General features: G+C 42.7%; 3 protein-coding genes and 1 pseudogene across 6 annotated transcripts; 2 read left to right on the forward strand and 2 right to left on the reverse strand.

Annotated features, from left to right (window-relative positions):
• Positions 1-3,003: 3,003 nt before the first annotated feature.
• Positions 3,004-38,495, reverse strand: KCTD20 (potassium channel tetramerization domain containing 20). Of its 4 annotated transcripts, XM_019738804.3 has the most exons (10): positions 38,322-38,493; positions 25,664-25,760; positions 19,716-19,769; positions 17,103-17,306; positions 13,989-14,262; positions 11,055-11,157; positions 10,576-10,696; positions 9,332-9,529; positions 7,835-7,945; positions 3,004-6,565 (listed from the first exon to the last, which is right to left on the reverse strand). In XM_019738804.3, the coding sequence occupies exons 4-10, from the start codon at positions 17,260-17,262 to the stop codon at positions 6,273-6,275; spliced, it is 1,260 nt and encodes a 419-aa protein (XP_019594363.3). In that variant the 5' UTR covers positions 17,263-17,306; positions 19,716-19,769; positions 25,664-25,760; positions 38,322-38,493; the 3' UTR covers positions 3,004-6,272. The 4 variants fall into 4 exon arrangements, with proteins under 4 accessions (XP_019594363.3, XP_019594364.3, XP_019594368.3 ...); XM_019738805.3 differs by lacking the exon at positions 25,664-25,760 and having other exon boundaries at positions 38,322-38,494; XM_019738809.3 differs by lacking the exon at positions 19,716-19,769 and having other exon boundaries at positions 38,322-38,462.
• Positions 38,496-51,240: 12,745 nt separating this feature from the next.
• Positions 51,241-53,465, reverse strand: LOC109450936 (heterogeneous nuclear ribonucleoprotein K pseudogene; annotated as a pseudogene).
• A 1,022-nt stretch (positions 53,466-54,487) lies between these two features.
• On the forward strand, positions 54,488-75,404 carry PXT1 (peroxisomal testis enriched protein 1). The gene is made up of 3 exons (XM_019738720.3): positions 54,488-54,664; positions 68,748-68,878; positions 74,765-75,404. Exons 1-3 carry the CDS (start codon positions 54,493-54,495, stop codon positions 74,867-74,869), a joined length of 408 nt encoding a protein of 135 aa, XP_019594279.2. The 5' UTR covers positions 54,488-54,492; the 3' UTR covers positions 74,870-75,404.
• Positions 75,405-78,206: 2,802 nt separating this feature from the next.
• On the forward strand, positions 78,207-99,040 carry ETV7 (ETS variant transcription factor 7). The gene is made up of 8 exons (XM_019738862.3): positions 78,207-78,401; positions 79,937-80,072; positions 91,535-91,699; positions 92,094-92,219; positions 93,945-94,133; positions 95,529-95,671; positions 96,323-96,423; positions 96,534-99,040. The coding sequence occupies exons 1-8, from the start codon at positions 78,396-78,398 to the stop codon at positions 96,649-96,651; spliced, it is 984 nt and encodes a 327-aa protein (XP_019594421.2). The 5' UTR covers positions 78,207-78,395; the 3' UTR covers positions 96,652-99,040.
• Positions 99,041-107,004: the final 7,964 nt, after the last annotated feature.

The following is a 107,004-nucleotide window of genomic DNA, read 5'->3' on the forward strand; positions in this document are numbered from 1 at the left end:
CTCAGTGTGACAGCAGTGGGCCCTCCCCTTGCAGTGAGGCCAAGGGGACAAAGTGCTGTTGACTGGTGGCCCTTTTGTACCTGTTTACAGCTCAGCCCCATTTTTATCCCCACCTGGGGTTGACCAGGAGTCTCACAAGCTTCCACGATGGGACTTGGCAGCCCCTCATGGCCCCCAGAGCAGGGTTGTCTCCAGGGGTGTGTACTTGAGTCCTACTGCTTAGCCCCTTTTCTAGGTTAGGGAAAGAAGCTTCTAAGAGGCAAGAAGGAAGGGCCAAGACCAGGGCAGGAACTGCAGGCAGTGGGGAGCTCAGTGCCGCCAGAATGTGTAGTCTTTCCAGGCTCCTGGGTCTCAGGAAACATGCTGGGATTGGCTCAGTGTTGTACCTTTTCACAGATAACTGTTTCTCCTCTCTTAGGGGGAGTCAGAAAAGAACTGTACTGCATGCTAAAATGAAACAATACTGATGTCATTCCGCCCCTCGAGTCAGAGTGCATCAGAATTTCCTTTATTGTCTGTTCCTTTTTTGAATTAATTTCAAAAGTAACATAGAGATGAATTCCTTCGGGATTATTACTCAGGGTCTGAATAGTAGATTGCCAATTTCAAAACTCATCTTTATGGCACAGGAGGAATCCTGCCATGACACTTTTCCTCTGAATTGTTTCCTATATCACCTCCTTCTCTTTCTCTCCTGGGCCTGTGAGTAACCCAAATGGGGTGTTTAGAATTCAAAATGATTTTCCTTAGGTACACACATTTCTCTGGAATGATCTATCAAAGCCAGTACTGACTTAATAAACAGCCTCTGGGTGCTTTTTGTAGGGTATCTTCAGAGAAAAACATCTCGCTGAAATATTATAACATTTAAGCACGCATAACACAGAGTTCAGTACCAGGCACTGGGGGACGCAATAAGGGCCACTGTGGTTCTGAGCTGCAGACCAGTTAGTGAACTCCACCCTCCAAGTGGCGTGAGAGAATGCAACTCAGTCGTAAGGTCAGCACTTCAGTGTTGATGTACCAGTGCTGTTAAGCCAAGCCAGAGTTGTTGGGAAGCTTCCTGATGTTTTCCAGTAGTGATTTGGCAGAGGGGAAAGTAGCTGCCTTGGGTTTTGGAGGCTCGTGGGTATGGTCTTGTGCTGAGGTAGAGGCACGGAGCTGTGAGTATTTATGAAGAACATGCTGCAGTCACTCCTGTTACTTCATTTCCCTCTCCCAGTTCCACTCCAGATTGGCTTCTGTCCCCTGTGTGAAATAATACTATGATCCCACGCAGAAAACATGCTGCTGTGTTCTAGGATTCCTCTGGTCACTGGTGTCCTCTGTGTCCACTGGTGTCTCCTTAGCCCTCATCTCACTTGAGCAACTGCTGCATTCACACGGTTGACTTCAAAAAACAACTCTGCTCCCCCCAACTTCTTGGTACTTCGCCTGCCACCACTTAAATGCAGCTGCTCCCGGGCAGTGACTTGGCCCTCTTCACCCGTGATCTCTGGGCGAGCTGCCCATACTGCGGCTTCAACCACCAGCTTTTTGTGGTGAGGTCTTCTGTGACCAGCCTACCTGGCCACTCCCCGGAACGCTGGGTCCCACGGAGCCAAGTGCCCACTGGAATTGCCAAGGGGAAGGCCTCCTACGGCTCAGACTAAAGCTGTCCGGAGTTCCCCTCGTCTTCATAACCTTGTTTCTAGCTCTGTCTCCCCAGCTGTCAGAGCTGGAAACTTCTGCTCCCGTCAGTAGGCGTGTACAGCTGCGCGCGTGGCCCTCCGTCCCACCAGTGCCTTCTTCATTCCTTGCTAAGCCCACGGTACACCTCTCTTAAATGACCTCTTTGCCCCTGGTCGTCCTCCCTGCTGCCAAAGGAATTCTTTTAAATTTCAAGTCTGATCATGTTATTCTCAAGGGCTCCCAAGTTTAAATGAAACCAAACACCTTTGTGTGAAGTACAAATCTTTCCTTTCTCTGCATCACCCCATCCACTTCCCTGATGACAATAAGCAGTTATTTCACGTTTGCTCACACAATCGGCTTGGCCTGCAATACCGCCTCCCCTCGTATCCATGGATCCAAAACAACTAGTATTCATCCTTCACAATTTGATCAATGTGTCATTTCTAGAATTCTCTTGTGAACTCTTCTTGCAGTAAAAACTGTTTGCTCTATCCTTTGGGGCTTGAGTGACCTGGACTGTTAATAGATGTTTTCGCCCTGTGATTATAAAAGCCCCTTGAAGGGAGGAACTGTGTCCTACCATGTTTCCCCGAAAATAACACCTAGCCGGACCATCAGCTCTAATGTGTCTTTTGGAGCAAAAATATAAGACCCGGTCTTATGTTTGCTAAGACTGGGTCTTACATTAATTTTTGCTCCGGAAGACGCATTAGAGCTGATGGTCCAGCCAGGTCTTATTTTCAGGGAAACACGGTAGGCAGTGTCCCTGGAGCCAGGCAGTGCTTGGCACAGAATACCCTCCATGGGCCATGTCTTCAGAGTGCATGAGCCTCGGTGCCGATAAAGCAGGCCTGCTAGGGAGGCGCCGGCTCGCTTGAGCGCTCCGTGATGGTGCATCCCCAGCAAGCTCCAGGCTGAGTGAGCGCGGCTCAGGGGACACCTGACTGGAGTGGGGCCAAGTTAGAGACCAAAGCATGAGCAACGGCTCTGTCTCCTGCCTTCACTGCTGCCTCGGTTCCTCACTTGCTTCAAACCAAAACTGGGACATCGAAGTTTGTGAGCCCTACCACCTTTCAAATTTCCATTTGGCGTTGTGGGGTCCTATCTAGTTGGATCTGAAGGTTCAAGGGGTCTCGAATGCCAGCTGACCGGGAACTATAGAAGGGAGGCCATTAGTGCTCTGGAACCTAGTGATAAACAGCAGGGTGGGAAAAACAGGCCAGCCCCACAGCTGCTGTAGGACGAAGACACTGCTCTGGGCTGTCTGGGTGTTGCTCCTTTTAAAATCTTGACTTCTAATTCTATTTTGTGCTAAAAAAAAAACACCAATAAGGACACAAATGATAATATTTTATTATTTAAAAAAAGAGCATCCCAAATACAGGATTTCGTAAACACTGGTAGGTGAACATGTGCAATTTTAAATACAGAGGCAAAACCTATAAGCATTTTGCCGTCAAGAGAAAATGTTCCGTTCTCCTGTGAGGCGGTCCCACCTCCAAGCACACATGTGGCTCCATCTCCCACGAGGGCATCAGGTCTGCTTTCTGAACTCAATATGCCCCTTTAACAATTTCAAAATGATGGCAAGAAGTGGCACTGAATAAATTACTAAAACCCTTTCTGTTTTCACTTGCTAAGAAAGACTCCATATTAAATTAAAGCCTGTGTTGTGATTTTACATCCACAAGGACCTGATGGAACACTATTTGCAAATTATCCATCCTTCCTGGACTTATTCCACAGTATTTTCATAAACCTGCATACATTATGGTATATAGATATCACACCATTCTCTTGGATTTTAGTTTAAAATAACACTGGCTGTTGTGTATCGTGTGCAGTAAACCGAGCTGCTTTCTGGCTTCCTTACCTTTTGCTGTCATTCCTTCAGTCCCTTCCCTCCACTGTGGAGAAACCACTGAGTGGTCTCCCCAAACATGCTGTCATGCTGTCTCCTTGCCCACTACTCTCTGACTCCTCAATGGCGGAGGTTTCCTAACCAACTATACACGATACGATGCGGACACAAACTCACATTCTAAACCTCGAATTCAGGTGCATCTAGGCTTGCTGATACCTCTGAGCGACAGTCCGGGTAAAACCATCTCCGTACGGAAACGTTTCTGTATGAACATCCTGGCTTACTTATTTAGGCACTTAGAAAAAACACCAAACCTGAGTCCCACCTTTTTTATTAGAAACGCCTCTTGCCCAGGTGGTCAGAACTGACTGAAGGGAATGACCCCAACCCAGGCCTTGTCCCTGAGGACGGAGAGGTCCTGCCACTGCAGTGTCCTGGCTCTGGGAACGGCAGCTATGGCTGAGGGGAGCCACCAAATTAGTGATGCTGAGCTCCAGGCCGGGAGGGTGTGGGCTGCACAAGAAACTTCCCTCTTCACCAGAAGGAATTTGAGGGCCCAACTTTTTCCTTAGTCACCACCACTTGGTGACACTGGCAGATTTGAATCCACAGATTTTCGGTTCATTCAAACCCCATGGGGTTGGGGTCAAAAGCACATTAACCCAATCTGGGGGAAAACTAGTTCTTGAAAGCCTGAGAAAATTAATCATATACATAGAAAAAGTGTTAAATACATGCCATACTTTCATATCTGGCTTTTTATATAAGCAAAGACTAATTAGTTTTAAAAAATATTAGCTGCAGCGTTTACACTAAATGTTAACAATACATAAGCTGTATAACAAGTTATACACGTCATAGATTAGTCAATGCAAATGTCCTCTGTGATGACTTGGAAGTCAACTGAAAAGTGTAAAGGAAGCACCAATGAACAGTATGTATTATGGCTGGTCTACTACTAGTGGGTATGAATGCAAGTTCTGGGAAAAGGTTAAAGCCAAACCTGACCTTAGATATGAGCCAATTAGTTTCACAGAAATAAAACTACTCTCTGGCTACAAAAGACCCTCACCCTGGCCATGACCTTACGCATGGACGCCAGTGGTACTCAGAGCTCCGTAAGTGGGGATGGTTGTTTCTCATTACTCCTTCAGAATAAGGGACGGAGCCCTGATTCCCACTGTGGGGCTCACCACAGGCGCAGAGAACAGCTGCTTAAGAACACTTGTTCTTCAGGCCTGGAAAGAGCAGCTTTCAACGTGCATCTGACTTTACCTTTGGAGGATGGTGACGAGGGCAGTAATAAAACGGAATCAAGTAGCTTGCCCTGCAGGATCTTATGGGAATGGAACGAAAGAAAACCAGTCATGTTTGTATCTTGAAGAACTTGAAGGAAACTATGTGCTGCTTCGTAACCTGATGAGGAAATGCTCTGGGTAGGTGAGTGAAGGCCGACCTCTAGCACGAAATGGGAGAACCCCGTGACACAGCTGGCTCCAGACTTTAAATTTAGCTCTACTGTTAACAGCCATGGCGACCTGAGGGAAGGTGGTTCAGTGCGTGATGGGGGCTGTCATACGCTACGCACAGTTAACACAGCTGACAAGACAAAATGACTATGCCTAGTTTCCCTTCAATTCATCCCTCCTTTGGGGATGACGTTAGTGTGGTTTTTCTTATCCAGTGTGAGCAGCTGATCGGCTATTTCAAAAACGGAAATATCCCGGCGTCCAAAAAAAGTCCATAGTATGAAAAGAATATGCTAAGAAAAATCCTGCACTGGGACCAGGCCTGGGTAGTGATGTTTCCCCACCCAGCTCTGCCCCAAATGCTCCATCCCGGGAGCCCTTACAAGCCTTTCTGCTGAGAACTGCGCACTTGTGGGAAGTTTCTGCCCACATCGTGAAGCCTGTGACCACACTGAAGGGCCCAGCCACACCCACAGGCCTACGGCTTCACAGCCGACTCCACGCCAGGGCAATCCAAGCGGCCCGATGTGGAGGTGCTTCTACTTGAGTGGTGAGTTTCATTCCAAATGAATAACTGATTTAGGCTCAAACACCATGAAGCTAAAAAGGTTTCATAAACACTGTTACGCCATTATCCTTCCTGTCACAGAATCTGTCTGTGTGGTTTTGGGCTGTTCGTTGTATTAAGGAAAAAACAAAACTGAATTTAAGTGCTTAGAATTTCCTTTTAGACCTTTTGAATGAGCGCCTGGTTCTTCCCAGAAGCAATCTGAGCGCAGGGGCCCCAGGAGCAGCACCTTCATTTACCTCTAACAACTAGCCCACGAATGCCTACTTGCAGAAGAGAGATTGTCTCCTTTGAAGTTTGGTCCCTTTGCTGCTAAGTAATGTGCCTGGTATAAAACAAAACAAAACGAAACAAAAGCCAAGAACAAAGCATAAAGGATGAGACCTGCTTTGCTGACTATGAGGCAACAGGACTCGACTTCCTTCCCTGCTTTTGCAGTTATGCAAAGACTCAGTGAACAGCACCAGACCTAAATATTTCAAGTTGCCAGAGCTGCTGCAAAGCTGGGTGCTTAATTACCAGCGAGTGCTTTTTCATCCTCTGCCGGAGATACAGACATACTGAAAAGGACACGTTAATTGTGGGAGGAAGGGAAAGGATGGGGGAGAAGAAGCATGTCTTTCACTCGTGGGAAGGATTGGCTTTGGGCAACCCAGACAGAGAAGAGCTCCGGAGAGGGGTGGACCCACAGCTGGCCCTAATCCTGAAAGTCGTTAGAAGCCATCTGAGAAAGGGGGGCATTTAGCCGGTCAAGTTCATCCACTTGGGGTGGGTGATACATTAGTATCTCCTGGTCCTCCAAAACATCTTCTCCAGCAGCTACCAGATTAGTGAGGGATTTGCTTCGAACACACTGGAAATCCACGTGGCGACTCTTTCCTTCCTCCTTTTCCCATGACATCTGAATGAAGGGGCGCTGCACATAGTTATAGATGACTTCAGACCGGCCACCGGGTCTTCTCTTAATTTTTTCTTTACAGGTAGGGTAACCTGGAACAGGAAGAAAGGCTGCTGTCAGGATTTCAGCAAATGCTCACTCTGGCCTCCATACTTCCTCGCCACATCGATTTCCTCCCAGATTCAAAGACTATGCAGGAAAACTGTCGGGAAGTGTCCAGCCTCTGACCATGCCCTCCCAGCCCAATCCCTCTTCCCTGCTGTGCAGGTTGGGAGGTCCTACCTCTAGAAGGGAAGTACCCAAAATCCTGTCCCTTCTAACGGAAGGGGAGAGAAGCCTCTTCCTCCTTTCAGAAGCCTTTAGTTCCTGGCAGCAGTACTAAGAGCACAAATGCTGCCAGGGCACTGCAGTCCCCCAGCTCTACTGCGTAGAGGGCACACTGGATGAGAACTCGTGGAGGAAATGTGCACTGTTCAGCCTAAAGAAAAACAGGGACACCGCCTAAAACATCTGCAAGGCTGTCCCATGGAAATGAGAGAACTCTTATTCAGAGTAGCTCCAGAGGTGAGAAATAGGAGAGGGAGGCAGTTACCTATTAGTGACACGGTGAATGTTCGGAGGGGACAAGCTGGATGGGCTGCTCTGGGACATGGAGTGACCCCTATCACCCTGTCAGTGCAGTTTCCAAAGAGACAAGGGAAGGACACAGTGGAAGTTTAATAGATGACCTCAAAACCCCTTCCAACTTTAAATTCCAACCTACGTCAGACACAGTGCAGGCCTGATGGCTTCTGTGGGCAAGACTGAGATAGAGCAGCAACACACGAGAGTCAAAGAGCTGTGGGGGGTGGGGGGAGACCAGGATGGCTTCAGCACTCTGCAAACAAGTCCCCGAGACTCTTCCACAGAGACCACAGGTGGGAGTCACTGCTCACGGTCACTTAAAGCAATTCTGTCACTATGTCCAGACAGTCCCCACAGGTATGTAGTGGAGGAAATGTAAACCTGGGTTCTCCAAGTTCTAGTTTTCAGAAAGACCTTCCAGATCCCAGAAGGCTCCTCACCAAGGCTGTTGCAGAGCGGCCCTCCCACCTGGCGAGCCTGTGAGCGCTGCTACATGCACCTGCCTGAGCACTCATTGCTCTTTATCCTAAGGCAGTAAATTGGAACTATTCATGAAAATAAGGGAAATGTGAGGGCAAACAAAAACAGGAATCCTTCAAACTGGGGTCCGGCTGCAGTTTTCCCGTGTGCCTGTTCGCCAGGTGCTCTGGAGTGGAGTGCTGAGGCCATAAGCGGAGCCCACAACCCCAGCCCACTCCACGAGCCACGCAAGCTGACTACCGATGGGGCAGTGTTACCTTCAATGCCGATGCGAATGTTTTTCAGGCCCCGTTCCTTTAACACTGTTTTAGCAACATCCCGATTCTCAATGTATTTGAAGAACCTGTAGAGCTTGGAGCTATAAAGAACTGGAAAAAACAAAACAAAACAAAGAAACCCGGTTAGTCACGGAGCAAAGACCTCCGTAAGAGGAAGGAGATAGCTAACAGAATCAGACGAACGAAAATTCCCTCTCTTTTGGTCCTGAGGCCAAAAAAATCCAGATGGATCACAGATTAATGTTAAGTAATAAATTAACTCTAAGAAAAATGCCATGTAATTTTTATAGTTTCAGGGTATAAGGAAGTCCTTTCTGAGCATGACATAAAACCTAGAAGCCATAAAAGCAAATCTGATATACTCGACTACATAAAAATACAAATAACTCAACTTAACCAAAATCACCCTTTTCAAAGCTAAAAAGACAATCAACTGGGAAAAATATATGCAACTCATATTACAAAGGGCTAACTTCCTTAATATCTATAGAGAGTGGTCATAAAGAGCTTTCACAAATCACTAGGTAAAAGACAGTCCAATTTTGTAATGGGCAAAAGGCACAAATAGAGTTAATAGAAAAGGAAATTAAAATGGCTCTTTAAAAAAATGTTCAGTCTCATACATGAAATGAGAAATGCAAGTTAAAATTCAAGTGCTTTTGTAACATACCAGAGTGGCAAAGATAAAAGTTTAGTAAAACACTGTTTTGGTGAGGATGTAGAAAACAAACCACTTGTTTTGTGAGTGTAAACTGCCTCAACCTTTATGGAGGATAATTTGGCACCATCTATCAAAATTCTACAAGCACAAAGCTTTTGACACAGAAATTCCATTTCTAACATTATTCTACAGAGATACACATGTGTGAAAAGACTGTTTAGAAGGATATTCACTGAAGCATCATTTGTACTCTGTAGCTTGAATGTCCATCAACAGGGCAGGTTAATCAATTATGGCACAATCATGCCATGGAATACTACACAGCTATAAAAAAGACCACAGAAGCTTTTTATGTAAGAAACGGTATAGAACAGTATGTATAATATGGTATCATTAGGGAAAAAAAGGAGAAACATGTATGTAATTGCTTCTGCATGTGCATTGGAAACATCTGGAAGGACATAAAAGAAACAAAAGGGAAAACTGGGTAGATGAGGCAGCAGTGGGAATAAGACTTCAGTGTAGACCCTTCTATACCTTTCGAATTCTGAACTATTACCAACTCAAAAGGATTTAAAAATGCAATGAAATGGAGAGAATGACAGCACGTCTGACATGGCCCCAGGCAGCAGCGGTAGCGAGGGAGGTGTGACAACATTCTCCATGCGCCCCAGCGGAGCAGTTAGACCTGCATCACTCAACGGAAGTGGCCCCCCACTGGCTGGGCAGCGACATTCACGCTGGGCCTAGGGTAGCTGCTCCGCTGGGCAGCATATTTCTCGCTGAGACCTCCGGGCCCTGCGGGCGGCTCCTACTTTGGGAATACTCCTCCCCCATGGGTGGGGGGTGGTCCTCGTCCCAATCCACAGAATCCTCATCCGTCAGCACAACAATGTGGCACTCGCGCTCGCCCTTCTTGGCACAGCCCACCATGATGGGCAGGATCAGCTCTTCGAGGTAGTGATCAAACTGCTTGTGAGCACCGTCGTTCGACAGCTCATGCAGTAAAGCACCTGGGGAGAGAAAACGCAGGTGAGCACCCTCCGTGCCCAAGCGCAGGCAGTACCGGAGTGAAACACACTGTTGGGCACAGCTGTTATCGCTGCCACGGTCCAGAGAAGTGGCCCATTGAAAGGCACAGGCTTTCCTGCTCTAAGGCAAGAAGGAAGCTCGTTTTGTTAGATACGCTTCACGTTCTACCACGCTTCCATTCCGCCTGTCTAATAATCCCTGAGCGTTCTGATCAGTGGGGTGTTGGTGGGCAGTGTCACACCATACACATTAATTCCGTAAGAGAGAACCATCACGTGGGGATGACTCCTTGCAGCACCCCTTCTGAAGATGCTCTGGACCCCAATTTCATGGAGTTAGAGTACCACAGAAGTACCAAATTTCAGAATAATCTGAAGATGGGCAACACCAAGGGACTTGCTCTAAGTGTATACTAGACCCAGTGGAGAAACTGCACGGCCAGCAAACTTCATCGAGTGCGCAGGGAATTGTATGATGAACTTCAAGGAACAATTTAAAAAATAATTTCAGGAAGCAATCTCAGCTTTAATGCTGAGAGCTTCAAACAAGCCAATTTCTCAGTCTTATTTGTTCAACAAATTATCACCCATCTTTTAGGGTTAATTGTTGTAAGACTTATATAAGCTCCCATCTATAAAGTACTTAGCAAACACTAAGTGAATAATAATGATAAAAATAATTATAAGAAACCAGCCAGTTTATGCTGTTTGACTTTATGAGTGAGCCTTCCCGCACATCTGAGAATCAGCATCCTCATTTGTTAAAAGGTTGATACACCAAGGTCCCAAGAGGGGAAGGAATTAGCTTGGTGACTCATGGGTGAAGGTAGATTTAGAACCCACTACACGTTCCCTTTTCTCTGCTCCACTTTCTCACAGTGCTCTGAAGCAAGAGAGGGAATGGGCCAGTATTACATCTCTGCCTCTGCAGATGATTTTCAACCCACACATGAAAGAAACTCTGTTTAGTAATAAAAATGACCCGTCAATTCCAAGTCAACTGTAAGTTCAGCTGCCCCTGTACTTACTCAGATCTTGACACCGGATAGTGTTGAAGTCAAAGTTAATGCAGAGATAATCACACGTATCTCTAAGGTCTGGGATAGAGATGCCATCAGGACAATTGATGATACCAGTTTTGTAGTAATCCTAAACATAGATTAGGAAGAAGACATGTAGGTGAAGAACAAGATGAAAAGGTGCCTCTTCAGCCCCCTTGTCACTCCTGGTACTGTTACAGGGATGGGTCACTGAAACTATCACCAGGATGGCTGATTCATTAGATGGCAAAGTGGCCTCTGGCTATCCCGACACACTTAATCACAACTTGATACCCAATTGAGCTCACACTGCAAAACTTAAAAGTTACAGGAACAGAAAATAAAGCGGGAAAAGCAGTAACTGAAACTAGAGGCCCTAAGTCAGTAACAGAGTTTGATGGAACTCTCAAGGCTGCCACCATACAGGCCCCTGGGGAAAAGGATGTAACAAAAAGGCTACTCCGTACCAGCACCGTCCGAAACACAGTTGCACTGATTCCCTCGGCAATCTCATACTCGCCCTTCTCATTGGGCCTTGTGAAGTTGTACTCTCTTCCTGGGCCAAACATCCTGAAAGACACGCAGGCAGCAATGTTACCTTCTGCAGCAGGACTTCCTTCTTCCCCTCACTCCGAAAGACGCCCTCTCACTCTCTCCTAGTGGAAGGTGACAGAGCACTGGGACCCAACCCCTGGAAATGTACTGAAGTCTTAGGAAGCTCCCTTCAGACAGAAAAGGAAGGCAGCAATTGCTTTCAGCATTCGAGTGCAAGAATGAAGCAGCGAGTTTCAAGGTTCACCTGGGTGAGCTTCTGTGACAGAAAATGAGGTCAAACAGCTTCTGCAGAGGTGGCCCTTGGAACATCTCTGGAATGTGAGAGATGTGAGGGGGCCCTCTCCTGTCCCCCAGCCCGCCTCACTGCCCCGGAATGCACCTCTCGATGAATGGGCAGCGAGGGCAGCGTCTCATGCTCCTGACCTCTCCTCGTCCTTCCCCTCTATCTACATGTATCCACCCACTCAGCCAGTCCTCAGTATTTCCGTGTTGCTTTTCAACATCTCATTTGATAGATGAATCTGTATTGGTAGGTGCAGATATGTTAATGCTTTCCCTTTCCTCATACGTTTTAATGATGGAGCTCTGGAAAACAAATGTCCTCCTTCAACCCAAGAAGTAACTCTAACTAGGGGAATTTCAGGTCAAGTAGAAAACGAGGCTAGGAATTTGGCTTATTAGCAGTTTGACATATTTCTGAGAGGCAAGCCTGCTCTGGGCATGAACTCAGAGGTCACAAGGGTATAGGCAGGAGGTCTTGCTTTTCTTACTCAACTTTTCCCATCCTTCCTCCCTTCTCTCAGAACCCCTCCAGTAAAACTGGCCCCATGACCGCTACGACTTCTGTTGCACTTCCGCGTATGAGCTGGCACGGGAAGCCAGCACGGCGTGCAGGGCAGACAGCCGCTATCTTCAGCCAGCCTCACCGAGTTCCCAGTGGGGACTCACTGCACTTCCTTCCTTAACCTGCTGGGAAGCTTGGCTGTCAGCTTTTCAAAACTGTTAGCCTCCACCCTGAACTGGCTGCTTTTCAAAGGTCTGAAAAAGACTGCATACCACCCGCTTTCCAAATCACTACACCATCTGTAAGAAATCCATCCTGATAAAAGAATGCTGACACTTTCCTGGCATGTTCTGTTTGAAGTCTAGCTGAGACAGCGATGAATCAAACTAGTGAACTACATGTCAGAAATATAACCCTCCCTATCCATCTTCAGCAGGACCTAAGCTCAGTTATTTATCTAGTAGTGGCATGGATTTGCATTAATCCGTTCTCAATCTCTTCGTTTGTCCCCTCTGTGACTAGTGGTCCACATTTGTAAGCTCACAGGCGAGGCTTATGAATACTGTATGTAGCCACAGGGCAGAACAAACCTAAGGAACTCTCAGAATACATGACCTCGGCCAACTCAGCTGATGAATCCATTTAGCTAAAGAAATCAGCCTCTCGTTTTCGTGGGACAACCCATTCCTAGATTCAAAGAACCAGTGTCACCCAAGAATCTATTACCCAAAAATGCTTGCCTTTCTTGTTTTGATCACTCCTTTCACAGAAAGCCTACCTCAAACAGCCAATGTGCCCTAAGGAACGTTTTGGAGGGGTTGGAGCAGGGGCAGTAGTGGTGGTCACGCCGAGGCCGAGGACAAGAAGTCAAGTCAGAGAAAACATAGGGCCAGTTTAGAAAAGGTTTTCATGTTCTCGTTTAATTCAGATGTTTGAGAAATACATAGGTTTGTTTTTGGTTAAAAATGGTTTACCCTGAATTTGTACGTATATGTTTAAGTATACATGTATTTGAATAGCTGGATCCCATTTAGTCTAAAAATTCAGCAAATTAGTGTAGTCCATTCTGACTTCTAGTTCAGTTCAAATTAGTTCAATGTCCTGAGTGAGGTTAGATCTTTAAATAAGATCTAAGTAGATGAAAAATCCTAAAAAGCCCAATGTGTGTATGCAATCATCGTCAATTTATTCTTATCCCAGTTTTCTCTTCCTCATGTTAAGTTCTATGACTGACCAAAAAGAGGGTATCCTAACTCCTAGCCCATGCTCCAAGAGTACTTCTGGGCAGTGTCCCTCCTCAGCAGCACTTTCCACTTTCTACACTCTATACCCTAAAAAGCTGGGGCAGCAGATAGAGGGAGGAGGATACGGTTATAGTCTGAATGAAAAAGCACAGAAAATGAAACATGAAGAATAATAAAGAGAACAATCATGAAACAGCAAAACAGCCAGATATAAAGATTCAGTTTCAGAAAACTTAAACAGTGATGGAGGCATTAGAAAATGATAGTATAACACTGACTGACAAGGATACCTGGCAATAGATGGCAAGCAAAATAATGCTTTTCAGTGAAATGGCTTGGTTCTAGTGTCATGTGAAACATTTATCTAATTCTAATTTTTATTAAAAGACAAAAGAACATGACTTTCAGACCCCACTTTATCCTAGTACCTTTAACATGTGGGACTCAGAAAATATTGCTTTTGTGAGGTTATAAAAATAGTGGGTAAAATAAATTAAGTATCTGACTTCTGTTTTAGAGTGAGTTTATTGAGGAATAGGGAAGGAGATGTAGCAGATTATTTTCCATAGTCTTGCTTGTACTTCCTTTTGTTCACTATACTAGCTTTCTAAATACACATAAAATAGGTACCCCACCCCTCAAATCACCAACACATGCAAGGCTTTTTACCAGCTTGTGCTCCCTGTTTCATCAAAGTATGAAGGTAGAAAAATCAACGATGCAATGGTTTGTATTCTCACATCTAACACAAGATAAACAGCAGGTATTTCTATTCATAGAGAACAGAGTGCATTTGGGAGGAAATTATCATCAATTACCTGCCCAACATGGTGTCCGGATGCGCGGTGAAAATTTGCGGATTCACAACAAAACGTGTGCCATCTACAAGAAGTGTCACTTTCTCTGGTGCCTGGGAATGAACGTTACTCCCAAAGCCCACAGTGCTGTTTCCAAATCGTTCTGGAGCAATGAAGGGTTCATGGTTCCGCTTATTCCCACTTTGGAAGCAAGAGCCTTTGATGTCTTCGGGAAGCGGCATTATGTGAGGGAACTGCAGGTTTGTTGGCTGAGAGGCGTAGTCAAGGGAAAGGTCTAAAAGATCATACAAACAAACCAAAATAACTTGACAGCAAAATGCCTTATGGGAAAAATAAATCCTGCCTTCTTTAAAAAAAAAAAACCAAAGGGAAAAAAAACCCGTTAGACAAAAAACCCCACAAATTTTTAGGTGTTCACAGCTCCAAACTCTGCCTAGAGCAAGTAAAGAAACAATACAAACTAGAGACTCATAGTGGATCCTCTTGACCTTTTCTCTGTGCGTACACTGGGGAGGGGAGAAATGAAGGTAGAAATGCCCACACTACATAAACTATGTACATGGTTCAACGAAATGAAACACTAGAGAAGAATTTCTGTGGAAAACCAGCAATCTCCTGCCACACCCCATGCCTTCCCCAGTCTTGTTTCAGAAAGGCAATCACTTTTTACCTTTTTTCACTTCTATCTCTAAATAACCCTCTTATATTTCCCGTGTTTTATTTAAGGAACCTGTGTATGCCCAAACTATTCTTTTCCATTCTTCAAAAATGTTTCTAAATTTTATCTTCCAGAAGGATAATGATCATGTCTAATTGTCTAATGCATCACTTTTCCTAGAACAATCACAGAATAATGCATTTTCACTACGCAGGGAGAATCTTAACACGACCAAGACCGTTTTGTGAACATGCAGGGCTTGCTCTCAGCAGCCAAGTTCTAGTGCAAATGGCCTTGGATTAGGATTGACGCATGGAATCTCAGTGTTTGTCTAGTATCACCAAAGGGCTATTTTCTTTAAGCAATTTATTTTCCTAAAACTGGTTCATCATCTGTAAAATGAGAATAATGTTCATTCCACCTACCTCACAGGATTGTTCTGGCTATCAACTGAAAGAAAATATGTGTACTTAAAAATGTACAATACCACACCATGCAAAACAGGCTTAAAACAAAATACCGTGTTTCCCTGAAAATAAGACCGAGCCGGACAATCAGCTCTAATGCATCTTTTGGAGCAAAAATTAATATAAGACCCGGTATTATATTATATTATATTATATTATATTATATTATATTATATTATATTATATTATATTAATTGTGTTATAAGACCCGATCTTATAGTAAAATAAGGGTCTTATATTAATTTTTGCTCCAAAAGATGCATTAGAGCTGATTGTCCGGCTCGGTCTTATTTTCGGGGAAACAGAGTATATGAAATCTGAATGTATACTGAAGACAAGCAGGAGCAAGTATTTGCAAAAGGATTACCAGAGGATTCTTTTAAATAGGCAATTCTCCTAACAGATTTTAATGTAAAAAATGTTTTTAATGAAAAATTTCAAATATACTGAAGCATGGGGTCAATACACTATGTATATAGCCCATTACCTAGATTTGGCAAGCTCAGTTAACATTTTCTTACAAACCTTTTTTAAAAGAAATAAAATATGAGATAAAACTGCATGTCTCACTCCCACCCTTCCTGTATTTTAAATTTGTACACAGTATTTCATGAATATGATTACCGCCCACAGTCTCTGGGAAATTAGTCTGATTTCTGGCACTTAGGTAACCAACTAAACTGTTAGCTAAAGTACACTCAATTTTTTTCTCATTTGCTTCTAGAGAAAAGGAAACCAAAATCTAGACCATAACCTATTTAGAGTTCACATCCTACAACTTCTGTAGGATTTAAATTTTCAGTGTGGCCCTATGTTTGCATACCAAGAGCTAAGTTTCCACACAATCAATAGGCAAGCTTGTAGCAAGAAACTCTTGAATCACCAAGACAGGCTTTCTCACACTGGAAGTGCTGTTCTTACAAATGAAAGTGTAGGTATCTAAACCATTAATTCAGCTCTTTAGAAAGCTTGACTGGCCCCCCCAGCAATGAAGCAATGAAACTGGGTTGGTTTCTGAAGGATGCCTCAGGTTCCACCCTGCTTCAATAAAAGGGTGAGCAGGAAGATTCTCTGCACAATTCTCCCCATAATTGTGCCAGTCAGCCTGCTTTTCTGAGGGGAGGGTCACAGTCTGCTTTTCTGGCAGGGGATGCATATAAATAGCACAATCTGATCAGAAAGACACAGGTTCAAATCCCAGTCCCCTATGTCCTAGCAGTGTGAACCTGAGCAACTTACCCAAGCTTCTAAAGCCTCAGTTTCCCCATCTTTAAAAGGAGAAGCAATTAAGTAGGGATTGGCAAACTTTCTGTAAAGGGCCAGAAAGTAAATATTTTGGGCTTTGTGGGTCATAGTCTCTGCCACTGTCACAGGAAAGCAGTCACAGATAATATGTAAACAAATGGGCACGATGGTTGTATTTCAAAGTTTTCCTTACAAAAACAAGGATTTGACCAGTTTACCACCCTTGATCTAAAAAAAAGTACATAAAATTCCTAGAACAGTGAATGCTCAAAGAATGGTAATTTCTATTACTGTTGTTGCTATTGTTTTTGTTAAAAGTTAAAAAGAACCTAACAGTTTATCAAGAGCCTTCACAACCATTAATTCAATAATCTTCCAGCCCTGTGAGGTAAGAAGAATATTAATACCCCTGTTTTTTAGATTAAGAAAGTAGAGCTCAGAAAGAGTCAGGCTCTCACCCAGGGTGATGGCTGATAGGTAGGAGAGCTAGAATCTGAAGGTCTTCTGACTGCAAACTCATGACTATTTATTTTTCTTACACTATTACTGCCAAATCTTATACCATCATTGCTACACTGATAAAATAAGTGGAGATTTTCTGTGATGATCAGCTTTATATAACTGTGATATGAGCCAACTAACTGGATATTTTATTTAGATTAAGAACATTTATGTCTTCTGGGAAGAGTGGATGCTCAGATGTCAGAAAGCCCTCCAAATTAAGTGAAGATCTAATCACCGTACCATCATTCCTGGGAACTAGAGGATAAGTCAGATTTTGAAGACCAGGAGAAGTCAGGCTATTTGTTTCTTTTTCCTGGGCTGCAGCTGAGGTTTCATCCATCAGGCAGCTGGCTTCCTGCCGCATCAACCTGTCGCTCTCACTGCCACGGTGGACATTCATCCTTGGACTCTATGCTGAACTGTCTGCTTGATCAGGAAAAAATCCTGGAAGACAGGAATACGCATGATTTAGAATTCTCTCAAAACAGGTTTCCAGTGCTAGTATGAGAGGAGAAACTAGAAGTTACCTGCACTAAAGAAAGCACAATGTGACTTGCAATGCTCAAGTTCTCTTTTGTAAGTTCTGTCACTCTCTCTACCTTATGCTCAACCGCTAACCCTCACCTCAAAATCACACCAAGATGTCCTGGCAGTGGGGGACCATCATGAACACCTACTGAGTGAGTGCCGTGTGCAAGGCATTTGCTGATTAGGCAGAATGGAGGCCTGGGCAGGAGTCTGCCTACCTTTCTTCCAGGTAATAACACCCTGCAGCCCTTCCATCTTTGGGGCTGCACAACTACCGAAAACACTCCTGAAGTTCGTCCTACTTAGTACTTTCACAGTTTATGCTGATTTCCACCTGGTGTTTCAGTGAAAGAATCATCTAACTTCACCAGCAATTTTTATGCATATGGATTGCATGCTAATACCAAGTTAGGAAGAAGTTAGGTCACTAAGGGCAGAACACGTTTTAATATTCTGAATTTTCCTGACATGCAAGCATGGAGAGGTGCCAATAAACATTTGTAATATAAATTAAATTTTGAACCCCTTCATAACCTGTATTAATACGTTTTTTTTTTTTTTTACCATAAAGTTGATTGATCAGTCCCTGCTTTAACTTGGATGAAATATAAAAATGACCACTTTGAAAAGATGAGTCAATCGACATAGTGCCTGAAAACAAATTATTTTAAAGAAAAGATACATCCTGTTGATGAAATCTTTTATTTTCAGACAATGGCTCTTACAACATCAGGCAAATTGAGACAATAAATGGAATGTTCTGATAGAAAACTTGATTCGTGGCTACAGCTTTTTTAGGACTACCCTTTCTTAAAGAGAAAACACATTTACACAAAAAATGCAGCCACTTAAAATTGATCCTAGCAATTGGTAAAGTCAAATAGAACCACCGACTGCCCTCAATTTTGATTTGGAAGACGTCAAAATAAGGTCCACAGAACAGGGTAAAAAATAAGATCCATGAAATTGGAAAGAGCATTATCACCAACATTGGAAAGACTAAAAGCGGTTCTGCTTCTTTAAGCTGAACTGGTTTTGAACTACAGTGTTTCACTCAACCTGTAACTGCTGTTTCTCAACTATACTAAAGCTGTTCAAGAACCAAGTTCCAACTTCTCTTTGTTGGGCTCCAAAAGATCTCTTGGACCAATATATAGTAAGTGTACAAAAGCCTAGCTCTTGAAAATCTGCATAGTCTAGACTATATAAGTTACTTTATTTATTCCTTACAACATGTGAAAAATAGTTTCATTTTAATGGACTAGAATGAAAACATTTTCTTCTTATTCTATAGTAACAGGGCTCAAAACTCAGTTTAATTTATATACAGTAAATTAATAAATATAAAGATATACTGTAATTAGCAGGATAGATAGCTCCAATGAGGGAAAAGAAAGTAACTCGCTGAGCATTCGGAGGCATTTTATTTGTTATCTACTTTTTATTACAAATAATACATGAATATTTCCCTTCTTAAAAAGGACCTTTTGATCATCATCCCATCCATCACTTCTCCAAGTAACTATCACAACTTGCTTGGTATGAATCCTTTTAGACTTATGTTAAAATGCATTTTAAAAATGCACTTATGTTACACAGATATACTGGTAAAAGCATAGTTTTTAAAACAACACACAAATTATATTCTATATGCATCATTCTCATTCTGTAATGTTTTCTAAATTAATGTTCTTCTTTTATTATTATTTTTGGTTTATTTTTTTTATTCCAAGGAGTTTTATTAAGAGTTGGCATTTACTGATAAACCACTTAATGGTCTCTCAATAAAACTGATGTGTCTATGAGGAAGTACTGTATGACTTTAGAACTAAATTCATGTTGAGATTCATCCATGTTGGAAGATCAAGTTCATCCTTTTCTAATCTAACTGCTATATAATATTCCACAACTCTATTCTCACATCTACCAGTATTTTGTTTCTTACTTAACTATCACCAACAACGCTTCAGTGAACAAAATCAGAGTGTACTCTGAAACTCTAAGTGAGGACCCAGTTTGCAGAATTTTCCCAAATGGATTTGGCTTCAGAACTCCTTTTTTCCAGAAACCATGTCAGGATTAATGCTTACTGGTACACATTTAAAAAATCATCTAATCCAACATTTCCCAAAGTCCTCTGTGAACTAATTCCTCTGTAATCCTAGAATGACAGAACAAAACTCTCCTGACCTATGAAACCAAAAAAGTAACACCAAATTCTTCAATATACACCAGAGCAACCAGTTGAAACTTAACAGTAAGGGTCTACTCCCCTTCCAGGATGGATGTTCCATCCAACTTTGAATGTATATTTTCATTGCCTACCATGGTTCAATTCTGTAACCATCCCCCAAATGAATCTTGGTCCTCAGAACAGATCTAAGGGGGGAAAAAAAAGAAAGATATAAGCAAAGCACTTCAACAATATCATTTTCTATTGCTCCGGAACTATTTTGGGCCAACAGTCCTAAAAGTCACAGTAATGTACAATGACAAGCAGCAAAGGATCACGACACCCCTGGCATACCCACCAGTAACTGAAGAGACTGCTTCAGAAAAGAACTAGGAATTAGAAATACGTTAATGAAACTCAAGACTATACAGCTGTGCAGCAAAGGAAACTTGACATCCAGCAAGCCAGCTCAAGCTTCACTTCCACATTGCATGTGAAAGCATTTTCACACGTTCTTAAAGAAGTACACAAACATAATTTTTATTATTTGTTTCACAGGCCTCCTATAAAGGCCCATATTTTGTTAAGCCTTGATTATGCTGAACTGGAACAGCAAAACATTTAGCATCATAATCTCCCATCTTGGTGAATTTACATACCATCTTTGATAGTGGAATTATCTCCACACATTCCTTGCACCTAAAAAAGGGCACGCTGGTTTCTCTCTAGAACATAATCATCTCTAGTACTGATCCAAAATAATCTCTAGATAATGTCTATGTATTGTCTTCTTACTTCCAATTTCCTCGAATTATTTCTGAAGAAAACAAGGTAATTACACAGATCACTGTACATTAAGTTCAATGTCTTACCACTGAGCTATTCAGATTTTAAAAATCTCGTTGGAACAGGGTCGGGGACAATCAAACCTGACATGGACGCATCTCAAAAGCATGTTTTCAGAATGTTAGTGGTGCAAGGGTATGAGCTTTTACTTCAGGGCCATGTCTCCTCTCTGTGTAAGAGCTGGGTGGAGAAGATGTGGTAGAATGCCATAGAATTTGGTAAATAAACCAATACACCCTTCATTTATACTCCATAATTAAATTTAGGAAGTAATTACATCTTTGCCAAACCTTCATTTCAGACAGACAAATCCTAGTCCTTTCAGTCTGTTCTTATGTGAAAAACCACTACATTTCTTTAATTACTCTAATTGTCTATCATTGACATTGCCTACTTCCGTTACACTTTTTTCTTTATGCACAGTGATGAGAACCCTGTTAATGTTTTCTATGAGAGGTGAACAGATCCGTTTTGCTTCAGGTATCCTCTCTGGTGATACCCAGGATTTCTGGGAATAGGAAAGGGGTGAAGATGGGGGGGAGAGCCAACAGAGGTGATAGATACATTCTAAAATATCTACATGATCACCTTCTAGGGTATTATTAACTGATAGCTAAGAGGTTGCCACCTTCAAAACATACTCTGGGTGTGTGCATGTGCGTGTGTTTTAAACAAACTCCACTGAAGCTTTCCTGTCATGGTTCTATTGACCAACCTTTGCATGTGCAACCTTAATGTTCCAATCTCAGAAGAAATTCTGTCTTCTGACTATTTAAGGCTTTCTGGTTTTCCTTTTTCCAGATTATTTCTAAAAATACGGAGTAAGACCATTCCAGTATTAAGCCCCTATAAACTCTATGCTTAACATTTCTGTATCTTGGAGTTTTCCTACCTTATGTCCCCAAACCCATAATAATATAGCTGTTTGAATTAGCAGAGAGACCCCTGTCAGCAAGTTATTTCCACTGGGTCCTCTCTTCCCACATACTTGCTGTCTTCCTCAAAGAACTCGGGCAGATGGTGAGACGTGAATACTTCTCAGGGGCCTCTTGCTACATTTCTCCCCATGTATGATCTTCTGTTATAACTGGCCCTGGGCAGGTTCCCAAGTCTCTCTCTGTCTCAACTTGCTCACTTGTAAGACAGGATAATAATCATTAACCACACAGGGTTGACGTAAGGATTAAATGAGGTAATACATTAAAACGCGCTTAGTGCCTGGCACGTAACACTCAATAAATGCTGATTATTATTATTCCTGAACCACAGAGTCTACAAAGATCTTTTACAAACCTAATCTTATTTGATACTGAAACAACCCCAGGAGAGATATTTTAATTATCCTCACTTTACTGCTGGGGGGAAAAAAAAAGAAAAAGAAAAAATGTTTTAGAGAGGTTAGCAACTTGCCCCGAATCACGACTCTAGCTAAGAGACAAAGACAGATTCCAAACTTAGGTCCTTGTATTCTAATATTCTTCCCAACCAATCACACTGCTTCCCCCAGACCATCTTGCCTTTCATCTGTTACTGACTATAGTTTTTCCTTCTATGGTTTGTCAGAAATGAAAGCGAAAACCAGTAGTTTCCAGGGTTACTGCTGCTGTGGTTCTTATCAAACAGGAGTTACGGTCGTAATGTAAGAATCCTGTGACAGAATGGTTATATTTTTCCATAAATAAAAAATAGCATTATTAGTGTTTTACTGCTTATAAAAAAAGTACTCATTGAAAAAAAAATTCAGGGGCTGGCCCGGTGGCTTAGGCGGTTGGAGCTCCGTGCTCCTAATGCCAAAGGCTGCCGGTTCGATTCCCACATGGGCCAGTGGGCTCTCAACCACAAGGCTGCGGGTTCAACTCCTCGAGTCCCGCAAGGGATGGTGGGCTCTGCCCCCTGCAACTAAGATTGAACATGGCACTTTGAGCTGAGCTGCCGCTGAGCTCCCAGATGGCTCAGTAGGTTGGAGCGCGTCCTCTCAACCACAATGTTGTTAGTTCGACTCCCGCAAGGGATGGTGGGCTGTGCCCCCTGCAACTAGCAATGGCAACTGGACCTGGAGCTGAGCAGCACCCTCCACAACTAAGACTGAAAGGACAACAACTTGACTTGGAAAAAGTCCTGGAAGTACACACTGTTCCCCAATAAAGTCCTGTTCACCTTCCCCTGCCACCAAAAGAAAAAAAATTCAGTCAATACAGAAAGATACAAATATTTAAAAACCAACGAAGCTGTGGTGAAATCTTTGCATACATGTCTTTGGGCATCTACCCTATTATATCCTTGGAACGAACTCCTAGAAGTAAAACTGCTATGGAAAAAGGTAAATCATTTTAAAGATCTGATATGTACTATCAGATTATCCTTTATAAATACACCAATTTACAGGCTTCCCAGCAGCATGGAGTGTCCAATCTCCAGAACCCTTGCTAACACTCAGTGTTTCACCTTTGCTAATCTGGTAAGTGCAATATGATCTCATTTTAATGTGGTCATTTAAAAAGCCATTCATTTTTGGCAGTAACTTCCAAAATCTCACCTTTGGGAGCCTTAAAAGCTTTGGATTGGTAAGGGAGAAAAAACCCACGCTGGGTGACACTAGGTAACAGCAGCGATTTATTCATATCAAGCTGGTCAGGCTTGCCTGGAATCACTGGGTATTTCCCACGACTTATTTTTGTCTCCCTGGAAGCTGTGAGATGACAAGATATGATGAAAACCACCCATCATACTTTGTTGGTTCTGGCTTTGGCTTTGTTTTTAACTAGCCATGTCACCAAGAAAACATCCTTTAAGCTTCAGAGTTTTCATCTATAAAAATGGGATATCTGTTACTACCGATTTAGACAATCCTTTCTCAAATAGGATGTATGGAAAAGTCCTCAAAAAGCATACACTGCTGTACAAAGACAGGAGATAAATTTGGGTATGTGAGTCTCCCTTCTACAACTGCTTAGTTAGCACGTACTTGGTTCATCACGCTCATCCTCCACTTTTGAACAGACTTTTTATGTTCTGACTATTGTATGGTTCTCCTGATTTCATCTACCTTTCTCTTTTTGAGTCAGTGAAATTAGTGTATTGCTTTTGGAATTCCTTGAATTATTTTTTATCTCAGTTGCCTAACTTTTCATTTGCTCCTGACCTTTTGTGTCTTTCCATTTTTCCCTTTAGGAAAAAGTTTTTCCTTTCCACTTTCAAGCTATCTTTTCTTTAGCCCTTTTACTGAAGCAGAATTTTAAAAGAACAAAGGTAAACAATAGTCCTGCACTTGGGTAGTACATGTTCAGTGGTCCTGGCAGAAAATACTGAAAAGATAAAAATCACCCATAATTCCTCTTCCTGACTTTCCTCAGTATAAATACACAAATATATTTTATTTTTACAATTTACAATTCTGCTGTAAATACTATTTTGTATTCTCAGCAGACAGTAAACTTGGTTGTATTCTATTATATGGTTGTACTAAATTTTACTCAACTTCCAATTTTTTTTTTTTACATTTAATCTTAACCTGTATAGAATTTATTTTGGCATTTAGCATTAGGTATGGATCTAATAAAATTCAAATGGTTAACCAACTAACTGCCTTAACAATATATTTTGTATTTTGAAGAGTCCACTTTTCTCCACGCTGATTTAAGATGTCAATTTTATTCATTACTAACATATGACGTTTGGTCTGGTTTTTAAACTGTTCCACTGATTCATCTATATCTGTGCCAATGTCATATATAATTTTATTTTAATATCTTGCCATCATTTTTCTGTGTCACTTATCTAGAAGTTCTAAAATGATACATTTAAGTTGTCAACGGGGAAATTTTTTCTTTTAACATTTAAAATTATGTCGTAACTACTTATATATATATTTTTGCGGTAACACCAGTTTTATTAGTTTAGAATTACTGTGCTGTTTCACAGAACATGAAATGTAATGGAGATGGTAGTTTCACACATTCAGACTCCCTGCACCCATTTATGACTCCGAATGTAGTTTTGTTTGTTCTATGTAGAAGTAAAAATTTGCTTTACCTAAAAATATTACTGCCATAACTCATTCCGATGAAATATTAACAAAAAGATGTGTGGATAATTGAAAGTATTAATACTAGAGCAATTTTAATGTTTATTAAGAGACAGTGTTTAATCAAATTTTTTATTAAAAAACTAAAATGTTTACTTCAGCTATTTTAATACACTTAAATATATTACATACTTTAAAGATAGATTATATTTCTAGACTAATATTGCAGCTATACTAGAAAACTTTTTCTGTGCAGAAAAAGAACTTCTCATGATATTGCATTTCTTGAATATTGGTCAAGGTCTCCCTACGTGCCTTTCTTACATACCCTCCCTGTGAGCCTAAGCAATTGTACAATTAATCCCTAGTAAAGATGAACCCCCTTCCCCTAACTCCTTTCTCTTTTGTTTCTTTTTCTTTTCAAAGAATTGATGCTATAAAATGTTCTCCCACGTGCCATACTACTAATTCCTCACAAAGTCTCAATCCAGGGAAACCGTCCTGCCTCCACATTTACCAGCACGCGCTCTGGGACCACACAGCCTGCTTTGGGCCTTGATTCCACCACTTACTGGCTGCATGAACCTGGGCACGTGACTAACTTCTCCGAGCCTCAATTTTTCTCATCTGTAAATTAAGAATACTAATAGTATCTAGGTCTATTTGGAAGAACTGTTTTAGAGATTACAAATACTTCACATAAAGCAGTGTCCGGCATATGGTAAACATTGAAAAAAAATGTTAGCTGTTATTGCTACTATTTATGTATTCAAAACCAATTTCAACTTTACAAAAATCATTTAAAAACCTTATTTTTAAAAATCTTGACTTGTTTCTCCTTTCTTACATTGATACCTAGCCACCATATCATCCCTCATCTCAATTCCAACACCCACAACCCTCTGTTTATATCTCTGGGTATCTGTATTTTTATAGAGAATAAGTACTGGGTTCTGACTGTCTGCTTGCAGAGGTAATAAAACTCAATTATGATACCACTGTTAACTCTTAATTCCAAACATTTGCTTATAATAAACATGTTATTTCTGTAACCCAAACCTATAATTTTAGAACTAAAACCTACACAGCTTTCTAATGGATCTTTTTATGACTAAGCACTTTTATCACCTAGTTTTCTTTTTCAATCTCTCAAAACTATAGAGTAATCTCTTCAGATTATCAACAAATCAGTCAACGTATATAGTCAGCACATATTTACCAAACACTTACTGTGTAGAGGATACAGGTAACTGTGTGCACACTTGGAGGGACATAAAGGATGGAGCAACACGTTCATACATTGGTCCTAAGCTCCCACGCTTGTTAGCTGGGGATATATGCAAAAGATAAATACATTTAAGGAGTAAATACAGAATAAGTGGTTCAAACAAGTGGTTCCAGATTCTCAGGCCTATCCTCTGAGAGTCTTTCTCCATTGGCTTAGAGTGGGGCTAGGACTTGTTACTTAAAAAAAAAAAAAAAAAAAAGTCAACCTCGCAGGCAGCTCTCATCTACATTCAGATTTGAGTATCATAAGATAAGCATAAAAGTCAAAAATTCATATGAGAAAATCACCTCTCACTAGTGTGGTTGGGGTAAAAAAAGTTTTCATAGGAGACAAAATCCGAGCTGGGCTCTGAAGTAAAGATAAGATTTTCTCCTCAACTTATTTTGAAACTTTTCAAATCTACAGGAAAACTGAAAAAAATGATTACAGCTAGTACGGTAGTGCACTTATACATCCCGCAGCCTTACCCATGATTATCCTGCCTCATCAGTGTGCACTCTCCCTCTCCTCTCCTATCGCACACTATTTTTCCGAATGACTTCCAAGTTAGACACCACAACCCTTTATACCTAATACTGCATCGTGCATATTCTAAGAATTAGAACATTCTCTGACAAAACACAACAGTACCGTTTTCATATCGAAGAAAATGAACAATTTCATAATATGAACAATAAATAATTCATAATCAAATTTATTCAATTGGTTTCAGATTTTCTTTTATAGCCTTTTCTTGGATCCATAATTTAATAAGGTTCATTCCTTGCATTTGGTTATTCTGAATCTTTTAATCTTGCATCCCTCCCCCATTGTTTTGTTTCTTCCATGAAACTGATATTTTACGAGTCTAGGTCAGTTCCCACATCCTGGATCTGTCTCATTGTTCCCATACGATTAGACACAAGTTAAAAAAATTTTTTTATAAGAGTACTACATGGATGGCAGGTGTACCTTTCCAGCTGCCATCACACCAGAGGCACCTAATGCCAGGTTATCCCACTATGGGGATAAGTTTGGTCACTTGGTTAAAGTGGTAACCCTAACCGTAACCCTAAAAAGAGATGTCATATCCTATCTCCCAATCTCCTTGGACCTACTTTCAGCATCTACTGATGATTCTTGCCTGAATCAGTTATCACATCTAGGGCTACAAAATGATGCCTTTCTGATTCTATCATTCCACCTAGATTTACTGTCTAGCATCCCTCTGTGAAGTACAACTATTTCTTCACTCTCCCCTTATCTTTTTCTTTTAAAGCATCATTATGAACTCAAAGATTTGTGTTAATCTAGCATATTATAATAATCCATTACCATCATAATTTTTTTCAAATTGTCCCCAATTTTTGCTTCAAATTGTCCTAATTATGGCTAGTGGGGTTCCCTTCAAGCCATCACCTGTGTCACTTTAACACAATTCTATTGGCTTTTGAGGCCACTTCCTGGCATGAGATTTCTCCAAGCTCACTTTTTTTTTACTTTCTCTGCTCCAGACCCTAGAACCAGCCATTTCTCCTGGAGCCTTTGTTCCTTTTAGTGGGAAGTGGCATTTATAAATCAGGATCTGAGCACCAGGTGTCCTCATAGCTATTTGGGTGTCACTGCTGCTAGGCCATTTTAGTAGACAAAGTTGAGGATTTTTTTTTAAACAACCACAAGTTTACACTGATGTTTTCAACTCAAATTCAACACTACAGTTCTTCCTTACTTATTTTATATTAGTATATCTTTCCCCTTACATTGAAAATCTTGTTTCATAAACTAGTTTTAACATTGTAACATCAATATTATTACTAACAATAAACCTACTAAGTGTCTTTTTGGGGGCAGTTCTTTTTGTCCTGAAAGTATAGTGTGCTATGTTCAGGTTATTTTTTCTCTGTGTGTCCTGTAAATTAGGCTCGTTTGTTTCTCTTTATGCTCAACTCTAGCATTTTTTTGGTTAAATTTATTTTTTGAATATGTAAAAACATTTACATGGTTCAAAAGTTAGTGTTATAAAAAAGGAATGCTCAGAAGTGTCTCTCCCTTCCCTTTTCCCTCTAATGTCTTCCCATCTGTCCCCTACAGATAGTTTTATTAATTTGTTTATGCTTCATGTTTCTTTGTAGAAGCACATTATGTGCATATACATATAAATTCTTAATTCTTTTTTTCTTATACAAAAGATGGAAGGAACACCATATCCAGTCTTGTATTTTGCTGTTTTTACTTAACAATATATCCTGGAAATCACTCCATAGGAGTGATCAGAAATCTTCATTGTTTTTAATGGCTTTTTAATACTCCACTCTGTAGAAGTTAGTTGGTAGAACTTTGATAGAGGAAAGAGAAAAGAGCATTCTAGACAAGGTCAATGGCATTTAACAGGCAGGAAAGTAAGAGTGAATAAAACTTTATTTCCATATGATGGGGCGGGGGAGACCAAGCGGGCTAGAGTGAAGGATTAATGCAAAAGCATGGGAGAAATCAGCGTTACCAACACATCACACAACTCCAGGGAACCCCAGGCACACCATCATCTAAGGAGCCTCGCAATGCACAACTTAGATGGCTGTACACAACAGCCTTGGGGGAAGATAAGTTGAAAAACAAGTTGGAGCCAGCTTATGGAAGCCTTGAATTATACAGTGAAATAGTTAGGATTTTGTCTTGTAGCCAAAATTTTTACACAGAGAAGTGTCGTGTTCAAAATGTTGCTTTAAGATAATACAGCCACAAATGGACTAGAAGAGTTAAAAGAAGAGGTTATTGGAATTGTTTAGGTGTAAAGTAATAAGACCTCAATGGTTAACAGCAAGAAAGTAGTACCTAAGACAGTGCTGCCTACATCCAAAAAGCTTACAATCTAGTTGTTGAGATAATGGTAAGCACAAGCTACATAACACAGAAAAGTAATATTTTAGAATCAGAAGAGACCTTAGTGATTATATTGTCCAGTGGTTCTCTATCGAGCTGACAATCAGAATCACCAACAAGAACTTGTTAGAAAACGGGTGGGATCTGAGAATGTGAATTTTTAACAAGCTCTGCAGGTGATCCCATGGACTGGCTGTGTTTGGGAACAACTCATCTAATACAACCTTTCATTTCATGGATGAGAGACTGAATCACAATAATATCCTATGTGAAGAATATTCTAGGAGATTACAATCTTGGGGTTGGGAGGCTTTTCAAAAAATCAAGACCAAAAACCCAAAAGCTAATAAAAAAAGAGAAAGACAAATCTGACTACAAAAAAAAAAATTAAACTTTTGTATGGCAAGGGATCCTATAAACAGAAATAGACTGGAAAAATTACATTTGCAACAGACTACAAAGCGTTGTTATCACAGTACTAAATGAGGGCTTATGAAAATGCTATGAAACTAACCTAACAGAAAAATGGGCAACGGATAGAAAAACAGGCAAATACCCAAAAGAGAGTTGGTGAAGCTATATTAATAGTCTACAAAACAGAATTTAAGGCAAAAACTACACAAGATGGGCAGGTCACAAAGTTCAAAGATGTCTGTCGTCAGAACCACTTCTGTTCCTCTTTTCTACCTGAGAAGAAAGTCACAACAAGAACAGAGATGCAGGAGAGAAGAGGGCATTCCCATTCCCATGGAAAGGCTGGAGCACCTGATTCCATTCCCTTTTCCTTCCTTCTGCTCTACAACTGCTGAGGCCAGGCTAACAGGCTGGCAGATAAAAGCACAACAGTAGTGACAAGAATATAATTGCCTGGATATATTTTTCTGTCTCTTCTACTTGGCATCCCTAACTTAATGCTCTTAGTTATTACCTTTTGTCAATATAACTTGTCCAAGAACAGCTTTTGTGCCTATATGGAAAAGACTGTATTGCTGACTGAAATTCTGTAATTCTGTATTATAGTTACTTGGATTTCAATTAAGACTTACATTCAATTTATAACTGTCTAAAGGCCCTTAACCAGTTTCGTTTACAACTTTATCAGATCACCTAATTAAAAAAATTATTGTACTATAAACAAAAAGATTTAAAGGACAATATAAAAAAAACTCTTGTACTTACCACTTGGTTTAAAATATTAATATAAAACGTGACAATGTGATCCCCTATAATCACTATCCTAAATTGGTATTTCCATGAAACATTTTAAATTATAAGTATCTTAATCTCTTTTCTTGTTTTAGTCCTTCAATGGCTTATCAAGTACATCTTTAAGACCTCAAAAAACTCTAGTAAATCCTAAATATTTAAACTTATAAATCTAGTATATCTCAAGAAGTTCTTAAATATTGCAACTCTTTTCAAACTTAGCAGTTTTCTTACATCTGAAAACTAATTATTAAACCTAAACTCAATTACTCAAGAAGACATTTTAGATTAGAATCGCAAATTAATCTGCTGAGATTCTTCAAATATGTCAAATTACCACAAACATTACATCTTAAGTCCAGATGGATTTACTTTATTGATTTAACACATATCATGTGCTATATATTGTTCTAAGTACTTGGTTAATGTTACTTAATACTCAAAAAACTTTACGAAGTAGGTGCCATTATTAACCCCATTTTACAGATGAGGAAGAAAGAGGTTAAGGAAAAGTTCTCACAATCACATAATAAACAGTGGAGCCAGGCTTCAAACCCAGACTTTTGGCTTCAGAGTCTATACTGTTAACATTTACGTATGTGACCATTATGTTGTGCGACCTCTCCTTTTAGGTCTGATTTACTTCATGGTTTCCATGTAAAAAGTCTTACAGTTTTGAAGATATGATTCTAAGTCCAAGATCTGGGGTTGGACATACAACCTTTCTGTGCTGACAATGGGCACACCTACCGTGTTGCCCCGAAAATAAGACCTAGCCGGACAATCAGCTCTAATGCGTCTTTTGGAGCAAAAATTAATGTAAGACCAGGTATTATATATTATATTAATTATACGTTATATCATATCATATATTGTATAATATTATAATTATATTATAGGACCCGGTCTTATAATATAGTAAAATAAGACCAGGTCTTATATTAATTTTGGCTCTAAAACATGCATTAGGGCTGATGGTCTGGCTAGGTCTTATTTTCAGGGAAACACGGTAGCACCTTTTCTGTTTAGTTGCTATGAGAGGACCTCTAAAACAGTTGTCTCCAGATGGAGGCTGATTTTACAATGAGTTCAAATTGAGATCTCATTCAATTTTTCTGTAACTTTCAACTTTAGTGCCTAAAAATTGGGTAGATGAAATTCTGTAATTTCCACACAGGGTGCTTCAATCTCTTGATTGGATCCAACTAGTTATGGTTATTCTAACAACTCCTTTAAACTCGGAACAATTCAAAGCACATAACAGACCTGGCAAAGCTCATGGCTCCTAAGAAAAAGCCAGTCAACGAATGACAAATCTCTGGGGTGAGGTCCCTAATGTCCAGGACACTCTCTGCTTGCTATTACCTAAAACCCTCCAAAGGAAGAGCTACACAAGCTGTTCAAGATTACTTAATGGCAAACTGCCAAGAAACAGCCAAGGGATATGCTATTAGCAATATAAAAAACAGTGCAAGGCAGTGCAATGAAAAAACATTTTTTTAAATGAAAGGGTGCTTCTCCATTGAGCACGCGGGAAAGGCCATGTTACGTGTCTGCTGTGATCTACCGGCACGCACCTGCTGAGGATAAGGACGTAATACTGCTCCTCGCTTTCTCGTTCCAAAACGCATCCTAAGTGGCCGGCCGAGGAGCAGTCACTCACTCAGCCCATCGTGACAATGTTGCTTTTAATCACCATGACTCTTAATTTTAAAGTATAAGCTAAGTCTTGTAAAACACCTTGGCATGAAGTTGCGGAGGGAGCAGAGCATTCCTCCCGACTACCGGGAGGTCCTGAGGGACCACACACTGGCTGCGCTGCCATCACAGGCCTGGACACAATGGCTGTTTATGCTGCCATCTTCCTTCTTTTGTATCTACATCCATACGATGCCCAAAGTTGAATGTTACTGTGTGAATACAACAAGGATCAATGCCTCTTGTGTAAAAACAAACAAACAAACAAACAAATCTATTAGTCAATATAGTAGCCCATTTTATAGGAAAGAGCTAAGTGTTTGTACGGCCCAGACAAGATCTGAAGGTGTTAGGGAACAGATCCATGGATCAGTACATGATGAAAATTTTGAAGACAATCCAAATCACTGTGTCAGAAGATGGCTCAAGGACAGGTAGCAATTAAGTGTCAGAAGTTTTCACTGATTTTTAGCAAAAATGAGGACAATGAAAATGATTTCTCTCTCTCCTCAGTTTTAAGACACTTGACATTGACTCAGACATCATCATCTAGGAACAGGTTTTTTGGTGAAAAAAAGCATTTTCAGATTAAATACATACATGGTTTTAAGATACATCCTGATTTCAAAAATGATGTTATATGTTAGTGTAATGCTTTCTTAGGAAGGACTGTCCTTTATCTAAATTATGTCTTGACTTTTTAAATATTCATTATGGCTTTTCTTTTGTGAAATAATGATGACAAAAAATGACGCTTAACTATTTAAAATGTTCTCAAGTGCTGGCAACCTTATGATGGGCTCCCAATTTTCTCCCACAATTTTACCAGTCATGAATCTCAAAAAAATCTGGGATTTCAATCCTCTTCCATCTAGGACTATAAAAACACTTCTACTAGTTCACTGTCTACCTAAAGTGATCCACAACTAGTCTCTTGCTTAGCTCACTCCTGTTGGACAGAAATCCTTGGGGGAAATTTTTTTTTCTCCTGTTGAGCAGAAGTTTGCTTTCCTCCCCACTCCCAGCATGACTTACTTCCATGCACTGGTTTCAGTCCTATCCGCTGGAATAACATCCTTCAGAAAAGCTGAGTAAAAAGGTGCAATGCTCAGTGTTATAAAGTCATCTTGGGGAGGCCACAGTCCAATTATCTAATCAAAACATGAATCTAGGCATTACTGTGAAGGTATTTGGTAGATGGGATTAAAGTCTGTAATCACTTTAAGTAAGGAAGATTAACCTAGATAATCTGGGTGGGACTGATCCAATCAATTGAAAGCCTTTAAGAGCAGAACTGAGGTTTCTCTGAGGAAAAGAAATTTGACTGAACTGCAGCTTTAACTCCTGCTCAGCAGTTCCAGCCTGCTCTTCCTGACAGCCTAGTCCAGTCCCCACAATTGTGTAAGCCAACTCCCTGCAATAAATATCTTAATATATATTATGTGTGCATTCATACACAGATAGATGATATATTACATTACTCTGATATACGTGTATATGTGTGCATACACACACACACACACATACACACACACACACACACACACACACACACACACACACCATAATCCATAATTAAAACCTTTCCCTAAAAACAAAAAACAAAAAAACAAAACCCTCCAGGACCAAATGGCTTGACTAGCAAATTCTTCCACGCCTTTAAAAACGAAATTACATCAATCTTATACACTCTTCCAGAGAATACAAAAAAAAGGGAATATTTTTCAATTGGTTCTCTGAGGCCGGCATAACATTGACTCCAAACTTGATAAGAGCATTACCAAAAAGGAATATAGGCCACTTTCTCTCATGAACATAAGCACAAAAATCCTGAACAAATTATTAAAAAATCAAATCCAGATATATAGAAAAGGATAATACATTACAACAAAGATTGGCTTAACATGCTAAAATCAATTAGTGTAATTCACTACATTGAAAGAAAAGAAATGCTTTAGAATAACTAAAATAACATGCAAGAATATTGATATATTAGGTTTAAAAAAGGCAGGTTGAAACAATGAACATATTCATAAAAATATTGAAAATATTAATAATTATTCTCCCTTAATTGTAGGCTTATCATGTGACTTATTTTAAAACTGTGTTTTATTGAAAATTCCAAAGTCTCTCAAATGAATGTGTTATTCCTTTTAAAATGGAAAAAAGGAAAATATATCTCTAAACACAGGGGACTCTTCAAAAAAATGATGGAATTTTTATTTTTAAAAAAGCTTTGAACAGTTTAGGAGAAAATTTTAAAAGTTTAAAAATAAAACAATATATTGCTACATATGAGATTTTGACATTTTCTTATCTAAAGAGGAAATATGCTTACCAGACAAATTAGGATATTTACTTAAAATATACGACATAATTTCTCAAGCAGATTAACAGGATAACAAGATAATCCTGACAGCTGTAAAGCCAAAGCAATGAGTCAGTGCAGAGGCATGTGTTTCTTAGGCTACTCAACAGCAAGTATGGTCCTAAGTAATACCGTGTTGCCCCGAAAATAAGACCTAGCCGGACAGTCAGATCTAATGCGTCTTTTGGAGCAAAAATTAATGTAATACCAGGTCTTATATTAATTTTTGCTCCAAAAGACGCATTAGAGCTGACTGTCCGGATAGGTCTTATTTTCGGGGAAACACGGTAGGTAGAAGGTAGGACAGGTAGGCAGGCTCAGGACAAAGGATGCTGCTTGAGTCCCAAGGCAGAGGGTGCTCAACAGTAAGGGCAATGGAGTATCTGGATTACCTGGCATAGAATTCCCAAAATAGGTTGTTATGAGCTAAACTGTTCTCAAAATTCTTATGTTGAAGCCCTAAATCCTCAGAATGGGACTGTGTGGACATAGGGACTTCAAAGAGGTAATTAAGGTGAAACAACTAGGGCAGGCCCTATCCAATAGGACTGGTGTCCTTTTAAGAGATGAGGACACAGACAGGCACAGAGAGAAAACCATGTGGACACACAGGGAGGAGAAGGCGGCCCTCTACAAGCCAAGGAGAGAGGCCTCAGAAGAAACCAACCCAGCCAACACTTGATCTCAGACTTCCAGCCTCCAGAATTTTTGGAAAACAAATTTTTGCAGTTGTATCTGTGTATTAGTTTCCTAGGGTAGTAAGCAGCCCTACTAAACTAATAAACAGATACAATTGCAAAAATTAAATTTCACCCTCTCCCATCAAAGAGATTTAGGACAAATGCTTGGAAGGAGTCTTATGTGGAAAGGTCGCAGATCTTTCCACTGCACCCCAGTGCTTTCCAAAATTTTAGTAAGGCTGCCCCTGTTTTAGTAATAACAGAGATAGTTTATACCTATACTTATCATAAAGCCTTAAAATTTCAAAAGTGGAAAGGACAATCTGAATCTAAAGAAAATAGTATTTTAAAAAACAATTAAAGCCAGCATTTCCCAAGAACTTAAAATATCTCAGGAACAGTGCTAAGCACTTTACATGAATTAATCCAATCCTAGTAACTCTGAGGTAGGTACTAGTACAATCACTATTTCAGAGACATAGGAACTGATGACTACTTTATCCAAGCTACTAAATGAAGGAGCTAGAATTTGAACCCAGGAGGGACTGGCTCCAAGTCCACATGCTTACACGACCTAACGAAGTACAGCTGACCCTTGAACAACGTGGGGTTAGGGATGCTGACCTCTCCGTGTAGTCCAAACTCCACATAAGCCCTCTGCACACGCAGATTCCCAACTGCAGAGTCGGCCCTTGAATAACACAGGTTTGAGCTGTACGGGTCATCTGAACTGTGGTCATTTGAAAAAAATCCCGTGGAAGTGGAACTGTGCAGTTCAAACCAGTGTTGTTCAAAGGTCAACTGTATAATGAGGGCACTATTGGGTATATATCTTAATCGCTTTGGAGTCACCGGGATTTAAGTTTGAACACTGGCTCTGCCACTTACTAGGTGGGCAAGCTAGTAAGTCTTTGGGCAAGCTTAAGCTTTGTGTTAGATTCCTTGGCTGTAAGATGAGACAACGGGCGTAAAAGCATTCAATACAGTGTCTGGTATATAATAATGTCTACAAATTATTAAGCCCTTACTATGGCATTTCTAATTCTATGTTCATGAATATATAAGAACAGTTCCACAATGTCTAATTTAGGGACTCCAAGCAAAAATATCAAAAGGTTCTCTTCTCTCATCCCTACTTTTCTTCCTACAATTCCGAAATGCATGTATTATTCCAGTAATCTCATTTCCCATTAGAATATACTGAATCATATTAGTAGTTACATCAGTCTTATGTTCTGTCTCCCAGAGGTACCTAATAACTTTGGTAAGGACAACAGTAGTTATGTGACAACTTCAAAAGATTCTGGATGTTGCTCAAACATCTAACATTTAATAAAAATTCACCAATGTACTTATCTTAACCTTTACTGAATCTTTTTAAAAAATATTGAGTTCATAACGTCTCCTGTGATTACAAGATAACTACCTATTTGCTCTTATTTAGTTGTCCTTTTACTACTTGTTTCAAGCTTCAGAGTTCCTTATTTTGGTATTGCCACTGTTCATTTCTAAGGTTCATTCTCCTTCAATCTCCATTTTTTCAGATAATACTGCTTTTGTAGTCATGTGAAATTCTCTCGATTTTCTTCATCTCCTTATAACTGAATTTCTCTGGACCTTTCCCACTTTTGAAACATTTTTCTTGAGATGATTTAGGGGGAAGAACACTAGGCTAGAAGCCACGAGTCTTCACTCTGCCATCTCATCTCTCAGATTCTCTGTCTGAAAGACGAGAGGATTGCACTAGATAAATTTGTAATAGGTTTCCTTATATCTCTAAGCCTCATATTTCCACAACTGTGGGTCTGCCAACTAGAAATCATTCACCATTCCAACAATTTACCTAAATTTTTTTAGTCCAGTTAGTCAAGGAGGGGTGGGCATGTTCAGATTTGGGGGCAGAGGAAGACATAATCAGGAAGTCCAGCGCTATAGAAGGAAAGATGTGATATTTTGTGAACCAACAGAAAAAGATCGATTAGTAAGAGAAATCAGACACCAAAAAGATACCAAAGACAGGAAAAAAGTCTGAAACACATAGCCTAACTCTAACCGCATCCCTACACATCTATTTGAAGAGGGACTAAGAAATGGAAAAGCTTTTGGCAGCAGAGGTTATGCAGCCCTCACTTCTGCCTTGAGGAAGCACAGAAATGGTACCTCTGTGCCATCTTTGCAATAGTTACTAAAATGGCCTCATCTAGTGCTTTGCACAAAATTGGCATTACTGGGGTATTTGATGACTGAATTGTTCAGCTAAACTGAAAGCCCTCATAAGTGCTACTGGTACTGACTGCTACATACCAGGAAACCTGAGAGCTCAAGGCCATGGGAATTACATGGCTCTGGTTGCCCAGGTTCTAAGGGAAAGAGACTGAGTTAGCTGCTAGGGGGAAAATTTGGCCTAATGGCATTGCTGGTCTGATGATTCTTGAAGTAGCCCCCAGAAGGAAAAAGGGCAAATTAATAGGCATTGGCTATCTCTAAACCACCAGGGCAATATCAGAACATGTATGAAAGTCATTTCCTACTTTGGTGTCCCAGAAAACACTATCTTTTCTGGTTTCCTTCCGGAGACTGGTTAGGGGGCAGGGGAGAGTAAATCAACAAAGGGATAAGGCAGTAGGGCAGTTCTAAAAATTCTCAGGCCAGTCCTATGGTGGTGTTTCTCCAAATGTGGTCCCCGGATCACCAGTAACAAAGCGTGGCTCCAGAGGGTGCTTACTTCAAATGCATCCTCCGGAACAGACCTCGAGAATCCGATTTCTGGGAGTGGGACTGGCATTTTTAAGCAACAAATTTAGGTTTCAGAACTACTGCCCCAGAATTTGAGGGAGGGTAGGTGAGGGTGAAGTTCTTTGACTGGATTCATCATATTCCACTGGTATTACTACACTTTGTTTTGGGGACCATTAAAAAAATACCAAAACCCTCACTTTCTCAGGTAACAGCTGCAGCTAGTTTAACAACTAACAGGGGCACAATTAAAGGGCCTGGAAAATGCATTTTCACAACCTGGTTAAACAGTTCCTCCACAGCCTTGTTCATCCTGTTCATTTGTTCGCTGGTGTGTTTAAGTAAATCGGTTCAACCCAGGAATTTTCAGAAAGAATCACAAACTCCACAATAGAAAAGGTTTTCTTGCTAGTGCAGAGCTAGGCTTGTAAACCTGAAGACACTATCTTCCTATAAAAAGTACGGTTTTGTTTAGAAGGAAACGAGCGGTTAAGGCTCTCCCCAGCTCTTTTTCACTCTGAGCCACTGATGAAAGCTTGTTATTTGTGGGTGGCAGAGAAGGAAGACTTTGAAACGGGTAAAATGAGCGAGCAAAAAGTACTCTCTGCTCCAGAGTTTGGGAGGAAGCCCGACCAACTACATAATTTTTAACGAGTTCAATTAATTGCCCGAAAAAAAACCGCGTCTGCAAATGTTTTATCAATAAACACTCCGGGGTTCTCGTCATTTCTTCTGGAGGAATAAAGACACCAAAGGCCTGCAGAGAACAGTCGAGTTAGACTTCAGCTGTCCCCACGACTGTGTTTACGATTTCCATATAGGTCACCACCTTCCCCGGATCTTCAGCCCTTACCCCCAGCACGAAAACAGGCACCGGAACCCTTTTGCCGACGTTTTTCCTCGCGATGACTTTCGTCCCGCGCGGCCTTTCCATTGGGGGTCGGACCCAGCGGGCGTCCGCCCGAGCAGCGTCCAGAGGAGACGCCCCCACCGTCCCCACCCTTCCCCCCACACACAAAGGCAAATCTCGTGGCCAAGCCCGTCGCCACTTACCTGACTCTCCCCGCCGCGTTCTGGCCCTCGGGCCCGAATCAGCCCGGGAGGCGCACCTACACGGTGCTCCGAGAAGCCACCACGGGGACGAGCCTTTCAGCAGCGGCGCGCGCCCCCCCGCCCTGGCCGGCCGGCCACGCGGCTGAATCACCCGGCGCTTCACATTAAGAGTCCTCTCGGCGCGCGGGGCACGCCGGGAAGGCCGGGCTCCCGGCCCGCCGCCCTTGGCCGGCCACACGTTGACGGGTGTCCACTTTCCTTCCCGACACGTCCCACGGGTCCAAAGGAGGACGGTCTCACGCCTGCACCGCCAGGGGTAGATTCGATTTCTGAGCTGCGGATACCCTCTTTCAATTATTAAAGGTATAACACAGAAAAGTTAGAGGTTTTCTGAATTGTAAAATAAGCTCACGCAGCCCCAGGACAGCTACTGCTTATAGAAAATTGTGGAGCCCCGATCTCTCCACACGTTTGGGGGAAGGAGGTACTAAGAATGAAGTTCCTTAAACACATTTTGCTTGGAAGCTCTATCCTAGGTGTGTATTCTGACCAAAAAGGGGAAAAAAACCCCCGCTATTTCTCAAACCTGGAGTTTAATTAAAATACATGCTATAGCAAACAAAGATGGATTACAAATTTTAAATCAACCAGAAGCAAATAATTGGAAAACCAGTTGTATTATCAGAAAAATAGTTCAACATTCAAAAAACATCTAGGTATGGTCCTATAAAACAAATGCTAGGAAACAAAAGGAAATAAATAGCATCAATTCTTACTATCATGATTCCTAGTGCTTTTGCACTTTTAAAAGTTATACTAGTTAAACAAAACGTTATACTGATTATGCAAACTTCTATTTTAAAATGTTGAAAACCATATATGTTCATAGTAGTGTGGTTTCTTAAATTTTGAGCCAACTTCTTTTTCAACACAAAAGTCTCTAAAAACTAATTTGGGGCTAAGTATTAGGATTAAAGTCGAAATGTTTGGCATATGAGAAAATAGTTTGATTCTCATTCTAGTTGGTTGCAAATGGTTGCTGAATACTTGTACTGTATAGCAAAATTGCGTTTTCAGGGTCAACAACATTAATTTAAAAAAGAAACTATACATTTTTTCATTACAATTTGATCTTGGAGGTCTAGAGTTCATTCCCCATTTCTACTCTTTTACTTTACTTATAATGATTGTAAAGCATCCAGTACTGTGTTTCTATCAGAATGGGCTAGGTTATGATGCTGTTCTAGTCACCTGAAGGGCAGGTGGCTCTACAGGGCAGCTTTCCTCCACGTGGTGACTCAGCAGTCCCAGCTGCTTCCATCTCTGGCTCTGTCAACCCAACACTAGGTTTCACATCAGGGATGGCAGAAAAGCTAGATTGGAGAATCCTGACAAGACTTTTCTTTGCCTCATCTGGACATTTCATTGCTGACATTTCATTGGCCTGAACTAGTTACGCTCAACCTGATGGACCTAGAGGGCTGGGAGGTATAACTTCCTGTGTGCTTGGGTAAAAGGATCATGAAAAATGATTTGGTGAACACATAGCACTGTCTCTACCACAGTGTTCAGTATCAAAAATAAATGATTTGAGTGTTATAAGATCCAAACTTTACAACCAAGTAAGATTGTTCGAACTATGCCTTTGTTTCCATTTCTACAAAATGCAATGTTATGCCCTCCAAGTCAAAAGAAGAAAAGGAAAACCTTCCTAATGTTTCTGTAAGACAATTCTTGAAACAAATTCTTCCTTTCTGGAAAGATTTCTCTCTTTAGATTTGTGGTATAGAAAATCTGGCCCAAAGGTTGGAGAATCAGGTTAACTAAATGTATCTTTTAATTAATAGTTAAGACTAAGTGGTTCTATTTTTGTCTATAATTTCATACAATGAATGAACAGTATATCAGACCTGGTACTTATTTTTGAATAGACATCAAGGAGATGGGATATGAGAAATGTATATTCACAGAACGCTGAGGTGTATGCTGATTCATATAATTTTATTTCTACTTTAGTGCATCTCCAAAACCTGAATCTCAGTTGTGTTTATATCTGAAGCTGAAACCCTTTCTAATATCAAATTGGCAGACTTGGAATTTCCAATTGTCATGACGGCCAATTCAAAAGGCAATACAGTTCATCTCATTAACTGTTATTTAAGTCTCCTTAAATATAACATCTATTAACAATAAATATTACAAAGCACTTTCCCCAATATTTTATATCACTTCAATTTCTCAACAACTCTGGGAGGTAAATTAGACTTACAAGTGAGGAGAGCACGACATAAATATCTAAGATCATTGGACTACGGAGTGGTGCTGATGAACTGAGAACTCAGATCATCTGACCCCAAAATTCTTGCTGGACATCCACTGAGGTATAGCACTTCCATCCAGTTGCTTCCTGGTAAACTGCTGAGCACTTCCAGGAGGCATCTTAAATGCCTTCAGCTGTTAACTCCAAACAACGACTTAAGGTTGACTATTGTAGAATGACAATATTTTTAAAGTTGTAATAGCTATTATCAATTATCATGTAAGAAACTGTCATACAGGGTGTCATGCGGGGTCTCTGGTGCCGCTCCCCGCATAAGAACGCAGGACATGGTGAGGCCAAAAAGGAACACCCACATAGCCATAGATAGGGGAGTCATACCACTATAGTCGCACTGGTGGCTGGGTTGGAGACACAGGAAACAGGAGCCACACTGTCCGCAACCCGCCATCCACTTCTCTCTCTGCCAACCAACCTCACTTGCTAGCTGCAATCCGCCGTGCTAACTGCAATCCGCTCTTGCTAGCTCAGCCACCATCTTCTTGCTAGCCACCATTTGCTGCTAGCATAGCCACGGCAGTTATATTAATGGCCAATGGCTCACTGGTTACAGCTGATGGCCAACTAGCCACAGCTCATGGCCTTCCAATCACAGTTGATGGCCATTTACTCTGAGCCAGCACCTTTCCATGTGAGGCCGAGAGCCTGGAAATTGCACTCCTGTCTCTGTCCCCACAGAAACTATCCTTTCTACATACTACCTCATATGTATAGTAGTAAATAAAAAACAAACCAAAAATCGCAGATTTTTGAACTCTCTCGAAGTAATTACATTCGCAATTTTTTTAACTAAATGATTTAGTTGTATGATCTCTAGATCACTGCAAACATATCAAATGAGATTTTTTGAAAGAATTATCACTTTCATTTGAAGTCCCAATTGTGCTCAAATATACATGTAAATAATTATTTAATTTCTAACTTTCTAGACAGAAGCCGGAACCCTGCATATTAACCCAAAATAGGTCATGAAAGTCACAAAGGCTTACGACCAGCAGGAAACAAAGACTGGACCTTGAATCCATCATCAACCAGAGAATCAAGAATTTTAAGTTCCTTAGTGGCTGGAATTTGCTACTAAATCTTTATTAATATACATCTGTTTTACATACTACTTCAGTGTGCTTTTAGTCTCACTTATAGGGAATGTCTCATCTGCAAAATCAACAAACAAGTAGCCACAGCCCAAAGGTATGTGACCCCAGAAGAACTACATAGGTGATGATGGCATGACCTCCCCTCTAAAGGAACTTTAAAAGGTTAAGTGTGGTTATGTGGGTAACCAATTAAGAGATAAGGGAAAGTGAACCTGCATAAAAGTATTCCACTATTAAGTAAAAAAGAAATGATAGAATATCCCAGTTTTGCAACCTCCTGTGAATGAAGCATTATGCATCAACATCTCCAAAGATCAGAAAAAGAGCAAATACTAGACATTATGTGCCTCTTGAGGAAAGACCACACCACCACCTAAAACGCAGCTAAAGGGATCAAACCTAAAGCTGATCTAGACTCGAGATCCAGCGGCCAATGTATGGGAGCAGGAACATGCTGAACTGCATGATCACGCAATTTGCAAAGTCCTGACAATAGGAGACTCTTGAAGTCAAATGGCCTCTGTTCTTCAGGAGATAAATTGTAAAGTTAAAGAAAGAAACCTTGAAAGATATATCAAAAAACATCTGTGTGTGTGTGTGTGTGTGTGTGTGTGTGTGTAAATACTACACTGTCTAGGGGTGAACACTTGGGTGGTAAAACCATTAAAGAAAAATGGAAGTGAAAGGGACTACTATAAAAGTTAGGATAAGTGTTACTTGTTAGGTGGTAGTGGCAGGGAAATGGTTGTGATTGAGAAGGAACACACAGAAAGGGCTTCTAAGGGTACGTAGTAAAGTTCTGTTTCTTGACCGACTGGTGGTTACAAGGGTGTTTGCCTTAGAAAAGTTCATTAAGGCAAACATTTCCTTTGTGCTGTCTTCTGTTTCTGTGTTTTATTTTATGATAAAAAGACCTAAGAGATGACATATATTTTCTCCATACAGAGCTACTTGCAAATGTATCCATTTAGTTCCCTGGGACAATATTAAGGTTAAATGACTCTAAAAAAGAAAAAAAAAAAGCTTTTTAAAAAATCCTTTGAAAGATATTCCACCATATAATACAATTTTAGAATTTTATTTAGATATTTTGACTTTTTAGAAGATAATGGATAAGTAGGTAGTAGAATGTATTTTGAGTGTTAGAGAGAAGGTAAAATGCAATAATGAAAAGATAAGGAGACTGGAACAATTTCTTGATGTTTAATGGTTAAATTCCAGTAATGGTCAGGAGAGTAATCTATAAACATTTCCCACTGAAATTTTGATGACGGCATGCGTTCTCCCACTTTCCCCTACCTACATGCCAGGACAATGTCTCAGGACTGCATGACTTTTCAAAAGTACATAAAATGCTCAACTTGAGATTCAAGAATCAAATAAACCTGTGTAAATAGAAGTCCTGTGGGGAGTCAGAATGGGGTAATCAGAAAATGTAGACGCATGTTACCCTGAGCTTCAGAGGCGGCTGGGTGTAAACTGATAATATGTTTATCTTTCTTTACTCCTGTTACCAGTTTACAAACAGACTCTGACCTTCCAATCCCATGCGCCAGTTCTGCTGGCTCACATTGCCTCTGCACACACAAGTCTCATTCTTAAACCCAATACTGAGAATGCTGGGAAGTTTTGTTGTTGTTGTTGTGTTGTTGTTGTTTTTTAACCTTATATGAGTTTTAAATAGACTGCATTTGAAAACAAATAGACAAGCCCTAAAATATATGTTCTTCAAGCTAGGATTTTAACCAATGAACTTTAGGCTTGGGAAATAGACTCAGGTCATCCACTGAGCCACCACAGAAGACCCTCAGTTTCTTTTACTTTGCTCAAATCATACTTCCTCTTTTCCCCAAACTTTTAATAGCTGAGAAAAGGCGACATCTGTTTACTAAAGCGTGTGTCCTGGCCCCTTCCCAGTACTCTCTGAGAAATTTAAAAATGAAAAAGAAACAGATAAACAATAAGACAAATAGGACCTAGGCAAATTCAGAAAGATTTCTTCTGCTGATTAACCAAGAACCCAAAATGTTCTCCTTGCTTATTTGATGCCAACTTGGAAATAAGGCAGTGTTTGTAAATATACAAGGTATATGGAAAGGAATATAAAAACATGAAGTGATATCAGATTCATTAGGCAGTATGATATAGTGAAAAAAAATTGGGAAAAGAGCCAGATGACCTCAGTTTGAGGCCATTCCATCTCTTACTGACTGAGCAAGTCATGCGTAAGCCTGGGTGTCCTGCTCTGTAAGATGATAACTGACCTGTCGTTGCCACGTGGTTGTTACGAAGAAGAGAACGTAATAAAAATGTATGTAAAAGCATTTCACAGCCTCAAAGCACTAGTATTAATGTCATGCACACACTCCATCCAAACCAAATTATCTTTAAAAGGAGCACCCAGAGACTTTTTTGTGAGATAAAATTGCCCTCCTTAATGTCAACCATAAATTATATATTAAAATATATTGGTTCCTTTAACATTTATTATGCAGTTTGAATGAAAATAAAAGGATGTTACAGTGGCAAAATATTTTAAATATTTTCTCCTTTTATCCATAATCACTGATAACAACAGAGTTCTTATTTTAAAGAGAATTTGATGTCTTAGGGGAATATGTAGTTCTCTATCAAAAATATCTAATTTTTGGTACATTTTTTTAATGGTATAGTAAGTACCCTCATAGATTCTCATTCTTAAAAGGTTGCCGAACACACACTGTCTCTCTCTCACACTCCTAGGCTGGATCTGGAAGGACTTACTAACTCAGTCCTTCCTTAGCTGCTCTTTGATTCTTAATCATATGATAGCAACATCTGAACAAGGTTAAAGAGAGCAATAGCAGAAAGTTCCTCTTCTTGCTCTGAATCTCTATAGCACTCACACTTAAGTTTAGCCAGTAATTTCAGTTGTTCTCTCTTGCTTCTTATTTACTGTAAATGGAGGTAGGCCCCTAAAATGCTGAAAATTAGTAGATGTTCACACTTGGGGTGGGAATCGTATACTTCGAAATTGACTTTGAGAAGGAGTTAGGTGTGAGAAAGCTGAACAGGGATTAAGGAAACCTGACGTCGGGCAGAAGGAGCCTGGTCACCTTTGGGTCAGTCATTAATGAGATTTCTCTGTCTCATTTCTTTTTATCTGAAAATTAGGAAATTTGGACCAAATGATAGCTGCCATTTGTTGACTGCTTTCCATATGGTGGTGTTAAAAGATAAACTGTGGCATAACAAAAATGTTAAGAGTTTGAGTAAAAATCAATTTGAATAGGACAACATCCAATCTAGCAGATAGAAAGGAGCTCTGAGAAGCTGTACAAAATGAAAGAAAGACATTTATAGGCAGAAGGGAGGGGAACAAGAAAGTTATACTGGCAAAAAAAAATGGTTTGATTATTGCAAAATTACTTTCCTTTAGGGGATGGCAGGGGTCCAGCACGCAGATTATCTAACTAGTGCTGATCAGGTGATTTCTGATTGACTGATTTAAGATTCTATTTCCGGGAGAGCCCAAACTGTAGTTAAGACTCAGTTTGTTAACATGGGGCTCAGCATAAGCGACTCCATTTTGGGCCTATTGTCTTGTTTTTAACAGGAATCAGATACGAGTTCTAATTCTAGTAGCCTGGCAAGACAGGCCTTGTTAGTCCTATATTACAGGTATAGTAATCAAGGCTCAGAGAGATGAAGTTATTTCAGGTCACATTAGGTGAACTCTATGGAACCATTTCAGCTTTGCAATTCTTGGATTCCACAGAGAGAAAAACACCCTTTGGGCTTAACGTTTCCCTTTTAGAAATTATATTTAGGAGTCAGTTATGAGATGCCCAAGGTGGAAAGGGACTTCAGAATCATCAGTGCCAGGTTTTTCACTTGTTAAGAAGGAATCTAAGGTCCAAAGAGGATCAATAACCAGCCCATGTTTGTGATTTATTTTCTCTTTTCCCCGTAATGCTCATTGTCACTTGATTCTACCTGGATAGAAATAGATATAAGAAGGTGGGTCAGAAAGTGGGATTTGGCCTGAGCTTCAAAAGCTTCCTCAAGATGACCTTGGTTATATGTGCAAATATTGTCTGTCCAAATAAGCAGAATTCCCAAGATGTGAAGGTCAATGCAGGACATTCCTTCTTTTTGGAAAGGTATAAAATAAGGGTGGTGAAGCTTTTCCACCCAGAACCACTGAAAAGTCAAAGAAGAGTCATGCATAATTAAAAAGCCACTAATTTTAGATTAAACAGTTGTGCTTATTTCCCCATGTTTGCTTTATTTGTTTAACTATTTTGCTGAACTATTTGAAACTAAGTGCAGATGACATGACATTTCACCCCAAAATACTTCAAGATGCAAATCCTAAAAATAAGGAGATTCCCGTATGCCTATAATAGTATTATTGTGCCTAGGAAAAGTAAAAATAATTCCTTAATACCATGTCCTTTTTTGGGGGGAGGGGGTGCCAAAACCCAGGAATGAACAATACCATTTTCTTATAGCAGTTCTTTTTCTTTAAAAACAGAACAAAACGAACAAACGAAAACCAGGATCCAAAGCTCACATATTGCATTTGGTTGTTTTTATCTTTTTACCTTCTTCTTCTTTTTTTTTTAAACTTTTATTTATTTTAAGTATGTTTTTCCAGGACCCATCAGCTCCAAGTCAAGTAGTTGTTTCAGTTTAGTTGTGGAGGGCGCAGCTCACAGTGGCCCATGCGGGAATCGAACCAGCAACCTTGTTGTTAAGAGTAGGGTGCTCTAACCAACTGAGCCATCCATCCGCCCTTAAAATGGCTAATTTTATGTTATGTGAATTTCACCTCAATTTAAAAAAAAAAGAAGAGGGGGAGAAAGAAAATTATGACAAACAAAAGTGTTCTAAGCCTTGAAACAACCCTTGTAAATCTAATGTAAAGGACTAAGTAGTTTGTCCCCATAAGATTCATGTTGAAACTCTAATTCAACTCCTCTTTTTAACTTCTTTTATTCTAGAGAAGTCTTTCCATCTATCCACCATTTTATCCCCCTATAATACTAGTTTTTTAAAGAGATTAGACCGGTTCTATTATAGAATGTTTTCATGATTTTTTCTGACTTATAACAATTTCCAAATGTATTCTACTTTGGAGGACTTTTTTTGTCTTCATCTTTCAACATATAATTTTATACTGAATTTTAATGTTATACTCCTTGTAATTTCCAAATACTTTTTCTTGCTCTTAGATTGTTCCTTCTTTTAGCATCCTGTTCTTGTTTCAGTATTTCTCTGATGATACTACAATTTCTTTGAAGTATTGTTATGCTCCCTGCATTGTCTCTGTTTCCTGTGATTCCTTTTTTCCCTGTGATTCTTACATGTTGGAGGTTTTTAATTTTTTCACGTTGAAGGTTTTCCTCTGGTATCTGGTGGTTTTTGTTCACTCATATTTTGAGTGATGTCCTAGATGCTGATTGAAGCTCTAAGTGTGTGTTTGAATATTGTCAATTGAAGGGATTCACTGTAGGCTTTCCTATGGGGATCCCTAAATGTCAGTATCTGTGGCTCTTTTCTGGCTTAGTTCATTTTTTCCTAAGAAGTAGCCTTTCTTTTCTGCTAGACAGCAGAACTGGCTGTGAAGTCCTATATCTGAACAGCAAAAAAGGCCTGGGTATCTCATCTTCTGTTTTAGACTTAATTTCTCTCTTTTCAATAATATGTCTCATTCCCACTCTGATCTATGCCTGGGATCTCCACATCTGGAACTTTTTTGGTTTACTGTCTCCAGAGGTGACATTTCCTATTTCCTATGGAGGTAAATTATATCAGGTGGGGAATGTGACCACTTATATAAACAGATTTTCAAACAGATCTCCCTTTTTTATCACTGCACTGCTCGCATCTCCATTCCTCTAACTTCCCTCTGCACTTTACCTGCTTCTGATTCCTGAGTCTGTCCCAGGTTCCTCAGGGTGAACTGCTTTGCTTCTCCTTGGTTTCTCCTTCTCCAAGCACTTAAAGGCTTGACCTTTCTTGGGTTTGCTAAATTCTTTACCATCCTCCATCCATTTTCTATTTTCATGCATTGTGGTTTGGGGTGTCTCGCAGTTCAACAAAGATGAAATCTGTGTCTGGTTTTTCATTTCCATCTTGTTATTTTTGAAAAAACACCTCAGTTATCTCGAATGGGAAAGTCTTAACTGTTTTTTCAGTTCTTCAAATGCCTTGAGTTCTTTACTGCCTTTGGGCTTTTGCACTTGGTGTTCCGGCTTTCTGAGATATTCTTTTTCCCTCCCTCAACTTCCCTCTTGGCCAATTCCAAGTCATCTTTTAGGTCTCAGCTTAAACATCATTCCTAGATGAGTCTTTCCTGACCACCTACCTAAACTAGGTTAGGTCCCGTCCCCATGGTATATTCTATAACCCCTGCCATGACTCTAAAGAAATATATATACCTATTTCCTGCTAGACTGTCACTTCCACAAGGGAAGGGGCCATTTCTATCTTGTTGACTGCTGTATCCCCCAGTGTATAGTGCAATCATTGTTGATCAATATATATTGCTCGGGGGGTGAGGGGTGGGAGATGAGGGTAAGGGGGATCAAATATATGGTGATGGAAGGAGAACTGACTCTGGGTGGTGAACACACAATGGGATTTATAGATGATGTAATACAGAATCGTACACCTGAAATCTATGTAATTTTACTAACAATTGCCACCCCAATAAATTTAAAAAATAAATTAAAAAAGAAAAAAAAATATATTGTGCTCACTGTGAGGATGTGTAGCTTAATGTACAGTTGCCACCACCAGTAAGTAGTTATTTAGAATTCAATAATTGTATTATTATTATTAGTTAATTGTAGTTATTATTATTAGTTATTGTTATGGAAACACTATACTATGATATGGACTCTTGTCTATTTCCAAATTTATTATTATTTTTTTAACTTTTATTTATTTTAAGTGTGTTTTTCCAGGACCCATCAGCTCCAAGTCAAGTAGTTGTTTCACTCTAGCTGTGGAGGGCGCAACTCACAGTGGCCCATGTGGGGATCAAACCAGCAACCTTGTCGTTAAGAGCACTGCACTCTAACCAACTGAGCTAACCGGCCGCCCCTCAAATTTATTTTACAATGAACAACTCTTTTAAAATTATAATGTACTCACAGTAATTTAATATGTACTCAGATTAAAATAGTGTGTACATTTTGTATTGCTGAAACAAATTACCACAAACTAAGTAGCGTAAAACAACACAAATTTATCATTTTACAGATCTGGAAGTCAGAAGTCCAAAATGGGTTGGCAGGGTTGCATTTCTTAGTTTCCTTGCCTTTTTTAGCTTCTGGAGGTTGCCTACATTCCTTGGCTCATGGACTCTTTCTCACATAGCTTTGACCTTTACTCACATTGTCATACCTCCTTCTCTGACGCTGACCCTCTTACCGCCCTCTTATAAGTATCCATATGATTCGGTTGAGCCCAGATAATCCCGGATAATCTCTGCTTCTACAGCCTTAATTTAACCACATCTGCAAAGTTCCTTTTGCCAGGTAAGGTGAAATAGTCACGAGTTCTGGGGATTAGGATGTGGACATCTTTGGGGGGGCATTATTCAATCTACTGCACACAGACAGCAAAATGTGGACTGATAGATTAATTCATTGCTGAAAGAAATGATAAAAATTTCACTCTGGTGGCTGGATGGCTTAGTTGGTTAGAGCATGAGCTCTCAACAAGGTTGCTGGTTCAACAGCAACTGGACTTGGAGCTGAGCTGCGCCCGCCACTAGATTGAAGGACAACGACTTGGAGCTGATGGGCCCTGGAGAAACACACTGTTTTCCGATATTCCCCAATAAAAAACAAACAAAAAAACCTGAAAATTAAAAAAAAAAAACTTCACTCAAATATTTTAAATTTTATGTCAGAACAACCTCCAAACAAAGTAGATAAAAATAGCTTTTATTAAGTGAAAAATATGTATATATATTGAAATAATAAGACAAGATACCTAACATAAACCAATGATTGTTAAATAGGCCACATATATCAGCTCAATGGTTGCCCAGCCTTCCATGTGCAAATCCATTATCATGCTTTTGTGAATCCTGGGATTTCCTGGTGTTTTCAGGAAGGCACACCATTTCCCAAAGGCAATTATCCAATAATAATAATAACTACACGAAAGTGTTTTTATTGCATATATTTAAACCTAAATTTTAGGTGAAAAATATAATTAGAATTGATTATTTTTTCAATCAATACCTCTTAACATCCTGCAGAATTGTTTGGGAAAATTATAATAAAAACCTATTTGGGAAAAATAAAGTCCAACGTTCTTGGTCATTTATTTCAAAAGACCATGGTTAGGTGTTTTATTGTCAGTTATCTAGCAATGCCATATGAATAATTAGTGTAAAATGACAGTTTCACAAGGGGCTGAAGGATAAAGCTATCAGCTGGCTCTTTCAAATAAGAACCTCACCTGGTAACTGCATCTTGACTATCAACTTTGCCCATTTTATTTAGTAATTTAATAATTTTAATCCAGGGCTTATCTGGCTCTGATGCATTAGCTGGTGAGCATGTCATTTTCCCAATCAAAGGTTTACCTGAGAAATAAAATTAAGGTCAGAAGTTTGCCTGATGAGTATAGTTAAAATGTCAGGATACCCAAGGCGCCAAAAAAATGCCCAGGAACTCACAGCCCTTCATCCCACAGCTCCAATTCCTCTAATCTGGCCCAAATTACAACAATGAAAATATCAAAGTAGCATTCATTCTACGCTGGAAAATGTACACTTGATGTACAAATGATGAGTCAGAATTCTACCTGATGATGTCACCTGCCTTGGTTTGTATAGCTGAGATAGCTAGCTTCTTACTGCCTTTCTCTTAGTGTAATTTTTTTCAATTCTTGCTTCTTCTGCTAAAGCTGAAATGCAGCTTTACTCTATATACTGTCTAATACAGTAGTCATGGCCACAGGTAACTACCGAGCACCCGAAATGTGGCTGGTCCATATCCCAAGAGGTTTTTTTTTCCCCCCATAATTTAAGCTTACTGTATTTCCTTACAAGAGGAACATTTTAACAAATTTTACAAGTGCCAAGTAACCTTTGTTCAAATTGGGTAAACATCGATTCTAGCATTATAGGTGTTTTATTTGGAAGTGAACTTTTAACTATTACAAATGTCAAGATACTACACAAAACAACCACGGGAACTTTTTCATCTTTTTTTTGAATTCTTCACAAACATTTCCTACATTATCCAACATAAAACAAAGAAATAGTACACCTTTTTCTTTCAATTTGCATACAATTGAAAAACAAGAATATATATATATATATATATAAGCAGTCACTTCCATAACCAAGTATTATTCTGATTAATAAAACCTGTTGCCATTAGGCTTCTGGTATATACTTATACCATTACTGAATCTGTAGTACTGCTCCCCACCTTAGTTCTTTTTCCCAATTATTAACATAGAAAACTGCTGCAAAGTAGGGGCAGCCATTTGCAAAACAAACAGAATCCCCAGCTTATTATAAGCATGAATGTGTATGATGGAATTTCTTCACAAGCAATGGACTTTCAAACCATTAAGAAATCACCAGAACTGAATTTGCCAAGATATTTTGCCTATGTCCAAGAGATGCATTTATTTATTCCAACACAGGAGCTGAAAATCAAACTTAGTGTTTAGTTTGGGGGTGGTTTGGGGAATTTAGCCATTTGAAAAATGACCGTCTTAAAAAAAAAAAATGACCACCAAAAATAGGTTCACTAAATTTATTTCAAAAATCATAAAAGATTTCTTACAAAACAGCATTACATTCTGCACACTGCTCTGAATAGTTGCCAGGGACATAAGGACTATTGTTACTTTTCCTCCCTGTCTCCCCCACCCCCAAATGTTACAATGACCACAAAGTAAGGTGTTCACAATAATTACATAGGGGGAATTTTCCTTTTTAACCAGCAATGAACAAAGATTAAAATTCACTCACTCTGCTGTTTCAAAATTTCAATGTTAGTTTTTGCATCTCCTCCCCCCCACCGTTTGTAAGGAACTAAAACATTACATCTGGTGAACAGCAAAGATTTCACTACACCTCAAATGCAGAACACCTAAGAAGCAGAGGACTGTTGGCTTTTTAAACAAAAGCAGATAAAAAAAAGAAGATGCAGGACTCCATCAGCTCTTCACTAGTCTTAGAAACTTTCCAGAATACTGCTTCACACTATAAAAAAGAAAAAATATCTTGCATTAGAATCCTTCAACATCTGGATACTGCTTCACACTGTTCTGCAGCAAATACTGTGCATTCTGGATCTGGTCCTGTGTTCCTGTAATGGTAATGGTCTGATCTTCGTATCCTTCTAAAGGCTCATCAATTTTGATCGAAGCTCCTGACTCATGACGAATTTGTTTAATCCGTTGACCACCTTTGTCAATAATGGATCCAGCCAAATCTTTGGGAATAGTTACTTGTGTAGTAACCAAGATCACCATATGAGCCACGATCCCCTGCATAGGAATAATCATATCCGGAGCCACCCTGTGGTTCATAAGCCATCTGCCGTTCTCAAGGGCTCCATGTATCTATTGCAGAGTCCCGTTTCGTCAGCACTGAAACCAACCCTGCCATCGTAACAGTCTCCAGGTCTTCCTCTTCTGTCATAGGCCATTAGATCTCCTCCTCTAGGAGGTGGTGGTGGAGGAAGAGGAAGGTTCCAAGCCCTGCTACCTCCCCGGCCACCTTGACCAGGAGGAGGGGGAGGAGGTCCTCGCCGAGGGCTCATGTCATCATAATCTCTTCTAGAGGGAGGCATGGGACACCCACCCCAACCAGGAAGTATTCTGTCAAAACCACCTCTTCCCTAAATGGGAAATCCCACAGGATGCCCACGGCGGTCATCAAACATCATTGTAAAGCCACCATAATCATAGGTTTCATCACAAAAATTGGGATCGTAAGGCTGTGCATATCCCTTGATGGGAGACTCTGATGTAAGATCAGAATGATCTGTATGCACTCCACAACCCTATCAGGTTTTCCTCCAATAAGAACGACTGTCAGGGGAAGGAGGACAGCACTCCTGGCAAAAGCTTGATTGTTGTCAGAGTGTTCTCTCGAAGTTCTTTGATTTTAGCACCTTTGACCCCAATAATTCCTCCTGCCAAACTCTGATGAATCAACAGTCTCAGATGGCAGTCAAAGTCGCTTCCTTTATAGTGTTGGTAATTTAAGCCTTCCACAGCAGCAGATTCGAGCGGGACCTGGCTGGTTGCAGTGGGTGGTGGCAACTGCAGGCCCTGTTCCAAGGTAGGGATGATTTTCTTCAGAATTTCTCCAATTGTTTCAATATCAGCACTGATACTCCATATGCGCTCGGGACCACTGCTCTCTGGGACTGCAACACTGGCATTGTAGTCTGTACCCAGAGCCTTAATATTCTTGCCTCCTTTTCCAATCACTGCCCCAGCATTCTTGCTCTGAAGCAGAATGCGTAATTTAACCATCTCATCAGTCTTTCTAGATCTTTTAAAAGCTTGTTCCTCTTCCATATCTTCTGCAGGCCGTTTAGCAAATTCACCATTGGTTTTGGTGTTGGGGAAGGTTTCCTCTGGCTGGTCAGTTTCCATTTTCTTGGATTAAATGGACACACCAATCTATAGGCCGTAAACAAGCGGGACATAGGCAAAGACGTCGAGGTTGGTGCGGCAGAGAAACAGGATAATCGCGTCTGCCTTGAGATGTATTTTAAGTGTAAAATACATACCAGATTTGGATGATTTACTTTAATGAGAATGTAAACTATTTCATTAAAGACGTGTATGTTGATTACCTGTTGAAATAATTTTTGGATTTATTTTGGGATACATTTTGTTAAGTTATATTATTAAAATTAATTTTACCTTTCTTTTTACTTTTTTAATGTATTTATTAGAAAACTTAAAATTACATATACGATTCACATATTTTTACTGGATCTAAGGCCGCTGAAGGCCTCCCTTATTACTTTCTTTAGTTGTTCTTTATGGCCTGAACTCTCTTATCCATTCCTTTCTTTTCCAGTAACTGCTTAGATTTAGAGGGTAAAATAGAAAGTCAGACTTTGTAGCCAACCTTTAAGTCAAGAGAATTAAGTGCACTGATAGACAATGAAAGTCTTAGTTCAATTCTTTAACTTACTGGATTTGTGCTACAGTATTAGAAAAAAGGGGGAGGCAGGAGAATAGCCTTTATTGGTGTCTGTAGAGATTGTAGCGATGGACTGAGTATATGGAGGATTAACGACAGACAGAGACACACACACACACACACACACACACACACACGAAGTAGGACACAGAATGTATTTCATCTCCATTCCTCCTTACCTCTAGGTTTTTTATCTACTTTTTTTCTTTTGGCTGCACTAATTTGTCTCTTTTTCTATGTGTACTAATTTAGACTGTTCATTCCATTGCTGGAATGTGGCTATTGAAAAGGTGAAGAAAAACTTCTGGGAGATGCGGATGCAGGGTAGTGTAGCAGATCTAAAGACCAAGGAACACAGAGAGATGTTTATCTAAGTTGAAAAAGACCTTAGAGATCACCATGTTCCATCTTCCACTCAAATCCATAACTCTTTTATGTATGGAATAAAGGCTGCTTGTGTTGTTAGAACATCAATATTCATCTAACATACCAAATATATACTGAGAAATCCTCTGAAAATATATCTTTCAACAGGGAAAAAACATGAAGCAGAAAAAACATGATGCTATTGTTTGTGAACCTAAAGAACTTGTGAATCCCTCTCTCAAAGTAACACATTGTTGCAAATCACTGTGGGTGAAATACAGTTTTCAGAAGGCATACATGACCGGACTTGTCAGCAACCAGCCAGGTTTAGCCATGCCAAGGGACCCAGGTAAGACATTGTATTAAACTAAGAGAAATATTCTACTTAGCATGTATTTTTCTTGGCATTGAGGATATAAATTTGGGCATTAAGTAGATTATTTAAACATTAACTAGTTATAAGAAGATAGTGGTAAATCTATTCATCAAAGTTCTAGGTAGTAAAAATCTAACCTGACTTTGCTTCATGGTATTAAATGTCTTAATTTTTATTAGCCCTGAATCATTGATGTGACAATTAATTAAGATGACTCCAAATAAACTAAAATAGATAAAATTTATCTTTTAATAAAAATTTGCCTTTAAACAGAGACCTGACAATGTCTGCATTCTTAAGGTAGGAAAAATTCAGTAGAGGTTCCTTCTTGATTTTGCCAACATAGAAAAGAACACGAAGGAAAGATAAACCTGAAATTTTGTGTTGCAAAAATGTGTAATTTCTAAATGTCCCAGGATGTTGGAAAACTAAAGTCTTAGGTTTTTGAGAGCATTAAAGAGTGTTGGGGTCCAATTTTTGGGCTTTTAGAGTTACTTAAATATATGCTAGCCACATGACAGGAATTATTAAAACTAATCTCAAACGATTCTCCAATTTTAAAAGAATTATATGCCACCGAGAAAGTGGAAATTTCAAGCTTCCTGATAGTCTTTTGCTACCATATCAAATATGGTGTACATTTTCCAGAAAGAACTCAGATGATGAAAATTTTGAATTTTCATCTGTGCAGGTGTCAACAATTATTTCTCAAAGCCTGAGATTCTGTCACCTGTGAATACCTTCTAGAACATATACATATTTTTAATTGAGATGTAATTCATACACCGTAAGTTCAACTTTTTAAAGTGCACAATTCAATAGTTTTTAGTACATTCACAAACTTGTGCAATCATCACTATTCTAGAACTCATTTTATTATAAATCTTTTGCAATGTTTTCACACTCACTGTACCTTAGATCCTCACAGACTCCCGGTGAAGCTGATGGGTACCTTCTGAGGTGCCCTGTGGGCTGCAGCCACATTTACCCGAAATGCTTTCCTAATTTCATCTCAAAAACGGAAGGGTGAAGAGTTAATAATGTTACTGCCTTTGATTTATAAACAGACTACCTAACCTACATATTTGTTTTCATGCCTAGAACTCGCGTTTTACCATGTATGTAAAATCTTACTTGTGAGTGGTATTTTAGTCTGGTGGGTGCATACCACGGCGGATCCCGCAATTAGAGGTCAGCCCACACAAGCCTCCCATTTCCTTTCGAAAACTCTTCTGGCCCAGGAGGCAGCGGCGCGTTTCCCCGCTTTATAGTTCATGATATCGCTGAAGACTTGGGGGGGGGGGGGGGCGCGTGTGCAAGCTAAAGGGGGCGGTGTGAGAGGGACATGGTGTTGTTAGTTCGGCGTGGACAACACCACCATTTAATCAGAGGCGCCGAGCAGGGCATCCGCGCACCCGGAGCCCCAGCCTCAGTGGGCCGGAGGGAGCAGGGTGCGCCCCCGCGGGCGCAGGACACCTCCGCGGGCCGCCGCGCGCCGTGCACGCTCCCCATTGGCCAAGCAGGCCCACGTGACTTCTGCCGCCAAACCGCCCGGCGGAGCGCGCGTTTTTCCCAGGAGAGAGTAGGCGTGGGCAGCACAGCGGCGGTGGGGCCGCGGACGCCGCTCGGAGGGCCTGGGGAAGCTTACTGCAGAGAACCTTAAAAAACAAACAAACAAAACCCCCTCAGTACTGCCCAAAGTAAAACTCTTAGCGAGTAAGCTGATTATTGAGTAAGCTGTTCCTGCCTTCGGCTTTTGTCCGGGGCTATGACACTGAAAATGGAAACCTCCGGTCATTATTGGCTGGAAAGTGGCTCGCTGCAGCCGACCTTTATCTCTTTCTTTGGGGAAGTCTGCACGTATGAACAACTCTTTAGGGAAAAATAAAACATCATTTTTGTATGGGGAACTGAAAGCCACTTTATCTTCGGAAAGTTGAGGGGGTGGGTAAGGTCTTGGGAAATCCAGAGAAACCATCCAGATTTGTCATTTAAGGGAAATTAGAAACTCGTGGGAAAACAAAAATGAGTAAAAGCAAAAAGAGACCCTACCCACCCCTAAAAATGCAATAATTATTGGTGGGAAAGGGAAGAATTTTTTAAAAACATGTATGTATGTGTATAAGGAGTATAAATGGATATATAATTGTAGAAGTCAGTAAAGGGTCCAGTTACTGAATACAGCCGCTCTCTCCATTTGAGAGTGCTTGGGTGCTCATTTTGCCTCTTTTTTTCTTCTTCTAAAGTTGAGTAACTCCCTCTTCTAGGAAACATTTTCATTTTTTTATTCATTCAAAAAAGGACTAGGGCCTACTACCTATATTCCAGGCACTGTGCTAGGTACGGGGGTGACAATGGTGAACAAAAACAATAACAGCCCCTTCCCTTCTGGTAAAGGAGGCAGACAGAAGTTAATTACACATACCAATGTTAAATATAAGTTCTAAGAAGAGGTCCCGATGCTATAATGGAGATTTGCCCTACCTAGCAAGGGGGTTAGAGAAGGCTTCTCTCATGATGGACCCACACCTGACGGGGTTAAGGGAGTTTCAGGCAGAGGGAGCAGCTTGTGCAAGGGAGAGCTGGTAGCCTCTCCCTTTCCACAGACTGCCCAATTCAGCTGTTTCCACTACACATACAAGGACGTTAATCTTGCCTCGTAGTTCCCGGAAGACATTGATTTTTTTCTTTCAATTCCAAGTTCTTCGGAAGTAACCTGTAACCTACAGTTATCGTTATAGATGATGTTTATCCAGTCGGTAAGTATACTAATATACACATCTAGTATGCATTATCTCTTGTTTTACATAATAAAAACATTCAAAGATTTTAACAAAGTGTAGAATATGATGTATCTCAATAGCAGTAAAAGTATTATAGATACTCGTAGTACTGAGAGATCACATTATTTTGGAAGACTCAAAAAAGGCATCTAAGGGACAGTAATTTTTGAGATATGTTTCAGAGAAGATTTGGTCACAAGACAATTTAGTGAGAACATAAGGTTCAGGGAGAAGGGTAAGGAGGCAAGACAGATAAGTTGAGATATATTCTAAGGGAATTGAAAAACCAGTCCGCAGAGTTTGTAGAAACTGAATAGAAATGTTTTCTTTAAGGTTTGAGGACTTTTCTGAGATACATTTTCCCTTCCAATGTTTACCTTGGGAGGCTTTAAATCTACAAAAAAGTTGCATGAATAAGTTTATGGTTACTTGTATACCCATCACATAGATTTACCTTTTGAGGGGGGCACATTTGCTTTATCTTTTTACACCTCTTTTTCTCATTCTCTCTCCACACACACACTCACGAATCAGGCACAGATGTTTTTCTTTGCTAAACCATTAGGGATAAAGTTGCAGACATATTAACTTCATCTTTAATAAATCCACATATTATCTCCCAAGAACAAAGTTATTTTTCGGCATAACCACAATACCATTATGACACTTCTGAGAAACTTTTAAAATTAAATTTTGAATAAACATGTTAATAAATGAATAATGATAAATGAGTTACTAATTTTTAAGTGGCTTGCAACAGAGGCTGACATATTTTAAGTGCTATGTAAATGCTTAAAAAAATACATTTTCATCGTTGGAAAACTAAAGAATGTGAAAAGGCGCTTCTGTATTTTTGTCTACCATCTGCTCAGTTCCCACTCTCATCACTCATCATAGGCAATCATTGTCCTTAATCTTTGGGTATCCTTCCTGAGGTTATTTTTAAGGCAAATATGAATAATTGTGTGTATAGATTTTTATACTTCCCCTCTTTTTAGATAAAAGGTAGTAGCATATTAAGTAGATTGTTCTTTCTCACCCAACAACATGATTTGGAGATCTTTATGCATTAATTCTTAGGGAGCTTCCTCATTTTTATTTATAGTGGCATAATATTCCATTGTGTGGATGTACCATCATTTATTTAAGTAGTTTCCTATTCATGTACATTTGGGTTGTTCCAATCACTTAATATTGAAACCAACGCTACAACAAATAACCTTGAACATATTTGTATTTGTAAAATTTGGTAAATAGATACATTGCCCCCCAGAGAAATTGTATAAAATGGTATAAATTGTACCAATTTATACTCCCACCACCAATTGTGAAAGTATCTCTGGGCTTTTGATAAGGTTCTATACAAAAGTTTAAAATATGTGAGTGTGCATTAGTGTTGCTATTTTACAACTTTAAATGGAAGGAGAGCTGTCCTCAAGACAAACTAAAAGTTTATCCTTAGATAAACTTGCATCTTTACAATCATAATCAATAATACCTGTTGCGTATGTGTAGGGCACTGAGCTAGTTATGAAATAGATACACAGCCTCAAGGGTTTCCCCATTTAGTTTGTCAGACATGCACAAACTGTAAATAGTTATTATGTTGAGATCCGGAATGCAAACACACACCGCTTGCTTTTGGCACACTCAGTCCTTTGTTGCATCCTATCTCCAGGTCCTTCCTTCTCTGCCCTTCTTGTAATCCATCTTCCTAGTGCAGACGATGTACCAGATTTTGTATTTCCCAGGTGACAGTTAATCAGTGAAATAGTTGCAAATCATTATACTTTTGATTGGCACAGGCAAGATTGGCCCTAAACCCGTTTTGAAGTAGGTGATATTTGTTGGGAGGGTCTCCCCACTCGGTTCCCTTTTCTCCCTGGGCACCTTCTCTCATAGATGAGCTCTCAGCCTTCACTGGTTCCCTCACTTTTTCTCGGGGAATTGTCAAATAATCCTTGCTGGGGTGTCAATTAATCATTAGTGTGTTATTTCAAAATGCCTTGAGGTGAGATAGTATGTGCGTGTTTCAAGATACCTTTGAAAGCAAGAATAGAAACTGAAAGGACAGGCAGTGAGGTTGCAATTTTGATCAAAGAGCCATATATTTCACTATTTAAGCTGCCTACTTAGGGGCTTACCCTGGGCTGAGGTGATTTAATGTGTTGAGACCTTGTCCCTTCCTGTCCCATCCTATCCTTTCCCTCTCATTTTTTACTCTGTGGTAGGGTCCTGGAGCTCTGGGGACCATTGCGCTCAGAGCTTTTAACTTTCAAACTCAGCTGGGCAGCCCTGGACGTAGGCGAGAGGGCACTGTGAAATGGGTTGCCTTAGGCACCCTTCCGTTTTTGTCTTCTCCCAGTCAGCTTACAACTTGGCTGCCCCCTTGTGAAAGGTTGTTTTTTCCAACTGTATCACCCCACACAAGTGGCTGGCCTTTCCACTCAGGTAGCAGTGGTTCCTGCTAGTTGCCCAATGTATTTAAAAGTGTGGATTCAGGTAATGATGTTGTGTTTTTGTTGCATTACATTTTTTTAATCAAAGCAACTTATGTCCATGGAAACAAATCTGCTGGTGCTGGAGAGCTTATTGTGAAGAGGGCCTAAAGCAGTGCCTGCACATACAAAGCCTTCTATAAATATTTGTTGAGTGAATGAATGTAAAGTCAATATTCAGCCTCTCCCTTTCATCTCTACCCCATCCAACTGGTCCATTCCCAGAAGGGCAACTATTTAATTGGCTATGTTTTCCAGTTTTCTAGATCAGTGATTCTCAATCCTGGCTGTATGTTCGAAGCACCTGGGGAGCTATTGAAAAACACATATGTATAATTTTATTTCCAGACCAACAAAACTGGTTTTTTTAGGCCTCAAAGCTGATAGTCATGTACAGCCAGAGTTGAGAACCACTGTTTTAAATAATATGTGTTCATTCCTCTATCTTTTGATTTATCAAATTGATGCTATCCTTTTATTCCTTGACATGACAGATGAGGTTTAACTCATAATGTATCTTCTCTTTTCACGTTTGATAATTAAATTATTATTTTAATATTTCTGGTTTTGTCTTTGTAAACACATCACTTAAACTCCTATTTTCATTTCCTATATTTTCAGCAATATCACATGGCGTGCCACTTGATAAGATGAAGATATTAACTTCCCTGCTCTCTTCTCATTCAGCCTTCCACCCCCTATTTGTCTTCTGTACCTTTTTATTTTCATGTGGCCAAAGTTGTTAACATTTACAGTCTGACCTCCATTCCCAACCAACTCTTCAGTTGATTCTAAAAGTTAAAAACGAGTAACCTTGGTTTACTTTATTGTATCTATGGAAATATTGTGTAACACCAAGTCTAGCAGTGGTAGCTGAGACATGTAATATAAGATCTTTGGTATAACCGGGCACTTTATGAACATCATTGTTTAATATTCATAATAATATTAAGTTCCCTTTTAACAAAGGAGGAAACTGAGGCACAAGAAGCTAAGTAACTTGCCTAAGAACAGGAAATTAGAAAGTAACTGAGCCAAGACTTGAACCTTCCCCTATGGGACGATACAATAAATTTTTCTTTTCTTTAGTTACAAGTTTAGGATCCTTGCCAGCTGGAAAGAGAATGCACATCAAGGTCAAATACATCTTTGTTCCTTCTTTTGGGGTAGGGCGGATGGTCATCTTCAGCTTCTGTTATACCACTCTGCTCAGCTGGTGTGTTTTTTTTTCCATTTCTGCTGCTGAGTCATTTCAGCCACATCAGCATCCCTGTGTTTCTCAGCAACGAGCCTAATTTTCTGCTTCATGTACAAAAAACTGATATCCTGGGTAAACACCAGAATCTCCTTTCTCCTCCTTCCAGACTTCTTTTGTGAGCATCGCACCTGATCTCCTATCCTATTCTCGAAGGAAGGGGGATGCCCCTCCTGTTCAAAGCCCACCCTTCCATGTGTTTTCATTCTCATTCCTCCTAAACCTCCGAGACTGCCTCAACAATTTGCCCTGTGCTATCTTCTCCTTTCCATTACTCCTGCTCTAATTCCTCTCCTCAACTTATAAACTTACTCAAGTCTCTCATCTTAGCAAGGGGAACACATCTGTTCCCCTTGCTACTGCTTTTCTCCTTCATTCCTTCATCAGGGTACCTCTTGGAAGAGGAGTCTACACTTATTGATGCCAAGTCTAGTCTGGTAGCTCAAATTCACACTTCACTGTCCTGCAAACTTCCTTTCATCCTTACTGCGTGACCGATTGTCTGTTGTTATAGTTCAATTCTGGATGGATACCAGCAATCCTTTTTTAAAGGATCCGTTTGTCCTTGCTAAGAGACTGAGCCTTCCAGAGATTGATTAGTAGTCCTAAGTTTAAGCAAATTATTTTGTAATTATCATTCAGATTAAGTATTATTAGGAATTGAACATTCAACTATAACATGTTTGATTGATTATGAGAGGCTATGTCCTTCAAGATGGGGTAACTACTGTTGATTTCGTATTTGAAAGATTTAAATATTCAAAGTGATTGAATTTAAAGCACTAGCCACACTGAGTTTGAGATAAAGCCGTGAGTTCTGGTGAGGTGGTTTGTCTCTGAAAAAGGGAGGTATGTGTTTTCCAATCTGGAAGTAGATGGCTCAGCATGTGGAGACGCCAAGACTTCTAGTACCCTCATCGTCATTTGTATCCCACTGTTGTGTCAGTATTCCAAAAATAAAAGGTTGTGTAAACACTCTTCAAACTGCCTTAAGGCTCTGGGAATTAGGGGGGATGGCTGTGAGCAATAAAAACTGTATGTACTGGAGTGATTTTCCCTGAGAACAATCACCTGCCAGTAATGAAACAAGAGTCTAAAGTTGCAATTGCTTAAAATTATGCCTAGTCAGTCATATAGGTAAAGTACTTTGAAATTTAACACAGAGGAATATCATTTTAGAAAAAAACCTTAAAACAGTTCTTTCGGTTTAAACTTAAGCCCCATTTTAATTTGCTTCACATTTGGACCATAAACTTCCTGTATGACCTTTTATTTTCTGTACTTCCTCATTGCCTTTCTTCCCCTCTCCCACATGATTTGTAGTTTCCCCAAATTTTCAATCATACTATCTCTTCAATCAAATTGCCCTGTCTCCTGGGGACTTCCCTTCTAGAGATTATCTCTTGCTCTAATCTGGCTAGTCTCTAGGCCTGTTGCACCATTATCATCCTGGGACTTGCCTTCACACAAGTTGGGCCCACCTTTTGCTAAATGTTCTGTCTTTTTTTCTTGGTTTGGTCATACTCTGTTTACTCTGCTTTACTGGAATGCTTCCTCAAGAGACTCCCTAAGAAATTGTGTGCGGGAGAAAAACTTTCTGAGTCCTTGCATATCCGCAAATGTCTTCATTCACCTCTCACCTCTCACATATTATTGAGAGTTTAGCTAGGCATAGAATTCTAGGTTGAAAATAATTTTTATAAAATCCTGATGACATTAATTGTTCCACTATGCTAGTATCCATTGTTGATGGGAAGTCAGTTGCCAAACTAGTCCATGTTTGTCTTTGGAGATTTTTAACATCTCCTTACGCCTAGTGTTTTGAAATGTCAATATGGTCTAGAGGTGAGGTTTTTATTTCCCCATTTTTTGTTCTGAGAACTTGGTGGGGCTTTTTTTGGTGTGTGTGACTTTCTAATCTGAAGTTTGGTGTCCCAAATCTGGGAAGCTGTTTGTTCTGATAATTTCCTCTATTTCTCTTTTTCTGGGACTCCTATTAATCAGATGCTGGTCTTTCATATTTGTCCTCTATATAAGTTGTCTTTTCTCTCTTATTTTTCAACTTCTGATTTTTTTTTTCTGAGTGATTTCCTTGATTTTATTTTTCAGACCATCAATTGTGTTTTTAATTTTTAATGTTTTTAAAATCTAAAAGAATTTGTTCTAGGCTTATACTTTTTGTCGTACATCCTCTTTTGTTTCATGAATGTGATATTTTCTTAACTCTATCTAAACATACACTTTTGAATTTGCAAACATTCTCTTTTGTTGCCTGAACTATATTGGTTTTCTTCAGGATTACTGTTTTGTTTGTTTATCTGGTATTTCACTTTCATTCTGTGGTTCTTATCAATTGCCTGATGATTGTTACTTTAAAGAAATATGGACTGGGTAGCTGGTGCGATTTTTGTCTGCTGTTATGTGACTAGGACTGTTTTCTCAGGTGGTGGCAGTAGCTAACACTTACATACTGTTCATTCATGTTCCAGGCAGTGTCCTGCACAGGTTAAATACGTTAATTCACTTAATCATCTCAACAACTCCTCTATGAGGCAGTTACTATGGTATTTCATTAAGTTTAATATTCTATCAATTGTAAGATGTACCATTATTCTGTTTACTACTAAAAAGGTAAACAATGCTGTTGAAATATGACATGATTATAATCACATTCTGATTTTGGAGGCGTTAAAAAAATCTTAGAATTGAGGAAATAATACATTACTATTCCCATTTTACAGTTGAAGAAACTGAGGCATAGAGAGATGAAATAACTTGCTCCAGGTTACATAGTTTTATCTGTAGCCAATTTCATATTTGAACTCAAGTGATCTGGCTTAAAATTTTTACCACTATGCCTGACTGCCTCTCCAGGGCTCCCCTGTGAGTGGGGACTCTGAGTTGGGGAAGGGAGGGAGGTTTTGGGGAGTTGAGTTAGGGAGCTGGCTTTCTGGCCTCAAGTTCTTCAAATACCAGAACAAACAGACCTTTAATCGGAGGCACCAGCATTCATAAAGAAGCTTTAGCGTTCTCAAGATTTGTTCTCTTCCCTTAGAGAAGAGTGGTCTGGGATTTATTGATTTATTGATTGGTTGATTGATTGCCTGATATTTGTGCTGGGTATAGTGGGCTGGGTTGTCACTGGTACCAAGTGGTGCAGTTGATTCTTCTCAGACCTCCAGTCAATGGCATGTCTCCCTCTCCCAGCCTTGGGGTCTAGCCTCAGGGGCCCTTGTGGTAGGTTCTTGGTGCTTCCTCTGTCTGGCTCATTTGTCCATATCTTTTGTCTCATCTCCTTTCTGCCTTCCAGAAACACGAACAGCTCTCTCATCTGCTGCTGATCTTGCCTTCCATTCTCTTCACTGTTGTGGCTTTATTCTTTTTTATACTTTCCATTTGAGTGGGATTTTGGAGGGATTAGGAGAAATGGAGAGGCCAGTGCCAGTCTTGAACTGGAAGTCCCCAGACCTTTATTTTTAATGAACACAATCAAGATTATGAAAGCATGGCCACCGTATGAGAACATAAAATATCCACATTATAGCTGACAGTGGAAGCACTAAAGAGCATCTTTGCTTAAAAGTTTCCCTAAATGCAACTGGAGGGACAGTTGGTCAAAGTTTCCTGTAAAGGATTCTCAACATACAACAATATTTTTTAAAGTTCCAATGCCTTGAAACTTAATTTGCTTTACAAAGGAATTATTCTTGCAAAAAGATTAACCATGAGATTTTTTTCAAATTCCCCACTAGGCTGTTTAGACTATAGTTTTATTTTCAGAACTCTGTCTGGGTATATGCACCTTCACACAACTTTCCAGCATAAAATGAAATGCTTTTTTCCTCTGGATATTAAAAATTCAATACTTGGAAACTAATACAGTTTTGCTTTTTTATTTCATTCATTTTAATGCTCTTGTCCCAAGACTTCTCACTTCTCTAATATATGGTCACTTTAGAGCTTTGATTTAATGATTTATTTCCTGTTATAGTATTTCTTATAATATGGTGGTGTAATTTTATTATATACATATCTATAGGATAGGCACACTGACTCTTTAGCCAGCAGATAATAACATATACAGGTTAAATACAGGAGAGCTCAATCATTTTGCATTCAACTTTTATTAGGAATGGGTTAGTGACCAAAAATACAAGCCACTAGTAGAAGGAGTTTAGTTTTTAAATTTTGCTTTCGGACTGTGCTGAAGCGGATTTATAGCCTGCACAGTTTTATCTACGTTGGACATCTCTGGACTTTGGTGATTGATATAGATATTTATGATTATTTGTTTGGTTACAAAGAAGAGAAACCCACTCCAGTCACCTCCAGAAATCTGTGGTTTCTGGTGAGGGTGCTTATGAAAAAGAACTGAACTTGGAGGGTTCAGGTTCTGAGGCAGTTCTGGGGTTAGTTTTGGTTTCTTTCTGAGTGTCTGCTTACTTCTTTTCTGTCATCCAGCTTCCCCTGCCTCTCCTTTAAATGTTTCCTTCCCCTTCATAACTTTGACTTGCAAATGACTTTAACTTATTCTGGGCCCAATATAATCCTGTAGTTTTACCGGTCCCACTGCCAACTCTTCCCTTAGTCTCCTGAGTCTACATTGAACAGAGAGAAAGGGATCCTGAACCCTTTTGGGACTAGGTTCTGAGTACCTGGCCAGCCAATGGATTATTAGTTCTTGGGTCAGGTGTCCATCTCTGATCCATTCAACTGTGGCCTGGGGTTGGGGCGGGGCCATGTGGTTTCCTGATTGCTTAGGCAACAGGACGGACTCTCTTGGAAGGGGTGTGGGCAAGTCAGACAATGACTGGCAGCTTCAATACAAGTACCCTAAGGTGTGTGTCAGGATTCTGAACCATCGTCATCATCAACACACACACACACACACACACACACACACACACACACACTCACACAGTTATATTCTGTATACCGCAGATAACCAAGTAACAATGTCTCTCACTCCATTTTAGAAGGAAATTTCCAACAAGATTTGAAAGATTAGGAAACACCATTTTTCCTGATTCCCCTTTTTCTTCTCTGACTGTTCTTTCTCAGTCATTTTTGTAGGCTTTCATCCCTTTGCCTATCTTGTTAACCAGCAGTCTTATCCAGAGGTTCTGTCATCAACTCTACAAACTCTGAAATATCTCATCTACTCTCCTGTGCTTTTATTGAATAAATGAATTTACAATGACTTTTAAATCTTTATCTTAAATTCTGCTATCTCAAGCTTCAAATATTATCCAGATGCCTGCTAAGATGTCCTACAGGTACTTCAAGTTTATGAATAATCTTGAGTTTTCTTCTTTCTCTTTCTCCCCACCTCCTCTGCCTTCCATACCTGTCTTCTCCTGACCCCCATTTTCTGTACAGAAGGGTGGTGCCATCACCCTTCCAGTGTGCGGAGATGGAAAAGTAGGCGTTTCCCTTTCCCTCACCTTTCTCATCTAATCTGTCACTAAATTCCGGTCTATTCTGCTTCCTAATAAATATTTATAGACTCTGTTCTCACCCTTCCACCCTCAGTTAGTACTGTTTTAGTTCAGGCGCTGTATGCTAAGGGTCAGAGCATGAGCTTTGCAGCCAGGCAGACCTGGATTTAAATCCTGCCTCTCACACTCATTCACATTCAATCCCTAGGCAAGCTACTCAGTTATTTTCTAAACCAGTGGTCTTCAAACTTGGCTGCACAGGAGGACCACCTGGGAGCTTTAAAAAAAGCACTGACACTTGGTCCAACTCCCAGGATCTTGATTTCATTGCAATGGAATGAGGCTTGAACATCGGGAGTTTTAAAAGCACCCCCCTCCCCCCACCCTGACCCCCACCAAAGGATTCCAAGGTGGAGCCAGGATTTAAAAGCACTCTCTAAACCACAGCCCTCTCATCTGTAATACAAGGGCTAATGTCCCCGGGGGCATTGTGAGGGAGTCGTCAGTAAAGTAATGCATGATAGTCGGGCCTGTGGTGAGCATGGTAGTTATTGTTAGGCAACCCCTTCGCAGCAGCCTCTAAACACATACTCTGCCTGTCTTACCAGTTTCTAGTCTGATTCCAGAGGGAAGTAGATAGAAAGCAAATCTGATCATGTAATTTCCTGCTTAAGACCCTTCAGTGGGTCCCCAGCTCTACTGAAGAAAGTCCAAGCCTCTTACTATGCCTTCACGATTTTGCTCTTGCCCATTAGCTATGTTTCCCATCACTCCTTGCCTCTCAACAATTGCATACTTAGAGTTTATGCACAAAACCTGTCTGTCAGCCCATGTCTTGCTCATGTGATCCTTCTGCCTGGAATCTTCTATTTGCCACTCCCTCCCGGGTGGTTCCAGCCCCCATCTCTCTCTTCTTCTCCTGGATAATTCTTATTTGTCCTTTGTCCTTTAGGACTGAACTCAGATCTCATCTTCATTGGGACGTCTTCCCTGATCGCTGCGCAGACCTGGTTCTTACTAGAACATGCTGAATTGTAGTCTGTGTCTCTCTCCTACTAGACTCTTTGAAGGCAGGGCTTATTCTCTTGGTACAAAGCCTGACAAATCAAAGTCCTCAAATTTTATTGGAACAAAATAGGTTCAATGCAAAACTTGCTGTATCTGTGAAGCCATACTTATAGCTAGTTTAGCCCCAATTTATTTCCTTCTTCTCTGTATTCCTAAAGCACTTGGAAATTGTTTCATCCCTAACCAGTGTGCTGTGAACAACTTAAGGACAGAAACCTTGTCTTTTAATTCTTTATAAGTTTCTCAAAGCACCCAGCACAGCAGTTTACTCATAATACTGCTTGAAAACACTCTTTGGTTGCTGGAAGCAAGTAGGGTTTGGAAGAACTCATTCAAGGATCATGGTAGAACAAACGGAAAAATCTACTTTACAAACTTCAAAGACCTGCGCTCATGTAATAATTACTAATCACATTTGGTTTTTGAGCACTTGAAATGTGACCAGGGCAATTAAGGAGCGGAATTTTAAGTTTTATTGTATTTTAATTAAGTTTAAAAACAGATACTTGATTTAATTGTTGGGAAACTTTCAATTATGTTTGGAACAACTTGGATATACGAATCCACTTTTTAAAATGACTTCATGAAATCTAAATACACATCAAAATTTTCCAGTGAAAAGTTAGCATCTGAATTGAGATGTGCTGCAAGTATAAATTAATACTGGATTTCAAAGACTTAGGTATAATAAAAAGAATGCAAAACATATCATTTATAATTTTATATTGATTATATCTTGTAATGACAATATTCTGCATATATTGGCTTAAGTAAAATACATTACTAAAATTAATTTATTTTGCTACTAGCAAATTTAAAATGCAGGGGTCGCTTGGATTATATTTCTATTGGACAGAAATATTCCAGTGCAAAACTTTGTTTTTTGATAATCCTTACTTATGATGATGGGTTTTCCTCCCTCATTGTCTAAGACAATTTTCGGTGACTAGTGGTGAGTAATTTCACAGAGAGTTAATGGAGGGGTCTCTTTTGAACTCTTTTCTGTTCATGCAGATCACAGTACACCTTCTCAGCCCAAGGAGAATAGCATCGGCCAGAACCATCACCAGGAGGAAATAATCCACAAGTTGGCCACGCAGCTGAAGGACATTGGGGACAGCATTGATCAAAGGATGGTTCAAGAGGTGAGACCTGTTTCTCCAGCAAGGGCCTGTCAGGTAGGGGGAAAGAGCAGATAGAACAATGGCTGCCAGGTGGCTGGGATGCCCAGGAATGAGCAGAACACATGGATTTATAATGTCTGGGTTATCAAACATTAGATCTGAAAGTTGGGAGCCTGACTCCACGCCAGTATTTGATCTCACACGTGCTGCTCAAACTGTGGTCCATGGACTAGGAGTCTCAGCATCACTTGGCAGCTGGTCAGATGTGCAAATCCCAGCCCACAATGCTGGAATCACAACCCATGGTTTTTTACCCACGGTCCAGGTGATTTGTGTGCACATTAAAGTGCGAGAGACTTTGCTCCACACCCTTCAACTAGGATGCATATTAGAATTACCTGTGGAATTTTAAGAATTACAGATGCCTGGGCCCCACCTGGACACATTCTGATTTAACTGGCATGAGGTGTGGCCTGGGCATCAGGCATGTTAAAAGCTCCCCAGGTAAATTGGATTCTAGGTCAAGGAGGAGAGCCTCTGCCTTCGATTGTCGTTGTCGTCCTGAAGCAACCCAGAGGTATGATCTAAGCCTCTCTCCAGCCGATTTCTTAATTTCTCCTGATTACTAGAAGAGATAATAGGGGAAAACAGGAAAGAATAATGATACATGTTTGAAATCTTAGGAGTGATGAAATCCACGGCCAGCTTAGTTTTCCTCCAGAACAGACTGTAGTTGGCAGTGGGCAGCAGAAAGAATGATGGCATAGGGTCTGAGAGAGGAGAGCTGGCTGCCCCTCAGGGCCCAACTTCTTGCCCTTCAATTCACCTGTCCTGTGATGATTTCTTGTGTGTCACTGCTGCTGCCACCATGCTGGCTTCAGGGAGTGCCATATCCTCCTTCATGTTCTGGTCAAAATGTGGACAATATGCAGCCTCTCCCTCAAAGAAAACATTCCCTGAGACAAAACATGAACGGAAGGTCCCAGCAATAGCACTACTAAAAGCAAGAAAGAAACATAGATGAAATAAATACGGACAATCGAATAAAACATTTGATGGACCAATTTCATTCAAGCAAATACTTATTGAGTGCCTACTATATGCCAGGCTCAGTTCCCTGCCTTGGCAGCTAGAGCAGAGAGCAGGACCGAAGATGAGCCGACTAGTAGATCTCAAAATCCAGGAGGGAGACAGATACTAGAACAGACGAACCGATAAACAGTCTAGTCAGACAGGATGCGACTCAGAGCAGGGTTAGAAGATACTGAGTGATGGAGAGTGGTTTGGATGGGCAATCAGGGAAGGCCTCTCTGGGGAGGTGGTATTTGAGCAGACTGGAAGTGAGGGAGCGAGCCATGGGAATACCCAGGGGAAAAGTGTTCCAGGCAGGGGACAACGACTTGGAGCTGATGGGCCTAGGAGATACTTACATATGGACTCTGCTCACTGATTGTTCAGCTAAGGTGTAAGGTGTTAAATGTGCTGGTTTTAGAGTCCCAGTACTGGATCCAAAGCCTGGCTCACCATTATTTACTATGCAACCTCGGGCAAGTTACTTAACTTCCCTGGGTCTCATCTAAACATGGAAATAATAACAATAGCTACCTGTTATGAAAATTAAATGACAGAATCTGTGTAAATCATTTAGAACAGAGCCTGACCCACAGAAAATGATCAGTAAATGTTATCTGAACCAAAAATTAGTTTGTTTTTGTCTTTGCCCTTTCAATATTTAGCGTTGAACATCTCTTTATGATGTAGCATTTCTTACAGCCTACTCATGATATTTATTGTATTCTTTCTACCCTTCAATTTCTTCTGTAGGAAAGTTTTTACCAATGGCTGTATTTTATGAATTCTAAGACAGTCTTTAGCTCAACTTTGCTGCTTCTTGAGCAGCTAACTCTCCGAATACTCATGGGTCCTTGTAATATATACGTTTTTTCGGAAAAGGAGAGACCAGAGGAGGACAAATCACAACCACCTATTTTTTGTTTGCCTCAACCCAATCAAGAGGTCACTGCTTTATGTAACTTTCTTTTCCATTTTGCCTCCTTTTCTTTCTTTCCTTTACCTTTGAAGTTGTAATTTACTGATAAGTCTGAAATTTACCTCTGCAGCTGAATACATTGACACTGAATGGCCCCAGCTTTTTTCTCTTTTTCAAAAAAATAACTTTATTGAGAAATAAAATTTACATACCAAATAATTCACCCATTTAAAGTGTAAAATTAATGGTTTTCATTGTATTCAGAGTTGTACAGCCATCATTGCAATCAATTTTAGAACATTTTCATCATTCCAGAAAGAAACCCTGAACCCAATAGAAGTCATTTCCCATTTCCTCCCATTTTTCCTCCCACCCCACCGGTCTAATTTCTGTCTCTATGGATTTGTTTATTCTGGACATTTCATATTAAGTAGGATAATACAAAATGTGGCCTTTGTGTCTGGCTTCTTTCACTAAGCATAATGTTTTTTTCAAGGCTCATCCATGTTGTAGCACTTGTCAATATTTCCTTTTTATTGCTAAATAATGTTCCATTGTATGTATATATCACATTTTATTTATTCATCCGTTGATGGGCATTTGGGTTGTTTCCACTTTTTGTCTCTTATGAATAATGATGCTGTGAACATTTGTGTGCATGTTTCTGTGTAGGCATGTGCTTTCAGTACCTTTCGGTACTTTCCTAGGTGTAGAATTGCTGTGTCATACGAGAACTATGCGTTTCACTTTCTGGGGAATATCCAGGCTGTTTTCCAAAGTGGTTGTACCACCTTACATTGTGACCACCAGCAGTGTACAAGGGTTCCAGTGTCTCCACCTTCTTGTCAACATTTCTTATTAACGGTCTTTTTGATTATAGCCAGCCTCCTGGGTTTGAAGTGGGATCTCCTTGTGGTGTTGATTTGTATTTCCCTGGTGGCTAATGGTGTGTGTCTTTTCGTGTGTTTATTGGTCACTTGTATATCTCTGGAGAAGTGTTTATTTAGATCCTTTGCCCATTTAAAAAATGGAGTTATTTGTCTTTTATTGTTGAGTTGTAGGAGTTCTTTATACATTCTAGATGTAAGTTCCTTATCACAAATATTTTTTGCAAATACTTTCTCCCACTCTGTAGGTTGTCTTTTCATTTTCTAGGTGGTATCCCTCGAAGCACAAAAGTTTTTCATTTTGACGAAGTTCAATTTATCTGTTTTTTTCTTCTGTTGCTAGCGTTTTTGATGTCATATCTAAGAAACTATTGTCTAATTCAAAGTCATGAAGATTTATACCTGTTTTCTTCTAAGAGATTTGTAGTTTTAGCTCTTGAGTTTAGGTCTTTGATCCATTTGGAGTTAATTTTTCTCTGGTGTGAGTTAAAAGTCTGTTTTCAATCTTTTGCATGTGGGTATCCAGTTGTCCCACTACCATTTGTTGAAAAGACTATTCTTTCCCTACTGAATAGTCTTGGCAACCCGGTGGAAAAATCAATTGACTCTAAATGAAAGGATTTATTTCTGGACTCTAGATTTTATTCCATTGATCTATATGTCCATCCTTATGCCTGCCCTAGCTTTTCTTGCAGCATTTTATAAAGCTGGCTTTGACCTAGACTTTTAAAGATATCTTGTCCTGTACCACAAAATTGCATTTTAGAACACTTTTAAACAGACCACAGCACATTTAAAAAATAATGTTAAAAATTTCTCCTAAGTTTGGCTCTTAAATGTCGAGGGTTTTACTCTGCTGCTTCAAGGCTTAAATCAACCAACTTCAACAGAATTTCAAATCTGGCCTGGTGCATTTCTTTCCTATAAAGTCATCATTTATTCACCTTTTGTACTTTTCTTAATCAAGTGGTCACATTGATTCTCCAGATCTCTTCCTGCTTTTGATATATTTAAAGAAACTTTTATTCTTGCTCTTAGAACTCCTTAGTAAGGAGCTCACCAAGTTATAGTTCTGACTGCAGAATTGATTGTCCTTGAGCTGTCACATATCTTGCCTTCTTATTCTTTTCTCTTAAGCAAGCATTCTGTGTTTTCAAATAGGCCTTGATTCTCAAAATAACTTCTTCTATTTTTCTATTTAGTTACATAGAGTTTTGATTCAAGGACCTGGTCTTTTTTTTTTTTTAATCTGGGGCATGTAATTTTCCTAGATATCACATGTGTTTTAAAAATAGTCTTCCCATCACTTTTAGGATCTTAAATGTGTCTTTGAAATTTTTCTGTACAGGAAGGACTGTTTTCTTCTGGGTTCTAGAAACTGCCCCCTCCCTGTCCCTATAGGCCTCGGAGTGAGTGGTAAGGACTCTGCAGTTCCCAGCATCACCCACTGTGTTCCCCTCCCCCTTTGCCGATGGTCTATTTAACTCTCCCTGAATTATCCTAATTTGGGTATGCTATCTGTTTTCTCTGGGGGCTTGAATGACACAGTAATACAGAATGACACAGGGAATTTCTTAGTTTGTTAGAAAGAGGGGAGGGAAGCTAATATTTATTAAACAATCTTTTCCAGGTACTCTTTGAAAACACTCATGTTTTTATTCAGTTCTCCCAGTAACCCTATCAGTTAGAGGTATAAGTATTTTAGGAGAAGCAGTTGAGGTTCAGAGAGATTCGATAACCTATCTAATGTCGCTCAGCAACTAAGTGACAAAACTGGAATTTAAATATATGAGCCTCTGACTCAGTGCTCTATACATTTCCTTGTCTGCCTTGCTGGAAGGAAATTCATTCAATTTTCTTAACTGATATAAATTATAAAAGGGAAAAAAATCCACTATTGATTCCCAGTTACAGGACAAAGTCTAAATTCCTTAACCTGCTGCTAATGATTTATCATTCATTCATTTATTCAATTAATATTTATTGAGTATCTACTGTGTGTCAGGCTCTGTTTGGTACTGGAGATATGGCAGTGGTCAAAAGAGACAAAACTCCCTCATCTCATGGAGCTTATATTCTAAAAGGGAGACAAATAACAAATGAATAAATAAATAAAATATATCATTTATCAGACAGTGATAAATATTTTGGAGAAAGATAAGCCAAGGAAAGGCATGAGGAGTGTTGGAGGATTTACACTTTTAAGTAGAGGTGCTAAGGGAAGACCTCCCTGAGAAGGTGACTTCTGAGCAAGCCTTGACAGTGTGGGAGGGAGCCGCGGACATCTGGGGGCAGAGCAGCTGGAGGCAGGCATGTTTGAAGAATAGTGAGGAAGCCAGTATGACGGAAACTGAGTAAAAGAGAAAGTTGTGAAAAGGTACCATCCGAAAGGTGGGTTGGCAGTAGATTAGTTAGGACCGTGAGGCCACCGTAAGGACTTTCCTTCTGAGTGAGGCTAAGCCATTGGAGAGCACCGAGCAGAGCAGCCGCATTTCAACAGTCAACTGAGGTAGCTGTGTTGAGATTTGACTGCCGGAGGAGTGGCAGGGACAGGGAGAGCCATTTGTAGCTGACCCTCCTTCTCTTGATGTCCGTTTATAAACAGTGGCGTTTACTCACAGCTCCACAACCCGCGGCGCTCTTTGTCACCTCCAGCTTTGCTCATATTCCCTCCCCTCTTCATCCACCCAAGTTCTGTGCAAACCTCCTTGCTTCTTTGAGAGGACTAAGAAAATGCTCTGGGAAGCCAGAGGAAGAGGTGATCAGCCCTGAAAAGAGTGAGAAGAGGCCCCCATTTGCTGATGGTCAAGATGGGAAAACACGTCTAGAGGAAGACTTCCCAAGGTCGTGTGGAAGATACGGGCATTGTGGAACAGATCAAAACAGTCTCCTTCAGCTCGTATAGTTCATAAAGCAGCCCAAGAAGCTTGTTTTTGGCATTGATTGAACTGATATTAATATTGAATTTCTAACTTTGCATTATTCTATTGCCTTTTTAAAAAAAACCCTCTCTCTCTTCCTCTCTTTCAGGATTTTCAACAGGAAGGCAGAGATGCACTGGCTCGTTTTGTCTTAGTTTTCTTCGGAGGAGTTCATGTGTTGTTGCGCTTTCTCTGGAATAACCATTTGATGTAAAAGGAATGTAAATGTCAAGTTCTGTTCTCTTTCTACCCTCTGAGAAACATGAATCCCACCGGGACAGATGGGAAGAAGACCCTTCTCTGTGTTTCTCTCTTTCTACTTGTCACTGTTGGTTTATGCCTGGTTGGTTGGGGAACTGCGGACTTGCCAACCATTTGTCTGTTCAGAGCCCCCGGCTGTGAGAGGTCTGTGATTGCCTCATGGTAGAGCCCAAGGTGGACTTCAGAAACCATGAGGTACTGTGGATGGTCCCAATGCTCCTTGTAAGGACACCTTGAGAATTTCCTTCCATGAGTGAAACTGATCTCATCCACAAACCAGAGGTCACAGAAATGGGCCCTTTCTCTCGGGCCATCCCTGGGTACCGCCAGCGACCTGTTGGCCCCACTCTTGTTGCCCATGTCCATATCTGCAGCGCCCTGATTCTCCTTCCTTTTTGTCTATCTCTCCCCTCTTTGAGAAGTATTACAGGTATTAAGAAAGTTTGTTGTTATAAATTATAAGTTCTGAATATGTTTCTTGAGTTCTTTGTAGGAAAAGTGTTATTTAAAAAATTGTATTAATTTAAAAATGAAATAAATATTGTTACTTTATGCAGCATAAAGCACCTGTGCATATTTCTTTTGTGAAGGAGGGATTCCACTTAGTCCTGCTCATATGGGCTCATAATTTCCTAGACTTAAATCCTACATAGCATCGCCTTTGTTCTTCCGAAGGGAAATGGCCCCATTTTTTTAGTCTGTCTCAGGCACCTGTGTAGTTCTATCATCACCTTGGTTTTTGCTTGCTGGCATGGAACAGATCCTTAAACTTCTTTCTTTTCTTTTCTTTTCTTTTCTTTTCTTTTCTTTTCTTTTCTTTTCTTCTCTTTCACTCTTTTGAATAGGTACTTATTCATATGATTCAAAAATCAAAATGATATAAAAAGGTTTGCAATGAAAACCCTTGCTCTTATTTTCTATCCTGAATCCCAATTATGTTTGCTTGTCCTTCCAGAGTGTCTTTGTACAAATATCAGTACACACACACACACACACACACACACACACAAAAGGTAGCATGTAATACACACTGTTTTGTACCTTTATTTTATTTTCCTTAGCATGGTGGTCAGGCACTGTTCTAGTTGTGTTACAAATGCATGAACTCTGTTACTCTTCAAAACAACCTATGAGACAGGTATTATTAGCTCTATTTTGCTGTTAAGGAAACTGAGGCAGTAGTTCGAAAAGCAAGGCAATAAATAGGTTAACTAACTTGCTCAAGGGCGCACAGCCAGTAACTGACAGCTGGGATTCCAGGCCAGACAGGCTGCCCTCGGCATCCAGCTGCCTAACCACTCTGTGTACTGCTCCTTGGAAAGCTTGCTGCAGTCCAGAGCTCCGACAGGTCCTGCAGAGTATTCTGTTACATGGATGGACCATGATTTCTCATCAGCCCCCCCCCTTGAATGGATGCCCGAGTTGTTTCTAATCTTTTGGTATCATAAGCCATGATGAAATAAAAACCACATAAAACATTTTGAATATGTGCAGGTATATGAGGTCTGACAATTAAGTTTGCGAACTTCTTGCAACGATGTCGCTAACATTTTTTTTTTAATATCAGAGGGATTATTCATTATGAATTTGTACCAACTGGACAAACAGTTAACCAAGTTTACTATTTGGGAGTGCTGAAAAGGCTGCGTGAAAAAGTTAGATCACCTGAACTTTTCACCAACAATTCATGGCTCTTGCATCACCACAATGCACCAGCTCACACGGCACTGCCTGTGAGGGAGTTTTCAGCCAGTAAACAAATAATTGTATTGGAACACCTTCCCTACTCAGCTGATCTGGCCCCTAATGACTTCTTTATTTACCAGAAGATAAAGGAAATATTGAAAGGTAGACATTTTTATGATATTCAGGACATCAAGTATAATACGACAGCTCTGATGGCCATTCCAGAAAGAGTTCCAAATTGCTTTAAAGGGTGGACTAGGTGCTGGTGTCAATGCATCACTTTCCAAGGGGAATACTTCGAAGGTGACCGTGGTGATACTCAGCAGTGAGGGATGTAGCACTTTTTCTAGGATGAATATGCGAACCTAATTTTCTGACCTCCTATTTGTTGAGTAAATTTCCATTTATGGGATTGATGGGTGAAGGGTGAATGCATGTCTAACTTTGCTGGATCCTGCCATACTGCCCTGCATGAGTTTGTACCACTTTATACATCCAATGAAGTGCCTGTTCCCTCAGCCTCTCCAGCAGATTATGTTCCCAAACTTTTGAATTTTTGTTAAATTAGCAGGTAAAAAAATGATATCAGAATAACTTTAATTTGCACGTCTTTATAATGAGTGAGTCTGAGCATCTTTTTCTATGTCCAGGGGCCAGCGGACATTTTGTTTTATGTGGAATGCCTATTCACATCCTTTGCGTATTTTTCTATCGGATTTCTTGTTCTTACTGGTTTCTAGGAGCTAGCTAGCTCATGACATGTCAGGCCAAGCCTTTATAACAGCATCTACACCCTTAGATTTTCAGCAGAAGGTCATTAAGACTTCTCCCCCTCTTTTGTTCGGTGAGTATGTTGGTTTGCTTTAGTGCTTACAACCTCTCTCGGTTTCCCCTCAACATGGGGAGAGCTGAGGCAGGTGCGCACGGGTGACGATGGGTGGGCAGCAGGCCTGGGGCCGCCGGAAGGCTGGGGAGAACATGCCCCCGTCTAGGATGAGTATTCGAGTGTAATTGTCCGACCTCCTATTTGTTGAGTACATTTCCATTTGTGGGATTGATGGGTGAAGGGTGAATGCATTTCTAACTTTGCTGGATCCTGCCATACTGCCCTGCATGAGTTTGTACTACTTTCTACATCCAGTGAAGAGCACCACACCAGCTCTGATGGTGGCGCTCTGGCCCCAGGCGGTCGGGCCTTCGCCAAACGGCAGGCCCAGGAAGGTCGTCCAGCCTCAAGCGGGAGGCACCGGGGGCAGGCCAGCAGCAGAGCCGGCCCCCTCCCATCCTGCGGAGACGCGCAAGGACGAAGTAAAATTGGTCTGTCGTCCCGAGCCCAGGAACCAGGGTGCCCTCGGCTCCCCAGATCCTTCAGAATCCCACCTTCATCACCCTGGAACCAGGGCCAGGCTGCTGGAGAGGCTGTCCACCGGCGGCGGCAGGATGCAAGCAGAACCGGCGTCTCACGGCGGAGCCACAGCGCCCTGGGGCTCCGCTCCCGCAGAAGCCGGCCCCGGCCCTCCCCGGGGCGGGAGTGGAAGCCGGATCCCGCTCTTTCGTTTTCGTTTCCCGGAAGGATAGAGATTACCGGAGCGCCCTGCGCGCCTGCTCGCCGGGAACCTGAGCGCACACTGCCCGGCACTGAAGCGACTGCCTCCCACGAAACCTTCCAGTTCTCCCGGCCAAGTTAGGGATTTGGGAAAGGAGGGTCAGAGAGCGCCGGCTCGGGGCCCAGCAGTCGCAGGCTTTGGGGCGCTCACGACGACAGCCCGGTGACTCCCTCACCTCCACCTGTAATGCAGGTAAGAGCCTGGGAGCTGAATCACACAGCGCAGACGCGGAGCCGCTTGCCCCCCAGCCCTTCTCCACCACCTCGTTTTCCATACCCATTTTATCGGAATATTTTTTTTGTCCTGGCGGGAATCTCACTTTCCAACACATTCCCAAACCTCGTCATGCATTCCCTCACCGCCCCTCCCTCTCCTCCACCAAACTCACCTCCACCCCTTCCCTCTCTCTCGTTCTGAAACTCCTCTGTGTTATGTACTGCTCCTCCTTCCCTCCTCCTCACCCCTACATCAATCAGATGTGAAGTCTCTGGAAGTTCCTGCACAAGGCAGACCTCACAGCCGACACACAGAACCGCGAAGGGGTCCCCCTCCTCAGCAGCCCCTCATCTGCCTGCCATATTTCCCTGGGAACCTCAGAACCTTCTTCAGAGATGGGTCCCCCTCCCACCCCCAAGGCCTTTCCCACTCCCCTCTCTCCAAGATCCATATCTGTGTTTTCTCAGACCTCTCCCTGGCCTTCATGCTGAAACCCAGAGCTCGGGCTCTCAGCCGCAGCTCCCTGGCCGGCACGGCCCAGCTGCAGCCCTGGAATTCCCCATTCCTCTTGCTAGGAAGAGGGTGGAGGAGCAGACAGGGAGTTTCCTGGAAGTCCTAGGCCTTGAGCCCCTCTAGCTTGGCAAGCTCCTACTGCCAGGTGGCACCTCTGAGGCTGGGTCACCTGGGAAACAGCACCAACTGGGGGGGTGGGCATCGGGCAGAAATGGTGGGAACCACCCCAAAAGGGTGCTGGATGCTCTTCTGCAGTGGCCAAGGCTTCTGGAGTTTGCTTTGCTGGCTTCAGATCCACAATCTTTTACTGAAGATTGCCCTCCTCAGACACCACGAGATGAATGTCATGCTCTTGAAGGCCCTAGAGTGAGAAAATGACTCTTGCTGGGACTGGTTTCACTTTTACTTTTCTTGATGTGGCAGCCTGTGCCTGGGCGTGAGCCCCAAGGATCCTCCTGTTTCTACAAAATCCTGTGACTTTTTTCATCCCCTCATCCCGATGGATAAGCCAAATCACCTCTAGGCCGATTGTAAAATTGTAATGACACAGACATCCCTCAGTGGGACTCTGGGGTTCAGAAATTTATCCTTTCTTTTTTCTCTTTTGAAGACAGCATTTACTTGTTAGTTTCTTGTTTCTGATTTAAGGTTAGTTTATTGTTTCTGATTTAACGTCCCCTATGTCCTCTCACTAAGGTCTCAGTGAGTATTCCTAGGCTCTTAGATGTCCAGCTTACAAGTCAAGTCTTGGGAGGGGAACCTTCTGGTGAGGTTAGGCTTTTCATGAAAAGCTTGAATTGGAAACATGAAATCTATCAAGTGTCCACTGTGAACAAGATGTTAGTGGTACCAAGCTGAAGACACACACTGTTCCTATCTTTAAGGTAGATGCAGAGATGGACGCTCTTTCTGTTTGATTAAAATTCTTAATACATTTTATGGGTGACTGAGCCTTCACCCAGATGCTCATTGACTGCCCTGGATTTTCCTCTCTCTAGGAAGGAGCATTGGCGGGTTTTCCTGGGAACACCTCGGCAGCCACCCCACCCCCAGGCACCCAGGCCCAAGCCAGATGTGAAGCTCGAGTGGACCTGCTGGGCGAGGGGGAAATCTGCAAGTTGCCAGGAAGACTCCGTGAGTTGAGGGGAGGAGAAAGGCTGATGTGTTTAAAAGACATAAATGTAATACATAATCTCTTCTTATGTAAGGAATTAACATCCCTCCATTTGCCATTTCTTTCCTGGATTTTCTTTAACTGTTTCTTGGTAAGGAAGTTAGAGGAAGTAAATGTGAATTCTCCTCGCAGAGAACATAGTCGACACCACCAAGTGTGGGGGTGGCAGCCTCCTCATTGGTAAGACGAAGGTTGGCGTCGGATGAGGGCTGGGTCCCTTCTAGCCTAAAAACAAAGAGTTAGGGACATTGCCAGTGAAGAAGCCAGATACAGCTAAACAGTTGTATGTATGTAGAACCCTCATTAAAATAATTATGTTTAATTTTTATTGTTGCAACAGTAGCATGTGCTTATTGTAAAAAATTGGGAAATAACAGGAAGGCATAAGAAGAATATATATAGAACAATCAAATCCACCCAAATATAACCACAGGAAATGTATTGGCCATGGCCTTTAATTTCATTTTCCTAAGTTATGCTCTTGCCTGAGGAAACTCATAGCCATGGAGCAGGCTGTAGACGAATATATTTATGCCTATGTTTCAAATGGCAGAGCTGAGAGGTAGAAAAGCTAAGTGACATGTTGAAGATCACACAGGCTCTCCACGCTAAGGCTAAACCTTGGTCCTGCCGATAATCTTCTAAGAGATTTTTTAATGCACTTCCTAAGCCGTGGAAATCATGGGGCAGGCTGGTAGGATCTTTAACCTGGGTGGGGGTCTTCGGCAGCTGTGGAAGGCATGTCTGACCTGGGCTATAAAGCATCCAGGCCACTTCCTGCTCGGCTGGCCCAGGGCCTGGAACACTGCTGTATCCATTCTACACCCTTCTGATTTCCTGGCCACAACCTGAGTTTTGAGGTGCTGGCAGGGTGGAGCAGAATGTGGGGTGTGACTGCACAGGCCTCAGGAAGATCTTGCTACTCCAAGTGCCTCTGCTGCCCGCTGCTTGGCATTCTTGTAGTGGGGAACAGAGCGTGTCTCTCCATGATGAAAGAGAAGGTGGGGACTGACACAGGGGGTCTCTCCTGTCCACACGCCTGGAAGCAGCCCTCACCTCCTCAGGATGGCACATGGGTGGATGAAGACCCAACCTCCTTACCCCGGGGTTGCGATAACTCAGGGTGTGCTCTCACAGTCCCCCAGAGATCCCCATTGGGGTGGAGCTCCAGTTGCCCACAGTGCTAACTGGGGAGACCCTTGGAGTGTGGAGGTGTCCCCGGTGCCTCAGAGCAGGTGGCAGGAAGTGACAGTATGTTTTGAGGAGAAGGACGGGGAGCTCTGTCAGGAACCTCTGTTGTTTCATCTTGTCCAAATGCCAACCCTGGCCAGTAGTTTGGGGCTCAGGGCTGCTCCCAGGAGATATAGTCACATAGAGGGTAGGATTTGGGCTTCATTCCCAGCCCCAGCTATGGTGATGAGGAAAATCAGGACCTTGGGGACAGATCTGAAGACCCTGAGTGTTGCCGCTGAGCAGGAGCTTGAGGTCATCTAATCCAGTCCCCTCAGGGCAGTTCAGTACGCTGAGCCTCGGAGTGGGAGGGGCTTCCCTTCAGGTGCCACAGGACCCTCTGGATTGTCTCCCATTGTCTCCCCCATATTAAAAAACTCCCACAACCAGCTCACCAAGGCCTAGAATGTCAAAGCTGGGCTGGTAAAGACTCCAGTTGTCACCTCAGGTAACTTCCACATGTTCCAAATAAGGAAACTGAGGCCCAGGACATTTGTTTTGACCAAGGTCAAGTACCCTTCAGTCCCTTCCCTTTGGCTGGTGCCTAACACAAGGTTACTGGGTGAGAGGGGACAGGAGGAGAAGCGGGGATTTAGAAAGTTTAGTCATCACCTTGGTAAAGGCAATTATACCAGCCTCTTACTTTTTTGAAGCCCCCTTCAGTGAGGCCCCGCTGAGAGGGTCATCAGGTCCTCTGGCACATTTCTAGCGATGGGAATTTACTCCCCTCTTGAGCCAGCATGTTCCCTGGTTACTCAACCCAGGATACAGGCTCACTGTGACCTATTTAGAGCTCCTGAGGTACGAGTCCTACTGCCTTGGGTTAGATTTCTCCAGAAGCAGACCCTGAAATACTTCCCCACAGTGGAGAGAAGGAATTCCAAAGTGTTCTCTCAGGCCACTGTGGGCAGCTGGAGCTCCTCCCCAGTGGGATCTCTGGGGGACAGTGCGAGCACACCCTGAGTTATCGCAACCCCAGGGTAAGGAGGTTGGGGCTTCATCCACCCACGTCCCATCCTGAGGAGGTGAGGGCTGCTTCCAGGCGTGTGGACGCCCCTGTGCTCCCAGTTGCCCTGCTCACGGGCTGACGCAGGCACAGTGAGGGGCAGCGTTCCACATTTAGCCGCCTTCAGATTGTAGAGGTTGAGAACCAAGGGCCATGGGCAGGGCCAACAGCATCTCCTATGCGTCTTATCTTTGATTCCATGACTCATATTTACTTCTGAAATATTCAGACAATACAGTTGTGGCCCTTAGTAAATATCTAACAGTCTTAAAAGATAGGTTACATTGAATGACTCATTTTCCTGTCAACAACATCACAAATAAGCAAACTGCTGACACCTAATGAGGGCTTGATCTTTCAGATGGCTGGGGTGATGTCAGCCCCAGTTCGTACATTCCTGGAATTGGGGTTGTCATCGCCGGGCATCTCTCTGACATTTATTTATTGACATTGACATTTATTCCCAGTAGCTCCTCCCACTCCTTCCACCTCCAGCTTCCATGCTAATCAACAGGGCTGATTTGCCTCAGCAGGAAGATAAACAAACAAAACAAACCTGGTTTAGCTTTGTGAGTCAGCACCAAGTGGAGCACACAAGCTAGTTCCTCGTGGAGCTCACTTTTCTGTGTTTATTTACCTGACAAAGACATGCAGTGGAGCAGTGGAAAATCCACGCCCAGGACGATTGTAATGTCTAGTGACAGGAAGAGGGTTGGGGTGGAGTGGCTGGATCCACAGGGGCAGAGTGCCCCCCACTCACAGTAGGAGACTCAGGCGTCCCTCAGTGGAAGTGGAGAGTGAAAGAGGATTCGTACCTCCCCGTCCCCTTCTGTGACCCGGGGGTCCGCCCAGGCTGGGACAAGTCGGAGCTATGAAGGCATAGAGGCCCTGTGACCACTTGCAGGACCTGGGCTGAGGCCACAGGGGAGCGAGTCTGGGACAAGGTGATGCCACTTCAAGGGACAACTTTGGGGATTTTGAGAGGAGGCAGTTTAGAGTTGACCACCAGCACAGCCTCATTCAGTGACAGAGAAACTGAGGCTCCTTGAGTGCAAGAAACATCTGTGATGCTAACGGCCAGATGTGGCCTCAATCCCAGACTCTTAATTTTTGGTCCTTAGTCTCTTCATTTTCCAGGAGCTTATTCCTGGAAACAAAAGCTCTGTGAACTTCCCACTGTCGGATGTAGGGGGATTGAGATAGCTTTGTGTTTTGACATTGACTGTCAAAGTTCCTAGTTGTGACTAAGCCACAGGAAGAGAGAGACATATAACATCACATCTGATGTTCAGATGTCACAGGCAGAGGGATGGCACCTCTGCACGTCCCTGGCTGTGCAAACAAGGGGAAAGGACCCTAGGGGAGCTCCAACAGTTTTCATCCCCTACTCAGGCTTACATCTTCACTTACAAGACAGTCCCGGGTGCTTATTTTAATAGATACAGTTCTAATATGGGCTTTTCATGAGAGCTGTGGAAATGCAGGTTCTGGTTCAGGAGGCGTGGGGTGGGGTCTAAGATTCTGCATCTCTAATAAGCTCCCAGGTGCTGCAGCAGCAGCTGGAAATGCATCCGAGGACCTCATTTTATGTAGCTAAATCCTAACAGTGATTTTCAAAGTGCTGGTCAAGATTCACGAAGGAGGTGAAATCAATTTGATGGGTCAAGATATGAGGTGTGATCAACAAATACAGTGAATGTTTAAATAAAAAAAAAGTATTACAGTAGAAGACACATTGCAATTAACCCCCCCTCCCCCCAAAATACTTCCCCTCGCTTCAAATACTTATCCCATCATTCTTGCCACTTTCTGAAGCAGTTCTGGAAGTCCTCTTTCGTGAGTGTCTTTACTTCATCCTCCATCATGACAATGCTCCGTGTCACACATCACTTCTGGTACAGCAATTTCTGTCAAATAAAAACATTACAGTGTGTCCTCATCCACCTTATTCACTGGATCTGGCACCATGTGACTCTGGCTCTTCCCCAGTCACAATGATTCAGGACACTGAGGCAGCCACAACAGCACAACTAAAGACACTCACGAAAGAGGACTTCCAGAACTGCTTCAGAAAGTGGCAAGAACAATGGGATAAGTGTGTTTGAAGTGAGGGGGAGTATTTTGAGGGGGATTAATGGCAATGTATCTTCTACTGTGATAATTTTTTTTTTAATTTAAATATTCACTGTATTTTTTTATCACACCTCATAAATATTTAAAAAAAATGAAATAGAATGTATCAGTACAATGTAAATAGTAAAGGTGATTTCGCAAACACTTTGTTTTGGTTATTATATGTACATGTGTGCGGGAGGGTCGTGATATTTTTTACTGTGGGTTGAGGTTAGACTGGTTTGAGAAAGCCTGCCCCAGATCATGGCATGTTAGAAGCAGTACGTCAGATGGATGCAAGTGTAAAACAGAGAAGTGGGGTGGAGTGGGCAGGATGGAGACTAGAAGTGAAGGTTCAGGAAGCTGTGAGAACTGACAGTGGCGTCATCACCTGAGGTGAAAGGGAATCTGGCAACCAGCAAACAGATGGGAGATTCCCAGATCTAACAGTTTAAGGACAAAGAGCCACCCCCTCTAAACTCAGGGCCTGGGCTGGGCCATAGGCTTCTTTGTGCAAATGGAAAAGACCCCTCATTTTGGAAGACGCCAGGCCAAACCTTGGCTGGGGTCCCCCCACTCTCTCACTCGTCCCTTCAGGTGGTGCAGGACACAAGACAATGGTATGCACTGGCCCTGCCCCCACTGGCTGGTGTGATTACCAAGAAAGACAGTCCCAGCCAAGACAACCAGGGCAAGGAATGTGCTGACAGATGTGAGGGGCCTCTGGACAGACAGTGTCACACAGTAAACGAAGGACATTGATAATGCTAACCCACAGCCATCATGGCAGAGAAACAAGCTACTTCTTCTGTTTTGAGGCAGTCTCACCAATGAGGATCTGATAATCATGACAAAGGCCATTTGTTTTGTACTCTTGACCAGGTATTTGCTGGACAAATCAGACACACCGTCTGATTAACTGCACTCAGAAGTCCTGGGAAATAGCTTCTGTTATTACCCCTGCCTCACAGGTGTGAAAGCTGGCTAGAGTGAGGTGAATTATCTTGTCCATAGTCACCCACCAGTAAAATGGTGGAGATGGGATTTGAACCCACGTCCCTCAGACCCCACAGCTGTCACTCACTCTGAGCGACAGCCTCCAGCATTAGATGATGCCAGCTCCCATTTTTAGAAGACCAGCCAAGCATGTTACTCCGTCTCCTGCATTTGTCCTGGGGGCCCTGCCAGGTAGGTAGCAGCCAGCTGTTCTGATTTGGTTGCTGAAGGTTGGACCAGCTCTGTTGCTCCCAGAGGTCACTTGACCTAGTAATCTGCAGGGTGTGGTGAGGAGTAGCAGGGAAATACCTTTGCTGGGGGGGAGGGGCAGCTTGAGGGAATCTTGAAACCAGGGCAGAGGGGTTTTGACTTGATAAAGTTAATAATTGGGAGACACTTTAGTTTCTTGAGCAGGAGTGAAAGGAATGCTGTGGTAAGAGAGACCTGGTTGTGGGGGGTCAGTTAGGGGGCTGGAGAGAGGGATGGTCAGATGCCTCGAGGACTTTTGGCCCACGCTGATTTGCTCAGCTCCCTCATTTAGGCAATTTGTATTTACTGAGCATCTACTATGTGCCAGGCATCGCTGTAGGTGCTGGAGAGACAGCAGTGACTGAGACTGGCAAAGTCTGTGCCTCATGGAGCTGACATTCTAGTGAGGGATGCGGTGACAACATGAGGTAGCACTGTGCCCGCTGATAAGGGCAATACAGCTGAGGGGGTGGGGAGCCCCCACATCCAGCCCTGCTCTGGGGGTGGGGGTTGGAGTCTTGACTCTTCAGGGAGACATGTGAGCCCTCCCACTGTGTCCTGGACAGGCAGCTCCTCTGGCTACCCCAGCTAGCGAGGACTCTGTCCAGAAACTGGGAGCTGTCCAACCTGGAAATCCCCACAGAGCAAGTCTCGGGGCAGGGAGAGGAAGGTGAGCCTTGGCTGGAGTCCTGACAGACAGATTGTTGGTGTGAAGGACTGAAAAGGCAGTGTATTATTGCCAAGAGAGGGAGAAGCCGTGGGGTGTCCTGCAGGTGAAGCCCCTTAGGTTGCTAAGGGGACACCAGGTAGGCCCAACCCAGTCACTAGGTCAGGGGGACTTCTGGGGCAAGTCGACACCTCAGTGCTACTCACCAGCATTTGTTGAGCTCCGAGGTGTGCTGGGCCCCGCGCCAAGCATTTTACACGCATTACCTCATCTAACATTAAGAGCTCTGTTTGTCTCGGAAAGCATAAGCTGCATGCCAGGCACTGGGCTTTAAATGGATTCCCTGGTACAGTCCTCGTGACAGCCCCGTGTGGCTGAGACTGTTTGTTCCTCAGATGAGAAAATCGATACACAGTCACTTAGGTCCCATCATTTACAGCTGGCCTGGCACCACCGTCATTGGAACTTTTTGTTGTATGTTTTTGCTTTACTGGGTTTTTTTTTTTTTTTTAGGTATAACTTAATGCAGTTAAGTGTTCACACCCTAAGTGTACAACTGTTATGAGTTTTTATTCGTGTATACACCCATGTAGCCACCATGTAGTTCAAGACCTAGACCATTTCCAGTGCCCCAGAATGTTCCCTGTGCCTCTCGTCAACCCTCCAAAGGGCGACCATTCTTCTGCTGTCTTCCCCAGACTAGCACTGTCTGGTGTTTTTTATTTTATTTTATTTTTTTTACTTTTATTAGCATTTATTTGATGTTGAATTTACTCCTGGGCCATAAATATTTGTTTCTTCAGTTTCTTCCGGGGGATCTTTTTCTTCCGTGCAGCCTCTTCTGGTTTAGGCCAATCTGCTCTTTCTCAGTTAAGATCACCTCAGTGTGGCAGGGAGAGCACATGTGTGGGTTAACCCGCCCACGAGCTCTGTAAGTTCCGCGTTGCATCTTGGGAGCTTTGTTCACCTGGCTGTGCTCACTGACCAGAGTCTACGTGTAAACCCTTACGCTCAGCATCACTCTCTGCATTTTTAAGCATGTGCAGAAAAATTCTGGACTCTTTTTGGGCCACTGACCCTGTGTCCACCCCACTGTTGGGCCTGGGCACGTCTCCCACTTCCACCATTGTGACAATGGAATAGCACACATTGCTCCTGTAACGTGACGTCCTTCAGATACTTGGTGGCTTTTCGGAGATGCATACCCTTGATGGCCTGGGCAGTTTCACGAGTGTTCTTAAAATGAACCCGTAATTTGAACCTCTCGATTTACATGGTTTTGCAGGGTCCTCTGGGTCAAACGAATAGTGAACCATTTTCAGAAGTCACCTCAGGCCGCTTACGGGAAGAGCACTGTCTATTCTTGATTATAGTTTTATATCTGGCTTCTTGCCCCGGTGTAGTATCTCTGAGCTTTATCCGTGTGTCGTGAGCATTCACGTGGACTTTCTGGTTTATTGCCAAGCAGCATTCCATTACATGAAAACATTACAGTTTGATTGTTCTGTGGCTGATGGATATTTGGGATGGTTCCAATCTTTGTGATGAACAGAGCCATGGTGGACACTTGCATACAGGTCTTTTCGGTGGGTGTGCTCACCATGTCTCTTAGGTCTTTACTTACGTGTGGAAATGCTGGGTGTAATTTATACAATATGTAGCCCGGGCTCCTAACCTCTGCACCACATTGCCCCTCAAATAGCACAGCAGCCCAGAGAGGCCGTGTCATTATCCCATTTCACAGATGGGGAAATTGAGGCCGAGAGAGATTGAGTGGCTTATCTAAGGTGACTTTGGGCTGAACGGGAACCCAAACCCTGAACTTGGGGATTTGGCCCCAAGCTAGATGGTCGACTCACTGATGAGAACATGGTCCTTTCCTAGGGTTTGAGTCCTATCCGAAAAGCCTTTTGACCTTAGTATTTTTTGAAGACACAGGGAACAAGAAGGTCCCTTGTCTTTATCATGGTACTGGAAGTGCTGGCTGCAATGGGGTGAAAGGTGAGGGTAGGAGAGAACATGACATAATGAAAGGAAAGCCAAATGCCACTCCAGGCAGGTGATAGCCTTCAAGGTTTCCGGTGCTGTTGTGGGCTGTGTGTGACCTCAGGGCCCCGTCAGAAGCCCCCTGCCCATCTCTGTGGATCTGGGAGCAGGACCACACCTGTGGTTGATAATGTCTGCAAAGTTCAGGGTTTTCCTCTTTTAGTGTAACTGTAGTGTTTTCATGGAGGCAAGACCCTCTGGCCAAACACAAGAAAATAGACCCCTCTGACTCAGGAATCATAGTTTTGAATTTCCAGACTGACAGCCTCAAATATCATAAAATAGGCAACACTGCAAAAAAACTGAAGTGCCAGTTGGTCCCCAGAGCCCTGGAAGCCCTGCCTGGCTGTGTAGACCCGCCCCGACATCCCCTGAATCTCACCACTAGGCGGCCTCTGAGTTTTACACCACGCAGCCTTTTCTCTCTCGCTTATCACCAGACTGCTCTCCCAGGGAGGCTCTAAATTCCTGTTTCCACCAGCAAGGCGTCCTTGTCCGTGGTTCCTGCTGGGTGCAGGTGTTATTAAAATGATATCTCATTCTTCTGTGATTGTGCCTGTCCCCGACTACTGAGGTGACAGGCTGTCCCACATGTTTATTAGTGGATCGGAGGCTCTCGCCTGGCAGCGATTTTGCTCTCCTCCCCTTGGGGACATTTGGCAATGTCCACAGACATTTTGGGTTGTCACACCGTGTGTGTGTGCGCGCGTGTGCGCACGTATGTGTATGTGCATGTGCTCACACGCACATGCACACACCCTGCTATCTAGTGGGTAGAGGCCAGGGATACGGCTAAACATTCTGCAAAGCTCTGGGCAGCCCCCAAGGCAAGGACTTAATCAGCCTAAAGTGTCAATAGTGCTAAGCAAGTGTTAAGCCTGCTCCCCTGGGAACTGAGGTAAGATTTAAAAAAACTAATTGAGAGATGCTCTTGCCCTATGATAGGCATTAGCGCTTTATCTGTCATCTGCACTGCAAGTATTTCCCTGAAATCTGTCCTCGTTTAGTTTTGTTCGTGGTATCTTTTTGCCACACATACAAAATTAATGTAGTCAAATGTGGCTTTCATTTTAATTACAGCCTCTGAGATTCCTGTCATGGTGGAAGTCTACGCTACCCTTGTTTAGTGCATAGTATAGTTTCTTATTTCTACTCTGTCAGGGTTTCCATTGTTCTATTCATTAGGCCTTAATCCATCTGGAGGTGGTTTTTTGCGAATGATGGGAAGTGAGGTTCCAAATATATATATATATGTTTTCCATGTGGAGAGCCAGTGTGGTTTTACCATATCTTAAATTAACTATCCTTTCTCACTGGATTAAAAGTGCCACCACTGTCATATATTAACTTTACACACACACACACGTATCTCTTTGGCTCCCTCTTCTTTTCCAGTGATACTTGTCAATCTTAGCTTCATACCTTCAGATCTTGATTATATGGCTTTGTGGTAGGTAGTTCCCCAAAGGTCAGTTGTCATGTCTTTTCTATCCCCTTAAATCACGTTTCCATCAATTTCAGACATTGATTCTTCCTTCTTATTCACTCTTAGGTCCTGAAACAAGGTGGGGGAAGCCTGTCCTCCTTCCAAGCCGGGCTGCGTTGCTCTGCATTTGTGGCACAGTGCACTTTCCTTTGCCACTGATCACGGTTGTCATTAGTCACTGATTGCTGGGTCCCTCCCTCCTGCCAGCCTTGCTCTGTGCCATGTCCCCAGCAGTGGCACATGGCCTGGCACAGATATTGGCTGAATGAATGAATGAGTAGATCATGTACATTTAAAAACAAAAAACATGAAAACTGCTTTTCTCTCTTATGTCATTTTGGGAACAAGGCAGTCGGAGGTTGGTTTAGTCTTTGTCACTGCCAAGGTGTGGCCGTGAACAGTTGCTTCTCTCCTCTGCCTCAGTTGTCTTACCTGTCACACTGGACCCTGTAAGCCCTGAGCTTCTTCAACTCTTACGCTGCCGGGGGCCCTGAGAGGGATGAAGAGCTTTGGGAGGAAAAGCACCACATATGGCGAAACACCAGGCTGACTCATGACAGTGGGCACAGTACTGGGGCCCCCAATACTGTTAGGGCCCACGGAAATGTTCCAATTCCTTTTAAAATCAGAAGAAAATGACTTTTAGGTAGAAGAAAATGTTTTACTGTTTAACAATATACTCACCTTTACGCCAATGCAGTCATGAAATATAATTAAAAATTTTGTTTCGTGAAGGAAGGGCCCATGAAGGGAAGAGTGCCAGGGCCCACGAAAGTCACAGTGAGGCCCTGCTACACACAACCCTGATTAGTGAGATAAATGATTGGCATTAGGAGCATAATAGCCAAAGCAGAGTAGAGCGTAGGGGGAGTAAAAGAAGGCAGTCACTTGTCAGTATTGCTGGAAGAACACAAGAACTGAAGGTGGGTTTGGGAGACTCCTTTGCTCCTGGCTGTTCCCTGAATGAACCCAGATCTGAGCTGACACAACAGAGTGGAAGAGTATGGCAGCCAGACCTGGTTCCGGACCTGGCTGTCCTTCATGCTACCTGTGTGGCCTTGGGCTAGTCACTTCACCTCTGGGAGCCTCAGTTTTCTGATGTGGAAAACAATAACAGTAACACCTTCTTTGTAGGACTGTGTGGTCATTCATGCAGTCATTCAACACATGTTTATCGAGCACCTACTATGTTCCAGGCACTGCCCTGGATGGAATACATACAACAGTGTGCCCCAGCATACCCAGTCCAGTGCTGGACACATAGTAGTTCCTCATTAAACATTAGTTGAATGAATAATTGGAAAACAGGCTGGAGGTGGGTGGGAGGGAGCACCAAAAATAAATAAATATATGCATAATGATAGTTATATCGAATGTAAAATGTAATTACAAAGAAAGTAAGGTGCCAGGAAGGAAAAGAAGAGGACACAGTGACAGAGAAACTGTCAGCATGGGGAGGGCAGGACAGCACAGCATCTGCTCAGATGGAGTATTCAGGGTGGGCTTCTCTGAGGAGGTGACATTCAAGTGAGGGCCTGAAGTAGGAGGATGAGAGGTTGATGGGGACAGAGCCCCCGTCCCGGCCCCATGCCCTCTGCCCAGCCGTGTCCTTGGTGTCCTTTCGGTGCAGGCATCCAGCCCTCGCTCTGGAGCAGGGAGGACGTGCTGCACTGGCTGCGCTGGGCCGAGCAAGAGTACTCTCTGCAGCGCACCCGGGAGCACGGCTTCGAGATGAACGGCCGTGCCCTGTGCATCCTCACCAAGGACGACTTCCGGCTCCGCGCACCAGGTTCAGGTCTGGGAAACTCACTGGCTTTGCTCTAAAACGATGGAAACCCAGGTAGGCCAGGGAGGGAGGTGGAGGGTGTGTTGGTTAGAGCATGATGTTCACCGGCCAGCGCTGCTGACGCCCCTCTTTCCATAAACATTTGCGTGGTGGTTCCCCGCTAAAGCTGGCTTGCAGCAAAGGAGTCGATTTCGCTGTTGTTTTCAGAGCCCCAGGGGCTGTCCTGCTCTCTCCCTGTGGCTCTTGTCTCCCCTACCCCTTTCCACCCTACCGCCTCTCATCTCCATCAGCACGAAGGGGCTTGTGACAAGACATACCACCAGAGGGCCAGGTGACTGCAGGGGAATGCGGCCAGCGCTCCCCATCCAGCCTGGTCAGCCCCCCTTCCTGCTCCCACCCCTAGGTGATGTCCTGTATGAGTTGCTGCAGTACATCAAGACCCAGCGGCAAGCCCTGGTATGTGGGCCCTTTTTTGGAGGGGCCTTCCGACAGAAGATCCCCGCTCAGCACTGCTCCTGCCCCCTGGAAGGTGAGGAGGCCCTTATCAGAGCTCTGAGACCCTCCCCCAAATCGGCCTCATTGGGAGGGCAGGGCTTCCTGCAGGTGAAGTAAGGAAAGAGGCAGAGGTGGGGCAAGCCCCGTCTCCTCCCGCCAGGCCCTCAGGCACTGCTGGCAGCCTGTGGTGCTGCCGCCCTCTGGCCAGGGGCCTGCCTCTCACCTCCTTGCTCTGCTCTCCTCTCCAGCAAAGCGTTGTTTGTATGGTGTCTCTGCTTCTCGTCCTCCTGGCCTCTCCACGGGCACCCCTCCTGTCAGGGTCTCCAGGGACCTGACCTTACGGGTGACCGTGTCCTCACTCACTGCGACTAACCTCTGGTTAGCCTCCCCCCCCACAAACTCTTCCCGGGGCTTCTAGGACGCCCCACTGGTCACTCCTTCTCAACCTCCCACTTTCTCCTCTTCTCCTTGACTTTTAAATGTTGGGGTACCCAGGGCTCAGGGGGCCTCTTTGTCTGCACTCAGACCTCAGTAATCTCATCCAGTCTCGGGTATTAAATACCACCTAGTGCCAATGATTGCCATAGACACCCAGACCGCTCTGAATTCCAGACTCCAGCACCCCAGACTGCCTGCCCCACCCCTCCAGGATGTCTAACGGGCGTCTCAACCCTAACCTCAGCTCCTAAAGCAAACGCCTGATTACTGCTCCCCTCCGCCCCCTGCCACCGCCCCAACCCTGTTCCTCTCCAAGTCTTCCAGTCTCCTTCCAATTGTACAGGCCAAAACGTTGGATGTCATCTTTCATTGCTTTCTTCTCTCTCAGCCTTGAATCTCCTCACTGGTCTCCTTGCTTCCACTCTTGACCTATGATCTATTCTCAACAGAGCAGCTGGAGAGATTCATAAGTCAGGTCATGTCACTTCTTAGCTCAAAGTCTTCCAATGGTTCCCATCTCACTTGGGGTCAAAGCCACGGTCCTTATAATTACTTCCCCTTCCTCTGCCATCCTCTGCCACCTCTCGCCTCCTCGTTCATGCTGCTCCAGCCACAGTGGTCTCCTTGTTCAATGAATAACCCAGAGACACTCCTGCCTCAGGGCCTTTGCATGTTCTGTTCCCCCTGCCTGGCATTCCCTTTCCTAGATACCCACATAGCTTATTCTTCTCCCTCCCTCAGGTGTCTGTTCAGATGTTAACATGTCAGTGAAACCTTTCCAGGATTTCCTATCTGTCCTTATGGTGCTTTATTTTTGCCCCCCCCCCCCATTATATATTGTTTCTATTTCTTTTTTATTTTAATCATCTATTTCCCCTCCACCCCCAACTAGAATATAAGCTCCATGAAGGCAGGAGCTTTCTTTGGGTTCAGTGATGTGTCACCAAGATTCTAGAACACTGCCTGGCTCATAGAAGGTTTTCAATAATTGTTTATTGGGTGGATGGAAAAGACTTTGGACTGAGATACAGGTCACCTGGACTCTGGATCTGGCTGTGTCACCCTCAGCTTTGTGAACAATTTTACAGATGAGGGGATGGGTTTGAGAAATGAAATTACTTATCTGGGAGCCAGGGTTAGCACCTGGGCTGTCTGGCCCTCACTCATGTCCTCCACTGCCTCCCTGACCTTCTAACCAGGGGCTGGAGAGAGGAAGAGCATTATAAGTGCTGTCCCACGGGGCTCCCAGGCATGTCACTGAGGGGGTCTGTGCTGGAGGAGGCTCTGGGCCCACAGATCAATGGTGCTCATTTGCTTGCAGAGGAGACCAGGCCCTCTCACGTGGCCCTTCAGCAGCCACAAGACCTAAGGCTTGCCAGCTCCGTGAGCCACCTGGATGCCCCTGAGCTGACCAGGTGGCGCCTCAGCAAGGAGGAGCTCAGCTGCAGGGCCGAGGGCATCTGCCCCTTCCCCACCGAGCCGCAGGCCCCCATCGACGGCAGGATTGCAGGTGAGCAGGAGGCTGTGTCCCCCTGTCCCAGAGAGAGGTGAGCTGAGGCCGAGTCCCAGGGGAATCACGGGTGACAAGGAGGAGGGTGGTTTTGATCTAGGGTGTGAGGGGGTCTGTGCCGAGTGGCAGGGGTGTGGGTGACTATTCTGTGTGCTGGCCACAGCCTGGCCACAGTGGGCAGTGCTGCCCGGGATTGGCAAGCCCACGCGACAATTAAGCCAGTAATCGTCAGACAGTCAGTCAGATCAGCATGGAGTAGCAATGTCCCGACCCCACCTTTAAAACCTTACTTATTTATTTTTAAATAGTTGAGTGCTTACAGTGTGCCAGGCATGGTTCTAAGGCCTTTATGTAATCCTACGATAGCCCTTGAGGTTGGGGCTAATTATTATTAGCCCCATTTAAAGGTAAGGAAAATGAGGCACAGAAAGGTCGAGTGACTTTCCGTGTTCACACAGCAGTAAGTGGTAGAATTGGGATGTGAATTCAGTCAGTCTGAGCTCTAACCAGGTGATACGCTTCCATTTTGCTTTTGTTGTTCAAGGATTGACTGACAGACAGACAAGCAGACAGACTGACAGATAAGCACCAAAGGGTGTTTTCTAGCCACGATGGGGCCACTCTATTCTAAGTCACCATAGAGGGGCAAGAAGCCTGGCTTCTGGGTTGGAAATGACTGGGAATCACTCAACACAGTTATTTGATCTTTTTAATAATAATGCCTAACATTCTTTGAGCGCTTACTGTGTGCCAGGCACTGTGTTAAGCGTTTTGTGTGTGTGTGTGTGTGTGTGTGTGTGTGTGTGTGCGTGTCTATTGTGTTGCTTCATCCTCACAGAGGAAACTGGCTTGGAGGCCCAGTAGTGGGACCTGAGATCCCCCGGTGCTCCCAGGCTCCTCTGCTGCTTGCCCTCCACGATGGCACATTTGATTTTCCTGAAGCTCCCATGAGGGGGCTCAATAGGATGGATGTTACAAACCTGATTTAACAGAGATCCAGGGGACTGAGTGACTGGGCCAGGGGCAGAGAGGGACCTGGAAGCAGGGCTCCGGCCACTGCCCCTGCCCCTGAGGGAAAGGCATTGGCTTTGGTGTCTGCAGAGCTGGGGTACACTCCCTGCTGTACCGGCCACTTAGGACCTTGGAGATTTGGGACATCTCGGTACCTCTCTGAGCCCATTGCCTCATCTCTTCCTGGGGATACAGTAGCTACCTTGTGGAGTTAGGGTGATTGAACGAGATGAGTATGGGCCCCCGTTTAGGTAAATACCAACCGTCGTCTTCGCCGTCCTACTGCACGGCGGGCTCCAGCCTCCAGGGCCCGGAGCCCTTTCTAATGCTCGTCCGCGCAGTGCCAGGAATGAGCCCTGGCCGCACCCCTGTGCTCCCTTGCAGACTGCCGGCTGCTGTGGGATTACGTGTACCAGCTGCTCTCGGACTCCAGGTACGAGTCCTACATCCGGTGGGAAGACAAGGACGCCAAGATCTTCCGAGTCGTGGATCCGAATGGGCTCGCCAGACTCTGGGGAAACCACAAGGTGAACCTCAGCCCACAGACGGATGGTCTCGGCCCAGCCAGGCACTGTGCTAAGTGCTCTTGTGAATTAGCAATTTAAGTCTCACAACAAACTCAGGAGATGGATGTTCTTATCCTCGTTTTATGGCCGGGGAAACAAATTCAGAGAGGTAAAGGGACTGTCCAACGTCACACAGCAGCCAAACAGTGGAGCTGGGGCTTAAATGGACAGCAAAGCCCAGCCTCTTTGCCCCTACTCTGCACTGGCCACTCCCCAGAAAGAGAGGAAAAAGCAACTTGGCTAAAGTCACACAGCCGGTGGCACGGCCCTTGTGTCCCCCTCACCATGCTGTCCCTCTGATTACGTTTCCAACTAAATACATATTTATTTGTTATTACTTCTGACATTCACTATATAGAAGCAGCATGTGATTCACTCCTGCCCCATGGTTCTCAGCTCTATAGGTGAGAGAACCATCCCATTTCTCCTCCGACCTTCCGCTGCTTTTCTCCTTGCCAAGTCAAGAGAACTCACGCACGCCCTCACAGAACCCTGGGCCGAGGCGCTTAAGAAACCATCCAGTTCAACCTGCTCCCTCCTGGGTGTGGACCCTGAGGCCTGGAAGGAGCAGGGTGGGGAGTGGGGGTGATTTGTGATCACTTTGCCTTCCAGAATCGGGTGAACATGACCTACGAGAAGATGTCACGTGCTCTGCGCCACTACTATAAGCTGAACATCATTAAAAAGGAACCTGGGCAGAAACTCCTGTTCAGGTGAGTGGCTTTGGGGCAGAGATGCAAAGGGGAAGCGGGCTGGGTTGGTTCGGCTGGAAGACCCTGCAGCTGGAGCAGGGGCTGATTTGCAGCTGGGGCCTGAATTCCAGATTTCTGAAGATACCTGGGAAAATCATCCAGGACAAGGACAGCCGCCTGGAGCAGCTGGAGAGCCAGGAGCGGGAAAGGATGGATTTCAAGGAGGAGATGCTGGAAATCTCCCCATGAGGGGCACGAGGACTCTGGGCACCAGGTACCCACAGAACAGAGACTGCGTCTCCCATGAAGGCAGCGAGCTGCCTGGCCCCCTCTCCTCCCAGGCCAGCAGGGATCCCAGCTGCCTTTTGCTCTCACAGGATCACAGCTTTCATCTTGGGCCTCTAAGCTGCCTGGGCACCTGGGCAGGCTGAGAACTGGGAGGCCCACGTCCAGGACATTGTGGGGGCATCATTCTTTGGGGTTAAGCAGGGGCACAGCGTGTGAACGCTCCCCCTGCCCTCCCCCACGTACCTGCCCAGCTGGAGAGAGGTAGCCGAGTGCTGAGAGAACATCCAGCCCAACTCCTTCAAGTTACAGAAGAAGGAAGCAGAGGTCCCTCCCTGAGCCTCAGCTTTCCTCATCTTCAAAGGGACGTGCTCGTGAAAACCCGCCCTCAGGGGGGTGAGGCATGAAATGGACAAAAAATGGTTGCTTTGTCAACCTTAGTAATAGTAACAATAACGATACCTGACATTAAGTGCTTACTGTGTGCAGGCCTTGTGCTAAGGGTCCTACCTGTATTTGATCTCATCCAACCCTGTGAGGTTTAAAGATGGGGAAACAGAGGCAGAGATCTCCAGAGCTGGGCTGCTTCTCCACAACCCAGTGGTATTACCCATTTTCCTTTAGTGGCTCTGAGTGTCTTGGGCACTTCTCAAGCAGAGGCCGTGGCCCTACCCCTGTGCCCTTGGCATCTTTGTGGAACAGCTCCTTCCTTGGCCCAATCCCCTTCTCCTCCGTTTTCAGTCCTTTGGTGACTCAGTGACTATGACCCAGTGAAGATTGCCACCCACCTCCATCTATGGCTTCCTGTGCTCCCATACCTGTATCTGCCATGTGACTTTGGGCAAGTTGTTCCACCTCTCTGGAGCCTCAGGTTTCTCATCTGTAAAATGGGAATGTCACTCCTGACAGACCTCACAGGAAAGCCAGAAAACTTCAATAAGATAATATTTGTGAAGAGCTTCTTGTATGCCTGCTGTGTAGGAGCACCAAATCCATGTGAGCTAAGAAAACTGCAAACCAAAACCTGCTCTAAAGCATGAAAATCTCTCTGTTCTGTTGGTTCAGCTTCTCTTCTCTGCTCCCCAACCTCCAGTACTGTCTGGGGCCCCTCAGGAGGTGTGAGCCTCTGCTCCTGCACCCCCCAGCAAGGGTTGGGGAGAAAGGGGAGTGTTTTCACTTAATCAAAAACAGAATTTCTTGGATTTCCATCTTCTTTCTTGGAAGGAAGAAACTACTGCCTCTTGCCTCCGGCAGGTCAGAAAACCCTGTCTGGCAGAGCCTGAGCTGGCCTTGAATCACTGTCCAGGAGAAGCTGATAAGGATTCTTGGACCTTGGGACTCAAAGCTGTGACTGCTCATGAGCAGGGAGATTCTTGGCGTAGTCCTGTGGGGAGCCTTCTATAATTCCACAGCAGGAGGGGCCAAGCAGCAGGCCTTGGCAAAGGTCCCATAGGAAAATCCTTGCCCCTTCCGTTTTCCCTGAGACTATTGTATCTTTTTGACTTCACTCCAGGGTGAACTCACGCCCCATAGCCTTTCCCACGCCCCCAACCCAGAACTACATAACTGACCTGGGAGGGACTGTCCAAGTCAACTTGTCCAGCCTCTCCTTTTATATTTACAGATAACACCACTGAGGCTAGAGAAGGGGAGTGACTTGCCCAGGGTCGCACAGCCCAGCTCAGCCTGCTGGCCCCTGATGTTGCCTCATTTCGTCTTGTTTTGCATCTTGCTCGTGGGTGCAAGGTGTAGAGGTTAAGTCCTTCCAGCTACCATGTTGGCATTTGCCTGCTGGTGTGTTCATGGCTGAAAACAGCTACATATCCTGGGGACTGTCTTTACTCAGGATGATGAATCTCACCCAACACAGGGGCGACAGGACCAGGCGTGGGCTGTGGGCTTTGGCAGAGTCCCCCAGCCCGGGTCTCAGGTCTTTGGACTCTTCTTCCAGTCCTGAGCTCAGCTCCACTCTTTCCCCCTCTCCCCAGGCACATTAGGCTCTGGGATGGGTACCTGGGTGCCAGGAATAAATGGATTCTTCAGCCCTTCCTTCCACGAACATTAATTGAGCACCTGCTGTGTACCTGGCATCAAGTGAGGCTCTGGTTTTCCATCCATTTTTTTACACAATTAGATTCCTGAAAAGTCATAGGTCGCTGAAAAGGTGTGTCAAAACGGACTTCCTCACAGATAAGTTTAATAAGCTGAAAATATAGTCTCATGGGTTGAAAAAGTGGCCAGCCATCTTTTTTGTGTGGCTAGATTAATGTCACCAGTAAATGCAGAGTTTATGAAAAAGTGAGTATATTAAGAAGTTTATTGATGAAATAAATGATACAAGTCACTGTCTCCATCCAGTTCATCCATTTATCGCATTAACCCAAGAGCACTGGCTCCGAGATTCTCCATCTTCTCCGTGACATGGATTCTTGCTGAGAAAGGCTTTTTCCTCACAAGGAAGCTGCAGATCTAGCACTTCAGTTTTATTGAACTATGATGACATATAACACTGTGTAGGTTTAAGCTGTACAGTGTGTAGCACTTTTTCAATCCTGATGGCTCTGCCATGTCTCTTAACTGCAGGAAGCCTGGCTGATGCTGGTGACCCATCGTCTTTCTTGTGCAGGATCCGGGTGGTGACAGCCTTTCTCAACTTCCTCTTCTGGTCCCTCCCCATAATGTTAATCCACATTTTCTACTACGCCAGTGTTCTCTCGACAGTTTCATAGAGACGCACAGAAAACAGAAACATTTACAGAGCAAGGGCTTGGTTTCTCCCAACTATCCAGTGTCTGGTGGCAAATGCAGACGTGGTGCTTGCTCAGAAGGAGCCTTGTCCAAGGCAGGGTCAGAACCCCTGCTCCCCACTGGCGTGGCCACTCTGTGGGACCTCTGAATGAAGCTGCCCCTGGTACAGCCCCAAGATTAGGGTGAGGAGTTTAGTTAAAGTGGGTTGTCCTGAAATCAGAATGGGCATATTTTAAATATATGTTCATCATGATCTTAATTTTTAAAAATTTCCAAATCCTTGGAAGTTAATTGCTCATAGGAGGAGGGGTGGGGGTGGGGGGCATGTAAAGGAGAATGGGGCCCTGCCCTTGGGAAGTTCACACATCCATGGGGGCAGCAGATGCAGCTGATGACCAGAAGTTGTGAGAGGCGTGCCCCCTGGGTCCGTGGGTGACAAAGTGGCACCGTGCGGTCAATTCTGCGTGGTGGGCACCAGCAAGAGTGTCCCTGAGGAGAATCCTGCGGGCTTCTGCTCTGTTCTTCCCTTTTAGAGGGGTGAGGTCTGGAGGTATGGCGGGGCAGTGGGGAGGGCTCAGGGAGAGCGCAGGATGCAGGGGAAACGGGAGCAGGGCTGACTGCAGAGGTGCGGAAGGGATCCCTGCGGTTCGTGCTTGGTTCAGCCTGGCTCACCAAGACAGGGAAGTAGACCAGGACCAGGCCGAGACCTCAGAGGGTGAGGAGGGAGCCTTTAGGAAGAGGGAGGGGCTATCCTGTTCTGACCCAGCAAGAACAAGAGAAAACCCCCAGCAGTGCCACCTGCACATGCCCCACTTCCTGGGGCAACTGATGCTATGAGGAAAGAAAACATTATTTGAAGCCGGTCCACAGAGAGCTATCGATGATTCACCAACAGACTTTACCACGTAGTGTGCTCCCAGGCCCTGGGCTGGGGGCTTCCTTGTTCACTTCACGGGAGCCCAGCTGGCCTCTGACACCCACGTTGAGGTTTGGGGTGATTAAAATTATGTTTCCCCCCCCCCCCCCCCAGAACTGAAGTGAAACCGGAAGGAACCATGGTGAGAGGAGCAGCTGGCCTGGGAGAGGGGCTGGGTGCAGGGCAGGGAGCAGGTTCCCCTCAGGGAACAGCCCAGAGCAGAAAGTCTGGGCCAGGCCCCCTCCAGTGTTGTAGGGGAGCTGAGCTGAACCCAGCACGTACCTCAGATGGGGCTGCACTGGCCCACTGAGCTCTCAGATGTCTTCGCTTTTGCTCGAATTAAGTGAGCTCCATGGGGTAATGCCAATACACACAGATCATCGTGGCTTCTATTGGCAGAGCAAAGGCTGACAACAAATGATACAACAGGATAATAAGCATGAATAATAGTATAACAAATATCATGAAAATATGCACTTTAGTCGATGAAATCTTTCAGAATCTGATGTCCGTGGGACAAAAACTTAAAGAGGTTTGTTTTGGGTGGTGGTGGTGGGTTTTTGTTTTGGTTTGTTTGGTGGTTTCATGGAAGCTCGTGTAGAAATGAACTTAGCTGGGAACTTTTACCTCTGGGTAAAGACAATTCAGGGTCACTACCAAATACAGAGATGAACAATGAAAAAATGAGCCTTCTCCTGCCTGCCTCAAGGTAACCTTCTCAGTTTGTCATCCCAGGAATCTGGAATAAAGTTTGGGAAGGATGTATCCCCTCCAAGCCCAGGACACACCTTAGCTACCCCTGAGTCCCACTAATAAATCCTCCCTGTAATAGAGACCTCTCTGACGCCTGCTGGTGCCTGGCCCAATGCAGGGGCTCGGCTGAGCTCTCATAAACGGTGTGGGTCCTCAGGAAACCCTTAGAGACTCTTCTGGCTTCACTACCCAGGCTTCTGGAGACCCCCAGACTGCGGGCTTCTCTCCATGGAAGGTCTTGCAGCTTAAAGTCATGTCCACCAGGGGGCGCAAAAGCCTCTCTTGTTGGTGTTGGGGACCGCTGTCTGCCGACAATGCCTGTTCTGTGACGCAGCATGCCTGCCTTCCGCTAGGATGTGTACAACACTCCATCTCAGGCACACAGCACCTGCTCCAACACCTCCAGTAACAGGGAGCTCACTATCTCCGGGGGCAGAGTAAGCAGCAGGAGTGCGGGTTGAACTGAGGGCACCAAAAAGCCACCTGTTCAATGATGTCACCCTTTCTCTCCCAACCTGCAGGTCGATGGTTTCTGAAATTCCCATCTACCAGTCTCTTTGTTTGGAATACCTTATTATCTCCTTTTCTTTTCACCTTTCCCTGAGTAGTTTATCAACTTTCTGGGCAGAGGCCCCAATGAGACCTTTTACAGGTGTGGGACCCAGACCAGGGTGTGTCCAAAGCCTCTCTCTACCCTCGTCCCACGCACGCAGCCCCTGATTAGGAATCAAAGGGACTGAGGCTCCCTCGGTTCCCTCCTCAGTGGCTTTAGTGAAGTCAGCCCTCTGGGCTTCAGTTTCCGCATCTGTGACATGAATAACAGCACCCTCTGCTCTACTTGCCCCAGTAAGTTGTTGAGAAACCAAATAAAATGATGTATTCATTTATTTAACACATATTTATTGAGCACCTACTATATGCTAGGCACTGTCTAGAAACAGGGGATACAGTGGTAACCAAGATAGATAAACAAACAATAAATGGCAATACATGATGTCAGGCAGTGATAAGTGCCATAAAGAAAACTAAAATAGAGGGGGGAGAGTCACAGGAAGGGGGCCAATGTCAAATTCAGCTGCCAGAGATGTGAAAAGCGTGGGGAAGTAGGAGCAAGCACCTGCACCAGCTTTCCCCTTGCCGTCTGCCTGTCCCCCTTTTACTTGGCCTGTGGTTCCCACCATGAAAGTCAGGTCTGAGATAGTGTCGTTAGTGTCTGTGACGTGCCATCAGATGCCATCCTAATGGGCATGAATAACGTACACAGGCAGGCTGGCTCTCAGCTAGCCCTCTCTACCTGCCTCCTTTGCCCGTCGGGGAGCCACAAGCTAAGACAAATGAGATCATAAAGTCTCCTGAACAGACCTCAATGCTGCAGGCAAGGCCCGTCTAAACATCCCAGCTCCAGGAGGCGCCCTGTATTGTTGAAAGGGCTCTGGCTGGAAAGCCCCAGAGTTCCACATATGGCTCTTGAAACCCCAGCAGTTCTGATGAGGAAGAGATTCCCCTCCATCATATGATCACACTCTCCAGCCAGTGACACGGTCACGTTCTCAACCTGTGGGATGGAATGGGGGGTGCATGTCAGATTCTCAGGGAGCAGATGCCTAGGGGTGGGGGGCTGGACATGGTGTGTGAATCTCCAGAGAGATTCTTTTTTCATTATTATTAGTTTCAGGTGCACTAAACAATGTAATAGTTAGACATTTATCATTTATCGTATCCCTCACACAGTGACAAACCCCCTCCCCCCACCCACTTCCCCTTTGACGTCGCACACAGCAGAGAGATTCTGAAGCACCTGACAAGGCACTTCTCTCCCCACGGCCCTCCTGAGCAGCACGATCTGACCGAGTTTTAGGGGTGGGGAAACTAAAGATTGGCGATGTTAAGGGGAGCATGAGGGCCTGGGACCCGGCTTTCATACAGAATCCCTTCCAAGCTCTGGAACAGACCCTGCCAACAAAATTCTAACGTGATTTGCAACAACACAACAACAACAACAATAATAATAATATTAATAAACATTATGTTTTCCTGGCTGAACCTTGAATTCGCCAACTTGGGTCTTGTTCGGCCACAAAAAGAAAAATAGTGCCTTTGACAATGCAGGAGATCTGAAGTAGAGCAAAAAGCAGAAGGTCCCCAAGAGATACGGAACAGAAACAAAAGCTGTGGCTCATCCACATCTTTATTTTGAGCAAGATGAAGTGCCTTTCTGATAATACAAATTCATGTATCCGACTTTATGGTGAGGGAGACATGCCCCGATCAAAATCTAGTTCCCCTTCTGAGAAAGCCAGTCCTGATGATTCTGCTTCTACTGTATAATTTATAGCTTTAGCGTATAAACTAAAATCTCAGTAGCTTAACGTGATAGACGTTGGTTTCTCAGTCATGCCAAGTTTGGTTGGTGGGTGGGGAAGGGAGCCTCTCCATGCAAAGCTTTGGGGACTCAGGCTGATGGAGCATTTACCTTCTTCCTGTGGTTTCCATGTTGGGGTTGTCCTCCAGCCAGCAGGTGGAGGAAGAGACAGCATAGAGGCCTGGGGAGGTGCTTACATGGGTGAGAGTGAGGGGGAGGCATCCATCATTTCTGCCCTCATGCATTGCCAGAACTCAGGCAGGTGGTATACCAAATATGTTCCTCGCTCCTTCTGAAAAACTTTCCATCCTTACTGAGACCACGGTCCACCCTTCTTCCTTCTGCTCCGTGGCCAGGAGGCTGACCTGTATAGATTATACCAACTGGCTCCTTGTCCTCTCTTTCTAGGTGGGTTTGTCAGGGGAGCCACTGGCAGGAGACCTGCGGAGAGAGTGGCTGAGTATTTCCCACCAGTCCTTCCTTGCCGGGTTCCATAGGTTGGCTATGTTCCTCTATTAAAGGGCCACAGTTTTTGTCACTGCCCTCGCCATACATCGTTGCTCCCTCCAAATTGTGTCACTGCTCCCACCACTTGCCCTTTTAGGGTGAGGTGTGGCCCAGCCCCAGGAAAGTGCACCATCATTTGTTGTTTTCCCTACACCCTGCACACACACTTGTAAATGGTCTCATTATGAACTCTACACAGTCGCTCAGAAAGTGTGCCATCTGATTCCTGCTGTGACTCTGAGTGCTGCATGCGGCACACATAGATGCAGAGTGGGAGGGAATGGAGTCCCAGGCTGGGCAGCCACTCCCCACAGCATGGAAGGGGCTCCTTAGTGGACAGCTAGCTGTCGCTGCCACATTTGTTCTGACCTCTATGCCGTTTTGGACTTGTGTACAGGCTACATGTTTGTCTGTCCTTGGGCAATGACCCTTCTCTGCATCCCAGTTTTCTCATCTGTAAAATGAGTAGCTGCACCAGGAAATCTATTCAACTGACATTCGGTAGCCCTTCCAGCTGCAAACAGAACCTCTGTTGCCTTGAGATACTTGGCTCCTTACTTGTGAACTCAAAGGCAACTTTCTCTCTCTGGCTCCAAGAAAGAGGAGATCCCATAGTCCATTGCCTGCCATATATCTTCTCCTAACTTCATCTTATGGACTGAATTGTGGCCCCTACCCACCATTCATATATTGAAGGCCTAATCCCTCTCCCCCTGCACCTCAGAATGTGACCGGATTTGGAGATTAGGCCTTTAAAGAGGTAATTAAACTAAAATGAGGCCATTTTGTGTGGGCCCTAGTCCAATTGGACTGGTGTCTTATAAAAAGAGGAGATTAGGACACATAGAGAGACACCAAGGGTAGATATGCACACAGAGGAATGACCATGCGAGGCCACAACTGAGAAGGCAGCTGTCTGTAAACCAGAGAAACCTCAGAATAAACTAAACCCTGCCAGCACCTTCATCGTGGACTTCCAGCCTCCAGAACTGTGGGAAAGGAAATTTCTGTTGTTTACCTAGTCTGTGGTAATTTGTTATGGCAGCTGAAGCAGACTAATACTTGTCTTGTCCTGGGTTCAAGCCCTTTAAGGCTTCTCTGTGTTATGACTCAGTACTTTGATATATTAACCTGTGACAATGTTTTAATGGAAGGATAGTGTCCCTCAAATTTCCCTCAATGACATATCTATACTTAAAACATCACTGCTTAACCCCTAAAAGAGATTGGCAATGAGGTACTACTGTATCCACCCAGCACCCCTCTTGCTGTCCTCCTGGTAATAATTTATACTGCCTCTGGGAGTGTTTCCTCTCCTACTCCATCATAGTCTCTTGTCCTTGGCAATGGTGGAGGGCCCTGTAACCTACGCCGGGCCACTGAGGGCAACTCATTCCCCTGACTGCAGCAATTGGTCCAGAGATGGCACATGACCTACGACAGGCCAATCAGAGTCCTGCCCTAGGACTTTTCTAACTGGAGCTGGCAAGGAAGTTATCCCCAAGCTGGTGGTGGGCATGTCCTCTGTCATGAGGGGCTACCAGAGAAGTAGCAAGATGAGGTAGGGTCCTGACAGGGTTTGGTCTCCCTGTTCCAATCCTGTCCTGATCCCTCAAAAAAATCTCCATTCAATTTTTTGACAACCTCAATAGTTTGCTAATAAATCTCCTCTCACTTGTGTTGGTTTGAGTTGGGGTTTAGTCTTATGCAAGTAAGAAAGCTCTGACTATATTTTGAGGAGGAGGTACAATTTTTAGTCAAAGGACTGTTTGGCACCCTTCAAGGTCACTTCCAGGCCTGTCACATCTCTCTATTCTAGGAGGTGACTTCCCCATCTCTAGAAGTTTTCAGGTAGAGAGGAGATGTCTTTCGGGATGAATCAGAGGGCTTGCTGCAGTGGAGCTCAAGAGATTTAACTGGGCGGCATCAAATAGTCTTAGTGATAATCACTGATCTCACTGCCAGTGTCCTCCTGCCAGGGATTAGGGGCCTAGTATTTGAATATGGTTCTCATTTTCTCACAAACGCATGGATCAAGAGTTTATGAGCATCACTGTACTACACCAGGTTAACAAAATGAAAGGCAAAACCCACATGATCATTTCAATGAAAGGCAAAACCCACATGATCATTTCAATAGAACCATTTGACAAAGTCCAAATGCTTTTGTGATAAAGATACTCAACAAACTAAGACTGGAAGTAAACTTCCTAACCCTGATAAACCTTGCTAAAAAGAAATAGAAGTCATCCAGATTGGAAAAGGCGAAGTATAACTATGTTCATAGGTGACAAGATATTGTATATAAAAGTTCTAAGGAAAAAAAAATCTGTTAGAACTAATGAATGAATTCAATAAGATTTCAAGATACAAAATCAATCTACAAAAGTCGATTTTATTTCTATACACTAATAATGAACAATCTGAAAATGAAATGTAAGAACAACTTTATTTACAATAGTATCAAAAAGAATAAAATAGTTAGGAATAAATTTAAAGTGCAAAGAAATACTCTGAAAACTACAATGCATTCTTGAAAGACATTAAAAACGACCTAAATAGATATTTGGACATCCTATGTTCATATAGCAGAAGACTTTAAGATTGTTAAGTTGCCAATACTTTTCAAATTGATTCACAGATCCAATGCAATCCCTATTAAAATTCCAACTTCTTTCTTTTTGCAGAAACAGAAAAACTGATCCTAATATTCACAAGAATATGCCAGTGATCCTAAATAGCCAAAACAATCTTGAAAAGAAAAACAAAGTTGGAGGACCCACATTTCCCAATTTTAAAACTCACTGCAAAGCTATAGTAATCAAAACAATGTGTTACTGGCATAAAGACAGACATACAGATTGACGAAATAAAATTGAGTCTCTTGAGATAAACCCATACATCTATGGCAATTGATTTTCAATAAGGGTGCCAAGACTATTCAGTGGGGGGAAGAACAGTCTTTTCAACAAATAGTGTTGTGACAATTGGGTATCTACATGCAAAAGAACGAAGTTGTTCCATTACCTCA

Source organism: Rhinolophus sinicus, chromosome 2 (assembly GCF_057876585.1).
Source record: "Rhinolophus sinicus isolate RSI-liver-muscle chromosome 2, RSI-T2T, whole genome shotgun sequence".
Taxonomy (NCBI): Eukaryota; Metazoa; Chordata; class Mammalia; order Chiroptera; family Rhinolophidae; genus Rhinolophus; species Rhinolophus sinicus.

Bases quoted from the DNA above. Each gene is read 5' to 3' on its own strand.
- KCTD20 (XM_019738808.3), bottom strand. From the start codon at position 17,262: ATGAATGTCCACCGTGGCAGTGAGAGCGACAGGTTGATGCGGCAGGAA. The intron at 7,946-9,331 runs GTAGGAGCCGCC...TGTTTTTTCCAG, and splicing joins GGGGGAGGAGTATTCCCAAA to TTCTTTATAGCTCCAAGCTC. The intron at 6,566-7,834 runs GTAACACTGCCC...TTCCTGTTCCAG, and splicing joins CATTCGCATCGGCATTGAAG to GTTACCCTACCTGTAAAGAA.
- PXT1 (XM_019738720.3), top strand. From the start codon at position 54,493: ATGAAGCAGAAAAAACATGATGCTATTGTTTGTGAACCTAAAGAACTT. The intron at 54,665-68,747 runs GTAAGACATTGT...CTGTTCATGCAG, and splicing joins AGCCATGCCAAGGGACCCAG to ATCACAGTACACCTTCTCAG. The intron at 68,879-74,764 runs GTGAGACCTGTT...CCTCTCTTTCAG, and splicing joins ATCAAAGGATGGTTCAAGAG to GATTTTCAACAGGAAGGCAG.
- ETV7 (XM_019738862.3), top strand. The intron at 91,700-92,093 runs GTCTGGGAAACT...TCCCACCCCTAG, and splicing joins GCTCCGCGCACCAGGTTCAG to GTGATGTCCTGTATGAGTTG. The intron at 96,424-96,533 runs GTGAGTGGCTTT...CCTGAATTCCAG, and splicing joins GGGCAGAAACTCCTGTTCAG to ATTTCTGAAGATACCTGGGA.